The sequence below is a fragment of the Callorhinchus milii genome, unplaced genomic scaffold (genome assembly GCF_018977255.1).
Source record: "Callorhinchus milii isolate IMCB2004 unplaced genomic scaffold, IMCB_Cmil_1.0 Scaffold14, whole genome shotgun sequence".
Taxonomy (NCBI): Eukaryota; Metazoa; Chordata; class Chondrichthyes; order Chimaeriformes; family Callorhinchidae; genus Callorhinchus; species Callorhinchus milii.
Window position 1 is genome coordinate 6,925,149 of NW_024704755.1, and position 144,179 is coordinate 7,069,327.

At 38.8% G+C, this 144,179-nt stretch overlaps 5 protein-coding genes across 6 annotated transcripts; 2 read left to right on the forward strand and 3 right to left on the reverse strand.

Annotated features, from left to right (window-relative positions):
* Positions 1-5,499: 5,499 nt before the first annotated feature.
* si:ch211-186j3.6 (neural-cadherin) lies at positions 5,500-49,377 on the forward strand. The gene is made up of 34 exons (XM_042340396.1): positions 5,500-6,110; positions 6,306-6,643; positions 16,333-16,530; positions 16,889-17,114; positions 17,678-17,879; positions 18,706-18,817; positions 20,198-20,447; positions 21,021-21,163; positions 22,333-22,505; positions 22,921-23,089; positions 24,126-24,296; positions 24,652-24,824; positions 25,690-25,857; positions 27,265-27,514; positions 28,430-28,557; positions 28,643-28,829; positions 29,014-29,157; positions 29,881-30,164; positions 31,096-32,710; positions 34,141-34,234; positions 34,584-34,768; positions 36,156-36,382; positions 36,849-37,126; positions 37,482-37,696; positions 38,742-38,869; positions 39,113-39,240; positions 39,347-39,470; positions 39,811-39,991; positions 40,833-40,999; positions 41,760-42,024; positions 43,508-43,688; positions 44,718-44,968; positions 47,014-47,165; positions 47,542-49,377. The coding sequence occupies exons 1-34, from the start codon at positions 5,500-5,502 to the stop codon at positions 47,944-47,946; spliced, it is 8,523 nt and encodes a 2,840-aa protein (XP_042196330.1). The 3' UTR covers positions 47,947-49,377.
* Positions 49,378-55,555: 6,178 nt separating this feature from the next.
* Positions 55,556-81,019, reverse strand: dpy19l3 (dpy-19 like C-mannosyltransferase 3). The gene is made up of 19 exons (XM_042340397.1): positions 80,929-81,019; positions 79,799-79,954; positions 78,414-78,610; positions 71,944-72,034; positions 71,229-71,350; positions 70,952-71,097; positions 70,435-70,558; positions 68,602-68,736; positions 66,354-66,485; positions 65,992-66,093; positions 65,282-65,355; positions 64,700-64,858; positions 64,358-64,480; positions 63,662-63,773; positions 62,758-62,814; positions 62,129-62,211; positions 59,650-59,782; positions 57,919-58,077; positions 55,556-57,588 (listed from the first exon to the last, which is right to left on the reverse strand). Exons 2-19 carry the CDS (start codon positions 79,908-79,910, stop codon positions 57,415-57,417), a joined length of 2,235 nt encoding a protein of 744 aa, XP_042196331.1. The 5' UTR covers positions 79,911-79,954; positions 80,929-81,019; the 3' UTR covers positions 55,556-57,414.
* Positions 81,020-83,046: 2,027 nt separating this feature from the next.
* LOC103176170 lies at positions 83,047-90,392 on the forward strand. Its single transcript, XM_007889577.2, has 9 exons — positions 83,047-83,193; positions 85,573-85,995; positions 86,310-86,340; positions 87,770-87,923; positions 88,097-88,172; positions 89,270-89,352; positions 89,562-89,606; positions 89,979-90,065; positions 90,167-90,392. The coding sequence occupies exons 1-9, from the start codon at positions 83,047-83,049 to the stop codon at positions 90,390-90,392; spliced, it is 1,272 nt and encodes a 423-aa protein (XP_007887768.1).
* LOC103176036 (dipeptidase 1) lies at positions 90,056-97,565 on the reverse strand. The gene is made up of 10 exons (XM_007889377.2): positions 97,334-97,565; positions 95,772-95,898; positions 95,124-95,256; positions 93,831-93,981; positions 93,242-93,311; positions 92,392-92,568; positions 91,865-91,949; positions 91,706-91,781; positions 91,471-91,606; positions 90,056-90,848 (listed from the first exon to the last, which is right to left on the reverse strand). Exons 1-10 carry the CDS (start codon positions 97,507-97,509, stop codon positions 90,690-90,692), a joined length of 1,290 nt encoding a protein of 429 aa, XP_007887568.2. The 5' UTR covers positions 97,510-97,565; the 3' UTR covers positions 90,056-90,689.
* A 5,109-nt stretch (positions 97,566-102,674) lies between these two features.
* znf507 (zinc finger protein 507) lies at positions 102,675-119,280 on the reverse strand. Of its 2 annotated transcripts, none has more exons than XM_042340359.1 (7): positions 119,234-119,280; positions 111,205-113,597; positions 110,186-110,303; positions 108,673-108,787; positions 106,896-107,000; positions 105,694-105,828; positions 102,675-104,630 (listed from the first exon to the last, which is right to left on the reverse strand). In XM_042340359.1, the coding sequence occupies exons 2-7, from the start codon at positions 113,590-113,592 to the stop codon at positions 104,243-104,245; spliced, it is 3,249 nt and encodes a 1,082-aa protein (XP_042196293.1). In that variant the 5' UTR covers positions 113,593-113,597; positions 119,234-119,280; the 3' UTR covers positions 102,675-104,242. The 2 variants fall into 2 exon arrangements, with proteins under 2 accessions (XP_042196293.1, XP_042196294.1); XM_042340360.1 differs by lacking the exon at positions 102,675-104,630 and adding an exon at positions 105,152-105,190.
* Between the last annotated feature and the right edge of the window lie 24,899 nt (positions 119,281-144,179).

Here is a 144,179-nt window from a genome sequence, read left to right on the forward strand (position 1 = left end):
CTCTCCCTCCCCCCATTAGCTGAAGTAGTTCACTGGCAGACATGTCCCGTTGAGAAATGGATAGGATGTCAATACAGCAGCACCCTGAGGCACCAAGTCATCCAAAGTGGAATGCTGCTCACTGCGAGACATACTTTATGCTATCATCCCAGGATCCCAAGTGTGTCATGTACAAGTAAATGAATTCACAGCTTCTGCAATTTAAATATACTTTAATTAGGAATCATTTGCAGAACCTTTAATTTTTTTTTCAAAGAGTGATGCATTTGACCGCAATGCATTCCACTGGAAAGTTGCAAATTTTAGATGAAAGAAAATAAAGTTTAAGTGTTGGTGTTGATCCAGCAGGTGGCCATTCCTCATGTCTTTCTGTTCGTCCCTGGTGATATTCTGGTGGGCAGATGGACAATGGAAACAAAGGGCATAAAGGCTATGAACTCTGTCCCTGCCTTTCAGCCAAAGGCAAGTTTGTGACAAGGGAATACAAAAGTGCACTAAATTCAGTTTGGAACTGCATAGTACCTCGCTCCCATTTATTGCCATGATTACTTGTACCAAATAAAGTGTGAGGGATGGACACAAATAGGGGTGGGAAGGGAGTAATGAACATCACAGCAGCAATCTCACCTCAGACCTCTATAACCAGCGTGATCCGAATCAGTCAGTCATAGTGTGAGAACAAATTTAAAAGAGAACTAGAAATGTATTGTGTATCATGCGATATGCGAGTTTGACGAGCAGAGTAGCTTAGCAAATTAAAGTGAACTTTGCAAAGAACTATTAGTTTTAAAAATTTAATTCTGCCATGAGGGCAAAACTGTTGAAAGGAACTAGGTTTGCTGACACAAACCCACAAATAATACAAGTAAACTGTATATATATTTCATTTTCTAATATAAAAAACTTTGACTCCAAACTTTGCAGCAAACTCGCTACCATTGAATCATATTACAGCATTTCATTCCACTGAGAGTACCAATGTAAATCTTCTGTTTTTTTGTATTCTAACTTTAAGAAGCTGGAATTGACTATAGCACCAATTATGTGAAAATATACCTCAAGATATGGCATTTTAACTGTGTTTTTTTTATTTAAAATAAAGCCCCTCAGCTCAACTTGGTAGAGAATATATGTTATATACTTTCAAACTTTTCTGTAGACAAACAGCATGCCTAGGCCACTTGAATCAACTTCAACATAAAGTGATCTATATTGTAAAGGATAAAATGTGTTTGGCAGATACAGAGAAAGTAATTGGATTTCAGGGTTCTGAGATCTGCCGATAAAATTTATCATGTCATGACAACAATCTGATTCTATTATTGCCTCGTATCTCAGCTATTTATTATCCTAGATGTCCTTTTTGTTTCTTTTATCCCTTCTATCTTGCATTACTTTTTTTGTGCTCATCAAGATGAAGAATATTAGCGCTGGGAATTGAAAACTTTCACAATAAGTAAGTGCACAGCTTACCAGTTCAAAACACTAATAAGTTCCACAATTCTACAAGACACAGTGTGGTGGGGGCACCAGATACCATCCTATAGCTGACACATATATGTATATATTAGTGAACCTACAGTCATAGATACATACACAGCATATATACACTAATTGTTGAATAATGTGCGTATATACTTATTATTGATTGATATGGCTGGAACTGATATATCAATATATATATAACACAGTTCTAGACATATTAATCAATCATTACTACAAAATCGTTGCTAAGAGTATTCCATTTTCTTTCTTCTGATCTGTCCTGTTGCTTAGTACAGATGGCAGCATCAAAGATTATTGATTGATGTGCTGTGAAAAGCTGTATTTTCATTAGAAATATAAGGAAATGATATTCTTGATAGATTTTGTCTCAAACGATTCACTTTGTCTTATTTCACCAAGACACCATCCTTTGCGAAGGGCGCTATATAAAGGCAAGTTATTGTTTTATCCAGAGCCCAGGTTCACTATTGACTGGACTTACAATATGACACACCTGTGGCACATTGAGATAAGTAATCAATATTTTTTAGTTTACAGTGATTTGGGTATCTAATATTAAGTAGGTGATTTTGAAAAGGTTTCACAGTGATTGATTGTTTGATCAGTCGTAAACACTTTGTGATGTGAAATTGAAAAGGGAACAAGACGTTAATTTGGACAATTCATCTTTGACTTCTGTAAAAAGCAGCTCCTGATACACGTGCATCAACTTCAAACTGAGACTCAATATCTACCTATTGACAAGGATCTATCAAAATGTTTCCTGATACAACAAGTAGATCGTATTTATGAAAATATAACTTCTTCCTTAAAAAAAGAAACATTACCAGCTCAAATATTCATTTGCACGTAATTACACTTTTAAATTAATTCAAAGATTAGGCTGATTATAAAGTAATGCTTAACTCTCTGACATAATGAAAAGTTGAGAGTAGAGGGATTTATTTCATTCCCAGGGAGAGAATAATGAAAATACAGAGATTAGCTACTCACTCTCTCACCAAAGGCCTGTAAGAGGGAAATTAAATAAAAAAGAAAGAAACTTGGGCAGCAGATTCTTACTGATGCAAATTAGTTGGTCAAGCACATCACTAATTATTGCAAGTTCCTATTGATTCAACAGAGGACTTCATGAATTAAAGAAACACAATGCAAACTGTAAGACAGTGAAACTAAAAATGAAATGGAAAGCAGATGGAAGAGAAAAGAAAGAAAATCCAATATACTATTTGATAAAGCTTTTATTGTATCTTCTTCAAATATATCCAAGCAAGGGCAATTAGATATTGGATGATTTTGCTGATTAGGTTTGATAGGTGATGAATCTTTTAACTCATATAACCCGCTGTAATATAAGGAAAAAAAAATCTAGTGTAATTTTTTTGGACATAGGTTTATTAAGAAACAAGAGAAACAGGAGAGGACAGAGAGGACTAAGAGAGATTGAAAGTAGAAATACGGAAAGAGGCACATAAATGAAGATGGAAGTAAAGACGGCAAGAGACAGAAGAATAATCGGATAAAGAGAGAAATAAAAGGGAGGGGGAGAAAAAGACATTTTAAAAGATGGAGAATCAGAGATGAGAATGTGTCCGATCATTCCTTTGCACAGCACAATGGTGCTCTTGTACACGACATCACTGCTGCATTAACTTGGCACTTATTTAATGGATGCAGCATTTGAAATATTGGTAAAATCCCAAATATCAGTTTTGAGATGCATCAGCCTTGTGAACGTGGTAAAAAATAGATTGTACGACAGCACCCAACTATAATTGCCCTGCACAAATGAGTAAAACATGTGAAAGAGAACTCAGCAGGCACCAAAACATGAACAGCACTCCTACAATTACACGGCACTTTACAGTAAAATCCCTGTGATGCGCTTTGAGACATTTGGATAATGTGATGAAACCTTTTATCAAATATAATAATTCTTGATTTGATATAGTGCTGTATCACGCTGTTCAGACGTTTCAAAGCACTTCACAGGATATATTGTAAAGTGGATTGACTGTATATTTTGTGGGCAAAATGCAGCAGCCAATTTCACATCGCAGTGTCCCACAAACAGTCGTGGATTGAGTGACCAAATTAATACCAAATGCAAGGATTATTATACAGTATTATTCTTGGTAAAGTGTTTTCAGAGGCCACTATTCTGATTTTCTGATTTAATGGCTTTATATTTTTAATCGTAAGGACGATTTGCCTTAGTTTATTCTTTGAATTTAAAGGTAGGATATTTTGAATAACATATTGTGCAGTTTATGTGTTATATAAAAACATTAAATGCGAGAAAAACATTTAGTATGATACAGATTGATCAGGGAGAGGTCAAACTAACATTTGTATGGACCATACTTTGCATTTCGTTCGAGTTTGCTTCCTAACTATGAATCCATTCATTATATTGTGCTCCAGTAAATTATTAGAAGATGCAATATTTGCACAGTAAAGTGTCCAGAATTCAGTCAGAGCATTGTTAATTAATGAAACATACTTTTAGGTTAAAATTAAGGTATCACACAATGCACGCTTTGACCACAACACAATTCATGATGTGTTTTTGTATTACGCATTGCATTTGCTTTCCGGAGAGTAATAATTCCTCCAAAAACAATGTGGTTACTCAATCCGTGACTGTTTTGTGGGACACTGCCGTGCTCGATTGGCTGCTGCATTTGGCCCACGTAAATATACAGTCAATCCACTTTACAATATATTCCGTGGACCGCTTTGAGACGTCTCGACGACTCAGCGATAAGGCACTATATCAAATGCAAGGATTATTATTATTATTTTTCTTTTTGCAGAATTGTACTTTGCGATTATTGTGGAATCCCGTAGCTCAGCGGTTAGAGCACTCGCTTTGCAAGCGAGAGACCTGGGTTCAATTCCAGGCAGGGCGAAACCTTGGGCAAGTTTCCTTACTCAATAATAATTTGGTCACTTCAGTCCACGAGTGTTTGTGGGGACACCGCCGTGCGCAATTGGCTGCCGCGTTTCGCCCACAAATACACCGTCAATTCACTTTACAGTCTATGCCGTGAAGCGCTTTGAGACGTCGCGAAGACGTGATGAGGCGCTGTATCAAAATGCAAGGATTATTATTATCAGTAGTATTATTTATTATTATTAGCTCGTAACAGTGAAACCCGGGACCAGACACGCATTGGCATGTGGAGAGACTAATGCTATAATGATAGGTTTGGGGGTGGGGGGATAAGTAGCTGTTGAGGTTAGTGTCACATGGAGTTGTTTGGGTACCAGTCTGGGGGAGGGAAGAGGGGGGAGGGAGGAGGAAAGGAGGGGGAAAGGGAAGAGGGAAGAGGGGGGGGAGGGAAGAGGAGGGGGAGGGAAGAGGGGGGAGGGAAGAGGGGGAGTGGGGGGGAGGGAAGAGGGGGAGTGGGGGGGAGGGAAGAGGGGGAGTGGGGGGGAGGGAAGAGGGGGAGTGGGGGGAGGGAAGAGGGAGAGTGGGGGGGAGGGAAGAGGGGGAGTGGGGGGGAGGGAAGAGGGGGAGTGGGGGGAGGGAAGAGGGGAGTGGGGGGGAGGGAAGAGGGGGAGTGGGGGGAGGGAAGAGGGGGAGGGAAGGGGGGGGGGGGAGAGAAAAGTGGGGGGGGGGGGGGGGGAGAGTGGGGGGAGGGAAGAGGGGAGGGATTCCCGAGCTGAGAGAGCAGAGCAAACGTATGCGCTGAATGTGCCCAACGCTCAGCATCACTCACTCACTCACTCACTCACCATCACTCGCTCTGAGAGCGCAGCGACGAGCGCGCGTTACAGCAATCGCTCAGCTTCGCAAACAAACCCGTCCCACAGCCCCCGACCCCGACCAACGAGTTCCCCCCCCACCCCCCACCCCCCCCACCCCCACTTCCCCCCCACCCTCAAAAAAAACAACAACAACAGCAACAACAGCCCCCAACGAAGGCAGAGGGGAAGGAGACGCTCAGCGCTATGCACTTGCTGTGGCGGTGGGATCTCGCGTGTTGTATGGCTTTGCTGACCCCGGGGCTGGACAGCCTCGACCCCCTTTGCCCGGGGTCCAGCGGGTCCGCCCGCGCCCGCACCCGCACCCGCGCCCACGGCAGCGACCGGGACCGGGACCGGGGGGACCGGGACCGACCCGCGTGGTATTACGGGCACCTGAGCGAGAACCTGCCCCGGGGGTCCAGGGTGCGGGGAGCCACCATCCCCCTGAGTCGGCTCGGGCTGCCGGGGAGGTGCGCGGGGACACCGGGCGGCGGCGGCGGCGGCGGCGGCGGGTGGCAACTCGCGTTGATGGGCGAAGGGCATCCCGACTTCCAGCTGTATTCCCACCACCGGCGCGGACACGTCTCCCTGAGGAGCACCAGAGCCCTGGACAGGGAGGAGACCCCGGGGTACCGGCTGCAGCTCGGGGTGCGGTGCGTCCGGGACTGCCCGGTACCGGCGGCGGCGGCGGCGGTGTGGGCGGTGGCCGCCGAGGTCCGAGTGGCCGTGTTGGACTCCGACGACCGCCGTCCGGCATTCGCGGCCGCGGGGGTCCGGCCGCTGGCGCTCAGGTCGGTGCTTTACCGGGCGGCGGCCGCTGACCCCGACCCCGACCGGAACGGGCGCCCGGTGTACCGACCCGAGCCGCGCGCCTCGCCCTCCTCTGTGGTGCCCAAGACCGGGGACGCGGTGCTGCCCGAGTCGCTGCTGGACCCGAGGAGGAGGAGGAGGAGGAGGAGGAGGAGGAAGAAGAGGAGGGTGAGGGAGAGGGATAAGCTGAGGCTGGACGTGGTGGTCAGCGACCGCGGTTCCCCGGGGCTGACCAGCCGCCCGTTGAGGCTGGAGGTCCGGTTGCACTCCCCGGTGTTGCCCCCGACCCCGACCCCGACCCCCGACCCGGTGCTGAGGGCCCCTCGGGAGCCCCGGTCGCTGCTGCCCCGGGAGTCCCGGCGCATCACCGTGTCGGAGGACGCCGCCGTGGGCTCGGTCATCCTGACCCTGTCCCCCGGCCGGAGGTTCCCCGCCGCCCGGTACGAGCTGGTCTACCCCGAGCACTCGCCGCTCAGCCTGGACCGGGAGAGCGGGCGGCTGAGCATCAGCGGCGGCCTGGACCGGGAGAGCCGACCCGACATCCGCCTGACCGTCAAGATCCACGAGAAACAAGGTACCGGAGTGAGCCCTCCACCTCCACTCCACCTCCACTCCCTACTCCCTCTCCACTCACTCACTCACTCACTCACTCACTCACTCACTCACTCACTCACTCACTCACTCACTCACTCACTCACTCCTCTCCACACACTCACTCACTCACTCCTCTCCACACACTCACTCACTCACTCACTCACTCACTCACTCACTCACTCACTCACTCACTCACTCACTCACTCCTCTCCACACACTCACTCACTCACTCACTCACTCACTCCTCTCCACACACTCACTCACTCACTCCTCTCCACACACTCACTCACTCACTCACTCCTCTCCACACACTCACTCACTCACTCACTCACTCCTCTCCACTCACTCACTCACTCACTCACTCCTCTCCACTCACTCACTCACTCCTCTCCACTCCACTCCCCTCCCTCCCTCCCTCCCTCACTCACTCACTCACTCACTCACTCACTCACTCACTCACTCACTCACTCACTCACTCCCTCCCTCCCTCCCCTCCCTCCCTCCCTCCCTCCCTCCCTCACTCACTCACTCCTCTCCACACACTCACTCACTCACTCACTCACTCCTCTCCACACACTCACTCACTCACTCCACTCACTCACTCACTCACTCACCCACCCACTCACCCACTCACTCACTCACTCACTCACTCCTCCCCACTCACTCACTCACTCACTCACTCACTCACTCCTCTCCACACACTCACTCACTCACTCACTCACTCACTCACTCACTCACTCACTCACACAGACTGATACTGTATCAATAACACTGATACCCTATCAATAAAACCAATACTGTCTCAACAACACTGATACTGTATCAATGAAACGGATACTATACCATTAAAACTGACACTGTATAAAAACGGATACTTTATCAATAAAACCGACACCGCCGTATCAATAAAGCTGTTACTGCATCAAAACATTGATAACTGTATCCACTTGCGTGACACACAACATCCATCCTTCTCTCAACAGAGATGTTCCGACCCCAACCCGGATATTCCCTTCCTAATTAATAAAAAAAATCATTCATTGATCCAGACTTTCCGTTACAGTGGGTTTATCCGTGGTTTCCTTTCTAACCTTGGCTTTCATCTTAACAACTGTTTTGTGTTAGTTTTAAAAGCCAAGGAACAATGTCACTTGGATTATCGAGGCATTGCGTCTGTTCGATTGCCCTATTAATCTGAGTTACCCCCTCACACACACACACACACACACACACACATAAACCCCAAAGGTACCAAGTGTCTGAGCTCCCAGGTTGAGGGTGTTTGGTGAGTGTGAGGAGCCTGGGTGCAAGGCACTGAGGGCAATGCGATGCTCTCGCTATTCTGCTTTCAGCCGCACGTGTGTCAGCTTCTCTGAGTGTGCAAATTCTCCCAGTAAAATACCCCCTCAAGTGTTTAGAGAGACCGGCTTAACTGGTTGCCGTGATGGCATCTCCGGAAAATCATGGGAAAACTTACTCTGACTTTTTGGGGCGCGTAATTAACAACGGTAAACAGTCGGCCGAAGAGTGAGCGAAATCTTTGCGATGATTTTCCAAAGATTGCCTGTCTGTCTGAACTGTCATTTGTGATTGCCATACTGTAAGTAACGTTCAAATGGTTTGCCAATAGTATTGATAGGAGTTTTATAGAGAGCGAATCGATGTTTCATTCAGGCTCTGGGAGAAGTTATTGGTGCTCGAGAGGATGTTCTTGGATCTTAGCTCTTTTTAATCACCTTCTATTTCAAAACTGACCATCTTCCTTCCCCAGTCTCCCATCTTCAGTTCTTAAGCTTCTATCATTCACTTTCTCCGATTGTTTGTCTGTGTGTATGTGTGGGAGGTGGGTGGGGGGGTGGGGGTGGGGAGAGAGAGAGACAGGCTTATTTAATTTATACATAATTCCTACATGTATTAGACTACAATCCACTCAATCCACGACTGTTTGTAGGACAGTGCTGTGCGCAACTGCCAGTTCAACGAGTGCTTTATTCAACAATAACGATCCTTGCAGTTGATATAGTACCTTATCACGTTGTGGAGACGTCTCAAAGCGCTTCAGAGAATATATCGCATAGTGGCTGTGTATTTTGTGGGTGAAACGTGGCAGCCAGTTGCGCACAACAGTGTCCTACAAACAGACGTGGATTGAGTGACAATTTTTTTTGGAGGGGAGGTTTTACTATCCATTGGAAAATGATCCGCCAATTGACTAATAACCGGGTTCCTACTTACTATTGGGTAAACAGAGATGTGTGGAGTATGGAAACTTGCCTAAGGTTTCATCCTGCCTGAGAATCAAACCCAGTCCTCTCGCTTGCGAGGCGAATGCTCTAACCACTAAACCACAGTTAATTCTGCCCCAAGAGGTCAATCCACCCTCTTCTTGCTGTCACCTGCGACAACTAGTACTGCCAGACCAGTGGGGGTGGGGTGTGAGTGGGAGGGGGCAAACACTTTGGAGATGTGCTGCCCAGATCTCAGCCCACCTTCTGAAATAACTCGGGGGCACTTTGTAAAGCTAGACGGTGTTTGTCACTCTCACGTATGAGTCACTTACTAGTTAATCTCGAGTTAGTGAAGCTTGATAAAGCTTAGCAATTCTTCTGAACTAAGCATCTCACAACCCCTGTCCTATAGGACTTTGTAAAACGGATAAAATAAAAAGTAAATCGAATAATTCACAGGAGTCTGCTTCACTCCTTATAAGATGATATTCAACAGTGTTGTCAAATTTTGTGTTCTAGTTATTTTGTGTATTTGGTGAGGTTACCAAACTACAGTGTCTCCTGTTCTAAAATTTAAAAACAAATGGCAAAAATAAATAGCTACTATGCAATATAATGACTTCTCTGCCAGACAGAAAGGTGACGGTATGTGGCTCCCATTATTAAATATAATATTGAATTGTTCAGCTGCGAATATCAATCTCCGCAAAGTTGAATGATGCCTTAGAATTCCCTCAAGTTTTTGCCAATATCCATTGAGCAAAAGTGTATAATGTGAATCATCATTCGGTGCCAGAACAAATTAAAGCAGAGTCTTGTCAGACTCACTATAATTTTCAGATTAAAACTACAGTATAACAGGAGAGGGGAGGGGACGGGCACTGTCTCCAAGGATCTGCTTTCATTGATTCCTGAAGGGGCGTCCTATCACTAGAGCTGGTCAATTTTGCTTGTTTTAAAGGGCGATGCAGCAAGTAGACTTGGGCAATCAATAAAGATTCTGTTCATGTTTGCAGCTGCCATGCAGTAAATCTGCACCAACATAGCAGCTTGTGGCAGAAAATATTGCTCTTTCTATAGAGGTGCCACATCAGGTGCCAGTTTGTGTTTTATACAGAGAGAAGTCATCTCTCTCAGAAACACACAGCTTCTAGTCTTGAAAAGGTTATTGCATTTTAAAATCCAAAAAGATGGAGATTTATGATGTGATCTTTAATACCAGCGTTCTTTAGGAGAACAGATATAATTGGCATTTGAGTGGGCATAAAATCAGAAAATTGTTATTTCTGCAGGTATCATTGAGTAGCTTAAGTATAGGAGTAGAGGAATGTGCAGGAAGAACTACAGAGGCATTAGAGAGAGAGAAAAATAAGGGATTTAATTCAAATTACAAATAGTAAGTTTCATTGATTTCTTTCACACACTACTTGTCTGTTCGTTTCTGTTCCATATATTTGTGCTAATAGTAAACATTATTCCAACACCAGAGCAGTAAAATATACACTTGCATATTATTCACGTTGGCTTGGACTGTGATTTAATTATTTCAAATACTATACAACAGGCCATTGAATTGTCACATACTCAATTTCCGTTTCCAGCTCTGTGACATTTTGAGGCTGTTAAAAGTGCTGGCCTGTGGTTATAGATGTGTCAGTGCATACACATTATTACCGTCTGACGCTATTTATGTTGCGTGCAAATTAGCTGCCACGATGGCTGCCAAAAATACTGTGAAGGGCTTTGAGATGTTCTCTCGACGTGAATTAAAAGTAAGTATTATTATGTTGATAATGTCTCCATGTTCAACACGCTATCACATTCCGTTGCTGCACAAATCCTACATTTTGGAGCCTACATATCGTGCGAGGAAGACACACAAAATTCATTCATCCAAAGATTAATGTTGTGGCTTGGAGAGTGGCACCTGATTGTTATGTGCCTCCACATTTGTGCTGCCCTCTGGAGTTGCAAGCTCCATGCACCATGTGGTTAACTTTGCTTCTGGCACTCTTGTGTAATGCAAGGCTCAGCTCAAGAGTATCTCTAGGTGTATAATTCAGTCATAATTTAGGACCGCAATATGTTCGAGTAATGCCGCATTTGATGCGCTGTGATTGATTTACAGTATATATCACTTTACAGGTTATTCCGCAAAGTGCTTTGAAATGTCTCAATAACGTGATAAGGGCTACATCAAATGCAAAGATTATTATTATTATTACTACTGATTGACAGTGAACTCTCATTAGACCATCAGATCACCAATTACTGTGAACGTCAGCGCTAAAACAAATACAATTTGAATAAATTCCTTCCAGAGGTTATTATTTAAAACATGCCGCCCAATTTTTGTACGCAGGGAGGTACGGCAATCTTATACGCAGGCTCTCAACATCATTTAAAATGGGGAATATAATCCCCGTGGACCGTTTCGGAATACAGAGATTAAGAATGCAGTCATTCTTCAGAACTGGGATGAGCAACTACGATGAATGGGGTTATTCATCTCTGAATTCTAGTTGGAATCAAACTGAGCATATAGTAAGCCTGTTTAGTTTAGAATGTAGGAAATCTTGCTGGGGACTCATTTGCGTAATCAGTGCTAAAAACAGAATCAAGCGAATGACTTCATTTACATTCTTGTGTTTGTAATTTGCCTTTTGTATGAAGGGCTGCAGTAATTCTTTTCTAGTGTGACCGATTTGTCTGTTGTGTATTTTGTTTGCACAAGGGGGTAGAGAAGGATTCATCACATTCTCTTTGAAGTCTTCAAAACACTGAACTACACGCAGGAAGCAGCTCGAGTTTGTACTTTTTTTCACATTTGACTTTGAACGGTTTACAATTTGTGCGGACAAAATTAATAGTTTCCTCAGGGATTCAGCTCCTATTTCTTATTCAGTTAATCCATTAGAACTCCGATTAGAGGACATTTTGGTTTTTCATTATTATTTTATTTGAGAATGGATTACTGCTTTCTTCAATCGTTCCTCAACAAGTTCTTTTTGGACGGTTTGGGTGGGGGGGGGCAAGTTCTGGACATCAAAGGCACAAACCCCTCGAAATTTGCAAGAGAACATAAGTTTAGATGTCGATAGTGACACTCATGCAGAGTGCATGTAGGCATATTTTAAAAAAAACAAATGCATGATGAATTGTTCTGACGAGTCGGTCTACCCTCTAAGATGCAACAAACACAAAACTCACAGCAGTTGATTCTCTCGCTGTCTATGACATTTGCAGAATTCAAGTCCATTCTTTCTACTTTTAAACACCCCGTATTTAAATGCATTTTTGTCAGGTTGCTTTGCGGTTGTGTAGGATCTCTAGAGTCACTTCAGAAAGAGGCATAGAGTCTCAAAGGGCTTTGGGAAATGATTATTGGCCTCTGATGAATTTGCCTGAAGAAGATGCTGGTAAAGCAGTAAATACATGGGTCATGAATGATAGATACATCATGTTCCCACTCACAGGGTCACCCCTCCTGTTTGCAAAACATGATTGCATTCCGAGAGAGTGATCCACCACTGTAAGCAAAGCAGATGACACTTGACTTGCTCAATTAATACCATGTATAATGTTCAGCCCTGCAATTGGGAGGGGTGGGGTGAGGGATGAAAAATTGCAGCAACAAAGACTTGGGAGTTGTTCCTCATCGCTACAGGCAAGGCTGTGCTCAGTACCTCATCCCATTCTAAATCAACCCTTAATTCCTGACAGGAATCAAGAAGTGTTTGCTCTGACATCTGATATCCCTGGGTTCATTGATTATTTTGTAAGGTCAAGAACATATAATCAATTTGTGATGAAAAACGTATGTCAGAGTATAGCGATTGCCTGCAGTCTCTTCCTATTGCCCTTCCTCTGCATCTCTTCACAGCAATGCCTTGCTTTCTTTGCTGTTTAGTTCTGTAGCAGTCTGCTAGGTTTTGCACACTCAAAACAGTTCAAACAGCTCTTATCAGTAAAGGTTTTATGATAGCAAATTCTGTTACGATAGCACTGACACTGACTTCTGTTTTTTGCAAGTGCAATGAGCATATTGAAAGTTGTTGCTGTACATTGAGCTAGCCATATTTTTGAAACATTATTAAAGCAATTTCTATGGAAGATTTTATAACATTGCTCAACATTACGGGCGTGAGATGTCATGCCTCTGAACTGATGATCCCATTCAAATGACTTTGCTCATTACTGCTCCACAAGAGTTGACTTAATCCAATAAGCACTCTTCCTGCTTTCATTCAGTCAGTTAGTGTACCTGCAGAGCCTTAGTAGGACCCAACATTCTTTGAATATAGAGAGGTAGTGACCTATTTTCTAAGGGCATCCAATTTCCCTCCCCAACACTTCCCCAGGTTCAAAGGATTTTGAGGCTTTTAAGACATTGGAAATTTCTATGGAAACTTTATGTGTGGCTACCGTTGTGTTATACAATTTAGCTAATTAAATCTCTTTTTTTTAGTTAGCTTCTTTTCTATGATTTTTCCTTGAGTGCAGAGTTGAAGAAAAACGGAAGCTTTTCACCATAGTTACAGCAGGTACTTCACAGGAATTCAGAATGCATGTGTAGCATTTTTACTGTTGTGTGACCATGGATGTGAGAAAGAAAAGTGCCAGTAAGATGGCCCACAGGAAATCCAGCAATGTTTGTCTCTCTGGAATCAATCACCTTTATCACATCTTGCTTTGCGTTGTTTGCATTTGTGGTTTCAGGCAAATCAGTAAGATGAATGAATAGCAATCTTGAATGTATCACGACAACCCACTGGGATGCAATCCTGGCAATTGCTTATAACAGCACAAAATAGCGGAATGATTCCACCACATGACTTACTAATTATATTTTTTTCTGCACTTACGTAACTTGTAAGTAAACGTTTTATGACAGTGAAATTCTGTTATGATAGCACTGACACTGACTTCTGCTTTTTGACTAATTTCTTAAAATTAATTTCCTGTGCATGTTACAACCACAGCAACAAGAACCTGGATGTATATGGAATGCCTTTCACATATAATAATATCTTGAAGCTCCACACAGAGATAAGACAGAGACCTGAGCAAGGTGGGAAATGGGAAGAGGGTAGCTGAGAGTTGAGCAAAGGTTAAGTGAAGAGGTACTTATTTTAGAAGGTTAAGTTGAACAGGTATATTTTGAAAGCAGAGAGGAACAGCGCAAGGTAGAGGTATTTTGTGAGAGAATTCTGGACAGTGGAGTCTGGAATGGCTGAAAGGAGGGGAACAAATCACAGATGTCCAAAGCAATTCCACCCAAGTAGCACACTGACTAAATACATTTGTGTCATGCTTCAGCAGATGTGATGTTGAAAGTGTATAATTGCACAGTATAAAAAGTACACAAAGACAATTATGACAGTTTAATGTTGGGATTACCTCAGAGTACCACAGTAAAGGCATCAAGCTTCCTCTTCTGATGGGAGGATTTGTGCATCAATTCTTGTGTATACTTAGCAGATGCAATGCAGGAATTAACAGGAGGAGGATTTCAAAGGTTATGTTTCACAGATTGTCAGATTTACTTCACAAGCAATTTCATTAGTTCATCGTACAGTATTACACAGATACTGCTGGACACATTCACTGCCGCCCACGGTTAGAAACATTAAATCATGGCAATAATGGGCTTAGTTCATATTCCAACGCATAAACTCTTAAATATGGACTGTGGATTACTTTAATCCCTTCTAATTCTGAATGCCTACAGATTTCAGAGGTCAGGAAATGAATAGCAAAGACAGTGAATTGTGGCTCAGAGGTGTTTTGTAATTACTTGCTGAATTTATTGCAAATTTAACCAAGAAACGTAGATGAAGTTTTGTTCCCATTGATGGCTGTAGAAGGTGGCTGAAAAGATCTGGTAGAGCTAAGGCAGCCCACAGTAGATGTGAATCCACAACTCTCTGAGCATCTTAGTTAGCTGTGCTACCTTTGAGAGGTCTGTGATCTGTCACCTGTTAGATTGATGGGCTACTGCAAAAAGATGCCTGTGTTTCCTCGGATCTCCATCGTAGCACGCAAGAATTCTTCAGGATAGAATGGAATGTTAGCAATATGGAACAGATTAGTTAGTGGTTACGATGGTGATATACAGCAGTTTGGAAATTGTTCGCACTGTATTAATCACTTAAACACTTTAAACACGGCTCACATTGTTGTCGTCTTGTATTCCATTTATTCTGTGCGTTAATGGGTTCGAGGGAGTTTCAAACCCCTATTGTTTTCAAGCTCAGCAAAAGCACCTCAAGATTCATGTAAGATAGACTCAGACTTGTACCATTATTGTGGCTGATTAACAGATAGAGGAAGAAATGTCAACAGTAGGAAATATCGAAAAACCCAGTAGCAGTAACAGCTCGATTAGAGAGGGCTGTCATATCTAAAGCTTTCTGCTCATCCCTAATTGAAGTTAGTTTGGCTTTATCCATTGAAAAGAGAGTATTTTTCTCAAGTGGAGTTACATTTTACACATGGCTGATATACAAAGTAAGTGTCAACAGAGCTATCTTTAGCGTATTGAGTGCTTTGAGCATTTGTGTGTGCAGTGCGCTAGACAGCTGTCAAGTTCAGTTAAAATATCTGGCCATCTCCTCTAAGATTGCAAAGCTGACTTGGTAAAACTTACAAGTGTTAACCTGTTGATGCACTCATCTCACACACAGCAGCAACGCGATGCTGCATTGTGTGTTAGAGATGAAGCATTGAATATAGATGTTATAGATGCAATGGATGTTTTAGATATTATTGTGCTTTGCAAGTTTAACCTATTAGAAACAAAGCATAAAAAATGCGACACCACTGATAGTAAAAGGAAAAGGTCGCTATTGATGACAATGGTAAAGTGCTAGACTGTTTCCTCTCCTTCACCAATATAAAACCTTTTGCAATGGAGAGTAAATATTGGGAAAAAATAGAGTATAACTTTGCACGTCTCCAGCCTAAACTTAGTATGAAAAATATCAGTCAAGTCCAATATAATTGTTTAGTGCTCAAAATCCTGTGTGAGTTTCAGCTTAAACCGTGAATGTAAACTCTTGAATGTGTTTACATGAGTCAGCTCACCATGCAACAGTTTGCTTTGTCTTACAATATGTATTGGGGTCTAATTTGTGGCGTGTCTTAGAATTCCTGCCAACCTGCTCCCCCCAGAAAGAGAAGCTGTAGAAGCTGACATCCTGTGGATAGACACAAGGGAAGGAATTGTAATTTGTCCCACTCAGATTCTTAATTGAGGAACCTCATTAAAAATATCCTGTAAGCGCTACAACTGAACAATTTTCTAATAATTATTTTGAAGTAGTGATTGAATCTCAGTCAGAAAGTCATATTGATTCACAGGCCACTTCCTCTCTATGTTCTGATACCCTTATCTTTTTTTATTGCTCATTGTCATGTATGTATGTTTCTCTTATTTCAGGACATGACTGGTATCTATTACACATTGAAGTGGTGGTTACTGACATCAATGACAATGCTCCTGAATGGGTTATGCACCCTTTCCCCTTCCTGGCTGTGGTATCTCCTGACGCTCCCCGAGGGAGCTTTGTCTACAAGCTCCTCGCTCAGGACAAAGATGAGGGTATCAATGGGGAAGTGGAATATTTCTTTGTGGAAGGTATGAATGCAACTCACTGTCAGGGTACAACACTGCTAATGTAGAGTGTGACATTTCAGGGGGGAGGCTTGAAATTTATGTTATGGGTGATCAACTGGATATTTTACTATAATTTCTTGGGAACATTTGTGGGCTTGTCTTTTACAATTGCCAATTGCAAACTAACAACTGACTGTCACACCTAAGCTTAAGACAAGAGAGTTTCAGCATCGGGGAAAACAGCTTAAAAGAGCTCCTCTATCGAGGTTAAAACTAAGGTGGGGACAATGTGTTTCCCTCCACTGTTTTACGGTGGATACAGTGCTAAGGTGTGATTCTGTAATTTTGCAAAGCACCCTTTGTTGGTTTATTCAAACAGATGGAGATGGACGTTTTGAAGTAGACAGGAAGACCGGTTCCATTCGAACCACAAGCCTGCCCCTGATGAAGGATGATGAATACTTGTTGACGGTCGTGGCTTCAGACAAACTTGGCCTCAAAAGCGCTCCTGCTGTTGTGTCTGTCACTGCTGGGCCCCGAGCTCCGCAGTTTGCAAACCTATCGTACCATGTAGAAATTGCTGAGGACACTGGAGTGGCCGAACCGTAAGTAGAGATTCAATCTTAAGAGGCTGGTAAAGTTAAGCTTGGAGCGATGTGGAAGGAACTGCTGGTGCAATGATATTTGTAGGCTCAATGCCAGGAACTGCTGCAATGTGGTCTTGACTGATGATTCCCTCCCTCCACTCCCCCACACACCCCCAGGGAGCTAATAAACCATCAAAAGGTCAGATTTTTGCTCAAATACAATAGAATATTCAGAGAGAACTCCTCATAACTGCCTCCGTTGGTGCTTGTGGTGGCTTGTTGCATTCTGTTGCGGATGTGTTTCATATCATGTGGTTAGTGTGAAGAAGCACTAGGCTACTGACAGCATTGAACTACCTCCACTTGTGCTCTCCTGGTGCAATGTGAAGCCACACCAGACCATTCAGACTATAGTGCCTACTTTAAAAATAGTACAAAGAACAGTTATTGTCAAATCATTCTGAACATATGTTATGTTATCAGATGGGGGAGCATGCTTTGTCTTCTGGTAAAGATGCAGTTCAGTAAGGTGACTGCTGAGGCAATGCAGAACTCCATGTTATTGTTTTCACTGTTCCCAGGTTCCTGACAGTCTCAGCCAAATCCTTCCAGAAGATGCCTGTTCGCTACAGTCTGCTAATTAATCCCAGCAGTCTTTTCAGCATCAAGAAGGAGACGGGAGCGATAAGCCTGACCAGGTCTATTGACTATGAGAGTGATCAGCATCGGTACCTGCTCTTGGTAACAGCAACAGAGGAGGAGAATCTGAGCAGCGCTGCCGAGGTATAGAGCACATCTGTTTATTCTTTTCAGACCCTAGCCTCCCCTCAAGACCTGTTGCTTCTGTACGGTACACACTCCCCATCGGTGAGAACGTTTGTCCTTATCTGTCAGCAGGTTTTGCATTAGGCCTCAAAACCCCTGAAGTGCGGACAATTCAGGAATGATTTTATGGCTTTCCAGGAGTTGCCAGGCTGTCACTTTCTACACTTCATTTCACTTCTGTTCCTGCCTGCCGTTTCAGGTGGATGTTACGGATCCCATGGTACACAAGTATTCGAAGATAGGAGTTTCTACCTGTGTCCTGCCAACATACACAAATTAAATTACTCATAATGTCATGGCTGTTTGTGGGACAGTGCTGCACACAGTTTGAGCCTTATTGCATTTTGAAAACATCTCAAACTGCTTCACAGGATGTTCTGCAAATTGTCGTTACTGTGTACTTGTAGGCCAGTGACAGGAGTTTCCATGAGTTGACTTGATGCGCTTCCAATTTTCTTGCTAAAGAATTCCATTAGAAATTGCTGTGTGTTAAACCCAATGTATTTAAATGTATTTGCAACACACAAAGCGTACTGACAAATTACAGAAAAACACGGAACTGAAAAGCGCTTACAGCTTTGTCTTCCTTTACAAAACATAATAATGCAGATTTAAACAGATAATAATCTTTGCATTTGATAGAGGGTCTCATCATCTTGTTGAGAACGTCTCAAAGCACTTCACAGCATATTTAGTAAATGACTGTGTAATTGTGGGTGAAACGCGGCAGCAAATTGCGCACAGCAGATTGTACCAAAGTGATTGTTCTGTCTTATCCTCTCAGGTTTTGGTGTTGGTCACAGACGTAAATGACTGCACCCCAGAATTCTTTCAGTCTATATACAGTAAAGACAACGTGCTGGAAACAGTTACCACGGCAACCTCTCTGCTTCAAGGTAAGTATTTGGAAATTCCTCCTCCACCCCCCCCCACCCCCAACCTTTCCAAAGATATTCATCACACAAAAGAGCCATCATTTCATCATTTCTGGAACCAATTATGTAACCTGTGTGGAATTTAAATGCTCACCGTCATAACACGTTCACATGTACTTTAGGACAACACAGTAGCACTTTGAAATAGAAATATCATGAAGATGCTTCAGTTTGTCTGATCAGAGATCAGTGTTGCAGAATATGTGGTTTGAACCTCGGTCAAGTCCCATAAAAGCAGGCTGCATGGAGACATTATGACGGAGGCATTCAATTAGGTAAAGCTGCCTTTTTAGTTGATAAGTTTTATGCATTATAGTTACCATTTTGTACCATATGAAAAGGGAGATAGTTTTAGTTTCATTCAATGGGTAACAGTGTGGAAATTCTTTACAATGAAATAGCAATGGTAAATATGCCACGTTTCATAGAAAACAATGGCTAGTTATAGCTGAAGATCAAAAGTGTTATTTATTAGTTATCCAATCTCGATCGGATCTGGAACTTGTCTCAGCCACAGATGTCTACAGGTAAATATAATGTGCAAAGTTGAAAGGCATTATTTACATAGTAGTGTCATGAGCGACAAAGTTAAAAGCAAGCAAGACATAAATTGTATCCATGGCTCAAGCCTTCTGTTTATTTGACAAGCTGATTAAACAATTATTTATTTATAATCATAATAATTGAATCAACCCTTTTGGCAGTCCGGTAACTGAGCCAAGTGGGTCCACAGTACTCCAGGCACTACTGATGACAGACCAGCGAGACTGGGTCCCTGGCTCATCAGTGGGACCTGGAGGGCAGACCAGTCACTGGACACAGGAGGAATTCTTCTAACATGTCTCCTGTTAACTCTGCAAGCCAAACACCTAATGGGTAGGGTGGTTCTAGCTGGGGGTCATCGCATGGGGATGCTTGCCAGACAGTGCTCTCAATGGTTAAGCTATGCCGTTTTAGCTGGTTAAAATTACAAAAATTAAAATGATACAAGTTGGATGTTAGAGGTCAGAGCAATTGACTATATTGTGTATCTGACTCTATATTTTCTTGTTCAAATGTTTGACATGTAATTTTCGTGGGTCCCGATTATGTGTAGAGCAAAGAGAGAAAAGCCACAGGAGTATACTTGAAACCTTTTCAAAAGAACTTGTGAAAAAGTCACCTGCTGACCAGACACTCAAAACGAGAGCACGAATTGAAGCTGCGACCATTTTTCTTCTTGTGTTGTGCTGTTGGTTGCTTCACACTGTGAAACATTACGGCACACAGCAGGCTGTGCTAGTGAAGAGTTTCCTGTGTTGAGATAAGATGAATTTCCTTTCTGCTCTTTTCTGGATCTAGTTTCAGTCAGTGACTGTGACGCAGAGAAGAATGCTGAGATAATGTATTACACCCTGAGCCCAGATTTCACCATATCTGCACACGGCACCATATTCCCTGCCAGGCATTTGGACTTTGAACGACCAAATCACCTGTATGAATTTGTGATCATGGCTGTGGACAAAGGGGAACCACCTCGCACAGGGACAGCAACAGTCAGGATTCGGATGTCAAACGTCAACGATGAGGCACCTGAATTTTCCCAAATGGTGTAAGCATAGACATCTTCAATAATAATAAATAAAAATAATAATAATCCTTGCATTTGATATAGTGCCTTATCACATCTTCTAGACATCTCAAAGTGCTTCACAGAACATACTGTAAAGGGAATTGACCGTATATTATGTGGGGGAAATGCGGCAAATTATTGCACACAGCAGTGTCCCACAAGCAGACATGGATTAAGTGATTAAATTATTATTACTTTTTTGAAAAAAATATTATAATAATGACAGACCAAATGATATTTCGGTCACTTGGCAGGAATAAATATCTTACAAAAAATAGTGAGAGATATTTATTGTTTTCCTTGCCTTCCTCTCTCTTTATTATCCCGAGTTTCTGAATGAAGTCTTAAGTCGAGCTGCCAGGTTTCGAGTGCTGTGTGTGTTTTATATGAGTGACTGCTGATCCAGTCAGACATGCTTCGAATGGATGAAGTCAAGTTCGAAACAAGTGAAATGAAAATTACGGACAGATAATAAAAAATCGTGTTTAAGCAGCGAGAAGTAAACAAAAAGCTCTGACAATGTGTTTAAGTCTAGTCCACCTGCCATTACAGCTATAGAACCTTTGTATCGGAAGATGCAGGCCCCAACACCCTGGTTGCTACAGTTCATGCCAAGGATCCTGATGGAGATGCCGTTTACTATGAAATCTCAGCAGGAAACGAAGAAGGAAACTTTGTTGTTGACAGCTTGAAAGGTGAGCAGAGTAAAGAGGAGCAGAGAAGCAGCCTGTGGTGTATGTAGAAAATGTGACATTTCTAAAGAGTCAAACTGTGCGCTAATTACTTGAGGCAGTGAGGTGTGATTAGTTGGGCCAGATGATGCAGAACTCTCTGCGCATGAGAATATAATGAAGAAGTTTTCTGAAAGGTTCACTCTGATGCTTTGCAAGTTCAGACTTCTTTCCACATGCACCACTTGCTCATAATCATCTTCCTGACTTTGTTTATCAAACCAGATTTTTTTTGATTAAGACCTTGAGAAGAGCATACATATTCTCACCTCAGAGGGATAGTATTTTCTGAGGCTTGTGTAGACCGTTACTTTTCTACTGATATGTAGCAGAGCATTATGTGATAGATGTACAAGAAAGAATATTTAGGTTTAGAGGAAACGGGATTGCATTTATGACAGATTTTTTCTATCAAATGCTCTGGGGGTATTTAGGTGTGCTATGTGATGAATAATAATTCTCAGAAATGATCAGTAACTCACTTGGATGATGATGGTGTTAGATATGAGTCACAAAGTTTGGTAGACAAGTTGTAGGCACTCAGATTTGGCAGGGCTGGTTTGAAGGGACATTCCAGTTGAATCACAAGGAGGTATGGACTGTTGAACAGGGTTCAGTCAAGAGATAAACGAGAAGATGTTGATCTTTACCTTGGGTTGAAAAGGATTAAATTTACAACATGGAAATTTCATGCAGTATTAATTCATACAAGTCCCCTTGTTAAAAGATTAATTAATTGATTTACAATAGTATCCCAGAGGTTTCAAACAAGTATCCCAGATTAAATAGATGCCAAAGAATTTACATTACTAACAGAAGGCTGGGTGGGATACAAATACATAACCACAATATTTAACATTTTTGTCCTACTTTTGAAGTTTTGGTAGTTCTGTAGTTTGACCTGCCTAGTAGTAGTAGAAAGACTGTAGTGATTAAGCATGAGATACAGTGACCATGGACTGTGATTAAGTAGATTCGACAAACATTGATGGAGTGTAATAATTGTTAATGGAATTGATGTAACATCCGTGCAGCTGGTTAAGAGGGAAACATGGAGAGTTTTATGAACAGCTTCACAGTGACAGAGAGCAAGCAATGATTCAGACTGGCTGACCCTTGCTGAACATTTTCAGGGCTCATCCGTCTTCGCTCCAACCCACCACCCAGGCTGCAAGGTATAGAATACGTCCTCCACATCACAGCGACCGACGACAACTCCTCAGGTGGTCCCCGCTCCCTCAGCACTACAGCTTTAGTGATTGTGGGGGTGGACGATGTTAATAACAACAAACCGCTATTCAACCAGGTACAGGAGGCAAAGCACTCATTCCAGGGCCTTTTGCACAAAGATCAATGGCTCAATGGTCAGCCTTTATTTTCTGTATATTAACAAAGCTTCCTTTGTGTGGTGTTGTTAAAAAAAAGTATTTTAAACCTCATTTTAACTTTGTATTTATTCCATAAATTTATACTCTGTGATAATTCACAAGTATGAATCAGCTTGTGCTTTTAGTCTCGCTCCTTCTACTGTGCCTCTTCAACTCGTGCTCTGTTTGTTGCACATCTACTTTCAGCTCCTATTGGCCTAGCATTCTTACTGCTTACTTTGAAACTATAAAGAACGATATTTATATTATCGTTTGGGTGTTGTTTTTCTGGTTGTAGCTATCAGCTCGTAAAGTAGAAGTTAAATTGCCCTTTGATTTCTTTCTCATTTTTAGTGCCATTTGTACCGTGAAAACACGACTGTCTTTGAGAATCGGCCTCCAGGAACTCCCATACTGCAGGTTGAAGCTACTGATGCTGATGAGGGATCTAACGGAGAAGTCAAGTATGGGATCATGCACAGAGATGGTGCTTCCCCAGCCTTCCACATCCACCCTGACACCGGTAAGCCAACAGGACAACAACAACAGCCACAACTTCCATTTATATAGGCCCTTCACATGGGCTGGTGTGCTGGAGCTCTTGGACTTCAAAGCTCCTGTGTTGTGGATAAGGTTTAATATTTATATGTTCAAATCTCTCAATCATTCTCCAGAGAGGCCTGCTGGATTTGCATGTGTGGACATTGGGTGATTCCCTCACTTGCTCCTCATTCCCTCTTGGAATGCCTGCTCTTTGCTCAGCACTTTGCTTCAGCAATGCAGCTCAGATCAGTAGTTCTTCAGCAGGGAAACGAAAGGGCTGAAAGCCTGTGTCACAGAATAGACCTTTGTGGAGTCACACATGGTGCTGTTTAGCACTGGTGATCTCTCACCTGAGTTATTCATGTACGGATGAGAAATCAGTGAGCTCTGCTTTCATCTCCTCTGGCAATAATATAACAAGAAGGTGCACCACAGCAGCTGAGGATGATTTCTGAGCTCAGAAAAATCACTGTGGGGAGGATTAGTGGCATGAACCCACGGCTCACAGCACAGCAGCACAGAACAACACAGAGCACTGATATTTTACCAAGGTTTAACTTCAACCAAGGTTGCTTCTCAAGTATTATAGCTGGGAGCATTATATGGGTCAGTGTGCAATGAAGGGCTGCAGGTCCGCTTAAGCTTGAATTCCAGGGTTCAATCTGTGGTTTCCAAAACCACAGCATGAATTTGCGACTTTGAATAACTATTTCAGTTGATATTTAACGGTGATGATAGTTATAGAACATTTGAGATGTTTAGTGTGAAACACTAAGTGGACACAAGGTTAACAGTTAAGAAATGTCACAGATTCAAGTCTAATGTACCTCTCGCAGGCGCAGACAATGACATACTTGTGTGCCATAATGAAGATGAACGTTACATGCATTAAACCCTCTTAGGGAAGAAAGACGGATTGAATCTGTAAACTTGAAGGTCAACATCTGCTGGCAGTTCTTTTTACTGGATTACTGCAGTATCAGTCCAGTCTGACATAAGTGCCATTGATATTTCAGGGATTATCACAACGTCTCAGAGGTTTGACCGAGAACAGCAGAAAGAATACACCATTACCGTTACAGCGACAGACAAGGCCGCTGAGCCATTGATTGGCATCTGTCAGATAAACATTCTCATCCTCGATGAAAATGACAACAACCCAAGATTTGAAAATATGCGTTATGAATGTAAGCTTTGAGGAAATAGCCATGGAGGTTGAAATACAGACAAAAAATTCAATGCATGAGCAAAACCCTTTAAAACAATCTGTATTTAGAACATTATATAAGCAAAACACATTTCCCCCCTTGCAAAAATTCTGTTTATCTGCAGCAGAGTAAAAGCCAGCATGGGAAAGATTATGGAGCATAATTCTAGTTCAGTGCAGTGAATGCTGTACTTAATTATTTAAAATTCTGTAAAAGCTTCCTAGTTTTTTTTTACACACAGTGGTAAAAGATGGGATTTACTGGGATTTTATGTGAGATGCCTTTACGACCAATAAATCTTTTTAAGAATGTGTCTTCAAATTCTCTCGTTTAGATTTTCTTAGGGAGGACACTCTTATTGGCACAAGCTTTCTGCGAGTTGGTGCTCATGATGACGATCAGGGTACAAATGCTGCCATCACCTATTCAGTGTTTGCTGAGGAGCCAGAGTATTTCCGAGTTAATCCGTCAACGGGCTGGGTTTACGTGAACCAGCCAATATCGCAGGTATATTACATTGTGCATAACGTAACACAAGGGAAAGGAAGCATCTTACAATTTTTTTACATATTCTATAGGTTCTCTGGCCTTTCCCCTGGCACTAGCCTTACAGATGGGCTTTACATTGCGAGGGGCACAAAACAATTTGTAAATAGCGAATCTCTGATGTATTGGTGCCAACCCTTCGGAACTCTGATTAGAAACCTTTCTCAGTTGTGACTGACCAAATATAATAATCCACGGCTGTTTGCGGGACATCACTGTGTGCAATTGGCTGCTGCGTTTCACCCACAAAATATACCAAAATATACAGTCAATTCACTTTACACTATATTCTGTGAAGCGCTGTGAGACGTCTCGAAGACGTGATAAGGCGCTATATCAAATGCAAGGATTATTATTATTATTATTTGCTATTTACAATTCCTTTAACAAATCCTGCAATTTGCACCCCTAGTTTTTGGACTCTTATCTCCCATCTCCATTTTCCCGTGGCTTTTTCCTCTCTCTGTTTTGTTTCCATGCCTCTATCTTCAGAAATATATATGGGCATGAAAACTGAAGTCAGGCCTGTTAGATTAGTGAGGGGCCAGAAAGTTGAGAACAACTTTGATATCAGCTGTAATCCTCCTCAGGTCAAATAGTCTGTACGTTCATGGGCTAAAATTCTGGTTGGTGTGGTGAACAGCATCCTTGTTGATGTTTGATTGTTAATGCGGTAACGCACAGCACCAACTGCAATTTGTCGAACCTCACCCGTGAATAATGGCCACTTGGATGAGGTACTGAAGAAGCTGATATCACAGTGGTAGGAAATGGGAACTAAGCAAATTAATGGAATTCTTAAATGGTGCCATTGTTGTATTTACAGACATCCAATATCGTTCGCCAGATCATTGCCACAGATGGAGGAAACAGAAGCAGCAGTGTGGAACTTGCAGTGACTATCACCAATATGCAAAATCAGCCTCCGCAGTGGGAGAGAGAAGAATATCAAGTTGTTATTCCCGAAAATACCACACGAGACACATCTATTGTCGTATGTTATCTGCCTTATCTGAATAATGCATATATTTGTAAGCAGAATAGGAATGGAACCAATTTGATTGAAAGCCGGATTCATTTATGCATTTTGCAAAAAGTGAACTCAATGAAATCACTGGTGCAAAAATGATTTAGGAATTATTCATAGTAAAATGGCACGTTTATTATGATGCACCAAATAGCATAGTAAAAAGCAGACAATTTCTGCGGGTTGCTTGCGGGGAAATGTAAGTTCCTCCTCCTGATTAACATGGACAACAGGAATGAACTATTCAACTTTCTCTCATGCTGCTTGTTTCATCACAAGCACCACGTTAATATGACAGAAACTTGCACATTATATCTGCAATAAAATAATCCCACTCAGTAGATAGTGCACAGTTCTGTTGGGAGTGTGCAGATCTCTGTTGTCTGTGTCACTTTCAATTTGCAGCTAAAACAAGGACAACAGAGAGGAAGTGGCAACAACACGGCTTCAATTCAGTAGAAGAAGAGTTCAGAATGAATTATTTTGAAGAGAATTCCTTGTCAAACACCGAAACCAAATTTTGCAAAAGCCTTTTCATTACGTTGGAACTATTTGGATTACTCGGTATTGGCTGTTTCAAATAAATAATCTACTAGCAGGAGAAATGCGTTTTGCTGTCTGAATTGTCAGGGAAACTGGACGAAGCTCCAATCTAGTCCAATCAGACTTTTGATACATTTACTCGTCCTGTTTCCAAGTCACATAGCATTTCCTTATAACCTTTGCAGATAGATCTAGTTTGTAGCCACTTATATATAGCACCTACACGAAATCAGCTAGTGACCAGGAGGTGTGTGACAAGCACATTTCAGTTTTCATTCCTCTGGCTCAACTGAAATTTTCAGCTCTCTGCAGAGAAGAGCTTATGTCTTACAACTCAAGTGCAAGCACAGAGCATAGAGTGGAACATGCTAATCTCTCGCACCTATTGGTGGCCTGGCCAACAATCTCCAAAATAAAATTGGTCATTCACTTCATAGCTGTTTGTAAGGACACTGCCGTGTGCAAACTGCCTGCCACATTTGCCCACAACACAGTCACTGCACTTTACAGTATATCCTGTGAAGCGCTTTGAGACGTCCTCCTGACGTGAAAGGTGCTATATTAAATATAAGGATTATTATTATTTAAGTATAAGGCTAAAGTTTTATTGCATTTATATAGCACCCTTCACTCAGGGTAGTGCTCTGGGACACTACCCTGTATAAGGGGCTTTATATAAATGCAAGTTGTTGTTGTAAAGTCTGTATTGAACGTTAACTGAACAGATCAGGGAGACATTTGCAATAACATTAGTGCACTTCCAACTGGAGAGCCATCCCATTATCCATTGGGTTAGAAACATGTTTCTTTAATGCTTCCATTGTTCTTCAGACTATAAAAGCAATATCTCCTCTCGGGGACCCCCGTTTGACCTACAACCTGGAAGATGGCCTTGTTCCAGAAACCAACATGCCAGTGCGCTTCTACTTGACGCCAAACAGGGAGAATGGAACAGCCTCCATCTTGGTTGCTGAGCCACTTGATTATGAAACCAGCAAGCACTTTATGCTGAAGGTGCGTGCCCAGAATGTGGCTGCCGTGCCTCTGGGAGCATTCACCACTGTCTGCATCAATTTGACAGGTAAATTATTCTCTTCCAAGCAAGTGAGAATGACAGAACTATTGTAATGCATTCAAACTGGAACATTCCTGCTTTAAACAGCCTGTCAGTCATTTGAACAGATTGACCTTTACAGGAGAGTTTTATGGAAATGTGATAAACATATAAAATATAAAACCATATACCTTTAACTACTAGGATAAGCTGGAGGGCTAATAATTTAGCATAGTTATTGAATTTCTTATTTCCCCCACAAATTTAAAGAACCAATTTTGTAAGTAAAGACATAAACGAAAACATGTCTTACACACCCCCATTGTCAGGTCCTATGAGATACGAGGTCTGAAAAGATCGAGTTATATGAAAAAAGCAAATGTATGATTCTGTAGAATGTAACATAGAAAGGATGAGGGCAAACATAATTTTACAATCGAAGGAATTTTTTAAAGACTTTTCTTCATTATAGTAACTGCAGTTGCCATGAAACTGTAACAAGGTAGACCTGGCTCCTTGTGCCAAAAAAATGAGGACCTCTAATAATAATAATAATAATAATAATCCTTGCATTTGATATAGCGCTTTTCACGTCGGGAGGACGTCCCAAAGCGCTTCACAGAATATACTGTAAAGTGAGTTGACTGTATATTTGTGGGCGAACGCGGCAGCCAATTGCTCACAGCAATGTCCCACAAACAGTCATAGATTGAAAATGACCAATTTAATTATTGTTTTTTTTGTTTTTTGGAGGGATTATTATTAGACCTCTAAGGAGCCAGATTACCACTGATATCACTTTGTGTGCCACACATGCACTATCTGTAAGAAGCTCTGCTAATATCACTTCCTGGTGCTTCTGGGCTTCTAAAGTGAAAGGCACTATATTAATGTTAGGATTATTATTATGATTAATACATATTCTTCATGCTCTTTCCTCAGATGTGAACGACAATGTTCCATTCTTTACCTCATCAATATATGAGGCTTCTGTCACAGAGGGAGCCGAAAGAGGGACCTCCGTCCTTCAAGTTGCTGCAACAGATCAAGACCTGGGAGTTAATGGCAAGGTTTGTGTAAAAAGTCAGATCAAATGATAGTCCTTCACTTTACACATCAGTATTAAAACTACAAAAGGATGCTTTTATTTTTCAGATCACGTACTCTCTCTTGAAGGATCATAATAGGGACTATCGTTTTTTCCGAATAGACCCTGTGACAGGCTTGATCTATACCCAGGCAGTTTTTGACAGAGAGTTAAAGGGATCCTACCTTTTGGAAGTGCAGTCAACGGACGGTTCTGAATCTGCCCGGCCAGGGAAACGTGGGCAACCAAACACTGGTACGAAAGAAGAAAGAAAGAGCACCAACGAGAGCTTTGCTTTACCAGATTAAAAATTATTACGATTTTCTTTCAAAGCCCTTCAGTGTATGAGTTAGTTGGTGCGAATGATCTGCCACAGTGAGTGGCTGAGAAACAGCAGATGAAGAACATGAGAATTTATTTTCTATTTTCCAACCCACAGACACTGCTTACGTGAGAATCTTCATCAGCGATGTGAACGATAATAAGCCCATCTTCACTCAGAAGGTCTACAAAGTTAAAGTGGACGAGGACCAGGATTTGGGATTTCCTGTCATTACTGTCAGTGCCAATGATGAAGATGAAGGTAGGCTGAGCTCAGTGGTACATCTTAATGATGGTACGTCTTAATGACCCTTTTTGTTTCGGCAAAGAAACACTTCATGGTTTTGACAGCATTGGCTCCAGTGCCTGCAGTTTCCTATTACTGTGTACTAATGACAGGCTGTCAGCTTGCAGACAGATCTCACAATATTTTCCTTCCCATTCATTTTAACAGAAAGCTAACCGGTTTCCAGGTTTTCATCTTTCCAGGTTGCTGATGCTTTTCTCCAACAGCAGTGCTTCTACCTTCAGGGAGGGCTGATGTGTCTGGCTGTGGCAATCACTGATAGTGGGAGCTATCGGTGCTGCTTCTGTGACTGGCTTCCCTGAGGTGGATACTTCCATCGCAGGTGTCATATTTTTCCTATATTATTATACGGAGCTAAACGCTCTGAGACGCTGCCCGCATGAAGGGCGCAGTATGAATGCAAGTTGTTGTTATTGTTAAGTGCTGCTTCCTTTTCACTGTAACCTGCTTCAGAAACTTGGGAAATTCTCAACTGCTGTTGCCCCATGTTTACTGATTTAACTTGAAGGATTGTATTATATCATGCCTCTGATTTGCTTCCATACGAATAGTTTTAGATCCTTAACTTTTCTAAATGATCTTTCTGGATAATGAAATTTTCAAAGAATAATCCTAGCTACCTTGCTATTATTTCTATATAATCCCATATCGACTGTGTAAAATTATTTTGATCAACAGGTGCTAATGCTAAGCTGAGGTATCAGATCACATCAGGAAACGTTGAGGGTGTGTTTCACGTGGAGCCAGAAGTTGGCACCATCTTTGTCGCTCAGCCTCTGGATTATGAGCGTGTGAAAAAGTATGAACTGCACTTGGTGGCTTCAGATGGTAAATGGGAGAACTACTGCACTGTCATCATAAAAGTGTTGAACAAAAATGATGAGGCTCCCGTCTTCTCTCAAAGCGAATACTACGGGAGTGTGACAGAGGAGTGGGAGGGATCCCCTATCTTTGTGTTACAGGTAATTATATGTTCCCAATCACGAACTATGTTATTTAGGTTGTAAAATAACCATCAAAACTAAATAGATATTAATATAACAACTATAAAACACTATCCTTCCTCATTGAATGTAACTGTACTTGTCTGATAGAGAAAACCTTGCGTTTATTGTATCTCTAGTTAGTAACTTACAAAATACAGTTGCTATATTTTTCAGGTGTCCAAGCATATAGCACATTTGTGGTGCATGTTGTTAAACACAGTGGTTAATAAGACTTGGTTTGACACCTGAACGTGACAGAAACATTATCTACAAGACAATGCACTCTATGCTTTCTCAGCCGTCAAACCTATGAAGAGCTTAGCAGATATTACATTAATATTTATTAACTGTGAGGGTATTTTTTGCTTCTGGGCCCACCAAAAATTGTAGTTGTTAATGCTTCATAAAACAATGGTGGCTTTTTTGTGTTATACCTAAAGACCAATCTACACACGATTGCTCGCTTTTAATGGGACGCATCCATAACATGTGTGATCAAAGTGAATCGTTCTGAGACTGCGTAAAATCTAACCTGGCTACTAATGGTGCAGGTATAATTATTCTTGAATGGTGTAATTGAGCAACGTAGAGTTAAATTGCTCATTCTCACTGGTCTATAATCAGAAACTTGCTGTTTATTGGCAGTGAAATATTTTAAGTTAGAAAAGATCATTGTAGTACATTCTCTCTAAATGGACGAACACAGTTTCCAAACAGCCTGTTAGATTTCAATACCTTACTGGTGACATGAAAGATTCATTGCCTCTACAGTGTGCTGGAGAGACAATTGCTGATCAGATTAAGACTTCTATGGCAGTTTGAAAGTACTGTAATATACGCCCCAACGATCTGGTACTGTTTTCATGTCTAGCAAAATAAATAAAGCAATTTTCTGTGCTGCACAAAGGTTACAGCTACCGATCCTGACAATGAAGCAGCCCACGGAGCTCTGAGATATTCACTACATGGCCAAGGAGCGGAGAGTGAATTCAGGATTAATGAGATCAGTGGGAAAATTTACTCCCAGAAGCCCCTTGATCGTGAAGAACGAGCAGTGTGGCGTTTTGTTCTGCTAGCCACTGACGAGAATGGAGAAGGCTTAACAGGCTTTGCTGATATGATAGTTACTGTACAAGACATAAATGATAACAGACCCACATTTACTTGTATGGCTGATAACAGCTGTAGCGGCTATGTTCTGGAAAATTCACCCGCAGACACGTCTGTTATGGAAATGACAGCCACGGATCTCGATGACCCCACTGTGGGGCAAAATGCTCTTTTGACATACAGAATTGTGGAGAATGGAAAGAATCAAATCAATTTAGATTTGTTTAACATCAACCCCTCCACGGGGACCATCTACACAGTACTGGGGACCCTGGACAGGGAGAAAACCGATAAATATCTCTTGGTTGTGGAAGCGAGAGATGGAGGAGGACTGACCGGCACAGGTACAGCAACTATCTATGTGTCGGACATCAACGACCATCCACCTAGATTTGCACGACAGTCCTGGGGAGCAAAGATTTCGGAGAACAGTGAGGTGAACTCGGCTGTACTGGAGGTATCGGCAGTTGACGCGGATGTGGGTGAGAACGCCCAACTGACATTCAGTATCATTGCGGGAGACCCGGAGCATAAGTTTTACATTGAAAATAAGAAACATCGACACGGCATGATTCGATTAAAGAAGAAAGTGGATTACGAGAATCCACAGGAACGGAAGTTTAATCTGACTCTGAAAGTGGAGGATTTGGATTTCTCCAGCACTGCTCAGTGTTTGATTGAGGTGGAAGATTACAATGACCACGCCCCCTTCTTTATTCCGCAGTTTTACCAAGCTAATCCATTGCCTGAAAATGTCCTTGTGGGCACCATTGTTGCCAATGTGGTGGCCTCCGATGACGATTCTGGTTCCAATGGGAAAATTGTGTACAGTATCCAAAGTGACTCAGATCCATTAGGACAGTTTCTGATCAGTCAATCGGGTCACTTGACTTTGGGAAGCTCTGTGGATCATGAAAGCATCCAACAATATAACCTCATTATACTAGCAACTGATCAAGGCACATCTGCCCAAACAGGGACGGCAACAGTGCAAGTGACTGTACTTGATATCAATGACAATGGACCTGAATTTGAAGCAGCCTATATGCCTGTGGTGTGGGAGAATTCACCGGGACCCCAAATAGTCTACATGAACCAATCTTCATGGCTGCTTTATGCAGTAGATCGGGACACAGCTATTAATGGATTGCCTTTTACGTTTGCATTGCCTCCAGAATACCAAAACTCACAAGACTTTGCTTTGAAAGACAATGGAAATAACACGGCCACTATCACAGCTCTCAGGACATTTGACAGAGAGGAGCAGAAAGAGTTCTATTTGCCTATAATCATAACAGACAGTGGCAGCCCTTCCATGAGCTCAACAAACACATTGACCATTACAGTTGGGGATAAGAATGATCACCCTCATCAAGCTGGGCACAAGAAAATCTATGTTTACAATCGCAGAGGTAATATTACACCCACATCTCTTCTGTTTCAGAATTTTACAAAGTAAATTAAATATTCTGTTAGATGCACCGTCAATCCTTTAATTGATGAGACTTTCACCAACCTTGCGACTTTTGCATCGTGACTTTCGAGACATCTCGAAGACGTCTCAAAAGCGCTATATCAAATGCAAGGATTATTATAATATCCTATTGTCTTAAATTTTAAATCCTGGTAACTCAGATCCAGTATCAGAGCTTCAATATCTCAGTGTCTGAGATTCAATGTCCAATCTCACAGATTCAAGCCCTACATCACATCTATCATTCCTTTCTGAGGCTGTATTGGCAGAACTCTGGGAACAGGTACCTTAAACTGACCACTAGATATTTAGCCCTGGGGGAATATACAAAGTTAAATGAAAAAAAATGTCTTATATAAGATTGAATTTCCCCCCGAACAAAAATAAATAGATATTCGTTTCGGTACTGTGTATTCAGCAATGGATTATACAAAACATTACTCTCATCTTGATGTAACAAATGGGCGATTTGTGCTTCAAGGCTTAAGAGCAATAATAGCTGAGGAAAGAAGGGCCTCTTCAGGAGTGCAATTTATTTTTTTCTAAAGAACTTATCTTTTCTCGAGCTACCTATACATTAAAAACATTCCTTAGGCAATACTATCGACATGAACGGTACCTTTCTAAAAAAAAAATCTGATAACCTGAAATCAAATAACAAGTCAAACAATCAGACAGTAATCAGACAGTAATAACATTTTAGATTTGGAACCGTGTAGGTGTAACTTTCTGAAATTTCTTTAGCACTAGCCACTGCAATAAGAGAAATGACATTCTGTAAAGCCCTGAAAATCCATGTGAATGAGATCAACTGGAAGCAGTGCGAAGGTGGCTTCAGATCCTCTATCACCTCCCAAAGTGATTACATCCTAATTGAACACTTGCACTCATTCAAGCAGATGGGTGAAAAACCCTGACGTGAATGTGTGAGAGTGCAGCAATTAGATTGCTCAAACAATAAGATAAGTAGCCGGCTGTTGGAGCTCCCGGTGAATGGTTTCTGAGTGTCCACTCTACTTTTGTCATTTTGCTTTGCGATTTGGATTCATGTAGAATTTCGAGAAATTATATAACAAACTTATTTTGAGGAAGTTCTTTGAGTCATCAAAAAGGGTCTGTTCATCAGGTGAAAGTGATACTACTCCAGTTGAAGAAATAGGAAATTATGAGGTGTTCCCCTAAAAAATGCACAGTCACCACACTTTACAGTACATCCTGTGACATGATTGGAGATGTCCTCTTGACGTGAAAGGCGTGGTATCAAATGCAAAGATTATTGATATTATTATTATGTTAAGCCATTGTGTGGAAAGAAAATGAAAGGAAATTAAAGTTCTTTGTTAATATTACATGTACATCTTCTAACAGGTGTGATGTTAACTACAGTCCTGGGAAGAGTGCACGCTCCAGACCTGGACGATTGGGACAATAAGACCTACAGCTTTGAAGGCCGTAAGCCAAAGTAAGCAAACTCTTTATACATGCAAAATACAACATTCCATGTAAATGCAATGCAATACAAATTTACACAGTGCCTTTCACGTCAGGAGGAGATCCCAAGGTGCTGAACTAGGGAGCAAGTTAGTTAGTAGATTATTAAGTTGTATATTAATTCGAGTGATTCTCTTTGTGTATAATTCCTGAAAAATAGTGAATCTCCTGGTAAAATACTCATCTGGTGGTACTGCAGGTCCCACAACACAGAATCAGAATTCATTCCATTCATATTTACAAATACTGTAAGTCATTAGGAGATTAAATATACTTGATGTCTGATTCCCCTAAGTGTCTGGTGAACTCACTTCCAATAGGTGCTTCATATTAAACCAAAGGACTGGCTTTCTGATTATGAAGGGAAACACTCCTCAGGGGACTTACGACTTTCAGGTCAAGGTCTCTGATGGGATCTGGCCTGACGTTTATTCGACAATCAAGGTTCATGTTAAAGAACTGCAGGATGAAGCAATTCACAACTCCGGCTCTGTACGTCTGTCAGGTGAGCAGAATCCTGCTGGAGCATTCCAACAAGGGAACTGTTTTTTGATTGTGTTCTCAGTCGCTCCACTCTATTGTGACTTGGAGAATTGGAACATAAAAAGACATTATAAAGCTGAGTGATCTGGAGCTCAGAGCATCTTTGCAAAAGCTGGCGTTTTTTTTAAAAAAAAAGTGATTTAAAAAGTGAAACAAACTCTAGGCAGTTGGAGACTCAACCCAAGAATGGTAGTTCAAGCAGAAAATGAAATTTAAAGGAAAGAGTAAATGTGGCCACAGGCTTTCTGAGGAGGCGAGCTACTATTGATGAGGAGCACTGGGCCCGATCTAAGACAATTAAAAGCTGTCAGACGACACAAGATTGATGATCATTAATCTTGGGGTGGTGAGGAGGGGGCTTTCATCCATGACATGAAACATATTTTAGGATTTTTAGATTATTCATGTGAAATTTCTAGAATTAATTTTTAAATTCCTTGCATTTGGTATTAGAACATTTCACATGGAGTGAACACCTCAAGGTGCTTCACAGGTTTCACCGCAATAGTGTTGTATCTTTGTAGGTGAACGCACCAGCCAATTTGCAGACACCAATGCCCCACAAACAGTCATGAAGTTAATGACTGTTTTCATCTGAGGGATTGGTTTATGTCGTGTGACGCTATCATTGCAGCTGGTGCACCACATTTGGGGGTGAATAGGTATGGGGTCAAGTAATACACAATGTTTTCAGAAATAGGTGAACTATCTTATTTACCATGATAGCATGGTGCAATGGGTTATCACACTGTCTGCAGTTTAAGTGTTTCCATATATTGGCGTTGGTTGAAACTAAATCCCATAATGAAGTCAGAAAGGGAATGTTTGGCAATGAGAGTTATTAACAAGGAATCTGTTATTAACTGGCTGCACATTATGACTGATTAAATGAAACAGTGTGACTTACTTGTGTCGATTCGGAGAAGAAATCCCACAAGCCAACCATGACATCCTACCAGTTACTGTCAGGATTCCCTGTGAGTAAGTTTTTCTCGCTATTACTAATTTCTGTTGAAAACACTACTTTTGACCCCAATTATACAGATAGTTGATCGGAACATTGAAAATAAATTGAGACTGGTGTAAGTATGTGTGTGCGTGTGTGTTGGGGGGGTGGGGGAATTGGGATTAATAGCCATTGCTCCACATAGTCATTAAATCCTACAAATGGATAAATTATTCTCTAAAGCACACCACTCCTCTATCAAGTATTCGTTATGTGTTTTTGTTGTCAGTTAAGCAATTATATACACTGCTGACAGCATTAGTTATATTTCAGACTGTCAGAACTAATGGATCTTTTTGAGGTTTGGAAATTGTGTCTGAAAGCTTATTGGTCCTGTTTGCAGATATCACAGCCGAAGAATTTGTTCAGAAAGCAGAAAAGCAAAAAAGTAAATATGACATATTTAAAGAGCTGTTAGCTGAAGTCCTGCCAGCTCATGCAGACAAAATTGACATCTTCAGTGTCCTAAATGTAAATGGCAGACAGACTGATGTGCGATTTGCTGTGCATGGCCCCCTCTATTACCAGACAGAAAGGCTAAATGGAAATGTGGCAGCTTACAGAAAACAGGTAGGTATTGCTGTGAGTGGTTTAAAGCCTGAATACAAAGGACTTTGAAATGAATAATTCTGTAACATGGATCTTGCTGCTATGAGATTTGCTTGTTTTTGTTTTGGTTTGTTATTAATTACCAGTAAATATTTGATATTGATCATGGTGGCAGTTTTCTCATGGAGCATTGGATAAAATCTGTTTTTACAGAGGTGATACTCTGTCCTTGCCGTGATAAAAAATAAATCATAATTAAGCATGATATTCAGAAGCAGTCATTGGGCTTATTTTTAACTGTGAAACCAGCACTAGATTCGTCTAATATAAGGTTATCACTTTGATGGATTACAGTAAATTTGTATTGGTAAATGGCTCCAAATAAGTCAACTTTTGACAAAGATCTAATCAGTAATGAATTAATTTTCTGCAGTGGGACATGGGTGACAAACTTGTAATTGCTTCCTGATTATTTTTCTCTTTTTAGTTTCAGTCGGCTCTGAAGGTGAACATCACTCAGGTGCACGTGGATGAATGTGTCCTAGCAAACTGCAGTGGTGGCAACGGCTGTGCGAGCCGTCTCGTTGTCAGTGACACGCCGACTGTCGTGGATGCTGGGAACATTTCCTTTGTGTGTGTCACAGTAAGCATGTTCGCTGAGTGCACTTGCCTAGCACGGGAACGAGGGCATCAATCCTGCGCCTCATATGCGAGAAATCCCTGCCACAATGGAGGAACGTGCATTGATAGCCACAGTGGTTACAGGTGTGGTGTGGAGTCCTGGACTTAATTCACTCTTACTCACATGACATCAAATTATCTGTGAAACGTCTTGTACAGTTTTAACATCACAGGCACTGTATCAAATGCAAGGAATATTATTGCCAAAGTTATTTAATTTGGGGAAGATTTTACAAATGAAACTGCTTCCATTTTGGCAAGAGAAATGTATTAATAGAAACTGTAATTGACTTGTATTCATATCTACATAAGATGCGGCTGTTCAATTGTTAATCAATTGGTTTGCAGTATTCAAAATTGGGCTGTTGTATAGTTTTTGTGCCATTTCATGTCTACTTTTCCCTATTTCATGTTTATTTAATTTTCCTTTTGTTTGAAGGTGTCAGTGTCCTGTGCAGTTTGATGGACTTGACTGCCAACAAACAATGCACAGTTTTCATGGGAATGGCTTTGCCTGGTTTACACCAATTAGAACCTGCTTTGAGAGCCACCTTTCCCTGGAGTTCATTACTGAAGTTCTCAATGGGCTGTTGTTATACAGTGGACCGGTTACTGATCAGGAGCCTCAGGAACGGGAGGATTTCATTGCTATTGGTAAATTGGATCTACTTTTGGAAACTGAAACTGTACCTGATGTTTGCAATGACTCTGAAAGTAATAAGAAAAATAAATGAAAGCTTGAGTGCGAATGGCGTAATAATAGAAACAGTTACATTATTCTTACTCTATTTCATTTTTTCAAAAATAGTGAAGTTAAATATTTTATGGTGTAAATTATCTGTTGCTGTTTGAAGAAGAAATTCTGCTTGTCATTGCATTTCTTACCTTCCTGCAATGGGCTTGTTGGATGAACATCATATGGTATCATTTGTGTCTGATAACTAGGTCAATCAACTAATAAGTGGTGGCTCCTTTGTGATCAATAATAAAACCTGTGAATTTAGAGTGGCCGAGGTTGAGTGAGCTTGGAGCTATGAGTGATAAGTTACTATTTCCTCTGTAGTCCAGAGGGTCATACTCATTAATGCATGGAAGTAATTTCACCCTAGAATGCCCAAAGAATTCTGCTTTAAAGGCAAAATGAATCTTCAGAACCTTTCAGATTGAACACGAATACGGATAGTTTCCATAGAGAGTTTGATCTGTTATTTTATGTTCAATATGTTTTGATGTTGGTTGAGCATCAAGTGTAAAACTGTATGTGATTAGTAAAGCCAAGATCAATAGAGATAGACCAGAGGAGAGGAAAGTACTTTAAAAAGTTTTACTTTGAAATGTAGCAAAGGCTTTTGGCATACGGCAAACCTCTATATTTCACTGGTTACTCCAACAACTTGTGGATCACAGACAATACAATACAAAATTACATTTGTAAAGCGCCTTTCACGTCAGCAGGGTGCAGGGGGGGAGGTGGAGGGGTAGTTGTGATCAGGGGATTGGAGGGCAGAGAGGGTAGGAGGTACAACAAGACATCTTTGGACTAATTCTTGTTATTTTTTTAAACCATAACGATTTTGAGATTGAAATAAAATAAAAATGCAGTTTGTGGTTGAAGAAAAGAAAAAGAAGTCATACCACAATTGATTTATTCATCAAATTTTGTTAATGTAATGAAAATGAAACTTTTGTTTTGCACCAGAAATAAACAATGGTGTCCCAACTCTGAGGTTAAACCATGGCTCTGGGATGCTTGTGCTGGAGCTGCGGAGTAGTGTCAACGTAGCAGACAGACGCTGGCATAGGCTGGATATCAGGAGCAATGGGAAGGTAAGCATTAGCAAAGAGAACATTACTGCATTGATTGATGGTTTGCACAGGGATTTTTTTTATATAGTCGTTAATTTCCAGTAAAATAGAGAGAAAAATGAAGGGCTGGCAAAGCAGGGGGAGGGGTTGGGAAGAAATAGAGGAAAAAAGCAATAGAAGAAAAGTTGTGTATTTCTGTTCCGGGCTATGGTTTGCATTTTAACGGCAGCCACTGTTTAAATTGATGCAATACTTTGCCTCCAGGATGTACGCTTCACTCTGGATCGATGTGCAAGTTCCATTGTGTCTGAGAAAGGAGGAGTTGGCAAGTGGATTTCGACAGAGGATCGCTCAGTCTGTGAGGTCACGGGATCAACTCCAAATGATGAAAGGTTCAACAACATATAAACATAAGCCTGATAACAAATGCACCTTTTGACTACCTGCCTGCGTCGCACTTAAAGTAACAAAGCTCTGATTTTCCCTCTTTTGTCGCAGATTTTTACACGTTAACCAGGTTCTACAGTTGGGCGGTGTAAAAGAGACTCTGCCTTATGAGTACTCTCAGATAAAGCAAAGGCACTTCACCGGCTGCATCCAAAATCTGATCGTGGATAGTCAGGTAAAAGGGACAAACAAAAGAAATGTATTGTCCATGGTACTGAAACCATTTCAATTGGCTTCTTCTCATCAAAATATAGCTTGTCATTCAGAATGCATTCGTCATTTAGAAATTAAACAGCATTTTTTATACCACCACTGAAATATATGGCATCTGACAAACTCTGAACTTAATTTCAACTCGTCCATCACACAGTCCTTAAGTTACGACTTTTTAAAAAAAGCAAAATTGTTTCTCTTGAGACATGAGAGATTCAGAGATCTGGACTGTAATTATTCAAAGCACATCTTTTATTCTGGAAGAATTAATTGTGTGTATCTTAACCACATCCCGCTTGCAGGTATATGACCTGTTGTCACCTGCGGAGTCGCTCAACAGTGCACCTGGCTGTGCAGTGACTGAGGGGAATTGCCTGCTCGCAGAATCTCCTACCTGTGGCGCCCATGGGAGATGTCATGGAGAGTGGAGCTCCTTTACCTGTGAATGTGCCCCCGGTTATTCAGGCTACAGTTGCGAGAAAGGTAATGAGTTACAATAGTACAGAAATCCTCTGGCTCTTGCTACTCAAATGCTAAAATACACATCTGCCCAAAGCCATGTAACAACAATATTGCAAGCGTCAGTCAGGGTCTTTCTTTGATTATGGTTATTTGTAGCCAAATCAGTAAAGAACCCTTCCTCCAATCTCCTTCAAACAGAACAGAGGATTAACCACACTCTATCTGTCTCACGTGTCTTTTTCAAATCAATGTACCAGCCAGCTGCCATGTCATTGAACCAGAGCCTTTGAATCTCGGTTTGTGGCAAATTACTGAAATTGCTAGCAAATTGTTTGGCAATTGATTGCAGAATCCTACCCTGCAAAGTGAACTCTATCTTCACAGCACCACAAAAAATGCAAGAATTAAAATCTAATGCTCTGATGAGGGGCAGCCAGCGCCAGGAATATTAACCTCTCTGCTATTCAGAGGCTGATAAGGCCGCTGTTCATTCGAACATTTTCTATTTTCTTATTCTTGATTTGGCCTGTTGTAAAAATAAAATCTGTACCAAATATGAGGGTAGGTCGTCAACATAACAATCAATCCACGAAGGCTCATCTCCTTCTCCGAGAAACGAAAAAGCATGTTGTGCCAAATCACAATTATTACTGCAAACATATGGTTTTGACTCAAATGCAAAAATGATTTTCAATCGAGAGAACTGGAAGCCACAATGGGCATTGGAGTTACACAGCATTCAGACTTCTGAAAATATTAAAACCCACAAAGATTGAAATATGAAGCTGCTGTCCTCCTGCTATCTATTAGGCTGTAAGAGACACTTTATTCAAAACTAATTCTGTGCTTTTTCTTGATGCAGTTGCTGAGGAGTGGTCCTTTAGAAAGGGCAGCTATGTTCAGTATCGGCTCAGAGCTCCAGTGCCTGTCCGCAGGACACTCATCCAGGCCATGGTCCGCACACGAGCTCCCAACAGCTTCCTCATGAGCTTATCTTCCAAAGACAGAAGCGAATATATCAGACTGCAGGTAGGCAGCAACAACCAGAGAACAGAAAAACGTGAAACTCCTTTCTTATATAGCAACTAGGAAGGTACGAAAGCGACTTTTTGTGGGAAAGACTGTTGTATTCCATCCAGCCGGTCCCAGAGGTTCTTCAATCCAGATTTAATTGTGCTGATTTGATTCATAGTTTTGCATTTCCGTAAGTTTCTATTAAGAACTCCAAAACAAAGACTGAATTCAACAATTTGTCAAATTCTGGATGCTCTAACATGCTATATCCCAACTATCTCCTGGGTGAAAGTTTTAGACTCTCTAAATCTCAAGGATAATTAAACAAAAAAAAAGAAACAGTGTATTCATCTATCTCCACATTTTGTGTATTCAAATCCTGCCTCCTCATTAAAAACAACATACTCCCCCCACCCTCCACCCCCGCACTCAGCTTCCACAATCCACTTTCAAGTCTCAATTGAACGATTTAAAAAAAATTAAAATCCTACCCCAAACCTATATGCCTGTACTTGTCAGTCAACCAGGAAATGACCCACGTCGCTTTTGACTACTTCTGTTTAGCTAATATTTACTGTAGCAGATAGCAATCTATTCCAAACTCAACCTCACAAATAATTTCCAAAGTATGATTGGAAATAATAATACTCATCGGCCATGCTTGATCAATGAGTCCCTAAGGTTTAAGTAGCTTAATTTAGAATAAAAGTTCGATAAACCTGTGTAAAGTTCAGCGCTCATTTGAGGTGAGTGTGATTCTGCATTGTCTTTACAGGTATGGCAAGGATTGCTGGCAGTGTACTGTAACCTCGGGGATGGGCAGCAGGTTTTGAACCTGACAACCCAGCGTATCGACAATGGCGAGTGGAACATGGTGAATCTGGATCGCATTGACAACGAATTCACGCTGCTTATCAACGGAGGCAGCGCAAAACGAGAAGTTACTGCATTGCTTGGAAAGTACAGAGAAATAATTATTGACCCGCACACTGTGGTGCTCGGAAACATTTACCCTGCCGGCCACGATCATAGTTTCCAAGGTAACAGAACTTTAATTTCACTTTTGGGGCTAATTTTACTTTGAATGCTGAATGAACTAATTTTTAGCAGAGGCTGACTTGTTTATTTTTTAATTTAGATTTGATAAGAAGCTTTAATTTGATTATTCACACACTGGAACGCTGTGAAAAGACTGAGAATACAAATATAATGAAGATCATTCATGTCAGACCTTTGTGATGTTTAATTTGTAATAACATTAATAGATGTTATCACTGACAGCTCACTCTCTGTGTAGGAAACTACAGTATGCACAAAAGCCAAAGTTTAGCAGTAATAAAGCCTTGTACTTATAATATTATAGATTTCTCTAGCCCTGTTTGCTTTTTACTATTCACTCATCCACATTGCTCATCTGCTTATTTAGCTTATAGAATATTTCCTAAACAGGCAGTAAAATCTCCAGAGAAATAAGACTCAATATACCATAAATTTGTGTTTGGATAATCACATAGAAATGATTAGTAACATTAATTTTAACTTGTTAACATTGAAAGAGAGATAAAAGCGCAGTTCGATAGTTCTGTCAGTAGCACACAAAGATATTAGGTTCTGAGAGTGGCTTTCATCATTCTTTATAACTGCATTACAGTAGCAAAATTCCCACATTTCTCTTAACACATGTCCAATCTAGGATACCAGCTCGCAAATGACTAAGCATATCACTGGCCCCCACAGAGCAATTGCACCTAAATTGACAGTGAATCCTGTGGCATAATAATAATAAATAATAATAATCCTGCATTTGATATAGCGCTTTCCACGTCTTCTAGACGTCCCAAAGCGCTTCACAGAATATACTGCAAAGTGAATTGACTGTATATTTGTGGGCGAACGCGGCGGCCAATTGCGCACAGCAATGTCCCACAAACAGACAAACAAACAAACACAATGGTTGTCCATTGTCAGCTGCCCATTGGATTGATTCATTAAAGGCTATATCCACAGATGACTCATTAGTGGGCAAGGTATACGCAGTCACTACACTTTTCAGTACTCTGTGAAGTACTTTGAGACTATATCGACTCGATAAGATGCTATATCTATACAAGGATTATTATTTTAGTGAAAATTGTTTAAACAGTGGATGATAATTGTCAGTCAGACATTTATCATTTCAGTGCCTGCAGAAAATGTACTAGAACAGGTTACAATTTCTTGTGGAAAAATACTCACACGTATCCCATTAAGTCTTGATGCTGCAGATTTCCTATGACATTAGGTTTCTCATTCCTTCCTTGTCTAAATTAAATGTTTTAATAGTTTGATATTTCTATGTATTCCAGTATTGAATTACAGATATTAAAAATGTAAGAACCGTACTTTTTTTGATTTTTTGATGTGTTCTGTAAAATGTTTTATGCAAGAATTTTACATGTGAGGAGAACTGTGATCTTTATCCCTGGGTTCGATGCACGTTAAACTCCTGATATGAACTGTTATTTTATTTTGCCTTGTCCTCAGGATGTATGAAGGATGTCAGACTGAACAACATCCACTTGCCTTTCAATAATGAAAGAGTGGAGTTGGCTTCTGTTGCCAATATGCAGGGACTAAGCAAGGGTTGCTTATCAGAAGCCTGTACAAAAAATCCCTGCAACCCACCCTTTCTGTGTGAGGACCTGTGGAGAGCTTTTGAGTGCAGGTAAAGTCAGCCAGCGGCAATAAGTTGTAGAGAATGCAATTGCAACAAAACAAGTGGCGAAAAGCTCTGCTCTTTATTATTTGTTATAAAATGAGGTCGATAGCTCAAGTAACTGAATGCTCAATTCTTAATCAAAAGGTCACATGTTTCAGTCCCAGTGCTTCCTGTCGCTCAAATTCATTTTTCTCAGCTGAGTGACTTTTCTCATTTGTCACAGTCGGTGGTAAAAGCCACCACATGGAGCTCCAGACCAAATAGAGGTCCTCTACCCTGGGAGAAGAGACAATGAGATTGTCTGAATTGCTTTGTTCTTAACGGTAGCTCCTGCTGTGTGGTCCGCCAGCAGCACAGACCAAGCAATGTCCATAGATCAGACTCTTCCACATTCCTACCTAGAGCAGATGTGCGTTGAAAGAAAGGAAAAATAATACAAATCATAAAGGTTAAGTGAGAAAGCAGCGGTTCTGCTCGCTCCTTACACCAACAACAACAAAATTACATTTGTATACCGCCTTTCACGTCAGGAGGACATCCCAAGGCGCTGCATATCAGAGCCTGTGTTATATCAGTTAATGTAACATGCATCAACCATGTGGAGTCCTGTAGAGTATTGGTTAGAGCACTCACCTCGCAAATGAGAGGACCAGGATTCAATTCCCAGGCAGAGCGAAACCTAGGGCAAGATTCCTTACTACACACGCCTCTGTTTACCTAGCAGTAAGTAGGAACCTGGTTGCTAGTCGATTGGTGGACACTGCTGTGCGCAATTAGCTGCCACTTTTCGCCCACAGAATACACAACCAATTCAATTGTGTTAGTGTTGTGAAGGAAGTTTTTCCCAATGTACTGGCTCACAATTCCCCAAATAAAATTGGTCATTCACTTCAATAGCTGTTTGTGGGACATTGCTGCACGCAAAATTGGCTGCTGGGTTCACCTTTACAGACTTTACAATAACATGTTGACCGGGTAATATGATTGGAGAACATTGGCAACTTATTCTCATTTCTGTTTTTATTGCCGACACAGATGTCCACCTGGTCAGAAGAGCATGGAGAATACCACAGGCAACAGGAATTGCATTTACAGTTTATGTGCTGATAAACCTTGCCACCATGGAAGCACCTGTATTGTCCAGTCCCCTTCCAGATTCAGCTGTCACTGCCCTGAAGGCTACACTGGCCGGCACTGTGAAATCAGCCTGGCAATCTATCATGATGACATAGGCCTCAGCTTCAGCTCCATGTTTGCGATATGCATTTGTTTTCTGGCACTCTTAGGTAGCTATGGCAACTACATTTTGTACTACCTGTGGTGACGTTGAGATATTTACTCTCACCTGTCTTGAAGGCTAATGATGTGAGGAATCTGCGACTGTCAACCGGACACTACCTTTACTCCAGCCTCCTTCCCTTTCTCTGTCATGTAAAAATCTTCAGTACTGTTTTATCCTTTCTCCATGTCTTACTGTGTGTCTGAAATGTTAAAGGTCAGCACTGCCCTGCTTGCAATTGTGGATAAAACTGAAAAGGTCAGCTGCCGTGCAGTCATTAGTGTTTTCCCATCTGACTCAGGTTGTGCTGTGCTTTGATTTCGAGAAGTTTATAAAACTATCTTTTTGTATGGTACAATTGTGCTCAGAAAGTAATATCACAACTATTGTTTTTGTAAAAAAATTAATACACTCTATCGATCCAATCAAACACCATCACAATAAAAATATTGATTGTGTTTGGGTAACTTGCCCCGTTTTTAGAAAATATGACATGATACAAAAATAACTTCCTGCCTTTAACCCTAATAGAATAAAACAAGAATAGTACAGCATTAACTGCTGTGTCAATAACACAGATAAAGTGCCACCGATTCCTGATCTTTGGCAGCTGTGTTCAATTGGGCAGAGACATATTCACTCTAATGGTGAAGAACCTTTCAGGTTATCCACATTACAAGAAAAAGTCTTTAAAACCAGCTTGTTGGAAGCTGCATTATCCTTCTGATTCATTTGTTGCCCTTGGAAACTGTCAAAGTATCCCTGATATCTTTTTAAATCGTTCCATACTTTCCAGTTTCCGAAAATCAATTTGCTCTCAAAAAAAAGTTTTCTCTGTATACTTAAAAAGTGCAGGATCTATTTCTAAATCTGCTTGCCTGTCAATTTCACAGCTGACTGGTGAACTGAACAACTTCCAGATGGTCTGATTTTGCAAGAAGTCAGTCAGATAGGAACCAATGTGAGAAAAATTACTTGAAATAAAATGATAACCCCAAATAATAACTTTAGATTCATTAAAATAAGAGACAAAGCACCTTATTATTAATTTGTTGCAATATTTGATCTTTCAAAATTACCAATACAAGAAATTCTGCAGCTTCTAAAAGGCTTTTTTTCCCTTGTCTCATCCGTGTAAGTGAAGTATATCTCTCTGTTTGATTCGGTTTTCGTAAAGAATTTGTCTTTTAAAAAGAAGTGTTTTCAGTCATTGTGCACACTGTATTCTGTTCTTTTCCGAAGCACAATAAGACTTCTCCCTGTCTCTCCGTCTCCAGTTTTCCTTATCTTCTGGTTACACTGTTAAATTGGAGCATTGTCTGTATAGCTTGGAGTGGGGTGACTCAGATGAAAAGCCAAATTCATTTTTTTTCACTTTACATAACCTGAAAGTATTAATAAGTATCAGCATCGACTATTTTATATCTGATAGCCTTCTTACTGCTTCTGTGGTGAAATCTTTTTCAGTAATTTAATCCATTTTTAAAAACCAAAGCCTAAATTTCACTCTGAAGTGGCTTAAGATGCACTTTCTGAACAAGAGAAGTGGTTTTTGTACAGTCTGGAGCATTGAATGTTTTAAATGCAGATGTTATATTTTTGTTACAAGTATCGGGAAATACTTGATAAAGATGATAAAGTTGTCTTGCAGTTATTCTGAGGCCTTGGGGAGGATTGACAGCAATGTTAAAACCATTGGATTCAATTGGTCTGTTGCCTTACAGGTAAAACAAAAGACGGTAATGTGGTCAGATCAAAAGTGCCTAATGTATTTTGGCCAATAAAGTGTGACTACAATTCTGCACTTGTCTATCACTTTTTCTTACCTTTCCTGTTTTCCAATGTCTTTACATTGTTGTCTGTTTATCATGCATTTGTTTTCTGCGTTTCCTGTCTGTTTGATGCATTCAAATAGTTTTCATACTGATACTCATATAGCTTGGTTAAGGTAATATACATTAATGTATTCACTTTGCATTCGCTTAACTTTTTTTTAATCTTTTTTCAGTATTTTTAAACATTTTCTCCCCATCTTCACTTGCATACATTCAGTTCTGCTCATTGGGGTGTCCCTTTGGAGTTGTCAGAAGTCAGCTAAAAACCTGGAAGGAAGCACGTACAATGTTTCAGAACAGCATGAAGCCTGGGACATCCAGGAAAATGTACTGAACTACGATGAAGAAGGGGGCGGTGAAACAGATCAGGTAAAGTTTTGTTAACGTGTACAGTAAACCTCACATAAGCTATATCAGTTGGGACCTTACATTTAATATGACATTTGCAAAGTATGAGTAATGTCAAACTTGCATAGAATATAAACTCTTGAATAAGGGGACTTGCGTATGATTTAGGAGATTTATGTGATTAATGCAATTAGACGTGTGCAAGTTTTACTCTATTTGTAAAGATGAAATGTGTAATGAAAGTTATTTACAACAAACATGTATAACAATGATTTACAACATGCAATGAATCTGAAAATCCCGGGAAATGCACTGCTATGAGATTGTTTGCCGCCATATCAATAAAATGTGTGCAGTTTGGACAAAACAATTTCAGCTGGAATCTTACCCTCAACAGGACTGCTATGACATGGCAGAACTTCAGAAACCATTCTACATGAGTCCGGTCCTTTCTGCCTCTCGAAAGGATCATTCAAATCGAGAAGATGACCGAGTGAGAAAAGATGTTCTACCATCTCAATGTGAATCTAAGAAATTGGCGAGTGCCACAGTTGCCGAGCAGGATTTTGACCAGTACATCTCCAATATCATTCAAGATGCGGATCAGCACCCACAGATGCTAGCATATGATTCTTTAAAAGTGTACTGTACAGAAGGGGAAGGCTCTGTAGCTGGTAGCCTAAGCTCCCTGGACTCCTTGCCACAGGACGAAGAACTGGAATATGACTACATGAAGGAATGGGGGCCTAGATTTGAAAGACTGAGAACTCTATATGAGCCCATAGAGGAGAACGTAGTGTGACAGGGTCTTAGTTGGGGTCTTTATTTTTGGAATGTTGCTTCATGAGTGACAGGTGGTAACTGACCACCATATGATGAATGTGCTAGTTTCTTTTGAAATGGCAGGAAGTTTTTGTGTTTTTACAAAACCATCCAACAGCTAAGATGATGTCTGTGCTGGCCTTTGCTACTAGGGAGAAATAGAATTCCAGGCTTAAAGCATTGGATTCCCACCAGTGGTGAATAAACGTTCAGTGGGAATTGTTTGGGGGTGAAACCTTGTTCTTGTGGCAACCTGACAGGAGACAGATTCCTGAATATTTATTTGAGAACCAAACAGCAGGTTATCAGCATTATTTTAAACTTGTGCAAAACCACAATACCCCACCCATTGCACACAACGCAATTACAAAATGTCACTCTGTAGATAAAACCTCCTCAGAGTGCGTCGTGTCATAAATATTTTTTCCGAAATTTTAACATCTTTAAGATCCTGATTGCAACTGGGCAGTTTTATAGACTTTTAAGAAATGTATTTTCATATATAAAAAAATGAGTCAGCGGAAATTCCTCTGTTTTCATTAATATAAGGATACAAAGAAAAAGTAGATATGTAATTCTGTTTTTTTTATAACCTAATTGGAGAATAATCAAAATTAAGCTATTTTTTAAAACCATTTTCAGTGCTTACATATACAGTACGTATGTACGAATCAGTTTGAATTCATTTTCAATGTGAGATTTCAGGAATCTGGAACGGACATTTTAAAATCTGGAAATGAAACAATTCAATAAATGGATCTTTTTACTGTGACTCACCAAATAACGCTATACAGCGGCAGGAGAGTGACACTGTTTTTTCACACAGCTATTGATTCAGGCTTCTCATTGCTGTACAATGTAATCTAGATCAGCCAATTTGAGCAGTATAAAAAGTGATACAATCTCATCTCAAATTAATTTCAGAATAAAAATAAAACAGAAATACTGTGCTCAAAGTCGTAAAACTACCGCGTAGAAGTGGTTTGCATTTGTGGAGCATTTCAACACTTGTTTCCATTTCACTGTTTGAATGAGATCACTGAATTGTAAACATCTATGATGGGAATGGTATTAAAATGCTAGTTGTGATCTATCACTGCATGACCACCTCAGCGGTAAATTGCTCTGTTCATCACGCCACATGCACAATGGAGGATGAAGCTATCTGAGAAAGGCAGGGGGAAGGTACTTATCCCCCTCAAAAAAAACCTTGTACAACAAAATAGAAAGTACACAGTTCTGAAACCTTTTGCAGTGTGCAAGCACTTATTTATTCTTTTGTATAAATTTCCAAATCAAAATATTTTTTCTGTTAAAACGTGCAGTAAACTGTCACATGCTGTTGATTTGGGTTGTGTTTGTTGAAAAGTTGAGGAAACTCGTGTTTCCGGTATGTAATATACAATAAACACTTGAGAAATATAACAGTAATTTCTGTGCAGTTGTCGCTATTCAAAGACATTACGTCCCCTGGGTTGATTTGACCTTAAGCTCAAATCAAATTGCATTTGTGATGCGGCAACAAAAAGGCCAGAAGCTGGTTCACTATTTGACTCCTTCACTTTTACATCAAATCATATTATATTAGTACACACAAAAGAATGTGGCTGACTGTAGCTATTTGTACACTCAATATAATTGGAGTCATTTTCTTTCTGAACTAAGATAGTTTAATGTAATAACTGATAATATGTGCAACATTGTGAATGTAAAATATCCTTCATGAATAGAATTGTCGTGGCCATCTGTCTGTCTGTCTGTCTGTCTGTCTGTCTGTCTGTCTGTCTGTCTGTCTGTCTGTCTGTCTGTCTGTCTGTCTGTCTGTCTGTCTGTCTGTCTGTCTGTCTGTCTGTCTGTCTGTCTGTCTGTTTACTTGTTTGTTTGTTTATCCATCCATCCATCCATCCCATCACATAGCCACTTTAATAATTCTTGCATTTGGTTATTTCAAAACATCTCAAAGCACTTTACAGGTCATTTTTGTTAAGTGCAATGCTATATATCTGCAAGCAGCTTATGCTATCTTGTCTTGTGCACAGCATTGTCCCACAAACAGTGTCCCAAGACTAGTTTACATAGTTTTTGGCCAGGAGACAAAGGAAAAACTAATCATTCACCTGAATAAGACCCTACGTATAATATCTCTTTTGAAGGACAACACCCCTGACAATGTAATCACTCTCCAAACACTACACTGCAGTATCAGTCTATACCGTGAACCATAAAGTCCCAATTTTACATTTGACATAATTATCAACAAAATATAATGCATTACTAAATGATTAAAATACTAATGAAAACAATTATTGGGGGAGAAGAATTTCAATAAAGAACCAGTTACCTTCTGAATGAAATATGTGTGTCCTTCCTTAGTGAGATGAACAGTCAATGGCTGATCACATTTGTACTGGATTTAATTAGACCCATTAATCATAATCGAGCTATGCTTAAATTCCATTACCAGATGCTGATAACTTCGCCCACAAATATACGGTCAATTCACTTTATAGTCTATTCTGTGAAGCGCTTTGAGACGTCAAGAAGACGTGAAAAAGCGCTATATCAAATGCAAGGATTATTATTGTATTATTAATATTATACCTTCAGCTAGATTATTGAGAAGCAGCATTTGTTTGGTAGAAATATCTGAATTAGAAATATTGATAGAAATCAAAAACTGTAGCATTGCTATTGCCTAGATATGCTGTTACATTAGGTTAGGGAACCCTTTAAAATGCTTCTGTTCCAGTATAAGCAATAGGTTTTAAAGTCTACCAATGTTTAGGATTCTGTCTGTTCTGGTGTGTGTGTGTGAATGTGTTGCAAGTCAGGTGTGACCTCATATAGCAGGTATAACTACTGTTGATTATGTAACCTTTGATTCCTGTTCATTTGCTATTTGGAACGTATTTTGATATTTGGTATCTGAAGTGAATGAAGCCACGAAAAATGGATTCTTTATAATAGATATGTTAGACATACTCTACAGCATCAACTGTGTGGGGACTGGTTCTAGCCTCCAATTTAAACAGAAACACCTTGGCCATGTGTCTCCAGTCAATCAAACAGACTGTGGTAGTGTCAGATGCAAAAAGTGGAATGGGATATTTAAAATGAATGGAATATAGCACACTGCTGTTTATAACAAATCTGCTACATTAAATTTTGTTCAGTGTGTGCTTTGCAAGTTGTGGCAAATAAGGGAGGATTCTATTTTACTGGTTTACTAAATCTACTTAATCCTCTTAAATACACAAGATTATTTAATACAATCTCCAAATAGAAATAAAAATAATGTGGACGGTAGATAATGTGTGACTGCAGTATTGGAAATAATGTAAACCTGTACCTCGACATTTGCGTTAAATGATGTGAATTTGTAAAGACGCTTATTATCGTTACATTAACTAAATCTGCATTGTGCAACACTGGAGATCCATCATAATCTTAATAGGAATCTAAAAACAGACGATAGAATTTGACATTTAGTTTGCCTTGTGATGTATAGGCATTTTAGTGCACTACAATACACTTATAGGTGTCAGTTTGACTCAATTGGTAGCATTCTTATTACAGAACGGAAAGTTGGTCACGGGAAACTTTGCTGAACTATTTTTTTAAATTCATGAACGAATCATGAATTTATTCACTCTGGAATGGATCAAAAGATTTAAAAGGATAAAAGTGCAGCTCATATGCTTTTATACAGCTTTTCTCCCACTCTTTCTAGAAGGACACTAAAGTCAAGTGCGGTGGGATGTTACCCTGTGTGAGGGGCGCTATTTAAATGCAAACTGTTGTTGTTAAAGCCAATTGTAGAGCTGTACCTGACATCAACTGACTCAGCAAAGCCCAAGGATCAAACCTGGAAGCTTCTTCCTGATCTCCGCAGCTCAATGTGGAACCATGCAATGCAGTTACCCACTCAATTCTTTGGGGAGACATCCATAAGCTCTTATGCTGCTGAATAAATTGAAAGTTCAAGTGATCAGCGCAATCATCCTCCTATGACAAGTACTTTCAGTATAATAGCCTGTTCAGTTAAAATGTGCTTTTGAAAGGTAGCCAGTTTGTTCCATTACAAAGCGGCAAATCATTTTGTAGCTGGTTCTTTTCCCTCTTAGATTGATTGACTTAGGTTTGGTACTAAGAAAACCCTTAATCTAAAATCCATTATCCTTCCTTTCATCTTTAAAATACCTTGAGAGACACCTAAGGTAACAAAAATGTCAGCTTCTGAATCCTACGCTCATAACAGATAATAGCATCAACATAGCTCGTTTAGACATGAAGGTAACAGCTTTAAGTAGAACTGAGTTTAGTTCAAGGTGAAGTTGTTCAGAGCTGCTAAAACACCTTCTGGGAGTTGATTGGATATGTGGCATGTCACGTTAAACCTGATAAGTTGTCATGTTATGCTATTATCAGAAATAAATTTCACACCAACCCTGCATTCATGAAGTTGTCATCAAATATTACGGGGAAAGACTGAAGTTAGTGAGTAAGAGTTGGAATATTATTATGGATTTCTTGTTTCAGTTATGCGATTAAATTTCAGGAATACATACCTATATCCCATTATAGATCTCAGTTAGCCAAGTGTCATAGTTGTTGGCAATGTTGGTCATTTTTCTTTGAAAGAAATAAAAGTATTTTTCTTTGTGTTACTAATTTGTGACCCTATCACCCCCATCCTCGCCTGGCTCCATGGAATCAGGCAGATATCTCTAAAAGCGCGAGAGCAACCTCCATTCAAAATATTCTACCAGCTACTATTCCTACTTTGGGTCTCTGCTCATTGTTTGGTCAGCCAGATGTCTGACACACATGGAATTCCATGTTTAATTTAAAAAGCAGCGTGAGGTGGTGATGGGGGAATGGTAAGGTGGGTTTTCTGGAAGTATGAGATCAGATGGGCTGAATGGTCATCTTCATCCAAACCAATCTTGTGTCATCTTGTGACCAGAATTCCATGTATGCATGAGTGGATGGAGCTGTACATTGTTCCTTCATCTCTGAGACCTGTCTTTGTTGCTTTGCTGAATACTCTTCTTTTCTGAAGGTTTCAGTTCTATTACTAGACCTATCTATGTATTTAAAAAGAGATACAAGATGGAAACAGCCTCAGCTCATCAAGTCAGTAAAAACTGATCACATTGTTGAACAATGTTATCAGGCCATAAATACACTCATGCACGACTGTTAGTGGGACCTTGTTCTGTGAGAATTACCTGCCACATGTGTCTACAAATAGTTAAAGAGGCAAAAATCAAATACAAAGAGAGTATATGTTCACCATCATGATGTCCTTTCTGAATGTCTAGCACTCAGTTCCACCCAGAACGTGGGTGCTAAGACATAATTCATTCCCATTAATTCGTCACAGTTAAACTAGACAATTTTCCAACATTTTTAAGATAATTGCTGATAAGAGTGACAATTTTCTCGATGTGGTTGAATCCAGAGTTTTAAGTTACCACAGCGACTGGGTTTCATAAAACGGTACATCAAGGACATTCAATGATATCAAAAAAATCAGATTAAAATCTTCGGATCAACTTCAATGAATAAATTCAATATGTGTAAATTAAATATTTTCAAAGAAACAAAGACAGGCTCAAAGATGTAAGAAGATACTTAGTGGTAACTAAAAAATCCTTTAAATTACAGAAACATAATTTAATTTAGTTAATCAACACTATCATTATTTTAATTGTTCTGAAAATATGGTTTCACAAGATTATGGGAAACAGATCTTAATAGGGTTTTTTACAATAAGTGGTAGATTAAAAGTAAGTATATTTAAGTTATTCCAGGCTTAACAACTGCAGCTGTAATGTGGTGGGTGGATGGGCATTGAAAAGTGCATTTTAGTTTTGTACAAAATATCAAACCATTTTTGATATTCATTGCGATACTTTAAAATTCTTGCAGCCATTCAGCCAGTTTCTATATATTGTTTCGTTCACAATGTTCTTTCTGAAATCACTCTGGAACCTACACTTTTGCTTCTCATTGTACAGTATGTCTGAAATGGAACCAAACTACAATAGCCAGAGCTACCTATGTGCATTCGTTAATTTGTGGGATAACGCTCTCACCAAGAGATAGGCTATCAATCCTAATCAAAATGAGTACTGTAGCAATTTGCGCCCCTTCATAGAACTGGTGGAATGGAATAACTAAGAATTTTCTCAGGATGATTTATCATCACCTATATGTTTTATGTTTTTGATGTTGCAATAGGAAGAGTTAAGATTCTGAAAAATTAATCTAAGGGCCTTCTTTATCCAAACTGACTCTTATGTTTTTTAAACAAAACTACAAGCCTGTATTTCACATTAATATAGAATTATACTTCCTAACCACAACATGTTAAACATTGAATTAAACTATTTTACCCTTTGCGTTTCAATTACAGCAGCAGTGAATAGCATAGAAACGAGAAAAATTCTGCTGTTATCAGAATATTCATTTTTAGACTCTGTCATGGATAATAGAAATAAATCCCTGTAGTGCATTTGCCGGTTGACTAAAATTAAACCCCAAATTGTCAGTCTCTTTATCTAATGTGCCCCACAAAATGATTAAAATGCACGTAACTAGGCAAACTAAATGACAAATTCTATTGTCTGTTCATCTCATCGTTTTTAGACTCCTATTAGGATTATGATGGATCTCCAGTGTTGTACAATGCAGATTCAGTTAATGTAACAATGATAAGCGTCTTTACAAATTAACATTATTTAACCAAACGTCGAAGTAAAAGTTTACATTACTTCCAATGTGCAGTCAGTCACACATTATCTACCGTTCAAATTATTTTTACTTCTATTTGGAGATTGTATTACATAATCTTGTGTATTTAAGAGGATTAAAGGATTTAGTAAACCAGTACTAAAATAAAATCCTCCCTTGTTTACCACAACTTGCTAGGCACACACTGAGCGTAATTTAATGTAGCAGATTTATTAAAATTGTCCTACACAAAAAGGACAATTCGGCATCACCATTTATGGCACTTTAGTAGTTTCCACAATCAATGTTAAAATGTTTTCAATGTAATTCCTCACCTCTGAATATGGTACTTAAATTTCTTTGAATGAAGGTATACGTAATATCATAACAACCCTTGCATTTGATATAGTGTTTTATCACGTCATTGAGATGTCTCAAAGCGCTTCACAGGATATACTGTAACGTAGATGTAGTGAGGAATGTGAGGAGAAAAATCTCAGTATGAAATATAAAAGTATGGTATTTAAGAGTTATATTTTGCTCTTTCCAGTGCATTTTTTTTTGCTAACGGTGTATATTGAAAAAATACAGGTACACACTGTCAACAGCCACAGGCAAATATGAACCTCTAATTTCAAACTTATTAATCATACTTTGTGAAAATTTGGCTTTTAAGAGGTATCTTCTTTTAAAATGCAATATTCAAAAATGTTGTCCTATTATCTTGCCCTGAAACAATCAGTTTGTGCCCTTTATAACTTCCATCTTAGAAAATGTCTCAAATCCCAGGCAGATGAATGTTGTAATCAAAACTACAGTCTTGGAACAAATTCAAAATTTACATGTAAATGTTAATTGAGTGATTGTTTATTTCCTAAATAACACACAGGATTCATGTCAAATATGGTGAAATAAAACAGCAAAAAACACAACTGTCAATAGTTCCATTTAAAAAATCTATATTTACCCTAAAGTGATTAGAGAAAAAAACATTTCAAAAGAAATCTCAGAACCAGCAGTGATGTTCCTCCAATTGGCACAGAAGCTGTTTTATCTAAAAACCATGGGTGCAATGAATAAAGTCACTTACACCAACTGAAAAGGTTACAAGCATTTCTATTTAAAGAAATGGGTACCAGAAGAAATCATATAGCAGTAAATAAAAGCAAAAGTCATCAGCTATTGCAAATGTGGAGCTGGAACACTAAAATGTCAACCCCAAGTTTAGGAGATTAGGGACTGAATCCCAGCCTGAGCTGACATTTGCACAAGATGACAAGCATCTGTGATCTCAGTTAAGTCTGCTGTGTGATATAACTTCCTGCATCTGCATTCAAGAAGGAAGCAGTAGGATAAACAAAGTGATTCATCCTGCTCTTGCAGATAAAAGAGGACAATATAGGTGAAAGGATTAAATTAATGGCTTAGGAAGGGGGAGGGAAGGTAATCAAAGCTAGTTAAGAAAATCAGCTTCGACTTAACTCTCAGCAGCATTTACATTTCGGAATTTTTAAAAACTTGGCCAATGGCACTACGGCTGACCTATGTGCAATAATGCATCAACAATTATCTGTAAATCCCAGTTACAGAAAATGTTTTTCAATTTTACGTTCAGTTAACAACAATTTACATTTATATAGCACCTTTCATGTCAGGAAGTCATTTCATAGCTTTTCACACAGCTGACTGAGAACCAAATTAATAATGCAATAAATGTTTTGCTGAAAATAGACCATAATAACCTAACCCCCAGACATTATATGCGTCAATTCAGACAATGGACGAAACCTATTTCAACATTCTTCAATCGTGTCATTCTAAAAGAACGTGCTGCAACAGTTAAGGCACGCCTTGGCAGTCCGATTGGAAATTTTCTGCACAGGAGCCTGAAATGGTCCAATGGTTCTGTATTAAAGATGCTTGTGGAATAACACAAAATAAATCTCCTAGATTGTAATACTGGCCAAAAATGGTTCATCTAATTTGGCACAATTTAGATACTAATGTCAGTGTGATAAGGTTAGGATAATTTACCAATAAACAATATCCAAAATCTACTAATCAGTCAATAATGGAAAACATGGTGTTATGTTTTACACAAATGACAAATACACTTGAAGGTAAACACATCTACCAGGTAAAGCACACTATCATACACGTACCGCAATTATACAAGTAAACACTTATTTATAAAAATTAAGATTAATATGGAAAGGAATGTGTTCTCTCATGCCAACCTGTGTTACTAATTCAAATCAGTACTGCCACTAAGGCAAGACAAGATGAGAAAAATACCTTGATTAAATGATCTTACATTTAAATTATTGTGCAATAAGAAAACATTCAAATGTTAATGTTATACTGTACTTAGTGAGAGAAAAAATAGTTTGCATGTTAAGATATTTAGCTGGTGATTAAATTAACTGGCAGTGCAAATTTTGTTTCAACAAATTAAAACTTGTAGAACTGGAACAAAAAATACAACCTCTTGCTTTCAATGGTAAATGAGCATGAAATAAAACTAGGCCTGAAGGACGAGTTGGAACACCTGGTGAATAATTCTCTTAAAAGTGAAATGATACCATTCAGCAGGAGCTAAGCTAATTCTTCTCACATACTCTTTCCGTAAACAGTCATTGTTTTCAATTGTGTCAAACCAGACATTGACATGTTACAATGCAGTAATGGAACAACTGCAGAAGCCTAGCTTCTAATAGGGTGCATCTTTCTTTTTCTTGAGTCTGTAGACATGGAAGGTTTTGTTCCGAAACACACGGGCAAAGTAAGTGGTGTACGGAGGTTGGTTAGACTTGATTTCATCGCAAAAACGTTGATAAGGAGAGGGTTTCAAATCAGGGTCATTTTCTCCTGGGCCATCCATCACCTAAAAACATCAGATTTCTGAGGTTAATACTTATGCAACCCTCAAAAAGGATCATAGTATCATAGATTCTATAGAATCATAGAAATTTACAACACAAAAAGAAGCCATTCGACCCATTGAGTATGCACTGGCTCTTGGGAGCTTCCACTCCCCATTACTAAATGTAGTAATTTAGATTTACCCTGAAGGTGAAGTTGTTCCTTTAACAGCTTCATGGATCTCAATTAAGGCACACACACACAAATTTACTCAATGAGACCCATGAATCACATGTATTAATAAAATTTGAAAAGTTAAAAGTCGCTTTTTCTGACAAGCTTGAGTACTTACATGCCCATTTGCTACATCAAGCAGATCTCTCAAGCGACAGCCTCTGCTGTGTCTTCTTTCGTAACAAACACTGTCCTCGAGGAGGATGTAGTCTGCACCGTATAATCTCAAGATATTGTAAACATCTTCAGGGGAACGGCGTGAATAAATCTGATAGATCTTCAGAAAGGGACAAGAAATAAAAACTCAGTATTAACAACAGAAAATGAAAGCAGAGAACAACATGCAGTGGAGTCCATTTAGCCATTGCTTCTAACTGATTCTGTACAATGCTCGCTCTCTATGCAGTTCTCTCTCTTCCCAATTTTATTTCCTGAGGGAGGTAAATAACCAAACATTTTAAAAACACATTTAAGATCAAAGTATCAAGTTTCTTTCTCACCACTAAACAAGATCAAGTGAAATAAATCCAGGATATCAATGTAATGTTAATAACTGATGTTGCATTTATACAGTTCCGAGCGGAACATCAATGTGTAACTTTACATTGTTAAGGTATCTTATCTCTGGGTGAGAATTACACACTCCTTTCAGGTGCATTCTGAAAGGAGCGATCCTTCTCTTCTCATTTTATGTCGAAGATACTTGCCCGGTCAAAGCAGTCTAACAAAATACACCTCACACTTGGCTTTCAATAAAATATGTTTTATTTATTCAAACCCATATACTTCAATATATATATGTATATATATATATTCCTGCTTTCGGAGCATTCGACACAAAAGTAACAAACACAATTCTTATATAACGCTTTGAGAATAGTATATTAATATAAGTTTAACAAGACATAATATTGCATACCTTGTAAGATATCTAACCACTGAGCCTGAACACTTGAACCACCAGGGGTAACCAAATAGAGTAACCTTACCCCAAATTGACATCTCTTTTAAGTTCCTGAGATTCAGAGTTTTTATCATTAGTGATATTAAAGTCAAATGTTAGATAAAACCCCAAAACTCAACAACTCTCCTATATAACGCCACTCCCTCTCTTTTATACCTCAAATGTGCTTATGTGATATTTTTTACCCAATCAGTTCTCTGTACTTTGACAAACTCAACTCCTCATTGACTAAGAATTACCTCCTTCAATCAATCCTTCCTACTTTGACAGTTCGAAAACAAACTTGCTAACTCAACTATCTTTCAGACTAAAAGACTCCGACAGGGCAATAAAACCCATTAACGCACAAAATCTAACAAAAAAGCCATAAACCGAAAGCACTTATCCACCATTTTTATCCCTTAAGAGAGATAAACAGATTGATATTGCAATTTAACAAATTCAACAGACTATCTGGCTCTGAACACTTGTGAGCCCTCTTCATGATTCCAAATAGTCACCCTATTAACCCTTTACTACCTCACAGCATGATAGCTGATTTATATGGTCTTGAATTGGGGCTCCAACTGATTTGGGCAATCCAGGAATCAAGTATTAGTATTTTAGGATTATTAAAGGCAGCTTATGTAATCAGCTTTCTGATAACATTATGTTCAGAATTCATAGGCTGTTATGGTTTTGAGCAGAGCATGGGACAAGGAGACCAGTGTGATTATATAGGAGTATACAACACATAGTCCACTAGGGAAAATATTCCTTTTAATCTTGTAATACAAGAAGCACTTTTTTTAACATTCGTTATGAACAGTGAGAACAGCAGAGTACTCAGGACACACGGGAAATTCAGGGTATAAAGGTAGAATGGGCTTCTCTGCGGATTTGTACCTGCTTTGTTCTTTCTCTCAGCTTCTTATCTTCATAGTGAGGGTGGTTAGTAATGGTTCTCCCGGTACACAGTTTGACTCCTGCTAACAGCTGCATACTTCCAGCAAACACCCCATCTTTTGGAGTTTTTGTTCTGAGGGGAATAAAATGTCATTACCAATTTAATTGATGCAGATGAAAAGACCTCCATTTAAACAAAGAAACAATGAAGTTTCACTATCATTTTGCCATAGTGCAGAGGCCGAATTTCAGTAGGTAGGGATCATGCAAGAAAATGAATTGCAATAGATAATTCGGGAATAAATCTCTGTAGCAAAACAGTGTTAAGTTAGGATGTTACCAGGGATGAGTAGATACAGCTGTCAGAATGATTGGCAAGGCTAGAACTTTTCTTTCTGGAGCAGAGATGACACATGTGGGAGAAGGGAATAGAGGGGTATGGGAGAGAGGGAATTAGGTGTGGAGAGCTCATGTGGAGTATAAACACCGGTAGGGACTAGTTTAGTCAAATGGTCTGCTTCTATGCTGTAACGTTTTAGGTAATTAATTATACTGAATACTCAGTGGTGATGAAGATACCACAGCAGGAGGGAGGAAAAGAAACTAATAATGGGAGGGGTTCAACCTGCTATTCCGTGTTAGGATGGTGCATGTGGTCGGGAGGAGGAGGGGGAAGAAGATAAGTTCAACTCTCCACCAAAGCGGTTATCTCCTGCACATCTAACCATTTTGATCAATGGTGCTATTGTTTGTTTCGCTGACATAACTGAGGTAAATGGAATGATTAAAAATAATAAAAACCACTTTGTCACATGTGCATCCATCTCTATGGTAATAATTTACACTCAGGTTGAAAAGGTGCCTGCATTAGAGTACTGGAAGGCAATGTGTTTCTGTTTGTAATAGCCTTTTAAGGGAGAAGGTAATGAAAAAAGGAAGTAATTTCATTGAGAGTACTTGCTCTCTAATGTGTCCACATTCTTAACTGTCAAACATCGCCTTTGTTTTGAAGAATAGCCTTTAGATCTTAGGATTCCTTCTGTGCCAGATGACAGCCATTTATTCAAGGGAAAGCAAATTGGACACATTTTTCTGTCAAGAGGTTCATTTCTTGTAGAATGCATCTGACAGGCAGCATCGATTTCCATGCAGATGGCTTTTTAAATCCCAGCTGAGATAAGCACAAACACTGCAAAACTTGTCGAGGGATTAGCACTCTGAGCAGTAAGTTGCAGAATTGTCCTCACTGTGGGAAACGTGAATTCACACAGTGTTTGCATGCTTTCTACCTGCTGGTTCAATAGCAATATTGACAGATGTGGGAGCAGGGCATCTGCAGCCCACAAAGTTGGGAAATAATTTGGAAAAAGAACTGCAAAGCTGATTTTTAAAAGAATTTCTGGAGGACAAACATTGAGTCAGCACGTGTAACTTCAACATGATGTGTTATGGAGATGTAGGTGAAAGATATATAGCTATTTTGGCTACTAAAATGGCCTTTGCCATCAGTGCTTTGGGACGTCCTCCCGACTTGAAAGGCGCTATACAAATGTTATTTTGTATTTCCCTCACATAGTAAACATTATCTATCATAGCTGTGTTACGATGAGAAATTGTAGACATTCCCCAAAGGGTAGATATGAAAAACAGAATGAGAAGGTTACCTAAGCTGTTCTCACACATCTTAAATGCAGAGAGGCATGGTAGAGAATACAGTTAACAGTATGTGGCATCTAGAGAAAGGGTAGTGGTAACAAAAACAAGTTTCTGGAAAGTACAGTCACACATTGATTCAAACTCCTCCTTGAACAATGTCTAACTAAATGAACAATGACGATTTAATGGCTCATTTCAGGATCTCAACGGCAGGTCATCCCTACAAAAGCAATTTCTAACACAACACACCCCAATAACGGCAAGGAGTCATAGTTCAAACTGATTTACGTTACAGAATGCAAAGGCCATTTTAATTAGGTCTGACAGGGATGGCGCTTTCATGAAATTATAGGTCGAATTTATTTCAGGAATACCATCACCTTGAACAGAATAATTACATCTGAACGGAAGCCAAATGAGGAATTTGCACGTTGCTGACCTTGTGCTGCAATATTAATATTTATAAATAACATACATCTATAAAGAACAGATCATGTGGCTGAGTTAATGACCCTAAGCAGCAGCTTCCTTGTCAGATTTCTGGACTGCAGTTACATCTCCCTTCGATAAAGTAATGACAACAAATATCATTTGTATCGTGCCTTTCACATCAGGATGACGTTCCAAGGCACTGAAATATCTAATAATACATAAGGCTTATCCTGTAGAGTGTAAATGTTGGCAATGTAAACGTTAGTAAATTGGAGTGACTTTTTTTTGTAGGCAAAATCCTTTTTTGTGGCACCACCTTCAGAGTAGCAATGCTCTTAGTTTGTCAAGAATAGGAAAGTTTGCACAACTTTAAAATAAAAGATAAACTTACTTGATCCAGTTCATTAATTCAACTGTGTCTGGGTCATAGAATTCCCTCAGGTCTGATAGTTCAGCCATCACTTTCGGCCAGAACTAGAAACACAAGAGATCAAATGTTGAGCTAGTAAAATGCTTATGTCCACATTATGTCTGTTTTGTAGCCTCAGGCTTTGCATCCTAGGCTCTGGCTAGCGACTGGTAAATGACATCTCCACAGCCACTGGTGATGAAACTTTATAACCCAAGATGATCTCAACCTCTGCTGTTTTACTCATCCATCAATCAGACACTTGGCTCAGCAACTTTTTATCTGCAAAGTCAAGTGTGCCATAGCTAAAGTAAGTCAAGATTCCTGTTCAAATGCGTGGTATGTACACTCATTGTTAACATTCGCAGAGTCCACCTATGTGCTTAACCTATTTTTAAGCATCGAAAGGAAATTGATAGCATGGGCATAAGAGAATTCTGTTAACAAAACAGATTTTCAAGCTAACAAATGTATAAGCTTAACTTAAGTAGCACGTTATTTCATGGTATGTAATGATATATGTTGATATATGGAATAGGGCTAAATGGTCCTAATTTCTAACAAGAGGATACAACATTCATTTGGAAACTCCATTGAATGTGAAGCCTTACCTCATGGCAAAGGTAAAGAAACATCAGTACGGGAACTGCAAATCTCATCACACGTACCTACAAAACAGAGTAAGCTAAAGGTTAAAAACGTTGGATTTTTCTGTTCTGCAGTATCCCAAATATTTCAATGATGTACTTCACATGGCAAGAAACTTTGCTTCCCAGACCTACAAATTTCTAGTAATTTTTCACCTTAAAATTCACATTAGTCCCAAAGCTGAAATTGTAGCTGCCTGCCTTTCTTCATACACATTTCCTTGAAACAAGCTAAATGTCAACAATGCACAGAGTTCACTTGCAGGATAATCAGCATAGTCCTGTGAAACCTTCTCATCCATAAATTAAAGACAGACAGTCTAGATTACAAATTTCGTGCAAAATACACAATCAATAGCTGAATTATTCTTGATGATATTGGAAATATCATTTGAAGATGAATTTCATTCCTCAGAGCTGTTGTATTATGAGACATTCTAAAGCTAGAAAGAATATTTTGAATATTATACAGTAACTAATGGTACACCTTCCTTTGAAAAATGGCATCTGACTCAGCATTGTTACCTTCTAGGAGGTTATGATTCTTAACCAACGTTATTAAACTTCAATGGCTTTTAATCCAAAATAATCTAAAATACTAATGATAAAAATATTTCACTATAAACCTCACCAGAGAAAATATTCAAATAATGAAAACCTCTCATGTACATCACCTCACACAGAGCAGCAAAACTAAATGGTTTTAAAACAAAATTTAACAAAAGGCAGACGTGAACACGTTTTGATAAATCTCTTGTAAAGCAACAGAAAAATAACACAGGACAGTACAGAATTAGTGTTCTGCACATTGTGTAGAGTTAATTCCAAAGCGTTGAGGGACTGTGTGCATGCAGATAAGAGCACTAACCCGTTGAGGAGAATATAGATGAATTGCTTTGAGACTCAGACTCCACAAATGATTGCTGCAAATTCCAGCAGATGCAAGGACACACAGGTGGGATGTCCATAAGTATTTCATTCTGTAAGAAATTGAATTCTGTGAAATACAGAGATAAAGCAATAAGGGAATTTCCCCAAATTCAGACTCCTTGGGGCTTAAATTCTGGTTGATATTATTTGTGATGCTTTTGGCTTTATCAGCCGTAAATGGGTTACCCCATTATAAATTGCCAAAGGGTTATTTCAATTTCAGTCCAATTAGAGTTAGAACTGTGTTTCAATGATCTATATCAGAAATCAATAGGACTGGAAAGCACTCTGTGTAGGAACAGAAGCCAGAAGGCTGAGTTCAAGTAAGTTTTAACAAAGGAGCATTGGCACTAATTTACAAACAAATTTGCTGAGGTTCCGTAACCCATTCCTCGTGCTAATTAACACATGGAGGCATAAGTTCGTTGCACATTGAATACTATCTATGAAAACTATCCCATGATACACATTAACACTTATTTGGAATATAATATCTCTAAATAAAAATATTAAAATTGACCATTAATACTACAAAATTCAGAACTTGTACATCAGTTCTATTTTCTGTCTACTATATTAACCTTTAGAAAGACAAAAATAAGACCATATCATCTCTGGGCTTGTATGAAAGTACCTCATTGTGCTTAATGCCAGCAGACCAAACAAGAGATTATGCACTAGATTGTAGGCCATGTCTGATTTCAGCATCGTCACTTGCTCGTCTTTAACAGCTGTGATCTGGATGCGAGATGAATAGCTGATGCAACCAGGGAGAAAATTAAAATCATAAATAGAAATCAAACAGTTTAAGAGTTGAATAAATACTTTACTTAATGCAGACTGAGTTCAAAATAGTCACTTGATGGTTAGCTGTGACCAAAAGTAAATTCATTAACAAATAAATGTCAATATTGTTTAGATCTATTACTGGAGTATAGCAGTCAGGCTGACCAAATAACACCAAAACCTCACGTACCTGAGATTCCGAATAGCAACAAGTACAGCAATAATCATGGTGAAGAATAAAACCAAAATATATGAAGGGAAAACTAATGTTTTTGAAAGCCTTTGAAAAGTATCATAGGGCAGCAGGCCAAATGCTTCTTCACACAGGTATAATTGAGCATCAAAATCCCTAAATTAAAAGAAATTTTTGTTTAAATTTTTTTCTCTTGTTGGAACATTAGCAATCCAAACACAACAAACACTATATTTGCACAGTTATTGGCAATTTTGCCAGTCTGCTTCCATGGATCATATCCAGAAATATTTAAGTGACAGCCCAAGCACAATTAAATAACTTAGCGCTCTTCAGTGTTGAGAGGAGACATCTCAGAGGGGACATTATAGAGACGTATAACATGTTAAATGGGATTGAAAAAATAAACCCAGAATAATACTTCAAGATGCACCAAGACAGTAGAACGGAAGGTTTTAAGTTGCAAAGGGCAATCTCAGGACAGACTCCAGGAAGTTTTTCTTTACCCAGAGATTAATTAATGACAGTGTGGAGATCTTGAATTCTTAAAATTTAAATCATCTGAAGCTATTATCTCACCGTGTTTCTCCAAATCCAAACTTTGCTCTGAGGAACTTAAAAATGTGTTCATCAGATTCTAGGCCTAGAAGGTTCTGCAACAAAAGGGAACACTTCAATGTAGTTACACTAGATTTATTAGTACCCATTTTACTGTATTATTTTCCCAGCAGTCATCTATTACCGAGTCATCATTCAGGATGAAATACGACATTAAACAAATGAGACCTTTCAGAATTACCGGAGACTTCCCTCATAACATGAATTCCAGTGTTACTGAAAATATACTGTAAGCAGCATTTTTCTGAATCCAATATTTTTGTATATTCACTCAGAAATGTTAAAATTAAATGTGCCATGAAAAATAAAATCGTACCTTCACTAAAATTGAATAAAAAAGGGCAATTTTAAGCATGGAAATATAGGATTGTGAACTAAGAATTGGGACTACTACAGAAAAAAATCAAGCGCCAAAAATAAACAGATATACTTTTGGTATTCACAGGTTTTTTTTCCAACCCTTTCAAAATCTTTCTCCAGGAATAGGTTGGCAGATGTTCTAATTTATGATTCTTTTGTGTCGTACAAAATTAAACTGCAAGGAAAGGCCACATTATCACATTTTAATACCAATTCCTGATCTGTGATTACCAGTTAAGTAGTCATCTCATTCCCCTGAAAAATCCTTAAAAGTTTCGGAAAGTAGATTTTAAACAGCACTAGTTACTTGCCTTAATTGTGTTATTTGTTAGAGCTGTTAAACAGAATACCAGGCCAAGATGAAGCACTAGTTTTGCAACTCTTATAATCAAACCACCAGTTTTTAAGTTTTCCTAGTTTAAAAAAAAGAAACATGTGTCATTGGAATCTTCAGTTTCAAGATCCATAAACATGAACTAAAATCAATTAGAAAAACGGACGAGACAAATGTAATAATATATTTGGAAAGACAACGTTTTCAATGCCAGTCCTCAATTAAAAATCTGTTAAAGATTCCGTCTCCTATTTAACACAGTGCTTGACAAAGGTTTAAGATTCATGCAGGCAATAATATTCCTTTAAAATATGGATTATGAACTATTTGGACATATACCTGCAAGCATTTCACTGTGAGGGCAGCAAAAATAAAACTTAGGAACAAAGAGCCCAACAGCATAGAGTTGTTAAACTGCAGTATACAGACGAGAAGCAACGAGGCCACTTGAACCAGGTAGAGAGATGTAATCTAGAACAGAAGACAATGTACCAATTAATCCTTTCACAAATGCAAAACCCAAAATAAAACCACCACCAATCCAGGATCAATTGTACACATTAAATCATTTCCTCACCCATTGGTCAGAAATGAAAAAAAATTCTTCAAAAAAATGATGAGTACAATTTATAGACAAGATAATAATGCTCTGGGTAAGTTCTTCGTGGCCATTTTGGCTGAACTATTAAATGTTTTATTTTTAAAAAACATTGTGGGTTGAGGAAGACATTTGAAAATAAGACTTTCCCTGTAATCCTGAAATATTAATGTTGTAGCAAATACTTGCAGTTTCTAATCTGCAGCTGGACTCTCAAAGTCAATATAGGGATGCGAATCAGATCCTGCAAATGCACTGATTGTCAAAAAAAGAGCTTGGATTATATTTGGACCAGAATTTGCCAATCTTAATGAATTTTGGGGGTTTAGTTTTTTTAAAATCCTGCCAGCAAAACACACTAAATGACATAGCATTGTATGAATATCATATGATCATATGATCAATGAGGTAATGACACTTTATTTTTATAATTATTTTAGTTGAAGGGTTTTCAGTTAAAAACCTTGCACCCAAACCTAAAAGCACCATGATACACTGCTGGTCTGTTCATTCCATCTTGGTAAACTTTCTCCAAATCTGCTCTCTCTAAATGTTACTGTATTGGAAACAAGAACCAGGGTCAGGTCTGGAGCTGAGCTTGTGATGTAAATGCAATCACACGTGTACAAAATCCACATCCAGGCATAGCTTTCATGCCTGAAGCTAACAGCATTAGCACAGTTAAAAGCTCAGTCTATTTACATTCAAATTCACATTTGATCTGCATTGCTCATCTCTAACTAACTGAAGATGCCAGCATGAAGCCATAGGGCACAATTTACTGCATGTTTTGGGTAAAGAGTAGCAGATATACTTCTGAACTCATCGGTGATAAAATTCACTGCTTACAGAATTCATTTTCTTTGAAAGTGTAAACATTTCAGTGACTATTATGGGAAGCTATCTTTGCAGAACAAAAATGATGTAAAAATTGGTTGAAGCTGCCAAGATGTAGCTCTTGTTAAAACACAGCAGTGGCATAGATACAGAAAATGTTTTGATCCGACAAAGGCCACAGATATGGCACTTTTCGGAAAATTGCACAGGATGCCAAACAAGTGCAGTAATTTTCTTTAGTTTGCAAATCAGCTGGATTGCTCACCTGTCCAAGCCAGGGGGATTTGTGGAGAAGGGTAAAGAATCCCACTGTAAGAATCTTGTTATAATGTTGGCTTGCTCATAAACCTTGTGGACCTGGCTTTGACGAACGGACTGGATGGCGTCCTGACCAAAACATATAGTGCATGCACTGAATGCACTGCTGACATCACTTGGAGGAAGTAACAGATGTCTGCTGTGCTTCATGTTCAAACTGATGGGGGTGGAAACCTGACAGTCTTCAAATCAGCCATACTTAGTGCATTGCAGAAGCTATCAGTGGCAACTCACTACCCAGAAGTCAGACATTGTTCTATTCTTTGTTATAAGGCAGGACCTGACAGACTGGACTCAGAGGACCATTTTACTCAGGGTTGGCTGTATTAAGGAGGATTTGAACTTGTTTGCTACATCAAAGATTTGTTTTAAACTCAAGACTAATTTCTTTCTCTTACAATAATTTTATCTCACAACCACACTAACCAGCTTGCAAACACTTGCATGAACACTATTTTGACTGGTCTTCATTGGCCCATCCAAAGGTGGTCACATGTGAATTCCTCTCCCTTTAAAGAAGTTCTCTTATCTTTAGGCCTTTATGTGCAGCACAACCCTCACTGTGGAGATTGCAGACAGTGGGCCCACTCCATCTTAACTCCCAAAGACACACTAAAATCAACCGCTTGTTCCTTCTGTGAATAAAGGCTTTAGTTGCTGTTAGCAGACTGGCCTCAGTAGATAAGTTCCTGGGTGAGCCCATCCACTCCATGGTACTGCTCATGGCTGCAGGAAACAACCACCATTCATCTTCACATGTGCACACAAACAAAAACTAATTTAATTTGATTTCAATTAACAAGAGTTTACAGCATGATATTAATCTCACATTACCTGTCGTCCGGGTACCATATCTAAACAGTCCAAGGAAAACAGAGCCAATGCTTGTATCAGCAAAATAAACTGGTTAAACTGCCAGGTCACGCAGAAAAGGAATGTTGAGGTCAAGATCAATGTAAGTGATAGCCGCTTAAAATAGAAGAAATAAAGAATACATTAAGTAAGTCATACACATGCAAATACTTAAATACTTTTAAATTCCTTAGCTTGAGTACACAGTTTTTAAAAGACTCTCTTGAATAGTTGAATTGACATAAAAATGGGTAAATTCCAAAGGTGAGGACATTTGGTACTGTGTCTTTCTGGTACTGTGAGACATCAATTTTCGCCTTCCTGACACTGCAACACATTGTACTTGGAGAGTTGAGAAATATTACAGAATTATATGAATAACTACACTTCCCTTCCTTCTCTTGGAAGCTCCTTTAGGCATCAGAATGAAATACAATTTCACCTTCCTGGGCTTTTAGTTGTCTCTCTGTCATGGAAAACTCATCAGGAACTCTTCACAAATTGCTAGTAATTTTAAATTAAGATCTCTAAACAGATTAAATCATCAAAAGCATTCAAACACCCGGGAATTCCTAAGTGCTCTCCTCTCATTATTTACGAGCAATACAGCCCTTAACTGAATACCACTATTTACTTCTTATTCTATCTGCACTCAGTTTACTTCCTGTTATATATTTATTAATATGGATTAATTTGCATTCTTATAGTCAGAAATACATTTACAAACTTCTTTTACTGTAGCAGACTGTTCCATTTGTTATTTCTTACAGAACAATAAAGCTATTCTCCGCTGATTCATGTGGTCTTCAATAAAACAACTTATTCCAACAAAGCGATTTGTTATACTAGAGAGAACACATTCCTATGCTATGCTTTATAAGCCTGGATCTGTGATTTATTATAATATATACATTTTTAAATGAAATAGGATTAAATTGAAACATTTCATCCTGAGAACTGTACTTGTGCTGCTGCTAGAATATTGCAGAGTAGTATGTATTCCTTTCAAATTACAGACAATATAGCAAAATATGGCCTTCCACGTACACTACCACTACAAGATAAAAATGAATACTGTTTTTTCAACATGTAATAAGAATAGGTATCATCACATTCAACATCCCTATGACCAAGCCAGCTTTGCTACACCTCCAGCTTCAGGGACTTTTACACATTTTAAAATATTTAAATAGAGGAAGTTGAATTTTGGAATGTCAATGAGAACTCTAGTCAATAACTTATCCAAAGTGCGTGCAATAACAACAGCAACTTGCACTTATATAGCGCCCTCCACGCAGGATAGCAGCTCAGATCACTTTACTCTCCATACTTCATGCTCCCCAATGATGTTAAGAGAGAAAAAATCCTGGAGCGCACCTGCCAATCAATGTTCACTTCTGTATAGTAGCCTGTATGCAGAACGTGAGCTATCGTTTCTTTTGAAATATGTTCCCAAATAATTCTGATATTGATCATTACAGAAGAATCGTCAGACATAGGTTTAAAAATAAAATGACAATTGCCCATGGGAGACTGCTAAAAGGTTAATAACTATATAGATCTTTATCCTGATTTAGAGGGATGTTTTATTGGAATCCCTTGACTGATATTGTCACAGTCCATCTACATCAAAACTGTGAGAGGCTGTCAATGTTATTATTTTATTATTTTAAAAAAAGTGTTGTTTTAATCCTAACACCCTGGGACCCAAATGAGATGCATATTTTACATAAGGATTATTTTCGTGCTGGTAGATTATTCTTAAATTTGCTTCACAACATTAAACTTGAGACCTTGTAAAATCTCTATACTGACCTGTTGAAGAGGTTTCAGATGTGGTCTGAGGTAGTATGTAATTGCCATTATTTGTAACGCAAAAAATGGAAGTGACCAGTTCTCTCGAAGAGGAATAGTAAACTCCACTCTTGTAGTATCTATTCTATAAAAGATGACAAAAAATCTTGACTTTTACAAAGGAACATAAGAGGTTTTGCTACTTTCAACTGCACTTAAAAAAATGAAATTAAATACGCTGACAAATCTAGAGAAATATACAATCTGATCATCGTGTGCACTCAAAACAAAGGATTGACAGGTTTTAATTTTGCAATTTCAAAATTGTCATGCTGGGGTTTGGTACCAAGGAAATAATCTTAGAGCAATTTGGCAGAAACAAAAGCAGATTACATACAAAATTAATAAGAACATCAAAAGCGCACAATACATTTTGAAAGAAAGACATGGTTCTCTGCTCATGGTCAACTACTGGTTTATGCTCAGTCCACTTGGCCTACAGATGGCATGCATCTTACCTACAATTTGTAAGGCATACCTATTTAGGAGATACCATATGGCTGCAAGGGCTCCTGACAGCCAGGTTCCACTTAGTAGCCAGCTGGTAACGTACATGGAAATGACATAAATGGTCTGGAGTCCAAATATTGCATACAAGTAGAAATAAACTGGTTCCAGGTAATTCTGTTCAAACAAGATTAGACAGATTACTTTTCACAAATATAAACCAGCATTGTTTTAACACTAGTTTATAAAAGCTTGGAATACATTGGCATAAACAATATAAATGCCATCATTAAAGCGGAAGTTCTTACCTGAATGGGCAGAATTCTGTACAAAATGCTCAGTGCAACCTCTTGGTAAATGTTCATTCGCTTCAGGAGGTTTATCGTTCTCCTCGATTCAGTTTTATTGTCATACATGAGCTCATTCAATCCTTTGCAAAAAAAAAAAATCTTAAAAAGGTACATTTATCTGCAGCAAAGTTAGTCACGTGTCACTCCTTGACAAAGTTACCTGCGGCAGAATATCCTGCTTCAGTTTTTCTATATTTTATCTGTTCAATGAATTAGCCACCCCATTTTTTCATATGACTCCCTCGACAGAAAACAAACTTGTAGCTTTGCTCAACTGAGCAACTAGTGAGCCCTCGATTTCTCAGCAAATGTTTGGACTGGATTGCCTTTTAAGAAGCAAGATGAAGGGCCAATAACCTGTGGAAATGTGGCACATTTTCTCTTCATAATCTACAAATTCTAAACATTTGCATTCTAAACTGGGCTGGCATGTGGCAGGACAGTAAGTTACTGTACAGCAAGCAATAGTACATTTACCAAAATGACATTTCATTACTGTGCAATACTGGTTACTAGGGATAAACATCTACAATACAAAGAATACTCATTCTTGAATGACATTTTAATACATTGGAAAAGAAATTTCAAGATTGCTGGAACAATTGATTAAAGTCATGTTTTAAGAACTCGTTTAACACAATGTCAGAAATGAGCCTTATTGCAATTTATTCACCTTGGCTTATGGTTGGGGCTTGCAGCATCTGTTTGTAGTAAGAGTAGTACAGACCACATTCTGTCCTAAATGAAATTTCCCGCTCCACCTCCTGCAAGTAAGATATGACATTCAGCAAATATAATGTTATACTGCCACTCCTCTCCCCCCATGCATCCTCACAAATGCAAATTCTCCTAAAGGCTTAGACTCATGCCAGACTGGATAATATTTCATGGACACTAACTCCAGTATGTCAAACAATTGACCATTCTCTATATACCAGACTGAACAGTGAGTGTTATCTGGTAATACCATTATTGATTTCATCCACAACTGACATCCACAAAGGCACTTCTCAGAAGGGGTGACTGGTCAGCTATCAATTGTGGGAGTTCCAAGGGCAACAAGAACAAATATCATGCCCCCTTTTCTGCTCTGGCTGAGATGAGCTAACTCAGCAGAACAGAAGCTGAACCTTGGACATTGCTGATCTTTACACTTGCTTTTACCTCCAGTCAAATGCAATAATTACTCATTTGTTTCAGTCACTATCGTACAACATCAGCTGCCAACTGTCATGGGTTCTTAATTAACAAGGACCACTGGAAGCAAATTAAATGTCAGATAATTTCTAACTCAACATTGTTTTACATCTCATTTCTTAGTTCAAAAGATCCATTTATTGAAATGGATAAAATGCCATGCCACATTATTGACCCAATTTCCAATGATCTCTGCTGTAACAATTTAATTAAAACAGCATTACCCTTTGGGCATAAAGTCTCATTCGGTGCAAAGCTGATTAAAGGCCCCTGAGAAAATTAATTTGAGGAAATCAGCCGTATATGCTACGTACCTCACTCAGTGCCATAGTTGGTTGCACACTGACCCACTGAGCGATCAAGAATGTGGACAGATGCTACTTGAACATACTTATTGATTGATGCACTGAAAAGTAACAGGGATGAGAACTAACACCAGCTACAGTGCGTAAGTAAATACAAAATCTTACACTTTAGCTTATGATAAAGCTGATGTGGTAAATATAAGTTATGTTTTCCAAATGTTTGTGAACTTCTCAGTTCGTGAAAACTGTGATATTTGGATTCAGAAAGGGTTAAAAACAGTTTGGTAAGAGAAGCGAAAAACAACCTGTGAAGCCCAAGCAAAAATGCTTTGCATTGGTCATCACTGAGCAGGTGTCAGCCAAATACTAGATGAGAACAACCTACTCATAATTAAATGTTGCTACAAGGCAGCTGAGCTTCAAATACTTATAAAATGATAAATGTAGCCGCCTTTTTAATCTACAATTTCCATAGGAGATAAATCCAATACACGAATATGTCAAAACCAATTAAATTATAACTATTCTAGTCAGACAGCTTGAAACACACATATGCACACAAAGCACACTTGGTAATGAATCCCTCACTCAAAAACCTACTGTTCCTAAGCCTGGCTTCATTGTAAATGTGATCTTATATATTGCAGCAAAAGGCTTTTCATTTATTCCACCACTTGCACACAGGTACCATTAATATATTTAATTGAAAACTCTGGCAGAATCACAGTTTGATATCGAATGCAACTTAAAATCAATCGGTGAGGTAGAAACTAGCAACCGATTTCATCACTTCATAATGAAGAGTGGTAGAAATAAATTTATCACGGTCAGCAAAGTGACATTATAAATGATGCCACAGGTGAGTTTGACCAGATAACTCATTCACCAGTCTTGTAAATCACATTGCTGTACAATGTTCAACTCTACTTCAGTTCTTTAAATTATGCACACTTCAATACATGTTTTAATTAGGAACTTACAAGTGCACAAAATAACGCAATAGTCTAAGGGAGTTGCTGGTATTTTCATTGCTTAGACGTGTGATAAACAAACGAATTGCAAGTGACAACAAAAATCTAACTGAACTTGATTAGCATTTATCAGAGAAAGCACCCATTGCGACAAAGCAATTCAGTGGCATAAAACACCCCTGGTGTTTCAAAATGAATGTCAGCACCTTGAATTGAATTATATTTGGAAATGCCAAGTGCTTCTCCAATCCAGGAAAACAGGAAGAATGCAAGTTACTTGAGTCATTTTCACACGTCCAACAGTGGCCAAATAAACAGCATTACTGTCAGAACGCACTCACCCCCAACTTTCATTTATATAGTGCTCTTCATATAGAATAATTTCTCTGAGCACTTTACAGAGATGGTATCAGACGTTGGGGAGAGAGGTGACTGTAGCCACAGTCGAAAAGATAGGTTTGTAGAGAAGGGGCAAGATAGTTAATAATAATCCTTGCACTTGAGACGTCTCAAAGCGCTTCACAAGATATACAGAGTTCCAACGGCTGGAGGCATAGTAGCTGAAGGCTTGACCACAAAGCATTGCTAATCAGACTTTCTGCATCATTGGTAATGACAACTAATGTAAATCGAATGCAACAAAAGGGGACCTGAACCCATTCTATTTAATTTTATTTAATTGTGTGTAAAAGAAAATCAGGATGTTATTTTCATCACATTTAGCTATTTGGCAGCCTGGTAGTGCAAAACCTTGTTTGACAGTGTCATCTAGTGGTTCCTGCACTACACAGCATGATTGACTGGGCAAAATCAAATATCTGCAATTATTCAGAGAAAATGCAATATTAAAGGAAACGTAATCTGATTTTGCCCACAAATATAGTCAATTCACTTTACAGCCTATTCTGTGAAGCGCTTTGAGACTCTAGAAGACGTGAAAAGCGCTATATCAAATGCAGAGATTATTATTATTATACCACATTACTGCGGGATGGCCAGATATTTCACAAACTTTTCATATTCAATATCAATGAATGCTTGAAGATTTGTCATTTTTTTGGGGGGGGGAGGGGAGAAACAGGGAACATGGGGGTATTGTCCAGAGATATATGGTTCAATTTGCAAGCACTGAATGACGGAGACCAATAATATCACAAAAGGATAACAAAGTGCATAAACTTTGAGACAATTCATTACAAAATTGGCACAATATTCTTCCGCACTACTGTGTACTTAGGTTTAAACATGCAGAAGTTTTTTAAAAAATTTGCAGTTTTTATTAACCAAGTAACCCACAAGATGAAACAATAGCATTTATATTTTGGGAGAAAGTGTGTTGCAGTTGGATGTGCAAATCCCTTGTTTTCTAAAAGGCAATTAGCAGAAACCTCACCTGTATATTCGAAAACCAGAGGAGATTCTCGTGTAGAGAATAAATAGACCAGGAGTGAAAGGATCCTAGCATCAGTCCCACTGTGAGAGCTAGCAATCGGGCGAGTGCTGTTCTGTTTGGAGACAGCCACAACCTATCTGCTGGCACCTCAAAAGGGAAGGTGTTGCTATTTCCGCTGGTATCAGAACAAGTGGCATTCTGCTCACATTTTTTCACCGAACACTGCTGCGAAGCGCTATCGACAATTTTAGATAGCTTTTTCCTTTTTCTTATTGGCATGTTGAGACACTAACACTGAACGCAACACCTCTTTTGCTTTTATGTTCCAGTTCTACAGATGGTTTCCACTGGCTTGGCTGGATTCAGTACCTGCCTTATTATTCAATTAAGACGCAAGCAGGAAGCTATGAGTCATCCCTGGGGTTGCCATAGAGTCTTGGGTGTAAACATGAACTCCAGAGCTTTAGTTGGCTTCCTCCAGTCACTCTACATTGGCAATATTCCATAAGACCATAAGATGTAGGAGCAGGAGTAGGCCATTCGGCCCCTCGAGCCTGCCCCACCATTTAATAAGATCATGGCTGATCTTCTAACTTAATTCCATTTACCTGCCTTATCCCCATATCCCTTAATCCCTCTATCCTTTCGAAATCTATCAACCTCAGTCTTGAATATGTTCAAGGACTGAGCATCCACAGCTTTCTGGGGTAGAGAATTCCAGAAATTCACTACCCTCTGAGTACAGAAATGTTTCCACAACTCAGTTCGAAAAGGCAATTTTGACCCTTAATCTTGAGACTACGACCCCTAGTTTTAGATTCTCCAACCATAGGTTTCTATAAGATCACCTCTAATTCTTCTATATTCTATAGAGAATATAGGCCTAGTTTACTCAACCTATCCTCATAGGTCAACTCCCTCATCCCAGGAACCAACCTAGTGAATTAGCCTGCACCACCTCGAAGGTGAATATGTTCTTTCTTAAATAAGGAGACCAAAACTGCACACAATATTCTAGGTGCGGCCTCACCAAGGCCTTATACAACTGCAGCAAGACTTCCCTACTCTAATCCTCTTACAACGAACGCCAACATGGCATTAGCCTTCCTAGTTGCTCGCTGTACCTGTATCCTAACTTTTTGTGACTGGTGTACAAGGACACCCAAATCCCTCTGAACACTAACATTACCTAGCCTCTCCCCCTCTAGAAAATAATCCGCTTTTCTATTTTTACTACCTAGGTGAATAACTTCACACTTCCCCACGTTATACTCCATCTGTCACCTTCTTGCCCATTCATCCAGCCTGTCTATTTCCCTTTGCATTCTTCTTGTGTCATCCTCACAGCTTACTCTCCCATCTATCTTCGTATCGTCCGCGAATTTAGATATATTAAGTTCTATTTCCTCATCTAAATCATTGATATAGACTAAATAATTGAGGCCCAAGCACTGATCCTTGTGGCACTCCACGAGTCACATCCTACCAATCTGAGAAGGACCCGTTTATCCCTATTCTCTGTTTTCTGTAGATTAATTAATTCTTTAAAATTGGAGCTGTATATTGTCCAAAGCAGCCAGTTCTAGTGATGCGTAACAGTGACATTAAATAACACATTTGTAATGATCTTGGAGTCCAGGTTGTTTTGTTTGGCTAGTCCATACTAAGCCATTAAATATAACCAGGATTTAAAAAAAATTAAACCAAACCAAATGCAAATAGAATTAAGCAGAATTAACAATATAAACAGAAGAATTAACCGTTTATCAAATTACACAGTAGACATCTATGATCTGAGAAATAGAAGCCAAAAAATCATATTTCTAAGTGTTAATTTACTCCAGATCTTGGACTGAAATGGTCCTTGAAGTCCAGACAGAGTGGAATTTACCACACCATTCTGCAAGGAAGGAAAGAGGAAAATTACATTCAACCCTTTTTTATGACTGCCATCCTGTTTGCCCATGACTGCATCGAGTTTTATGTTTAAAGATCTAAACACGATATACCCAGGGTGGTCATGCTAGAAGCTATAGTGATGTATGTATCTGTGCGAGGGCATGGGTTGAGCTTCAACCAGATATATATTTAAATTAAGCAACAATTGAGGCCACAAACTGCAGCATAGGCAATATTTACCAGATGGATACGCACATCTGCTAAAACAAGGCTTTGCAACAGCTGCTTTCATTCTAGCTTTTTCATGGTTTCTTAAATATTTGAATATTTAATAGATGTAACTTTCCATTAATCCATCTCCACAACACATGGCCTTAAATCAGTGCCAATAAGTTCCTTCTGAGATCAGAGTCTCAATGATGCAATTTTGCTCCTGATGGGAGTTCCAAAATAAACAGATTTTTAAAGAAAACTAACCCTAACCTTGAAGTGTACACCAAACTATGAAAGTGCAGCAATATAATAGTAATTTTTCTTTCACAGATACCTATTCATAAAAACTGCATATCTCTGAATCTCGCAAGGCTGATCAGAATTTAGATGGCACTGGGTAATGTTCGATGTTCTCTGGCAAATCCTACACAATATGTTGAATTATGTTGCAAAGAAGGATAGTGTATAAGTGCAAGTTTATATCTTATTTATGGTATTTGTGTGTGTGAAATTAAATATATTCCTTCTCATTCAGGGAAAGTTTCATTTAGAATCTTTACAAAAAGTTGCATTTATATTGCGTACTTCATATAGGTTAGCGTATCGGAGTAATAACTTACACAAATAGGGCAAAACACAAATCCATTGGCATCTATATCAGTTTTCACATTTAAAGTTAAATTAATTTTGAGGTGGCGTAGGGTGACTGGAGAGATATGGGATTCTTCTCTAAATTGTACTGTATGAGCTCCTTTTAATTTGAGTATTTGTGACCGATATTTATCGACAGAGACATGCTTCCCTGCAGCGAGACAGGATAAACTGGCAACCAATTCACCTCAGGCGTGCTTTGGCACAGGCCTGCCTACCTGTGTGGTAGAGAAACACTGTACGGCATTGGCAGAATGAAAATAAAAGCAAAATAAAGTTTGCTGGCAGAGAACGTGAATCCGTTACATAACCTTTGCTGCCATCTTGTGGCAAATGTAACCATATTCAACATTCAAACAAAGAATTGTTCCAGGCAACAGATCCACCCTGAACAAGTTTAATTATTGTTACTGTATAAAATCAAGGTGCAACTGCTGATAATGTCACCATTCAAAAAGGTAACCAACATCTCGCCAATCTATTTATGTATTCTTTACAGACTCAGCCTTCTTACCTGGATAGAAGAAAACCACAGATCATTTTCATGCAAAGTCGCCACATAAACAGAGGTCAAGAGTCCTAAGAAAACTGCTGCTAATCCACCAACCAGGAATGTTATACCTTTCAGTCCCACTCTACCTGTTGAATAACGTACCACATTAAAAACAGATCGCAATAGAATACAGAATAGTGAAACAGAACAAGCTGCTTCTCAGGATAGTTATTTTAGTATTTCCTATCCTCTATATTTAAAATATAGAATGACTAATCCTGGATGTGCTGCATTATCATATGTCGCAATAAATCTGTGAAATGTCGACAAATGTTTCAAATCATAATATCCAATAAAAGAGAATGAATGAATTATGATAATTTAAATAAAAAGTAAGTGTGAAACCATCTTTATCTAACTATTTTAAATGACAATGTTGATGTGTAAGGTAGGAACATGAATAGCCCATTCAACCTGCGGAGGGATGGAGGGCAGACGGTGGGGTCAGAGTGGCAGAAGGCCCAGCTGCCAATGGTGTAGTGGGCGAGGCGGGGGACGTGAAGATACAACGTTCTGTTCCGAGCCTATTTCAACAGCAGTATTTTGCGCCAGATTCATTGAAATGCCCCTGCACTGCTTGGCTCCCATTGGTTTGTACTAAACCTTCCTGGCATTTGGCCAAAAGTTGCTGTTTGTGATGTGTGTACATACACAGTTTCTGCCCAAGAAAGACTGCTACCTTTGCAAGTTCTAAGCAAACTGCACTTGATACAACATTACAAATGTTAGCTTTGTCAATACTGGATTATTCAAAGATACACTTGTAACCCTTGAATTTAATATGATACTTATCACGTCAAAATGTTTCAAATTATTTCACTGTAATATGTAGTGACTATGATTTCTAAGCAATTCTTTAAAGCAGTCCTTTTTGTTATTTGCTGCAATAACTTATTATGTACAACTTTCTAAAACAATACATATTCCAGCCAATTGGAGTTGAGGTATAGATCAGCCATGAATGGCGGAACAGACTCAAGAGGTTGAATGGCCTACTCCTGTTCCTATGCAATGTAATGTAATGTCATGTTCTCACTGCAACACACTCTGTTACTGCTCACGCAACTTTCCACCTCAGAGGGTGGTAAACAGGTCTAGGAAGAGTCCATATAGAAAGCCAAAGATGAGATGGTTGAAGTTGTACTGGAAGATGTAAACACAAATAATGACAACAAGCTCCAGGGAAAAACATGACTCTGAGCTTTTGAGCTGTCAAGAACTAACCAAATGACAGCTAAAGCAATACATATTAGTCTATTTAATTAAGGACAATAAAAAATGCATTCATTAAATCAGGTTCAAAGTGTAACATTGAAAGATGAATCTTTAAGTGTGATTGTCTCCACCTATGATTGAAATATTACTGGTTGAAGCCTTCATTTTGGGCTTTTCAACCTCCTGGTGTTTTAGATTCTCTTCGGAGCCTTTAGCTGCCTTTCTTCGTTTCAAAAAGGTCATGACTTCAACTTCGTCAGCTCCAGTTCATCAAATATTGCTGATCCCTGAAACAGAAATATATAAATATGCAGCACCTTACAAAAATATTGCACTTCAATTTCACAATGATTACGCTTGTAGTCCGCTAGGCATAACCCATGGTTAGTTTTACAGGCGACTGCAAAACAAAACTTAGTATGTGTCTGTTTACAAAGAGAATGGGGTGGGGGGGGGGGGGGAGGAGGAGAGAAGAGAATGGGAATTAATCCCCTCCCTCCCAGTGTCAGGAGTCCGGAATCCAGACAAAAGGTCAGGTTGTCTCCCTATATAGGATTGTCCGTAAATGAGTTGAACCTTCATGGTGAGTTACTGCAAATACATAATGGTAAGCAACAAAAAGAAATGCTGACACTGCTGCCCAGCCTGCCCACCGACGCCGCTGCCCACCGACGCCGCTGCCCACCGACGCCGCTGCCCACCGACGCCGCTGCCCACCGACGCCGCTGCCCACCGACGCCGCTGCCCACCGACGCCGCTGCCCACCGACGCCGCTGCCCACCGACGCCGCTGCCCACCGACGCCGCTGCCCACCGACGCCGCTGCCCACCGACACCACCGCTGCCCAGCCTGCCCACTGACATCACTGCCCGACAACACTGCCCAGCCTGCCCATTGACACCACTGCCCAGCCTGCCCACCGGCACCACTGCCCAGCCTGCCCACTGCCCAGCCTGCCCACTGCCCACCGACACCACTGCCCAGCCTGCCCACTGCCCACTGCCACCACTGCCCAGCCTGCCCACTGCCCTGCCTGCCCACTGCCCACTGCCCACTGACACCACTGCCCAGCCTGCCCACTGCCCTGCCTGCCCACTGCCCAGCCTGCCCACTGCCCTGACTGCCCAGCTGCCCACTGCCCACTGCCCAGCCTGCCCACCGACACCACTGCCCTGCCTGCCCACTGCCCAGGTAACCCTTCACCCACACACCCCGGCGGACCCTCCAGTGAGATCCACTTGAGCCCCTGACAGTTGGTTACCTGCCGAGCGGCGCTGCCTCGCCTCTGCTGCTCCCGCGGCGCGCGGATAACGGGTCGCCGGAGCCTGAACCTGAGCCGAGGAGGAGGAAGCGACCGTCGGGTGATGATGATGGTGATGGGGGGGGGGGGGGGGCGGAGGGCACCGGAAGCACTGCCCGCGCCGCAGAACTCGGTTGCTTGTATTTCCGGGTGGAGAAGCCGCTCAGCCATCTCCATGGTAACCAGGTGCCATGGCAACGCCGAGGAGAGGATGGGGATAGAGGAGGCCTTTTTGTGGGTGGTGGGGGGGGGGTCCATTGAGTCTCATCCTTCCTTCCAGAATGCGTCGCGGACCCTTCGTCTCCCCGTCTCTTTTTAACGCCCATCGTCCCGGGACGTCTCTCCCGCGCGAAGAGCGAGCTGTACAAGTGCAATCTGTTGTTGTTGTTGTCGGCGTCTTCAGCTCCGTCGGGCAACCAGCTGCCACACAACCATGTCCCAGCAGCGGCCGTCGAGCGAACGGCCGGTATTTGACGCGGGGGAATCTGTTGGCCAAGACACCGGGAGAAACTCCCTTCGCCTCTTGAACAGCCAGTGCCTTCCTTACTGGGATCTTTGACGTCCGGCCGAACGACCAGACGTATAGACTACAGACCTCCGTTTAACGTTTCACTTTCCGACACTGCGTTGGAGGGAGGGCCGGTCTAGGCTGTGATTTCCAAAATGGCGCTCGAGTCCACAACCTTCTGACCCAAAGGCGAGAGTGCTACCAACTGAGCCGGACTGACATTGACGAAGTTAGAGTGACACCTAACTTCCATGAGTTCAGAACTAAATCTTGAAGACTTGGGACTTGCTTAACAAATCTAGTCTATTAAAAGCAAACTTTTAGGGAGCTGGGTAAACCATATGAATAAGTATACAACCCTTACTTATGGGAACCGGTCTTGGATGCAGTATGAAACTCAGAAAATCGAGATCCATCTGATCACACTCAGAGGATCCAGCATTGGGCGGCAGATGTACCTGTTTTGGGGACTTCCCCCTCACCGAGGGATACCTAGCGGAGCTGCAAAATATTGATTTATGTGAGATAACAAAAAAAAGAACAAATCGACAAACTATACTGCATCATCAGTAATGTTGGGGCAAAGTCACCCCTAGTTTCCTTTTTGGAGTAAAATCTGTGAGAAAGCAGCTGCCACTCTTAAATACAAGAATACAATACAAAGTTACATTGGTAAAGCGCCTTTCATGTTGGGAGGATGTCCCAAGGCGCTGAACAGTCGGATTAGGACTGGAGCGGGGCGGGGTGGTGGTTGGGGGGTTGAGATTAGGGAGGGTAGGAGGGTGACCGAAGGCACGGTCGAAGAGTATGGTCTTGAGGCCTGCCTTGATGGTGAAGGGAATGTGTGATGGAGTTCTAGATGGTGGGGGCAGAGTCTGAAGGCCCCAATACCGATGGTGGGGCGGGGGACATGGAGCAGACCGGAGCCTGCTGAGCAGGGGAGCATTGATGTTTAGTGATTGTGTAACTGGAATTAATATTTCTCTTAGACTTTCAACTTATATTTGAAATCAATAATGGCTAATGCAGTTGCAGGCATTTTTGTTATAAAAAAATTAAAATAACTTCCCTATTGGCAAAGAATTGATAATCGTTTCTATTAGTTTGTTTTAATTAAATACCAAGTATACTGTACTTTGGGCAATATTTTTGTAAAAAGTATGAGTGCAACTGACCCTGCTGGGAAATAGCTAGTAATAACTAGGCACTACATCATTAATTTATCCTGAATAACAATTGTGACAACGTCATGCAGTAGTTAAAAAGGCAAAGGCAAGTTTAAGATGTATAGTACGAACGCTCAGGTGAAGATCAAAGGTGATAAAATTCAAGTTCTATAATACATCACAACAGTTACGCAGAACTTAGATTATTGCAACTAATTATTCTTCCCTGGTCATAAAGATGTAGACTGGGCTGAGAAGAATGTAGAAAGGGAAGTAACAATAATTGTGGGACAAAAATGAAGCATGTCGGGTAGGTTTGAAAATGTCTCATTATCTGACAGTAAAACAAAGTTTGAGTGAATGTAACATTTTCTATCCAAGCAGGAATCGATTTCAACGGAAAGGATGGAAGGGGCTGAAAATCAAAATGGTACCAAAGCTGCTGTACCTAATGAAGGACTGGATATGTCAAGCAAAACAGAGATTTTAAGTAGAAAAGGGTCCCGTAGAAGCAAAACAGAGATCAGTGGAAGCAAAACTTCAACTCTGCAGGTTAGTAGATTGGGGGCACTTAAAAGTTAAAGAGAAAATATTGTGTGTTAAAAGTATTTTTTCTTCCAGAATAAAGCAAGTATGGTAATGAGATCATAGAATGATAGAATTTACAGTACAGTAGGTTCATTGTGTCCACATTGGATCTGAAAGGACGACTCCTTCAGTCCTATTTGTATGCCCTTTGTCCATAATGATAACTTTCATCTTTCCTTTCTTGAAGATATGGAAGGAAAGAAGAAAATTCTTTCTCCAGAATATAGAACACTGGCTGTAAGAATTGCCACAATGGAATTAATAGGATCCAGTAGACTCAACCAGCAAGGTTTATGATACGTGGAGTGTAACATGAAATGGTTATTTAGACACATTAAAGAATGTAGTCAAAATTAAATGAAGAGTAAAATAAAACAACGGTGAGATTTTTTTTTCCACCAAAGGTATTGCTGGACTAGTTGCCTGTACTTTGCACAGGATATAATAATAATAATTGTTGCATTTGATATAGCGCTTTTCACGTCTTCTTGACATCTTAAAGCGCTTCACAGAATATGCTGTAAAGTGAATTGACCATATATTTGTGGGCGAAACGCGGCAGCTAATTGCGCACAGCAGTGTCCCACAAACAGTCGTGGATTGAAATGACCAATTTATTATTGTTTTGTTTTGGAGGGATTATTATTAGGCGTGTGGAGTAAGGAAACTTGCCCAAGGTTCTGCCTTGCCTGGAATTGAACCCAGGTGTCTTGCTTGCAAGACGAGTACTCTAACCACTGAGCTACAGGACTCCACTTATCCGCTTTTGTCCTATTTCCTCCAGCAACCTGTTTCCTTACTTCTGAGAATGCTATAATCTACAGGCTCCAAACGAAATATTTCCCCCGATTGGTACCGCAATTCCTTAATGTTTCCACTCTGGCCTGTTTTCTGCGGCATGCTTTCAGTATTATCCATACAGACTATGGCAGAGAAATTATTACCACAACACATTCAGATGATGAGATAAAAATGATCCCTGAGAAATATACCTCTGGTAATGCAGAATCATGTGATGTCCTTTGTGTACCTAAAGCAACCCAAATATCTCTGAAAACCATTGCATGAACGGTATGAATCATGTTTGTGTTACAATATATTCCATGAATATTTATGTTAAAAATCATTTAAAACATTTATCTACAGATTTTGTTCAAAGTCCTAATATTTCCAGTCAGGGTTTGTACAACCATATAAGCTGTAACAGACTGATTCTCATTCACTTCATGGCTGTTTGTGAAATATTACTCTGTGCAAATTCGCTGCATGTGTTCGCCTACAAAATACACAATCACTGCACTTTACGGTAACTCAGATGAAATGCTTCGAGATGGACTCAGACATGAAAGACACCATCAAATGTAAGGATTTTTCTTATAAGCATTTATTTTACTTCCACACCTGTTATTCTCTGTGGAGTCCTGTAGCTTAGGGGTTAGAGCACTTGTCTTGCAAGCAAGAGGATCTGGTTTCGCAGGGCTAAACCTTGGCAAGTTTCCTTAATCCACACGCCTCTGTGTACCTAGTAGTAATTAGGAACCCAGTTGTTTGTTGATTGGCGGATCGCTTTTCCGGGGCAATAATACCTTAAAATAAATAATAATTAGTTCACTCAATCCATGACTAGTCAGCCGTGTTTCGCCGACAAAATATACAGTCAATTCATTGAAGCGCTTTGAGACACCTCGAAGACATGATAAGCCACTCTATCAAATGCAAGGATTATTATTATTATCAATACCATACAGAATGGTAAAAGATTCACACAATTTACTGTTCCAAGTGCGAAAGCTATATTTTCTGGTACTTTAGAAACTGAAAAAGAGTGAGCTAAGAATGACGGTGCATCTCACAGTTTTTTAAAAAAATTACTGTTATTGTTTTTACTTAGCATAGGACTGTCACGGATTAAACATCCACAACGTTGTATTGTGTTCTGTTACAAACGGAGGTCAGAAAATGTATTTCAATATATACATTTGTACGATAAAGATAAATGATGACAAATTAAAGGATCTCTGACAAATCAGTGCACTTTTTTAACAATCATTATTGGGAAAAATAATGTTTTCTTTGAGTGAAACATTGAATTTGTTTTAATCAAAAGTTCCTGTAAACGTATCTACAATTCTTATAACAGCCAAGTCTGTTGTTGATTCAAGCTACTTTGAACCATCACAATTACTAGTTTTTGTAATTTTCAACAAAGTGAGAAAGAAGAAAAGGAAACAGGAATTTGCCAATATTGAAGCACAAATGCAGCACAAAGGTTGTTTTTAAAAGCCTCTCATTATCAGGCAGAGAAAAGGGTTTGAGTGAATGTACCATGTTCTATCTCAGCAGAAAACTGTAACTCACTCAGAAAATAGAATGGAAGGGGGTGATGATCAGAATAGCAACAATGCTGGACTGAATAACTTGAGCAAAACAGAGATTGAAAACAGAAGAGCTTCTCGTGCAAACAAAGCAGAAACTGACAGAAAAGGTTCCCGTGTAAATGAAACAGAGACTGAAAGCAGAAGAGCTTCTCGTGCAAGCAAGGCAGAGACTGAAAGCAGAAGAGCTTCTCGTGCAAGCAAGGCAGAGACTGAAAGTAGAAGAGTTTCTCGTGCAAATGATACTCAAAACAGAATAGTCTCTGGTGCAAGCAAGACAGAAACTGAAAATGGAAGAGTTTCTGCTGCAAATGAAGCAGAGACTGAAAGCAGAAGAGGTTCCCAAGCAGACAAAAATGGGATTAGAAGAAGCAAAACTTTAGTCCTGCAGGTGAGTACATTATGTAAAGTCTTTGCCGATTTAGAATTGGTAACAGATCAAAAAGAACTGCTTTTAATGTGATATGTATTGCTGTGTATTCTTCTCATTCAACGGAGCACAAATAGACACAAAATAATGTGTAGGTGAACTTGTTTGTTATCTCCATTGTAATCTAGGAAGTTATCAGTTTAGACATAATAACTCAGGCTCAATTCTGAATCACATAATAAATTTCAGAAATAATGGCATTTAAACTTTTGTTTAATAATTCACTGCTGAATGATAAATAAATGATATTCAAATATTTAATTCCTTTATTTCAGAAACAAACCTCAAAAGAGGATACAAAGAAAGGTAAATGGAAAGCGTTATATCACCACATAAACTTTGCATCTTGTTACAAGGCTGTAATATCTGCAGCATTTAGGTTTGACATTAATCTTGATACTTGCTTGTTTATTATGCTCTAACACTTAGGATGTCAGATTATTGTTGCTGTGTGAAACTGATTTTTTTCTGTTTGAATTCATTGTGTTTTAAGAAAGAGTTTCTGGTGAGTACCGATTCTTAAGTAATTATTTTATCGATAAAATACTTGACTTTAACTTTCTGGCTGTAATTTGAATCATACAGAATTAATCAGGTTGAGGTTTTATGCTTGATGGCTTGAAACACTCGTTTTCAAGCCCATGCTCTGCCCATGCCCCTCAGAGCTAAACTCCAGTTAAATTCTTTGAAATAATTATTATTCACTACCTTAAAGAGAACATATATTCTGTGCTCATAAAGATGAAGGATGTGAAAAGCGCACTTCTATATTTGCCTGGATCAAACACTCCCAGATCAATAATGGGGTGTCTTAACACCAACTGACCCCAAATTACAGGAATGTAAATATTTCCACTTTCCACACTAGCCATTATTTTAGCCTCTTCAGTGAAATTGCTGATTTATGCCAAATTGTAAGAAATGTTGCGCTGTAGGGTCCACCCACTAGAAACTGGATTGGAATTGCTCCCAACAACAACAACTTGGATTTATATAGTGCCCTCCACACCGGGTGGAGTCTCAAAGCGCTTCACAGTAACGGATCCTGGGGCCGAGCCGGGGGGAGGGGAGGAAGGTGACCAAAGGCGCGGTCAAAAAGAAAGGTCTTCAGCAGAGACCTGAAAATAGGAAGGGAGTGAGCGAAACGAAGGAAGTGAGGAAGGGAGTTCCAGAGCCTTGGGGCACAGTGGCTGAAGGCACGGTCGCCGAGGGTGGAGCAGAGGACTCGGGGGACGAGGAGGAGGCCAGACACAGGAACAAAGGCAATGGGTACTGTTTTGAGGAGAGAGGTCAGAGAGGTAGGGGGGAGCAGAGGAGTGCAGGGAGTTGAATACAAGGGTGAGGATCTTGAAGTCGATCCTCTCTGGGACAGGCAGCCAGTGCAGTCTGGCAAGGACTGGGGTGATCGGGGAGCGGAGTTTGGTGCGGGTGAGAATGCGGGCAGCAGAGTTTTGAATGATTTGGATTTTATGGATGGCAGTGGATGGGAGACCAGCGAGGAGGGCGTTAGAATAGTCCAGCCGAGAGGTGACAAAGGCATCGACCAGGATTTCAGCGGCTTTTGGGGAGAGGTATTGTCGGAGGCGGGCGATGCAACGGAGGTGTCTCATTAGGGCAATTTAAAACGTTCATTCCAGCCTTTCAAAATCTGAATCCGGGTCCCACAGGTGAAAGAGCAGTATGTTAACCAATTTGCTATCAACAACAACAACAAATGTTGTCATACATATTGCAGGAACAGACAGTTCAAGGCGTTCAGAAACAAACCTTTCAACATCAATGCCAGCCTCCTCAGAGATCATCAAAACCGATAAACTAGAACCGATTACTACAAGAGACTTTGGGACAAACGTTACCATGTGTGCTATCCGTAAAAAGTCATCTAAATCGTGAGTTAGATTAATATTTTTCATTGATTTTATTTAACAATTTAAATTAAACAATTGTTGAGCCCCTTATTATTTTCTGCTCACTGCATGTCTTTAACTGTATTCATAAAGAATTTGTATACAAGAACAGTATTTAGGGGTCAATTAATCTATTGAAATTTCCATTACAAAAGAGCAAAGAAGAAACACAACTGGGGCAACTTAGCACCATATTTCGATACCAGTGCATTAAACTCTTGTAAAGCTGAGGTATGTTTCCTTATTTGTTTCAGTGTGAAATTTGTTCATTGACAGAAAAGTAAGAGCTAATAATTAAATCTCCAACTTTTCTATTAATTGATTTGGGATAGGTAGAGAGTAATTGATATCCAAAGTGAGTTATGAGGCTAAAATCTAATGGAATATTTCAGATGACATCATAAACCGCAAGCATGAAATTTCAATGGCGCATAATTCAGCTAGATGCTATCTCATTAAATAATAACCTAGATTAGATTGGAACTATGGTCTGGAAATTTGGTCTGGGCATTTTAAATTACTTTTAATTGTATTTCTAGTTTAATTTGTTTCAGAGGAAGCAATTTATTGAATATTTTTAGGGTCTCAACAGCTGTTGATAATTTAAAAGATCCTCAATATGTAATGTCGTTCACATAAGGTGAATAATACTTTTGACACCATTATTGCAGGCTTATCATTAAATAGTCAACAGCTGATTACACAGAAGTATAATGATGCTTTATTTTTAATGAGCAGCTTTTAATATTCGATCGGTCAGAGGACCATTTCTCAAAAAACTTGCAATTCAATTGCAAATTAGTACCTTATTTCAGAAATAAAGTACGGATCATAAAGTCCAGAGCAGCCAAGCCTTACTTACCAGTGCATTTCAGAAATTTGTGCACACTTTTTTTTCCACAAAAAGTTAAAAGTTCAAGTTTAGAATTAATATCCCCAAATTAAATGTGTTGTCAAGTTAAAGCATATTGTAGCCAAATGCCATTATATGGAAATCTGTTGAGTTTATAACACGGTTCAGATATTTAATTAATTCAAATACACATGAATTAAGAAATATCATTATTATTCCGTATCTGTAAATTATTCAAATTCAATGTGTATTTCTTTTATACAGGTATTAACAAGCAAAAATGTATATATTTTTGCAAGCCTAAACTGTTAATATATAATAAAGCTGATATTTATTATGAGCCAGTCAAATGGGAACTATGAGTGCGCTCTAGGATGTTATCTTTAAACAGCTGGGAATTTAATAATGTATTTATACTTCGTAAAACCTACTGCTGGTACTCTGTTAGTAACAATAGTTTCATTCTGTTTAACAGCCAACAATGATCAGTTACCAATACAGGAGTAGATCGACCACTTATAAAATTCTTGATCCTGAAGTTTCATTGAAGATGGATCAGTAAGTATATAATCATATTTGATTTATACTATGCACCAGAGATTTTCTAAACCAATCAATGTGTTAACCAATGCTAAATTTATTGAATGTGTCGATTAGATTCAACACACGTTTCACCCCAGTATACTGCACAAATGAATCTTGTACATGAGAAAATCCACTATTACTAACTAAGAGTTAACACTCACTGTTTTCCTATTATGTAACAGATTGATATCACCAGAACTTCCCTATCGATCTGTGCCACAGATTTGGTAAGAAGACGTGAAAAAGCGCTATATCAAATGCAAGGATTATTATTACTATAAGTGTTGACTGAATATATTGACATATGTAAAAGGAATAGTGTGTTGGTGAGAAAGCATCATCAGTGCAAGGCTCTCTGAGAAACTTGCATCACTTGGAGGAAAGCAAGCAAAGAGCAACTAATAACTTCCTTCGATGCTGTACAGTTCATAGTTTTTTTCCTGTAACCCAGAAGTTGTTCTGTAAAATCTGTAAAAGGCTTGGTCACAAAATACCAAGTTATTATAAATGTGAATTACATTCATATCTATGAATGAGAACAAGAAAAAAAATTATTGCAATATTTGATATTTTAATTTGATGAATGATATCTGTAATAGTTTATCCTCGAGGAATCGCAAATCACGAGCTAAAACACAAAGTAAAAAACGTTGCAGCCCGAAGGAAAAGAAAGATCAAAAGCTAAGGTAATGTCATTGGATTTTTCAATAAAATTACTTAAGTAGTTGATTTCTAAAACAGAGTTTAAAATCAATAATTCTATGAAGTTTTGAACTTTACAATTTAGGTGTGCTTGTCTAAGACCAAGGGAAGACACGCATGGCTTAGATGAAATTGCCAAACAGCACTATTGGGAAACGCGGCACGCCTTTTTCCGAATGGGTTTGGATCAACTGATAAATCATCGCCCAGGTCTCCAGGCTTTATTTAAAAGTCTCATTCTGATTTACATGGGAACCACAAAAGGCTCATTGAAAGCCGTCAAACAACTGACCAACTGCTACTGTAATTAAAGAGACCAGTAGCTACAAGTTGCGTTATTTTTATTATTTAAATACATCTGCATCATTGTTACACATTTGGGTTTGCGCTGCATGTTACTTTTTGACTTGCAAATCAGTATCTTTCCAATGAGTTTTAATAACATTTGAAAGATAAACTAAGGTATTAAAGAAAGGATTCTTCTCAAATACAAGTGAAACATGTACATACAACATGTTGCCCCCCACCCCCCCCCTGTGTATTTTTAGACTTTTCCTAATATATATTGAATATATTGAATATATACATTGATTTGTTACCAAACCAATTCAGATCATTATTAAGGATATCATGATCCAAGCCACACTGATCATATGAGCAGTACAGGCAGAAGCTGGAGCTGCAGATTTTCTGCACTGGAGCTGCTCCTCATCTCTAGCGATGACATCTTGCAGTGGCCCAATGGAATCCTGAAGACGTTTGCCTACCTAGAGCATGGGAATAAACCTGGTTACTCTTGGCAATTGAATTCTTTTGATACAATGAAGTTTAATATGCAGTAATGCAAAAGCTGCTAAATAATGAGAATTAGTTGACACATTGACACACATTATATGAAGGACAGATTGCAGGCAAGAAGGAGGCTCACTCGTAGTGTCCTATCATGAGGCTGATCATATCAATGAGGTAATCTGTCTCATGAGTGCAAATCACTTTTTCGAAACACATGTTGTATGGAGGGCATTTGGAGTGCCCTGTATCTACAATATTCATAAGCAAATAGTATGTTTATTTCTAGCTCAATTAAGCAAAAAAAAAAGAAAATTGCTTTGTGATCTTACTAACCCTTGATGTGGGTCAGACAACTTACAATTTGTAAACAAATTATTTGCAAATAGTTATTACTCTGATATTGACAATAGACAATAGTATTTGCTTAGTTTGCCAGTCAGTATTTTGGAAGACTTCTTCCTCGCTGCTTTCAAAGGAACTTACTCATAATAAGAGCTAATATGTACTTTTACTATATCTAATAAAATTACAGAATTTATTGGACAAATATTAATTATAGAATTTAATATTAAGAAAATAGTTTTAAAAATGGCTTACATCTTCCACTTTTTTGAAGACTCGGATCAAGTTTAAACCTAGCATATTGTTGATATCGTTGTCAGTCCAGTTCCGCTGGAGAAGTTCAGAGATCAAGTTGGGATATTTGGAAACGTCTTCCAAAGCAGTTGGTACTCTTATGTGACAGAAACCAAAATTATTTTTCTTGACTTTATTTTTCAAAATGATTGTCAATACGCTACAATACAAGCAGATGCTGACCCATGTACTATACCTCTCAATTCCATCAAAATCACTACCAATGCCCACATAATCTGCACCAATACGTTTTCGAATGTAGTCAAAGTGATCTGAAATGAACAACAGTAAAGAAGTAAGTAAATGGTCAGTTGTTGCAATTATTCAGAGACAGTTGGCTGTTGCTTTTACTGACCTGCCACATCTGATAATGAAGCTCTGTCTTTGCAAGAAACAAAGTATGGATAAAAATTTACCATCACAATGCCTTTATTGTCTACCTGTAGAATGATACAAGTGGATGTTTACTACAGGATTACTGTACCTGAACATACAAATCACTGGATACAAGAAAACTATTTGAAAAATCGTGATGATGCAGTGATTCAATGAATTGATGCAGCGATGCTTTATGTCAGAGTGCAGCCTGTGATTCCTTAGACCAGAAGTTTCCAATCTCTCGTATTATATCAGGGTGAGAAGTTAAGTGAAAGTTACTTTTGATTTATTTCAAAATATTCATTTAAGTTTTCCTTTTGATGGTTTACTGCCCAACAACATGGTGGAAAATGAAACTCACTTACTAGATCTTAACATCAATTTTACTAGGAATAACTGTAGTAAACAATAGCCTTCAAATAAAAGGACGATGACGAGAAGAGATTGTCTTTTTAGTTGCTTGAAATGTATTGTATACTAAAACACAGAAGTGAAGATTCTTACCAGTTTATCCAAAACTTCATCTTGCACGTTTCTGGAGCTATTGCATAAATGAAATGCGGAGGAGTGGCTGAAAATGACAGGGGCTTCAGATTCCTTAAGCACATCCAACATTGTAGCTTTGGAAACATGCGACAAATCTACCAACATTCCCAGACGGTTCATTTCCTTCACAACTTTCTGCAAGGGATCATCACAGCAATCATAAGATGGCCTTTTTTTTATTACACAGTTAAAATTGGCAACAATTAGTGCATAAGCATTCCCGTCCCTGTGAGCTGACCGGTTCTGTGTAATTTTAGATCATGCACCCAATCAGTAGATGGCTGGAATCACTTATCTAAATGTTAAAAGTCCTTAAACAGATGCCAGGTAGCGGTGGAAAAGGTCCAGAACCTATAATCTCTCCCCGTTACAAAATGGAAAACAAACTACAGTATTCCAACTATAGGCCAGCATAAACCTCAATAGGGGGTGCAAAATGCTTGGTGAGAGAGACTGAACATTCTAATTTCTCTATCTAGATAAGGTAGGTTTTGTACTCTGCAAACTATACTTGTAATACAGTACAAGTGTTAGCCAAACATTTAGCCTAGTCACATGATTTGTATGTTCCTGCAACGATGTGTTTTAATATAAAGTGTGGGACTGATTAACCTGAATTTTGTGTATTTTGGGATCAGGAAGGGTGGAGGGCAGAGTGAGTAGGAGGGTGGCTGAAGGCACGAACATATTGTCAATTGTCTCCTAACAATTTAACCACAGCTTTGTATGGCTCACAAAAACCAGGATGTAATATTATTTTAAATGTAAACTAAGTGCAATTTTTCATGTTTAGACACAGTTTACTAACTTTTCCAAATTCAGAGAGTCCATGGTTGTAAGATTCAACAGTTTCACTGTCCAATTTGTGCATTTCTGCCCTGCAAAATACAAGATAAATGTCAAAATTGCACCAATGTCTCTGTGAGTATATTACTTATCTGACCATAGGAATTTAAGAATATAGGAACAGGAGTAGGCCATTCAGCCCCTCGAGAATAAGCCTGATTTTCTAAAAAAAAATCTTGATTTGTTTTTTAGTTTGTGCTGAAATTAAAATAATTTTTTGGTTGCCTCATCTCCAGCTGTAGGAAATGATACTTTGCGATCTGGACACTCATTCCAGTAACCCACATTGATGTTCATCAGCGTGCCCAACCTGTATCATATGACGGCATGGAGTGAGGGAGAAAAGGGCGTTTTGGGAAATCCATCTAATCATTAAATGCTGCCAATGCAAACTCTCTGTATTCACCTAAAATGGATAGAGATTACTTTAGCTGTTGTACCTGTACAAACACTGGCAGTGGTGCAGTAGACATGAAATCTAACCAACCAGTATTTAAAGGAAACCAGCCACGATCATAAGAGGTAGTTTGCACAATTAAGAATTTTCTTACCATGGTGTATGGCAGTTATGGGTTAGTGTCAGATAACGAACCCCGAGTTCATAGAACATTCTCAAAGTTGCCAGGCTACTGTCGATTCCATGCCCGCTCTCCACACCGATAAGACTGGCTATCTTACCCTTTTTAAATGCTTCTGTAATTCCTTTAATAAAATTTATGAATATAGTTATATTTGCAAAAATGTCAGACTTAATACTGCAATGCCTACAATTAATTTAGCATTTATATTACAGAAATGTCTCAAGTAGTTCACTTGTGATAGTTGTGTTCTTGTTGGTAAAAGTGACAACCGTTTTGCACATAGCAAGTTTCACATATACAAACTTCCATCTCTTTCTGAATAGTATTATGGGAGTTATAACATCCACCTGAACAGACAGACAGGACATTGGTTTAATATCTCATCCGAAGTACAATACCACAAACAATATAGTGGTTCCTCAGCACTGTACTGGAGTGCAAGCCTAGATTGAGCTCAATTCCCGTTGTTGGGTTTGAATCCATAACCTTCTGAACAAAAAAAGCAAAAGTGCTAGCAAATGAAGCAAATCCTACAAAGTCTGTTTTCAGATTCCATTAATAATATCTTGTCTTCAGAAGCCTTTAACTTAGATGACCTGGTGAAAGTTTCTCCCAAGAGGCCATCATTCCAAGCATCGTGAATTGTTTGAGGCTACAACTAAAACCTAGCTGTCTGTCCTAATTCCTGACTGTTTTCCTGAATGCATCCTTCTACCAACCAGGAAGGGGTCAGCTACTAACACCTACAAAACCAATGTTAAATCAAATTTGTCTAGTTACTTCAGGTTGGGATTTAAGGTCTTTGAGGTGTTGGGATTGATTAATGATAACATTTCAGATTTTAATGGATAGTTCTTTTTCCCCAGTTTTTCAAAATTATACATGTTAAAAAAAAAGCTTTAAAAGAAATATGGACTAGATGATGACATAGCTCCACATAGTGGATTCCTGTAGCTCAGTGGTTAGAGCACTTGCTTCGCAAGTGAGAGACCTGGGTTTGATTCCTGGTAGGTCGAAACCTTGTGCAAGTCTCCTTGCTCCACACCTGATAATAATCCCTCAAGAAAAAACAAAACAAAAATAAATTGGTCACTTCAATCCATGACTGTTTTGGGATACTGCTTTGAGCAATTGGCTGCCACATTTCGCCCACAAATATACAGTGAATTCACTTTACAGTGTATTGTGTGAAGCGCTTTGAGACGTCTAGAAGACATGAAAAGCGCTATATCAAATGCAAGGATTATTATTATTATTACATACCAGCTGATGTAGTAGTTAGCTGAAAATCGTTTGGGTACATCTCTACCAATCTCCTTATCACATCGATTTGTTCTAAAGTCTGCCGAACTGCTTGTTTGTTTTGTGTACTACAGGGTACATAAGCAACCCAAAACTGGGGAACAAACAGAAAGAAGTAAAACTGAACTGGCAGAAAACCAAGAAGTCATTTAAAAAAAACCAAATTGCCAATGTAGGCATTCAACTCTTTTCACTTTATTTCAATTGGATTTCTTAAAATTCTCCTTTTTATGAACATTCAATGAACAGTTTCTGTAATGTGCTAGACATAATAAAGTGCTCACTAACTGATAGGGTATAGAGTATTTTATTTTGAATTAATTCTTGTGTGTATATGTGGCATTGTTGTTGTATTGCAGCAGTGTGATACCAGTTGCAGCATTAAAATAGAGCGCCTGTACAGTTGATATGTCAGAATACTGGCACTTATTGTTCACTGGAAGACCTAACCTTGTCCCAATTCTATTGATTCTTCCATATGCAGAAAGGCCTGATCTGATTTTTGCCAAGCACAGGTTCTAGATCACAGATAATTTACCTTCCCCCCCACCACACCCACCCACGCGCACATGCTATATGAGGTTAAATAGAGCAAGAATCATCTTTTACCTGAGCTCCAACCAAACCAAGCTTGAGCTTCTCAATGTTGGTCTGAGTATCATTCCAGCTTCTCAGGTCTATTGCAGTGAGATTATTGTTCACTCTCACCTTTAACTGCCATGGTAGATCATTGTGCCTAAAATAACGATGAGACCATATTTTCTTTATAAGGAAATAAGATTTAAAACAGTCACCTTTCACACATTAGTAAATATATGCAATAGTGTGGATCGATAGGAAACAGATTGTTTTTCATCCAAACTAATTGCTGAAACAGTGAACATTGACACTTAAATTTTGGGTCAATTCTCTGCTTGAGAGCATTGGATGATCCATGTTACCCAGTGATACAATACTTGTCTGAAACACAATTTTGTGAATCTCTACAATCCTAAAATTGCTAGTTTAAATAAAGCCTAGACAATATTCTCAAACTTTGATACAAAGTATTAGGAAATAATGTTTCAACATTATTCTGAGTCACAATGATAATTGTTTTTTTTTGATCATTTGGGTGTTTTGACACACTTGTAAACCCATCACCTTAAGAGCATCCAAACCAGAGTTCTGCATATGCCACATACACATAAAACTTTCCATATCTGGAATAGAATGTGCACTCTCTCCCTGGAAGGACACAATCTGCTGTCATAATTCCAGAGTATTTGGTGATTGGAGACCCCAGAGTGTGCCTTGAGATAACTGCAAATTTAAAACTATATAGCTTGCCATTCAGAACACAGCCTGGAAAGCTTCTTGCTGCTTGTCCCGTGAGGACCACCCTACTTGGGCTTTAATAATATAATAATAATATTTAGCTTGCAGGGTTAACAGGAGTCCCGTGCGAAGAACTACTCTCAGTGGCTAATCTGCCCCTCCCAAGTCCTGCTGATAAACGAGGCTGTCTCAGGAACTGGACTATCTAGACCACCACAAACAATAATGATTTGGTTACGGTTTTAAATAACTTAAATAATAGTCTCCAACAATCCTATTTCTTAGTACTGTACTAAATGTCACCACGGCTAAACACCTACAATTGGAAGGATACCCGATTGCCTCCCTTGATTAATATGCATTGCAACTATAGAATTCTTACTTTTACCGGGAATCCAGTACTGTGGGAATTGATGGCATAATTTTGCTGTTAGATGACAGCAAAATTATGCCTGTCTTGCTATTAGCCAGTTACAGGTATAAACCTCACCATCTGTTTCAGTTTTGACACTCTCTGCAGCTTAAAAATAAGGTTCCACGAACCTGGACACGGCCACATCCAAAACAACTATTGCTTAGATTGACTTGGTTTCAAATAGATTTCAATCAACATTGGAAATAAATGAAAAACTTACCCAATAAATAAGATGATCTCACAATACTTTGGTAGACAAAAGCAGGCTTTTTTAAAAATAAACAATCTGTTTAAATATTCAATGCAGCCTCCCATATTGAGTTACGTATTATTCCTTAACTTACATGCTTGAGTTTGCATGATAAAAGCTTTTGAATTATAGTTTAACTTTGAAATGCAAGCATAATTTTTTTGAATAAAACTATCATTATTTACTTACCCATCAATCAACGGAGTTTTCTTCATTAACTCTACAGCCTTATGATAAAAATCTGTATCTGAAGAATTTGTCGAGCAACTCACTAAAATCAGTGTCAGCAAAATAACCAGAGGTTTTAACATTGTGACAGGAGCTTCAGCCCAAGTCGCTTCCAGCCAAATATGTGCTCTCTTCATGGGTTGACAAGGATGTCAACAGCACATTGCTTGTCTTTGACCTTTCATCATCTGCAGGATGCTAACGTTTCCCAATTTCTGACAAATGAGAATGGTATTTTTAAACAAACCACATCCTGTTTGTGCTTGCGTTATGATTTAATATACAAAACCTTATGGTCCAACACAAGTTCCAAAGTCAAAACTTAAAGGCACAACATTGGTTTGTTGCCTCTTGTCTCACTTTTAAAAGCTTCATCACATTTTACATTGCAAAAACAGTTACTCGTCAACTCATCCAGCAGTAATTTACTACTAGAAAGCCATGCTTGTTATTTTCTTTTACACACTTCTCTAATCTTAAAAGTTCAAAATTGTGATGCAGGTGCTATAAATAAAGTGAGACAAACCAATGTTGTGCCTTTAAGTCTTGACTTTGAATCTTGTGTTGGACCATAAGGTTTTGAAACTACTGTATCTCAGACTAGTTGGTTTAAAACTAAGTGGACCTGGGAATAGGTTGTCTACTCTTGTAAACTAGTTTATGATTTTGAAGGAGAGAGAAAATAACATAAGAACATAAGAATTAGGAGCAGGAGTAGGCCATTCGGCCCCTCAAGCCTGCCCCGCCTTTCGATAAGATCATAGCTGACCTTCAGACCTAACTCTAATTACCTGCCCTATCCTCCCCTAATCCCTGTATTTTTAAAAAATCTATCAGTCTCAGCCTTGAAGATGTTCAAGGACTGAGCATCTACAGCCTTTCTGGGGTAGTGAATTCCATAAATTCCCTGAGTGAAGAAATGTTTCCTCAACTCTGTTCTAAAAGGCTGACCCCTGGTTAGAGATTCTCCTACCAGGGGAAACAGACCCTCAGTGTCTACTTTATCCAGCACTTTAAGGATCTTATATGTTTCAATAAGATCTCCCCTAATTCTTCTGTACTCTAGAGAATACAGCCCTAGTTTATTCAGCCTATCCTCATAGGTCAGTCCCCTCATCCCAAGAACTAACCGAGTGAATCTACGCTGCACCCCCTCTAGGGCAAGTATGTCCTTTTTTAAATAAGGAGACCAAAACTGCACACAATACTCTAGGTGCGGTCTCACCAAGGCAGTTGCAGCAAGACTTCCCTACTCTTGTACTTTAAACCTTTTGCAATGAATGCTACCATGCCTTTACATTGCAACTTCTATAAATGCTGGGGTATTGCTTTCAGTTACAATGTAGTGATGCATTTGTAATACTGAACAGTATAAATTCAGTACTTACAAAACTAGTCATTATCTATTACAATGATATTCTAACATTATCGTTTCTCTCTCCACCAGCTAACCATTTCCTATTTACTTTTGTAACATTTGAATCTGTAGAACAGTTTAAGGGTAACAAGCCCATGTGAGTCATGGAACAGAAATTCCTGAGGAAAAACAATTGAATGTAAAGTCAGATTGAAAGTATGTTTTTCTAAGGAAGTTTTCAGAAAGCAGTGCAGTCTGCAAAGTGTGTTCTGTTCCATGTTTTTAAAAGTAGGACTTTTTGTAAGACGCTAAATTCTTTCATACAGTTAAAATGTTTCATCACACATCTATATAGTCAGCCAACCCCAGACGGTTTAGATTGATGTGTGGGGAACATGAGTTTGAAAAAGCTAAAAATTCAGAACACTTAGTCTCTCACCATCATTGTTGAAAATAAACTTTTGAGAAATGTAAAAGATTCACAAACAGGAAAAGAAAATCTTTGAAACACACCATCATTAAGGATGCATACTTTTTTTTAAAGACAAAAGTTTATTACCAAAATTACAAATGGTACGCTGCAAAACAAAACAGAATAGGTGACAAACATTACAAGTAAAATAAATTAATCTAATGTTACACAGCATATCAGAAAGTACAATAATTACAGAGGTACTTCAGGTCTGTTTAATCAATACAGAAAAGCTTGATCTGATCTACAGCAGACTGATCCATACAGCTTCTGGCATTAAGGCATGCAGCTTAATGTGCATACTGAACTTGGTCACATACATACTCCTACACCCGTGCGTGCACATGCTCACACATACACAGTTCCATTATTAACAAAAGATATTTCAGTTTTCAAGAAGTGCTAAACTTTGGCTAACTTTAGTGTTGTTGGTGATATGTGGAAAAAGTACACGTATTCAAAATAGTTTTTCAATATCAAATGGTTTGTATCATTACATAACTTATAAACCTCCAATATCCACCTCAGCAATCAAAATTTATAATGTTCCTAGTTATACAATCTTGGATTTAACATTATATATTATTAATTTTAACTAAGTGCTTTCAAAATATGAACAAATATGGGACCGATAACCATCTTCTGAGACCCTTGTGATTTTTCTGGATTTTTTTCTAAAAAAAGCTTTGGTTAATTCCCCAGTTTAAAAAAATAAACAGGCTGAAATGCAGCACGTTTGTTGGAACAGGGCATACAAAAAACATGAAGGAACTAAACAAACCGTGTGGTTCAGTGGAGATGCAAGAGCTCCCTGTGAACATATTCAATAGTTAAGCCTAAAAATGTTTGGCAAACACAGATTCTCTTTATTATACACTTCTGTGGGGCATGATAACACTTAATACATCACATTTCCTGTAAAGTGACAAAGGTTGTAAATTTCCCCTTGAATAATGACACACAGCACTGTACAAATCCTCTCTGCCAACTTTGTAATGATTTATTAACAAGTTCCCATTATACACTTGTGGCTAATCAAGCTGCATCTTGGTTAAAAAAGGAAATGTGTTTTCTTACAACCACATTATTTTCTCAGTCACAAGAGTTACAGATCTATAATGTATTATTCAGCTCCATTATTCATAACTAATCCTTGAAATGAGACATCACTTTGGAACATTTTCTTGATTTTAGGAAATTATTGTTCTCATCCCACTTGTCATCAATGTCAGTCAACTTTACTCACCATAACATTAAACTGGGTAATCAATGCTGTCTTTCAATGGGCCCACATTAATGTTGTCAGTAACTCAATTTGTGCAATTTGAGACTGTACCAGTGTAAGGAATAACACTACTGTACATCAAGCTCTTCTGTTTATATTTAGTTGAACCCATAATTATTTACATTAGGATGTTGCCATCCCCCCTCCCCCCCATGCTGTCTCCCGTAGCCTGCGGGCTGGGGCTGCCACGCTAATCACTCGCTCCCGGTCTCTGCGTGTGCGATTTGGCGTTTTGCAACTTCAGTGAAATACAGCACATGTTGGATTTAGTTTCTTACGCACTTTGTGTCCCATTTGTACCTGCATTTGGAAATTAAATCTACTTAAAAAAACATCTGTTTTGAAAGTGACCCAATGAGCACTCTGCTCATCGGTGCTCACAAACTGTACCAGACGTCTGATTATTGATACCTGCAATTTGTCTTTTATTTGGAAAGACACCTTCCCAAGTCGACCAATACCACTGGACTATACAAATAGTACATTAATACCAACTTCTCAAATATATAGAATTAGTCTGGTAGCACCCCTAAAATCCCCTTATCTCTATTGTTATTGTTTCCTACCCATTGTTTCATTATAGGATTGATTTCCTGCTAACTCTACACAAAAGGTTTTCAAACCACTACCTAACCTAAGTTTCAGGATGTCGTTACTAATGTACGACTTTTACATGCAAGGGTTGTAAAAAAAAAGTAACCAGAAGCTTCAAAATTTAAACAAGGAAAAATATTTCTTGAAATCACTGTGCTAAGAACCTTTGCTTCACAACACAAAATATATTTCTTCTAAAGCAGACTGAAAATAAACTTCCTCAAATTACTGTCAGTGAAATAAACAATTTAGTAAAACTTTTAACAATAAACTTTCTCCCCCTCTATAATTTCTAGCATTCATATAAAAGGAGAAAGGTAATTTTTATTGGCAATTTAGTTTTCCACAAGGTTTCTCATTAACCTTTTTTTAAAAGACTTCAATATTGCCAATCCTACTCATTCACAAAAATTTCACATGCAAACGGATTGCTAAAATATATATATAATATATATATGTTCAAATCAAGTCTTTAGGTTTGAAACCAGCACATTGATACATTGTTTAGGCTTGCATTTTACATTCTAGGTCCTCTACATCCACATTTTTGGTACAAATGATCACAAAAGTTCCAGACTGTCAGAGGCAAGGCAAATCTAAGACAAGGCAGATCTAAAGGAGCGAAGTTTGATCAGATCAAATGTTTGGTTCTCCTGTGTTTTGTCCTAAATTATTGAATTTAGCCCACCATTATTTTTCCCATTTTAGAATAAATAGGCAGAGCAGACATCTCGACTAAACGTTTCAATCACTTACAGAGCAATTAATTATCAAATCCAATCCTTTGAAAATCTAAGCCAATCAAAGTTTTTAATATAGGAACAAATATCTCATGTAAGTAGAGGAGAAAGTGACGAAAGCTCAATACATTTGAAAGCGCTTTGTCGATTAAACTTTCTACCTTCGACCTCCACTATAGAGGGCCAACTACATGAAAGATTGCTTTGCAAATCTTCGTCCGTTTACAAGTTTATGACTTCTCTCATTGAAATTCATCACTTTCATGTAACACAACCAAAATACCATACTGGCCTTCGGCTCTCTTGAGTGAATATTTGGATGTTATACATATTTCAGATTAAGTTTAAATTAATATTTATAAAGTCATTTTGCAGTCGATCAAATTAAAATGGATTGAATTTCATTCGCAGCTAGGATGTTTGAAAATGAACAGTGAATTTAATGGGATATCATAAGCTTCTTACTACTGTTTAACTCAGGTTCCTGCATTAAGAACAAATCATTTATTATTTATTTTATATTAAAAAGCTGCATTTACTCCATATCTTAGTTTGCTGACATATGTGACACTAACCGATTTCTGTGTCTTGTTAAAACTAAATCCATCACTTCAAATAGTTCTTAATAATAAGTCAATTACATGATTCATTAATTTCCTGATTTCAACAAACTGCTACAACTATGTCTGCCATTAGCCACATTGCTCATTGGCCCCAAATTCCAGCATTTAGTATGACCATTTAGTTTTAAAAACTAAGATTGTGCAGAATTTTGAAAATTCTTTTAGAAACTGATTTTCGATAGTTCTTAAAAAAAACAAATGGCACCTTTCATGTTGGGAGGACATCCTAAGGCACCGGATAGTCAGGGATTTGGACCCGAGCCGAGGGCTGGGATCAGGAGGTGCGGAGCGCAGGTTGGGTAGAGAGTAATAAGAAACAGTTTGTACATAATCTTAAAATCTTAAAACAAAATAGCCTTTTAAATTAAGACTAGATATTTTGGGGGAGCTCTCCTTTCTAACTCATCAGGTCATTCAGTGCAGCAGTCCATATAAAAATAAGGGGAAAGCATTTAACCAACAAATCAACATTTTATATTCAAGATTTTGAGCTTTTCAGTCAAGTTTTAATAAAGGACGTGTTTTAAATAACTCCTTTAAATTCATAAGGCTGGATTTATTTAATTTCCATTAAATCAACTTGCTAACAATATTCTCTTGATGCGAGATACCATACTATCACCAAGCCCAGGATAAATCTATGAAGGACCAGATGCTTCTATAGTTATTAATCTTTTAGTGAATTATTAACTGGTGATTGAATGCACAAATGAAACAATAATAATAAATATTATGATTATTACATTTGTGTGTTCAATCACTAGCTAATAAATATTATTATTACACAACTGTAAATGTATATACTCCCTTTACATGTTGGCACCTAGAGATCTTCAACGAGAAGCATCAAAGCTCTTCTGTGGTTGTTCCCAGATCTTCAAAATAGATATTAAATAAAAGTTACAGTAAATGTGCAATCTCCTTAAATAAAATTCTAAATGTCAGTCTACAATACAGCTGGAACAAGGACAGATTTTCAATTTCCTTTTGCACCGATTTGAAATGTGTGAAGTTTGTACATCTATAATTTCTAACAATAATGTTTAGGAAATAAAGGTATTCACAAAACAGTACGAGAATCAAGTTCCAGAGAACAAGTACAAGCTCATCTTTTATGTACAATATAAAAAGTGTGCTTTCAGTAAGTAAGGGATGTGTTACACTCCCCTTTCTTTGTGATAAAGCATATTATCATCAGTTGATAATGAGTCTGCTACCCAAGGTATAAGTGAAAAAATAATCATTGTCGATTTAGAATAGAATCCCTTGGATATTTGCAGTACCACCCAAAGCTCTGAAGATTGCCTTTGTTCAAATTCTAAATTTATGCTGCCATTTAACAAGGACAGACCTTCAAGTCAACATTCGCCTCTTTTCCTTGTGTTTGAATGAGTATGCTCAGTGACAAGTTTATAAAATAGCACCCTGAGCTGTACTGTATTCTTTACTGTCGTGTAACAGCTTGTTCCTGGTAACAGCAGAAAACTACATGCATAAATAGAAAAATAAACACACACATCATCCCTACCCAAAACTAATATTTAGAGCCACAGGAAGGAAATAAAAACTAAAATAATTAATGAGACTTAATTTCTTCTGGTCATGTATTGGTAAATTGTTACTTGTGGTAAATCCTCACTAGTGTAATGTTGGCAACAATAATAAAAGAACAGCTAAATAAATTAAATTTGTTCTGTCAATTTTTTTGAACCGTTGATATTCACTTTTTCAAGCTGTGGTTTATTACTATCCACAAAAACAAGACACTGTACTCTGAAATTATACTTTGCAGGCTGGATCTAATCAGTACTGCATTGCTCAGTCTGGGAGCAATGCTCCTTGTTCAAAATGATGTTAATGATCTCACCCTCATGTTCTTTCATGTGATCCATCAATAGCTCCTTACTGGTGGATTCAAATCCACATATACAGCAACAGAATAGTAAGACACAGTACTCTATGCCAGCTCGAGCCTGGCTTCCACTTTTTCCTGATGAATTGGAAACATTTCTATCTGGGTTTAAGATTTGAAATTTTTCAAGGCTTTTAGCTTCATCAGTAATGTGGCCTACTGTTTCTGGAGTTGACACAAGTTTCTCAGAACTTTGAGAAAGAGGAAGAACAGGTGGCGGAGAAGCCGTTTCTTCAACATCCTCAACTACAGATTTCCTTTGAGGCTCCTGATACCTAAAACAAATGTCAAGATTATGTTAAAATGTACATTAAATTAAAGCCACTAAGCAAGGTAAACGTTATTCAATGTGATCTTATTATTACGATGAAAGCAGAGGTTATTGTCTAAAAGTCTTTATTTGAGCACGTTGGACCCTCTCAAAGCAGGGTATGCTAAAATTCACAGGCTGAATGGTACCTGCAGCTCTATAGGACATAGAAAATCAACATGTTTTTGTATTTGTACATCACATGCAAATATTATCCCAAATCCATACACTGCATACAGTAAATACACAGCAATAAAACAATTCAATATACAATCTAAAACAATGCTTGTATTTTATTAGCTATAATGTTGTGAAAATCTGGGATTTGTGATGAATCTTAATTACATGAGTAGAATTGTATTCTATTTTGTTTGGAACAATTATTTTCATATAAAGTAGATTCAACATGATCCAGCATCTCTGGTTGAGATGTTGCTAAGATCATGGATGGAATTCACAAATGTTCACTGATGTATATATATGTCTGGGCTGTAACATTGGATTCATGTTTTGATAAACGTTTTCCTGGAAAATGAATGGTCTTGGTGTCAATATTAATAATATTAATAATCCTTGCATATGTAGTGCTTTTTACGTCTTCTAGACATCTCAAAGCGCTTCACAGAATATACTGTAAAGTGAATTGACTGTATATTTGTGGGCGAAACGCAGCAACCAATTGAACACAGCATTAGTTAAATAGTACATGGTGTGTAGTCAAAATGGGTTGGATAGATCAAATTGCCTTTTCTTGTTATATTTTAATTTTATCTGCAAATGTAATAGGATTAGCAGCACAAAGAGTGAACAAATATTCTATAAGTACATATTACACATTTCATGCTTGGGATTGGTGTAGAGTTCAAATTGAAGCATGTAACCACTGCAGCCTGGCACTGCCACAGCTGATTAAAGTGCTCTATGGTATCAATAGATGCAATGTTTAGTTGTTCCCTTACATCAAGTGTCCACAACAAAGAACATTATATTATCAAGGAAGCTTTAATTATACTTTACTCTATCCTCACCTGCTGCTTTGGGAAATGGCTTCATTTATGGCCTTATTCACCTGTTCATAATTATAATTTTGGTCACTTGCATGTTTCCACATATGGGACTTCAAAGATGGAGGATGGCTACACACATAACCACATAGAGAGCACCTACCAAGAAGTAAAGCAAAATAGCTTAATGTAAATTTTTGTTTCCAGCCAAATATATATAGGATTTATAAATAAAAAAAACAAACCTGGAAGCTTTGCAATAGATTAACTGGAACTCACACATCTAAATTGCACTTTTAACATTCAAATTGGTCTATGCTTGCTGGTCAAGTTTCACAAATTGGTTGCCAAGTACAGACGCACATCAATAGCAGCTGAATCAAAGCATGTGGTTCAGACCTGCTAGCTGTCTGTACTCGCTGAAAGGAAGTACATTAATGCTAGATAGCAATTATACTTTTGTTTTTCAGATATGAGTAAATGAGAATGCATTTACATAAGACATGTGCAATATGCGAGGGGAAGGGTGAACTGTTATATCCCTTTGAAATTAAGTGATTTTGGTTTAATATTAATACGCAACATAATATTTGTTGATGAATAGAATCTGATTGATGAATACATTTAGCCCAAGTTCAAGCTTCAAAATATAATCAGGAATGTCTTGATTTTACCGAGGTAATATATTAAATGTATCAGCCAATTAAATTTGGCCATATTCTCTATGGAATACTGCAGTAGAAACCTTCAACACCACATGCACAAGCTCACCATCAACAACTTATTTCCAGAAGATTATCTAAACAGTACTTTTCTGATTCACTAAAGAATATGGCTTCACATAATACAAATGTCTACAGGCAATGGCTGTAAAACATTTTAAACGGAGTTTAAAAACTGTAAAAATCTTTGCAATAACACAATCATTTCAGCAGGAGAAGAAAATGCACAAAGACTGTAACATAATTTTATTTGGTAACTGCAACTCTTCCCATCCCCTAAGCAACCAGGTTATACCTTGAATAAACTCGCATATGCCTGAATTAAAACTAATCCCATTATCTTTTTATGGATGGCTTCCTTTCTATTGAGTTTTCTTTAAGAAAAACAAGGACTCCAACCGGAAGTAATAAATCAAGGCTGTAAATGATATAAATATCTGAATTAAAAGATCTGAATTTTTCCAGCACTGTTGCTGAATTACTGTTGTTTTACAGATTACTTACCTGTATTGATCCAGAAGCTGAACTGCTTGCTGTTCCTGTGGGTGACGCCTCATGTGACACTTTAAGCTGTTCATATTTGTCGTGGCAAAGTCACAGTTACTGCATCTGTAAAGGGATCAGGAAAAGAATGTAAACAAGATTTTGCTTTTGGGAAGGGAAAAGGATTACATTTTTATGCTCATTAAAGTGAGGAATGTTTAGCGTTTGGCAAAATGTCTGAAAGCTCTTATTATTCAAATCAATTATCTTTGCAGAAGGCCTAATGAAATGTTTGTGGAACATGTGAGTAAGCTCCCCTTTCAAAAAGGATTCATCACAAATAAAATAAGAATGTGTTCTCGTTTGCATAAAAATTGCCTGAAATTGTACTGGACATCACACTGACTTCATGGCTGCCAGGCCCCATCTGGAACCTCATCGAAGTGACATTTCTTCCAGTAAATGTTGCTAGATGATTATTCTACAAGTGCATCATAAATAAGTCTGATCCTATTCTTACACACTTTCTATCAATGGTTTTGGAGTATGATCAAGAAACACTGATTGATGTAATCATTAAAGAGTACTGATACAAATTGTAAAGAAGTTAAAACTAACCTTGAACTTGTTCAAATTTAAAAAAAATATATTTTTTATTTGGAAACACTGAATTATAAATAGTTCCAATGTTTTGAAGACTTCACAATTTATTTTCTAATAAACATTACTACTGGGATTTTCTTCTTGCTAGTGCCTTGAGGCTCAAATATAATCCATTTGTGGTGCAAATGAGTAATAATACAATTTCCAATACTATTAATATCACAAGATTAGTTTTAAAAAAATGCACAATAGATTTGGGTTCAGTTGTTGTGCGGGAAGAGAAATGACTTATTTATCCTGGTTATGTTGGAGAACACAGTTATTCATTTGGAAGATAATTAGATAGTAAATAACTTTCTTCATCTAGTGCCTTGCAACTGCCTGAGCATTAAAGCAGAACAACTGAAAACTGTCCAACCAGTCTGAACAGTGTTATTAGTGTGTTACTTTCTGTCACAGTAAATATGATTGAGTCAAACTTTTGCCTCTCTCTCCCTCCCCAATACATCCTTGTTTCAAACAATATTTTATTCAGTTTTCTTTTAACACTCTGAAAACAGCACCAAAGTGCAGAAAGTGTGAATGGAATGAACTCAAAGGAAAAAATGTGTGATCTCATCCCATCAGGAGATACATAAAACATTCTGAATGATGATAAATATCGAACAGGCTGCACAACTTCCTGTGAATTTACCTACTTGCAGCTAATTGACAACTCTGTGTGAGGCTCCTCTCAAACCACTGCCATGAGGCATTGGGAAATAATTGTGCCAAATAAATCTCAAATGAGCAACAGTAAACAATCTCAAACACACAGCTTTTCTCCAGCCCTAAGATGAAAGAGATTCTACCAATTTTATGCTTGCCCCGCCCAATTTACAGATTTCTCTTATTATTTCTAACCAAAACATAAAATGCAATTCCTCACATTTCCTCATGATTGAAGATTAGAAACTTGTTTCTGGCCACACAAGTGTCTGAAACTATTTCAGACCTCAAACATTATTGGTTCAGTCAGCAAATCAAGATGCCTGAGGATATCTTAGAAGTGATACCCCATTTCCAGTTGATATCCGGTGCCTTGGGACGTCCTCCAGACATGAAAGGCACTATACAAATGGAATTTGTTGTTGTCGTAATGTGCTGATACGCACATTACGAATAATGGGAAAGTATCATTAAGCACATCACTTACCTGTAAGGTTTATCAGAACTGTGGATTCTCCGGTGGTTTCTTACACCAACATATGTCGAACTAGTGTAGTCACAGACATCACATTTGTACAATTTCTGACCTGTTAATAGTATTCCTAGGCAAAATAAGTAGGATTAATATGTGCTCGGCTGGAATACCATCATCTTTTTCAGTACAATGATCATGTAGTCGAGAACTGATTATTTGCACTAATTGAAACTGGCATCAATGTGGATAAGCAAACCGTGCAGATAACGGGCATTACACAAAATTGGCTACATTTCTAACTAAAATAGTTTGCATGTCTCTCTAACACTACACAGTAAAAAAGACTGTTTAACACTTTTGCGACAATGATTTTCACACTATTGTGCTCATGTACATAGTTGCTACGAAGTTGTCCACATGCTTGTTAGAATCACAATTTTAGATCATAGTATCCTTAGAAACTTCATGCACATTTTTAACTGGTATGTAGTAGGCCCGTGCCCAAATTCTGATTCCGAGGCCAAACCTTGGTCAGATGTTCAGTTAATTGGCATGCTGATAAACACTACTTTGCTTTATCCATGAAGTAGTTAAAGATGAGAAAATAGCAACAAATTAGCTGCTTCTTGATGTGTGAATTGTAATTCTCAATATAATTCTGAAGTATTTTAGTCCTTCCCAAGCTCAAACTACACTCAATAGTAAACGTCTTCAAATGTCTCATCTTGTCATTTTGACAAATCCACAGATAAGGAGACACAGTAGGCTGTCAACAAAGAAAACCCCTGAACGGTTTTGGAGACTATGAAATCTCAGTGGAACTATTAAAAAGGCTGCTGGCAACAAAGCTTTCAATCAATTGCTCATCTATTTAGAATAGGAAAAAAAATACTCTTTGGAGAGAGATAAAAAGAGTGCAATCCTGCTTTTTTATAAATGGAGGAAGGATACACAATCACACTGTTAAAATAATGAAGACATTACCCCCATCAGTTGACAATGGTACTCAACTGTACAACAGCCTTTTTAGCACCACAAACTTGCTGAAGTGACTGCCCCACTCCCCAACATGATCACATCAAATGTTTATTCTGAACAGGAAAAATGCCTACCCTCTATTTATACATACTAAGAGATATTCATAATCAGTATCTTGGGATATCCTCCCAACATGAAATGTGCTACATATAAATGCAAATTTGTTGTAGATATAAGGCATTTCACTCTAAATGGAGAGCTTAAAAGTGCACAGTAGTGTACTAGTGTTATATTCTGGCTCCAGATACAATATACAACATAGAAGAACCTATCTGATTACAAGAATAGTGATAGGGACTTCATGTTGTATGGCTACAGAATTCAACTAAGCATAAGACTGTTTTATCCTGGTGGAAACTGTGTGACAATTGTAGACATGGTCTGTGAGTAGCAGTGTTTGCCATCTGATTGAATAATGTAAATATTTAATTAGCAGTCTTATCATGGGGTGTGCAATCTTATCATTCACATGAACAATTTGCATTACCCTCTTGTGTGCTCCTGGATTCACTTCCTCTCGTTCCATCAGCATTTTCATCATTTGTTTCCGCTGTTGAGATGTCGGAGAAACTGTGCTGTTCACGCTCATGGTTCCGTAGTTGACTCTGTCAGAAAAAAACACCCAGTAATGTCAACAAAGCAACGAGCCATACATTTACATAGAAAGAATCTAAGAGATAGAATACCAATCTACAAGCATTTTGAGGGGAACTGCTAACCTCATTGGACAATTTGCACATACATTGTAAATGGTCAAACATAACCAATTAACCCTTTGAGCACTATACATCTCTTGCAGTAGCTTTCAAAACCCAATAATGAATGGAAATCTACAACACAGCGGCCATTTCCCGATGCCAAATAAAAACACAAAGCCATATGCTTAATTTACAGGTTGTAAGCTACTGGAAGTCTTCAATGACACTACATATATTTAAGGGGCAATGGCAAAATAAAGTTTCATAAATTAAAAGCTGGGCCAGAACTTATTTTGCAGAGGTTCCAGCAAACATCTAAATAATCTTTAAATAATCATTAGAAAGGGAAATCATTCAAAAACATACAGCTAATGGCTTAATTGGAGGCTTTTTCTGATCTAAAATTCTAATCAGATTATTATGATTTCTCTCTCACATCAAACTGCCATATTGCTCGAAAAGGCATTGAACATACTTTACAATATTAAATTCACCATTCAGAAATATTAAGCAGTGGTCAAAAAGTCCTATTTAAGAAAGTAGGATATCTATAAAATTTGCAATTACAGTAAAATTGTATCCTGTTTTTACATGGTGCCAGGGACACACAAATCATGACAACTCAAATTACACCTCCATCAACCTCACATCCATAGCGCAGATCTATTGAGCCATTAAGCGTGAATGTACTGTTGGTGTGTAATGCCATTTGAATTAAGCATTGCATCATTATTTTAGTTTCTACAAATGCTCAGTGCGATGCACATTTCGAAGCAGCGAAACGATTTTATTTGAATACCCACTTTACCTTGTAATAAAAGGTTTCGTTACATTGCTTGCAATGGTACATCCTGGTCTTGCAGTGGTTAATCATATGGCTCTCGAGCCCATTGCTGTCTGCGGCAATGTGGTCACAGATAGGGCACTGGTAAGGCTGCCTCTGCCGGTGCACTCTTAAGTGCTGCTTGATGTATCCTTTGTTGCTACTGCTATAATGACACAAGCGACAACAATAAGGCCGTTCTGTGTTGGGGATGTACTCCACCAGATTATTTGCTGGTGAACTCAGATCACTTGAAGGTTGACATTGAGCATTATCCTGTAATTCCTTTAGGATATCTTCATCGGAGGCATTTTGATCAGTTCGTTCCCGCAATTTTTCAATTACAGTGAGTAGGGACATGCTGATGCCCATTTTGACTGGTACTTCCGAGAAGCCAGATTTAGCCTTTTCAAGTTCCAAGCCAACATTTGCTGCATTCCCGGAATAGCCCTGACTTGGTGGAATAGAAGTGCCAGCTTCCAAATTCCTCTGCCCTGCATCTGGCTCAGGAATTCTTGTGCTGGGTCTAGTTAATTCGGGCGCTCTTGTTGGTAGTGCAACCAGAACTTCAGCAGCCAATGAATGAAGCCGCAAAGATTCAGAATTGGTTCTCCTTCGCACCGGTGGAACGTTTTCATCGACTGCGGCAAGGTTAGCAGATTTTAAGCCATCGTTATTATTTTCCTCATCATTCCATTGCAGGACAGCTGCTTCTACTTTGGCTGCCCTGACATCTTCTTGATACGTTTTGACAGAATCCTCGTAAAAGACCATGCAAGACTTTTCAGAGATAAGTCTCTTCTCAACTTCAATATCTGGCTTGATCAGAAAGTGTTTTTCTGGGACAGTATCTCCAGCTCCCGGGACACGCTCCACTATAACGTTGACGTGCCCTGCCTTGTTGGAACTGCAGTTAATGATTTTCTGTGCAGAGGAAAGAAGGCTATCGGAAATTGTACTTTCCTGTTCACAATCCAATAACAGAGGCTCTCCCACTAGAATTTCTTCAACTGTAAGGGTGGGTGCTTTTGAGTTGTCAATGCCAGAATCTTTTACAGCACCATCAGAAGGGAAAGATTTGCAATCAAGCGAGTCTGCTATCATAACTGGAGCCACAGTACAGAACTGAAATTGATTAAGCCCGGCGCAATGTACATTCTCTGGTTTGTCTGTTGGCGAAAGAACAATTATTGGCTCATCCTCATGGGATGTGTGGCCTGTAGTTGAGAGTCCTGAGACAGCAGACTCACATTCCTCTTCAAAGATTGGATATGAACAATCAACTTCACCAGCATGTTTCCATGCATGCGTTTTTAACATTCGCTGGCGATCACAGGCATAACTGCAAATCAAACACCTATACATCCCATGCTGGTCAAATGTATACCACTTTCTTGGGCCTGGTTCAATGCTCAATCCAACATGTCTGGATTTTGGGTCATTGCTATCTATGCTGCCAATGGCATTTGATCGTAATTGCTGCTGTATCTGTGGCAGCAGCTGTTTTCTCTGCATCTCTGCTTCCTCAAGATGTACCCAAATATGAGCTTCAAGTTCCTCTTGCCTTTTGGAAATGAAACAACACTCAGAACACATCAACACCACTTCATCTGAATTGCCGTGCTGTTCAAAGTGCTCCTTTAATTGTAGAAAAGTCAGGGAACTAAACTTACACAAATTGCACTGGTACCGGGTGAGTTTCTTGTGCAAATCTTTGTGAGTTACAAGGTCTTTAGATATTGTGGTAGCAAAGTTACAGCTTTCGCATGTATAGATTTCTGTGCTGCCATGACCACGTAAATGTTCATAATACACAGCTTTCTCTGGACTAACAAACTCACAGAGGAGACAGCAGAAGTTTTTTGAAATTTGTGTTGTTGCTGCAGAGTTAGGAGGTCTCACATCCAGTCTTTTGCAACTCTCAGGCAGACTTTCTGTTATAAAGTACACTTGGTTAACAGACGGCTCGTTGTTCAGTGCATCCATGCTTGTGTCCACCGATTTCTTGGCTGTTGTATCACAGTTGTCACTATGTTCAATCCCATCAACACTTTTCCCATCAACAGAAGCATTTACGTATGGTCTCTTTTGACCAGCTATAGAACACTGTTTTGATCTTCCTTTCTCCACTATCTTACTCAACTTTTCAATCACCTGAATTAACGAATTTGATCGCTCCATTTTTGAAACGGACACTTCGCTATCTACAAACGAAGGAACTGCTAGCTGTTTCAGAAGACGTCCATCACATTTGTATTTTGTTTCATAGTCATGGTTTTGTAGATGAGACTCTCCAACAGCCTTTGAGAGAAGAACACTGTCCTGGCAGTTGTTGTGTTGCACTAACACGGCAATACTGCTAGATGCTTGCATTATACCTTTTTAAAAAAAAGTAAGTTAAGATATAAATTTTTAAAAGTAGAATTATTATATTTCTTAAAGGATACATGTAAACAGAACCATCTCAAGATTTTGCAAACTCTTCCTGGATTATTCTATGTACTGCATCATATTTGAATCTTACACTCATTGCTAAGAATACTAAATAAGATCTTGGTTCCATTTAATTAATAGCCTACAGTGCCTGCAATTTTTGTGTGTGTGTGTGTGTGTGTGTGGTGGGGGGGGGGCACAGTGGACTGCCAGAGGTGCTGTCCTTCAAATGGACATTAAACCAAACTTCTGTCTGCATTTTCAGGTGTTAAAGATCCCAAAGCCTTACTTGTAAAAAGGAGCATTTCTTGGTGTCCTAGCCAACTGCTCCCCAGATGAAATTGTGCATTTCACTTCATGCCCTTGTGGGACATTGCTGTGCACAAATTGGCTGCCATGTTTGCCTACCAAGATACAGTCATTGCGCTTCACAATAAAATCCTGTAAAACGCTCCATGTCTCAATGATGTGATAAAACTAAATTCAAGGATTATTTTAAAGTAGCTTCCAACGAATAAGGATTAGCACAGCACACATGCTAAAGCTGCATCTTAACCTCCTCGAAATAAAAACTGATATATTTTGTACCATGTCTGAAAAAATACTCCTTCCAGTCCTCACTTTTCGCATTTCCATACTTCTGCCAAAAAATAATTTCCTGTGTAAATGTCTTTCGTTTCTATTTGTTAAATGTGCATGACATATGAAATGTTTTGTAAACTTGGCTCTGCAACTTGTCTCTGCAAGATAGCCAGGAACAAAGGCTGCCTGTTGGAATCTTTGACAGCTTTATAGGCACTAACAGAACTAAATGCAGCAAACACAAATCAAATTTCCAGTCACTGACTTCTTCTTTATACCTCAATAATCTCTTTTAAAGAGCTTTTATTGATGTTATTACGAGTGGAAATGCAAATCACAACAGATTCCCATCAGTTCAAAAGAAAAAGTTCTGAACTAGCAAGTTGTGCTTTTGCATCCCAAAGTCACTTAAAACGTATTTACTGTGGCCATGAGAGTTGTCAGTTTCTAGTTGTGCTCCAAATGGGAGTGCTAATGTATCAGTAATAATAATACTTGCATTTAGTACAGTGGCTTATCGTGTTAGAAGGATGTTTCACATGATTTACTGTGAAATGGAGTGACTTGTGTATTTGTAGACAAACATAGGAACACAATTGCATCCAGCAATATCCCACAAACAAGTGAGTGATCAATTTTATTTGGGGGAATTGTTTGCCAGGACACCAGGAGAAACTCCCTTCTCTTTTCGCCATGGGATCTTTAATGTCCATCTGAATAGGCTGAGGAGACCTCAGTTTAACTTCTCATCTGAAAGGCACCTCCAACAATGCAACAACTCCGCATTGGAGTGTCAGTTTAGACTATGCACTATTCAAATACCACAATCTTCTGACTCAAAGGCGAGTGAAGCCAGAGCCAAGATGATACACCAGGCCAGTACCAGGCAGTAGAAAATATTTCCACTTTTGAGACTGAGTATCAGCACCAAAACACAACTGTCAGATATGGCACAACCAGGTAGGTAATAGATTCATTCTGCTGTATCCCCAAACTTACTTTAATGACAACCTTAAATGAGCAGTCATGCCCCTGTTCCATCAATAGATTTTTTTTTCCATTTTTTCCATTGTGGTGCCGAGGGAAACCCTACACTGGACAATTAGTGCTAAATTATGGCCAAGTTTGTGTTTCAGATTTTCACCCAAAAGGCTGAGCAGCCGAACCTAAATTGACATGCAACATTTACAGTCTAAGACTTTCATCTGATCAGTCTGGGCGGGTCTGAAACACAAATCCCAGATTTAAAAGGACCAATCTTTAATTTACAACAACAAGATTACATTTATATAGTGCCTTTCACGTCGGGAGGGCGTTCCAAGGCGCTGGACAGAGTACAGCATTTCAGACCCGAGCTGGGGTCGGGGGGGGGGGGGGGGGGGGGGGAGGGGAGGGCATGGTCAAAGAGGAGGGCTTGAGGTGGGGCTGGAGGAGGTTAAGGAGGGGGCGAGGCGGAGTGACTGGGGAATGGAATTCCAGAGGTTGAGGGCGGAGTGGCTGAAGGCTCTCCCGCCAATGGTGGGGCGGGTGGGTCGGGGGAACGTGGAGCAGGCCGGAGCCGGCTGAGCGGAGGGAACGGGCTCTGTATACAGTTCTTTCTTTGAAAGCTCAGATTCTAACTCCTGCTAATCAGTCACTATAAAAACGTTTCAACATTTGCGCTTAGCATGAAAATTAACAACCTCTTTTAACTCGATCTTCAATATCCTCCATGCAGCTTTAAACAAATAAGTACTTCTACAAAAGACGTTACTGCTGCATTCATTAAATACCTCCCATTTTTAAAAAAAAATTGTGAAGATGGAAACATTTTAACCGTGCAGAGACTGAACTAATCTGGCCAATCAGTGCCAGATTAGTTGCAGTGCTCAACTCGTTGTTCCACTGAAAAATACAGTAATGAGCTACATGTATGGGGTGGGGATCAGAGATGAAGGAAAGATGCTGAAAACTTAAATCATGTGACAAAACTCCATGTTTCAATCCTTAGGTTTGGGAATAACAGGTGTATTAATTACAAGGCCAACTCGTTATCTGCTAAATGTTTATGTGAAAAATATACTCAAAAGCAAGGGTCTTGTCCTGAAACACTTATTTATTAAACATTCTTTTAATGGAATCTGAAGTGCACAAATGAACTTGTGTGCTCTAAAGGTTTCAGAGGCTCATTCTCTAGTTAAATAATTCTGACAAGTTCAAATTTGACTTTAAGGCAAACATAGTTCAGGATCAGCTATGTGCTAATAGTTTAATATTTGTTCTGGCATTAAATACTCTAATATCCAAATCTTTCTATTAAGCCACTATGTTAAACATATTGATTTTTCAATCTCAATATCTCAAAGTTGCAGTTGCAAGATTTAACTCAACAGCCGAACACTTGAATCAAGATTTCGAGCAAGCCTGAAATTCAGCATTGCAAATTGTTGAACTTGCCCCATTAAAACATTATTCACAGAAGGCATAAGATTCTTATTATTAATTAACAGCCAATGGTTCAGATACATACTCTGAATTCACTCCGAGTGTCAACGGTGTCAAATGACTAACAGTAAGAGCTAAATACATGTGCACAGAGTTCGGATTCCAATGATCGTAGCCTCTATTACTCCCTTCTTGAATGTAGAAACTTATTCTGACATTCAAAGTTCTTTTTCAACAATTACTTTGGAATTACTGTTGGTAGAATTGCTACTTCTATTCCAACAATCTGCAAAATTAAAACAAAGGTGCATAATTTTGCTGCTACTATGACAGGCTAATCTTCTTGTTTACAACAAGAAGAACAAGCAGCTGCAAGTTTTCACTCAATCACCTGCAGTAGTAAGGAACATGGAACAAGCCATGCCCGGAGTTTCAGGCTAAAATTCAAACTTACTTAAAGAACCCAGCAGTTATTACACAATATTTTCTAAAAAAAGCAAGATTGCCATTGTTTTCCTTCAAAAATTACATTTCTACCTTCACTCAAGGAGCTGTGTACAATATCCTGGGTACAATCTACCCTGCAGGTTCTCAGCTTAATGACCATTCTCCACAAATTGGCTTTCACAGGGCATTTGGAGTCCTGTAGCTCAGTGGTTAGAGCACTCGTCTTGCAAGCGAGACACCTGGGTTCAATTCCAGGCAGGGCGAAACCTTGGGCAAGTTTCCTTACTCCACACGTCTAATAATAATCCCTCTAAAACCAAAAACAATAATAAATTGGTCATTTACAATCTACGACTGTGGGACATTGCGGTGCGCAATTGGCTGCCGCGTTCCCCCACAAATATACAGTCAATTCACTTTACAGTGTGTTCTGTGAAGCCCTTTGGGACATCCTCCCAACGTGAAAAGCGCTATATCAAATGCAAGTATTATTATTATTATTGCAGTCCATATGACCACTGGAGAAATCAATTGTACCACACCTGTTGTTATCTTCTGAACTATTCATCTTCAAGCTCCATATAGATAATTTCAATTGATCTTTACTAAACCACGCTATCAGGGAAGCCTGAATATTGCCTTTCTGAAAAGATTTGGAGTCAGTTTTAGGTTTTTGCAAGATAAAATGTAACTTTGTGGTAGGCAAATATTCACTGTAGTTTTTAACCAGTTGTTCTCGCTCAAGCAAGTAAAAAGGCTAGAATTCGACCAAGACATTGTGAAATAAATTAAAACCCAAATATAATAATGAAAATTCAAATCTCACTGGCTTTCAAGAAAAAAACTTATTGGTTCTGTAATTAGAAAGCTAGTGAACTCAATTCTGCTACTGTTTTCTCTCTTCAAAACAATATAGCATATGTACCTGCACAATACTCTGACCGGAACGATTTGCGCTGCTATTTATCAAATCAAGTCAGTTCTATATTGGGGTCTTATTCTATGTTGTGAACACTTCCTGTCACTTTTGATACACATTTTCTTCCAGAAGGCTATCAAGTATTACTAGAATGTTGAATTGCAGTGTGGAAAGTTACATTTCTCAACGGCAGCTTGTATGTAAAAAGCAACGCTGCAGGCAATAATGTGGTAAAAGGGGGTACTAAATCAAGCTGGGCAATTGAATTGCCAGCATGGCAGGATGTGCTAGCACGAAACTCGGTAGTTCAAATGACGTTTGTTAAAAATAAACTACTTGCTGGTGGTGGTAGTGGTGGAGGGAGGAGGAGGAGGAGGAGGAGGAGGTGACGGTGGGGGGGGGGGGGGCGGGATGAGAGAGGAGGACCCCAACAATTCTGAACCGCTTCTCTACGCCGACCACATCCACAGACGAGAATCAGCGGCTTTTGATCTGATCTCTCCCCGAGCTCAGACTAACATGCAGAGGGTATAACCCCCGCCCCACCACACACACAGACACATACACACTGACACACACACACAGAGACGCACAGACACACACAGAGACACACACACACACACATACACACACACACACAGACACACACACACATAGACACACACCCACATAGACACACACACACACAGAGACACAGACACACACACAGAGACACACACACACACAGAGACACACACAGAGACACAGACACACAGAGACACACACAGACACAGAGAGAGACGCACAGACACAGAGAGACACACACAGAGACAGACACACAGATACAGAGACAGACACACAGACACAGAAACACAGACAGAGAGACACACACACACACACAGACACAGAGACACACACAGACACACACAGACACAGAGACACACACACACAGACAGACAGACACACACACACACAGACACAGAGACAGACACACACACAGACACACACACAGACCGCCCGCTGTCACACACAGCACGTCAGTGTCAGTCAAGTCATTTCCAGGCAGAGGCCGTGGTCCCCGCAGGAGCGGAGAGGAGGGACGGGGAGGGGAGCGCAGGCCCCCGAGCCTCGCCGCGGGAGTGAGGGGCAGCGGCTCCCGCCGCGCGCTGTGACAGCCTGAGGGGGCGCCGCGGCCGCCGGGGTTTTGATCTCAAACACTCAACGTTTTACCTGAGGATCGCGCTCCTCCGCTCGGCCCGAGTATGGCCACGAGCCACGGCTGCGCGCATGCGCCAGCTACCAGCTCTCGCGACGTCCAGGGAACGGGGGGGGGGGGGCGTTCACTGCGAGACTTCGGGCAGATGGGCGGGGCCTCGATGGGGATGGGCGGGGCATCGAAAGGGGGGGAGAAGCCCCGCCCCTCACCGATAACTCCGCCCCCTCAAGACAACAACAACAAAGGGCTGGACAGTCAGGGTATCCCCATCGTCCCTTAATCCCTTTATCCACCAGACGTCCATCGATCTCGGTCGCGAACACGTTCAAGGACTGAGCATCTGCAGCCCCTTTGGGGTAGAGAATTCCGTACATTCGCTGCCCTCTGAGTGGAGAGGTTTTTCCTCAACTCCGGCGCGAAAGGGCTTACCCCGAATTTTAAGACCGTGACCCCTGGTTATAGTTTCTCCAACCAGGGGAAGAAGTCTCCCGCTATCTGTCCCCTTCATAATCTTATAGGTTTCTGTAAGATCACCTCTCGTTCTTCTATATTCTGGAGAATACAGGACTAAATTGCACAACCTATCCTCATAACTCATCCCCGTCATCCCAGGTACCAACCCAGTGAATCTATGTTGTACCCCCTCCAAGGCGAGTACATCCGTTCTTTAATAAGGAGACCAAAACTGCACACTATACTCTAGGTGCGGTCTCACCAGGGCCCTATACAGTTGCAGCAAGACTTCTGTAAAGAATTCAGACTAGACAAAAGCTAAAGTCTAATTCTATTTAATACAAAAAGCTCATAAGTCAGTTTCCCTGACCCGTAATGAAACAATACTACCAGATGACTGGAGGACTTCCCTTCTATGGTCAGCACGTTCACAGCTATTAACCCACGAACAAAGACAAGTTCAAAGTTCCAGTCTCACCATTATTTATAATTAAGTGTCCCATAAGGTTCTTCTTCGTGCAGGATGCAACTGCTTCCTGTTTTCCACTCATCCTTCTGCTTTGCACTCCACACCGCGACCTTGGTTCTGTTGTTCAGACTTGGTTGCCCGCATCCATCATTCAGCTATCCCACTCTTGTGTAGCCAAGGTCTCAGAATACCACATTCCTTCTCCATAATCAGCATCCTGTACCCTCCTCATTATTCTTCAATCAACAAACTTACTCATAAGAGTGATAACGCTTTTACAATTTACATCTTACATCTGCTTTGATTGCATTTACTCATGGGACTGCTTTAACTACTATGAGATTATACAGCATATATTTAAACATAACACTGCCCTACTCTTATATTCTAACCCTTTTGTAACAAATGCCAACATACCTTTAGCCTTCCTAATTGCTTGCTGTACCTGCAAACTAACTTTTTGTGAATGGTGTACAAGGACACCCAAGTCCCTCTGAATTCTAACACTAGTCTCTCCCATTCTAAAAAATAATCTGCTCTACTGTTTTTGCCACCCAGGTGGATAACTTCACACTTCCCTACATTATACTTCATCTGCCACCTATTTGCCCACTTACCTAGCCTATCTATATCTCGTTGCATTTTTTAAATGTCATCCTCGGTGTTTACTCTCCCTCCTAGTTTAGTGTCATCCGCGAATTTGGATATATTAAATTCGATTTCCTCATCTAGAACGTTGATGTAGATTGCAAATAGTTGAGGCCCAAGCACTGATCCTTGTGGCATTCCACTAGTCACATCCCACCAATCTGAGAAGGACCTGTTTATCCCTACTCTTTGTTTTCTTCCCGTTAGCCATTCTTCAATCCATGCTAATATATTCCCCTTAATTCCATGGGCCCTAATCTTGTGGATCAACCTTTTATGCAGCACCTTATCGAATGCCTTTTGGAAATCTAAATACACTACATCCACTGATTCCCCCCTATCTAATCGACTTGATATGTCCTCAAAAAAATCTAAAAGATTTGTTAAGCATGACTTCCCTTTTGCAAAGCCATGTTGACTCTGTCTAATCATATTGTGATCCCACTAGTACCCCATCCTTAATTAAGGATTCTAGAATTTTCCCTACCACCGATGTCAGACTAACTGGTCTATAGTTCCCCATCTTTTCTCTCCCACCCTTCTTAAATAGTGGTGTGACGTTTGCGATCTTCCAATCAATGGGAACCGTTCCAGAATCCAAAGAATTTTGGAAGATCAGACACAAAGCCTCCACTATCTCATGAGCTACCTCTTTTAAAACCCTGGGATGCAAACCATCAGGTCCAGGGGACTTGTCACTTTTTAATGCCAACAATTTCCCTAGCAACAATTCTTTGCTAATGTAAATTTCCCTAAGTTGTTCCCTATCATTAGCCCCTTGGTTCATCTCTTATCCTTATATCCTTATTCCCCATTATAATTCCTCCTGTCTCTGCTGTAGTGGACCCACATTTACTTTTGCTAGCCTATTCCTCTGAATGTATTTATAAAAACTCTTACAATTTGTCTTAATGTTCCTAGCTAGCTTGCCCTCATGATCCATTTTCTCACTCTTAATGAGCCTTTTGGTTTCCTTTGTTGGTCCCTAAAACACTCCCAGTCCTCAGGTTTGTTACTCTTTTTGGCAGTTTATAGGCCTTTTCTTTTAGTTTTATACTTTCTCTAACTGCTCTATTTAGCCACAGATGAACTGCTTTCATTGTGGTACTCTTATGTGGAGTCCTGTAGCTCAGTGGTTAGAGCACTCGCTTTGCAAGTGAGAGACCTGAGTTCAATTCCAGGCAGAGGGCGAAACCTTGGGCAAGTTTCCTTACTCCACATGCCTAATAATAATCCCTCCAAAAACCCCAAAAAAACAATAATAAATTGGTCATTTTCAATCTACGATTGTTTGTGGGATTGCTGTGCGCAATTGGCTGCCGCGTTCGCCCACAAATATACAGTCAATTCACTTTACAGTGTGTTCTGTGAAGCGCTTTGGGACGTCCTCCCGACGTGAAAAGCGCTATATCAAATGCAAGGATTATTATTATTATTATTATTCCTCAAGGGAATATGTGACCGCTGAGAATTATGCACTACATCTTTAAATGTTTGCCATTGTTGGTCTATTGTCATATCCATTAATTTAATTCCTCAGTCTATTTTAGCTAATTCTTCCCTCATCGCTCTCTAACTTAATACTAAATTCTATCATGTTATGATCACTCTGCCCTAGGGGAGCCTTAATATCTATATTACCGACTAGCCCTGTTTCGTTACACAAAATAAGGTCTAGGATGGCCTGTCCCCTAATTGGTTCCTCAGCATACTGCTCCAGAAAGCTATCTCTCATACATTCTATAATGTATAATTCTGGCATTTGATTTATCACGTTGTTGAGACGTCTCAAAGCACTTCACAGAATATATTGTAAAATGGAGTGACTGTGTATTTTGTGAGTGAAAATACATGAAGGTCTGTTCCACCAATCTTATTATCCTGGACAGAACAGCTAAAACATTAATATATAGTGAATGGATCTTTAAATGAGGAATAAGTGCAGCATAACTATAACTGCTCAATGAACATGGCAGCTTTATGTCCAGAATGGTGTCCAGACACAGTTCAACAGCTGACTGATGTGATGTGTGCATACTGTTCACATCTCTGAATATTTGGATGAACTTAATATAGTGCGTATGTACGATTCTGTATCTATGTTCAAATCTCAAGTTCCCTTACTACAGGTTTTTCAAATTATCTTTGACTATTCAGCATTATTTCAATGAAAAGTTTTTCTACTGTAAAAATATTATCTTCCAGGGACATTGGGTGTATTTCAGGACATACTTTTTTTTCAAAGCATTTTCATTTTTAGATATATAGATTGTAATTTTGAATGATGGGAACCAAATTCTACAAATACAGCAAAGTTGGCATGTGGACCAGAACTTTATTTAATAAAGTAACGGCTGTGACTGTAATTCTAAATCATTTTTTCAGATAGCACAGGCTTTATTCAAGATCCAGCTGCAGGGGTTATTATGTCAGTGCAGTTGGTCACTGTAAATTTCATTTTTGGTAACTCATACGATATTTGTCTCCCATATTTCAGGAGTTTTGGGATCATGGAACAACTTGCTCAGGGTTTTTATAGGTCATGGGAGATTCAAACTACAACCCGTGAGACTCCAGTATATTCTGAGATGTCTCCACTGTTTGCAATTGATCTAATGAAAATATATTTCTTTGATTATTTTGAATTTCATATTTTATAATATAATATGCCATACCTCCGCCTATGGAGAATCAATTGCAATGAGAAAATATTCCAATAAGGAAAATACTGCACTGCTTCAAAGTACTGTTTATTTTCCCCAATAGGACATCTAAAGATCTCTAACACAAAGGTTTCTAGAGGAATTTCTTTTCAAAGCTGACTACACTGGCCGTTTTTGAAGTTTTCTTTAAGCAACCTGGTTTGTTTAATATTTGTGCAATGGATAATTAAAAACTTCCTTCAAAAGCATTGGCTTAATACAAATGTTTGATTTAATTATCGTGATCACAAATTTGTTGTGGAAAACTTGTCACCAATGTATTCTAAGGATTGCAAGGCACTTTAATTTAGCATTTATAAGATCAAAAGAGTAAATACAATATATATTTGGAATATATATTAAATACGCTTCCTATATTTAATATAATAGAGTTAATGTAAAAGGTAATGTTGGCAGATTCTATTTACGCATTTTAGTATCCATTAAAGATCCGTTTGCTTCTGTGTCATAATCTATGGAAGTTAGTCAACCTTATTGAGATTATTATTATTATTATTATCCATACATTTTATAAATATTACCCACCTTAAAAAAAACACAACACTGTTCCACATTTAGACCTTCTGAATGAATACAGTGCGCTGAGGTATTTTTGAATACTCTTAAATATAGATGATGAATAAATAACAGCTGAAGACAATTTAACCTTCAGCTAAACCCCCAATTCGCTCTCTGGAACAAAACAACATTGATATTTTGTTGGTTAAGCAGGACACATTGTACATTTTATTAATTGTCCTATGAAGTCCAAATACGATACATTTACTTTAAATAACTTAGCGGTAGAAAGAATTCTGTGTTGTGACAGCTTCATATAAATCTTCAGCTACTTCGCATAAAATATTTTGATGGTGATAAGTACAGCACTGTACATTGCATCTTTGTTTAGTGCATTCAAGAGGAGGCTGTGAAAGCAAGGAAATGTTTCCAGTGTTATCTCTAGGCCTCTCACATCCTCTCGTATTATGTCATCTGTTTATGAGCTGAAGTGGAATAACTGTAAGAATGTGCTGCAATAGAGAAAACTAAAAATGACATGGGCTTGCTCTGAAGTATGTCAAAATCGACAGAATAGCTACAGCTAATGAAACTGGAATGTAACTAAAGAAGGGAATGAAGCAGCTGTCAAGAGTTATAGGAACTTGTTGGCAGTTGCACTCTCTCTCTTACCACCTGGCTTTCAGAGTTAACGGCTGGTTACAACAGTGAGGAGACTTGAGAAAGCGACACTAACAGCCGAGCCATTAACCTTAACCAGTAAAATCTGAGAACAATTCCCTCCAGTCTGAAAGTTTGTGTCACTGGGAGGGACAGATATCTGCACACAAATAAGGAAGGGCAACAGTTTAACTATCCCTGAGTTTCTAGGATCTCTTTGAATTTCTCTGTTATCTTTCATCTGAACCATGAAGAATCTTTGATCTTCGGCAAATTAGCTGACATTGATCAGTAGTGGATTTAATAGCAAATTGCTCAAAATGATGGGATTAACGTGTTGTGCTTCTAAAAGATTTTTACACTTCATTTAGATATTTACCACAAAATATCTTTAGAGACTTTGTGGGTTAGATTTTTTGGGGGGAAACAGAAATTTTCCTCCTTCCACTCATCTTTTTCTTACCACTGGGGGCAACTGGGGGGAGGAGATAAAATCTCTCATCCATATTTTCTATTCGTTCAGATTATAAGTGAAGTTTTGATTTTTTAAGTAGTTATGAATAATTAAGAGCAATTGTACATGCCCAAGATTGTACTCTTAAGTATAGTATTTACAGAAAGATGATCTCTGTTTACAAAACTGTGATAAAGGAAGCAAAAAAAATTGTGTACTTAACCATTTCTTTGGAAATATATGGTGTTGGTATTTTTTTCAAAAGTCTTATATTTTCCTCAGTGTAACACTTGAAAGTTGTAATATAAATAATTTAATAATAATAATAATCCTTGCATTTGATATAGCACTTTTCACATCTTCTAGATGTCTCAAAGCGCTTCACAGAATATACTGTAAAGTGAATTGACTGTATATTTGTGGGTGAAACGCGGCAGCCAATTGCGCACAGCAGTGTCCCACAAACATTCGTGGATTGAAAATGACCAATTTCTTATTGTTTTGTTTTGGAGGGATTATTATCAGGCGTGTGGAGTAAGGAAACTTGCCAAAGGTTTTGCCCTGCCTGGAATTGAACCCAAGTGTCTCGCTTGCAAGACGATTCAGCAGAATTGTTGGCTCAATTACACTTTAATCAACAAATTTATGTGGAAAAAGCTTTCCAATAGGTTGATTTTTCAATTTATCAATTCCATCTCATTCCTTAGGACGGTTACTTCCAAGATACTTCCAAGTTGCCATTAAGGGATTAGTACAACTTCCTTTGCTCTTATTTGATTTGTAGCAAATCCTCTCTTCTGACACTTCGTCTGAAATGAGATAGACAAAATTCACACCTTCCTGGTATGACCTGCTATTTAAAGATCTAGAATATCCTGAAGTAGACAACCACTCACTTCCTACTGAGAATGCTATCCTTTGCCCTAGGCACCTCACTTGTCACTCTAACTTCTGTAGTGGAAAACTGTACAGTTCCTGATAGTAATGCTGTCTGTCCTAAGCCCCCAGGCTTCTCAATCATCACTCCAGCTTTCTATTGTAGTGGACAACTACTCTTTTCCTGGTGGGAGTTCTTTCCTCTATCCCCAGGCTTATCAGCCATCACTCCAAAGTGCTTTTGCATCAGAAAACCAATCACTTCCTGGCATGATCATTAACTCTCAGTCCAGATATGTCAATCATTGATCTAGGTTCCTGTTAGCCCTCAGCTAGTTTTGCCTGCAAAAAAAATCAACTTGTAAAGCAGTTGTCATTGTAAATCAAATAGAGTAATTGTTATGAAAACAGTTCATCTCAAAGTGAATTATAGAATGGGATTATTAGTTAAATACATTCTTTTAAATGGAACAGAACATCAATCTAATCTTATCACAGTCATATGATCAGGTTCAAAACATTTCCTCTTCCCTTTCTCCCTTACCTCTGAGGAGGTGCCTGCTCTGCTCAATGTCTCCATCTTTCCTCCTCTTTGCCCTCTGAGTTGATCAACTTGAGATCAAGAGCTGCCGTCTGGGAGAGTAAAACTTACTGGACAACTGCAGTGCAATTCAAAACATTATTCAATGTCAATAATTCTATAATGGCCTTGGTGGTGCAGTGAGTTAGCAGACTATCAATGCTAACCCTTGATGATAGACTGGACACCTTATCACTGACATTCCTATCCTTCATGAGCACAAAAATGCACCAAATAAGTAACATGTGATAAAACAACCACATACATAATCATTGTAATACAGACACAACACAAAAAAGCAGGGTCCAAGCAAAGGCTATTTGGCCTATCAAGACAAATACTTCCACAGATTTATATCTAAACGTAAAATTTGTTTTTATGACATACCCCATAATAGACTACACTTCACCTACTAAATCTCACATGAGAAAGTACCATAGATTAATACTTCATGCCCATTAGCAAAGCTCTGACTTGCCTACTGCATATCAATTGCTGTCCTCCCTATTGAGAGGGACATCTGAAATCTGGCATGCAAATAAAATATACTTAAAATAAAATATGCAAAAAACAGATGAACCAGTTTGGGTCTCTGAATAATGTGAAACATTTCATCATGTATTTGGAAAGTACTTTTTTGAAAGTATGTCATACTCTGGTCAACACAAATGCTATTTCTGGCAATAAAGGGCTGTAAAGAACTCTACCAGGATGCCTTTGGGGCTGGGAATTTTAATTGCTAATATCACTTCTCTGTTCTCGATCTTCCTTTGAGACCTTCACTAGCTTAAATGTATCTGGATAGTTAGAGATATCCTCCAGGGCAGTTGTCAACTTAGAAGAATATAGTTATTGGTAAAACCTGTTAAAACAATCATTTATTTGATTAAGGTCAACTGTGACAGAATTAGCTGGCAAATTAGTTTGACAAATAGCAAGGGACTTTCACCATTATAGACATGTGTGTGTTTGCATTTTTGCCATCTTATCTCCCTGGTGTGAAAAAGGGCTTTTGTGTCCAAGGCTCCCTCACACTTTCTTGAAACTCATTACAGCTGTTAATGACTCTTTGTATAAAGCAATACTTCCTGGTATCTGTCCTAAAACTGCCCTTCACAATTTAGAACCTAAGCCCCGAGCTACGTACCTGAAGTTGAATACCTCTAATAACAGACCCTGACACTAATTCTCAGATACAAAATGGAAACTAGTCTTGGACTGTCTTGTAAATGGTTTGAACAGGGTGCAGTCTCTATGCTTAGCATTGGTTGGGCAGTCTCTGCACAGATTTCTGCTAATGGTACTACGAGAATAAGCAGACTGTGACACATGTAATTGGAATGTCTTCAAGACCAAAGGTTACAGCAGGAAATATTAGACTGTTTGAAAGACATTTTAAAAATATTTTGTTGGCTTCAAACCATATGTTATTGGCATATCACCATGAATTTGATCAAAAATTTAATTTCTATTTATGGCAAGGAGAACTATTTTTAACAAATGTAAGGTATTTTAGATATCTATTACATTTACATTATGAGATTTACAATCCGTTAAATTATTTTGCATACCTAGGTATGTAGGTATTTTACATATTCATTTTCATATGTTAATCCACGTCTTAATATTGCAGATTCATTAATAATAAATTCAGTGAAATTATTAAAATAGCTCTGTAAGTGTTCCTGGCAAGGCTTTGAGTGAGTGCCTAAAAGTATTAAGCAAAGCTCGGCACTGTACTTATATTTGCACAACGTGGAGCCAGCAGTATTACTCTGTATTGCCAGCTTGTACTGCTTTACTGCAATTTTGAAATTGTGTCTGTGGTGCTATTGAACCATATGGTGCATGCAGATGTGTCCTGGGTGAAAGCAGGTCTTCTTTATGAATACAGTTTTCCCCCATCTGAGGATCAAACATTGATAGTGTGCAAACAGAGGACTCAACTCATCTCTTTCTGCTTGTTGATAAAATGCCACAAAATGTTGGTCAGCTGAGTATTTGCCACATCACTATGATTAAGAGTATCCAAATCCAACAGAGTTCCAGGGATGTCACCTACATATTTGGAAAATGGATGCAATTTGTCTCTGAATTTCACTTGCCATCATTTGTTTATTTGTCTGCAATAATATAAATGACTGATTTTAGAAAGCACATGTGTCTCGCATTGCATCCCATGCCTACAGATACCTTGCAATGTTTGCTTAGCACAGTACCTTCTGCGTCTCTCAGAGATATTTCAATAGTTAAAGATGACAGGGTTAAAGTTTGCAGCATTTCATAACACATTGAATGTTTTATGAAACATAACTATTTTTACCCCCATATTTATTGAATGCAATTCAATGTTATTACTACGGTATACGTATACACTTTGAAATCTTGGCAAATCAAGGAACAGATTAGCCTACAGTCTCCATCTTGTGGCCAGAGAAGTACATTAAATAAAAAATGGTCTACAGTACTCGAGATGTTTTTGGTATTTGATATATGAGTGTCATATTAAAGGAATTGAAGCTATAATATATTTTAAAAGAGGTTACTGAAGCTAAGATAATTTTATTAGTGATTTATCTAGCAGTAAATATAGGGTAATAGATGTCTGGCAGTGGAGAAACAAGACACTAATTGTATTAAGAGTGTTCTGATGACATGATAAAGCACAAGACCAAAGCTGCAGTTTTATATGTCATTAGAACTTGAAGATCCAATTATTACCTTGCAGCTCCCACTCACATTTTTGCTTGTTTAAAGCAAATTTGCTTGACTTTTCTCACAAAGGTTTTTCCTCAGTGAAGTTTGCGAATGATAGATTCTAAAAACGATTGTGTAGATTGCATTGCTTGTGACTCTCACCCTTCACATGGCTGTACAGGTGTATCAATCACATTTTACTTGAAATTGTTTTCTTATTTATGCAGAGATCATACCAAACAGACTAGCCTACAGTCAGCAGAAATAAAACACAATTTCAAGTAAAATGCAATTGATACACCTATGTGAAGGTGTGAGAATCACAAACAATGCAACCTATACAACTGATTTTGTTAAAATATTTTTCCACAAACAATATTGCATACTGAATATAAAATTAAATTATACTCATACAATTGCATTGGTTATTTTACGGTGCACAGGTGTAAGTTTGCCTAACTTGCTAAGTGGAGCACAAAGGTAACAAGGTCACATCAACAATTTCACTACCTAGAACACACACAGCAGAATAACCCCCTGTCGTGACCATAGTTATAATCATATAGATTAACTGCCTTGCTAGTCATTGATTCTTAATGCAAAGAAGTGTGTGTGTTTATGCATTAACTATTCGACAATCTTTACAAAAGGATTTGTTAATATAATTTAAATACTGCAGTTGGAGACATGCCTGGACTTCCTTGGGCGCTTTTCTATGAAAACAAATCAGATTTGGATCTGACAGTAATCTCCAGAACACTCCATTTATCACCTTTAAATGCACAGGCACTACACTTCACAGAGATTCCAGTGAAGTGCTTTGAGAAGTCTTGACAATGTGATAAGGTGCTCCATCAAATGCAAATGCATTAATGATGTCCAAGATTTTGAAGCCTTGTGTTTTCGAGCATTGTCTGTGGGTTTGTATCTGTGTTGTCCTCTATACACTGATTTACTGACTTGAGTGGAGACAGGCAGTTTGTCACAGGGAGTTTACCCAAACTCCACTAATACACCATTGGGATTAATGGAGGCCTTGGGGTGGACAAGCTTCCTGCCCCCTCAATCTGAATGGCATAGGGAAATCCAGGAAAGGAGAGAACTGTATCTATGTCAAGTCATCCTTTAAAAATTATCCACGTTGAATAACTCAAATATTGCTTGTAATGTGTTGCTACAATTAATGGACTCTGGGAAACACGTTGTACACAAAGTTTCGTATTTGCCTGTCAAAGAATTATCAGGGGAAAAAAAACAGTGAAATCTGCTATATTTACGTGAAGGATCAGTTCAGAATGAAGTCACAAAACAATTCCCCAAAGCACATTTCATAGCAAAGAGGAACAACCTAAATCCCTCTGCATTTATGTGAAGCAAGGAACTGTAATGAACCACGAGATATACCCTCTTCCGAGATCTCTGCTGTTATAGCTCCACTAGCTCCACACCCTCAAGATCTGCCACCTGGTTCCCTGTCATCTTCCATCTGCTGTCTGGTTCCCTTTCATTTTCCATCTGCTGTTTCCCTTATCACTGTCCCCAGACCACCCCCATTTTGAATGGATATGGACTGTACCAACTTGTACCTCTGAGAACAGTAGGTTGTGGGCTTTTACACAGTAATACAGCTGAGATTCTAAATCACAGTTTAATATTAATTGTACTTCCTTAAATCATATTTTATAAAATATAAAATAAGCTTCTCTCCCCTCCCTCCACATATCAACAGGGAGAACTTGAATCTATACTCATTTCGCAAGGAAATAAAAGAAGGAAGCCAAACATATGTGCTGAAGTCATGCTGCCTAGGGCAGAAATCCGTTTTACTGCCCTTCTGCACTTCCATGTTTGAAAACATGGACAAAAATATATTAGGGTGACAGCTTTGTTCAAGAGCATTTGTCACTCATGAGTCAATCAGTACAGAAGTGGTGTGAAGAGGAATGAGGCATAGCAATAATTTGTTAAGTCAGTAGGAGATATGCTCATTTATGCAAATGCCCTTAACATATAAGAACCTTGTAGTGCCCACAAGAGGAATTCGCTCACTTTTGAGTGTGCAATCTGTCAACTTTCTCAGCTGCTGTGGTACTGCTCAACTAATGCCTCACAGTTCCATTGTGCATATGGGAGCTACAATAGGTAGCTCCAGTCATGCAATGAACTCTTACCAGTGCTGAGAACTTGTATATTATTAAGCCCAGTATGGTCCCAGTTAACATTTGGCTATCTGAAATCATTTTGCTTTTATTATTGAGGAGATATTGTTCTCTACTTTATATGTACTCATATGGAACCATTACATATTCAACTGAATTGCCTCATAGTACAAAAAAACTATGAAAGAGTCAGGTTTCCATAATTAGTGGTATACCTCGATTCTCCCATCTTAGCGTCATCTCTATCATAGTCTGTATTTATGACTCACGGAAATAGAGCTTCAAGATCCCGAACAAAGTGTAATCAGCACAAACTATTTGCTCTTAGATTGCATCTTACCACTAGTTGCACACCATAAAATATGTCCTTTGTTTATCCTTTCAATACAGTTCTGTTTAAAACAATGACTGATCATTACATTATTGGGGTAAATGTAATTGGGAGAATATGAAGAAACTGAATAACATCTGGCTATTTATGTCATTTCAGCTGTATATATTAACACTCTTTGTCTTGGTAATTTGTCAGTTTTTCTTGTGGACTTTTTCCACTTGGGACTGTGCTGAGGAGACCTGAATTCATTGAACCCTTACAACCAGCAGAAAATGAAGACATTCAACCCATCAGTCAGTAATTCTAACTTGGATTGCACAGGTGAAAGCCCTGCAAACATAAAATTGTGTTCCATGAATTTGTAACAGATCTACAGCACGCTGAGAACAGAAATAAACAATTGGACGAAACACTGAATAAACTATGGATAGATTTCTATTATTCTCACAGCAGAGCAGATACAGAATATTAAAGTCATGATGAAGCCATATGGGTCTGAAATCAGATGTGCGCTAGACTAGTTTAGCATTTAAAGAGCAGAATTTCTAAGATGTATATCGAGTACAGAAATATCATAAAAATACATTCATACTACTGTTGATTTAGACAGTACTTACTTGACTTAGTCATGGAACACCAGCGAATCAAAAGTTATGTTTTAAGAGCATTGGATAAATGGTAGTTTTGAAAGTTCTATTTTTTGAACTGTGCCTTGTAATAAACATATTGTTATTTATATGGTTTTATACTCACTGGATTTACCAGCTTGTAAGTAGTGAGCATGCTACAGTAGCACATAATGCCTGTGTTAATGATTCTTTAGTTATTAGATCAAATATCAAAAGAAAAGTGAATTAATGAGAATCAGGATATCTGAAAAGTTTCCCGGCTACTACAACTATAAACACACTCTTGAGCAGGAGGGTTGGGACTGGAAGATTGTGGTTTTGAATACAGGTGCTGAAGTCCCATTTAATGCTTCATCTTTTCAAGGAAAATAAAATGAATATCTTGTTTGAAAGATTCTTCTTGGAGGGGGTTTTAAGGAGGCTGCTCTGGGGGTTGACTATCTCTGAGGAGATACGTGTGGCAAAGCTAGGCAGGTTACAGAGGAGGACCTTGCTGCATGGTAACCAATCTTCCCACCAAAACCTAGGGACTCCCAAGATTGCTGCAAACATCCTTAGCTTCCTTGCTGCAGCTCTAACTCCCCATTTTATTGTAAACCAAGTAGGGAGGAAAACAAAAGTTGCTATCAAACGGCAGCAACTGTCAAAGTTGCTATCAAATGGCAGCGACTGTCTCAATTTGGCAATGACCATCTAGATACGCATAAGGAGCAGGAGGAGGCCATTCGGCCCCTCGAGCCTGCCCCACCATTTAGTAAGATCATGGCTGATCTTCTAACCTAATTCCATTTACCCGCCCTAACTCCATATCCCTTAATCCCTCTATTTTATACCTTAATCCCTTACCCCGCACTCCACAGAATGGCAGAGAACAACATCAACAGCTTGCATTTATATAGCGCCCTTCACGTGGGGTAGCGTCCCCTAGCGCTTGAATGTCACTCAGTATCTCTGAGTGATATCACAAGCGTGTGGTTCCAATGATGTGACCCCCCTCCCCCCCGGATAGCCTGCCACACCCTGGTTGCTCATGGAAACACAGCTTGCCTCAATGAATTTGCCACTGGGATGCACTGCACAGCTTATAACACACAGCAATTGGCAACAATTTCCTATTTCCAGGTGCCTGCTGCTGCTGCTCTGTGGACTGGATGTGAAGCCCTGACTGCCTTGAAGTTGGGATGCTGAGGAGAGTAGAACAAAAATAGAAAAAGCGACCGAAAGAAGGGAGAACGAGGCAAGGAAGGAAGAAAACTGGTTGAAAAAGAGCCGTACAAGTGGAGATGTAGGATTAGTTAGGAAGATCTGAGCACAGTGAAAGTCAAATAAATAGTAAGTAATAATAGAAATGTTGATTTGTTTCTTAATTCTTCTCCCAGTTTTTTTTAATAATATGAAATTCTCTCTTATTAACGACAAGAATACTGATGGTGCAATTCCAACTTGTTGTGCTAAGGCTGTAGGAGTAGATTAACAGCTGCACTGTCTCTGAGTGAGTCCCTGGAGCAGGAAAAAGACAGAGAATGTCCTTTACATCCACTTGTACCAGGACTAATTTACAATGTGGCAAAGCATGACTATTAATCTATCCTTACATCTACAGGGAAAATATTGGAGCAACGTCATCTGTTTAATCTTTCTATGTTTATATTAGAGGATACAAATCAGTCGGTCGCACAAGCATATATGGTACTCTGTACTTCCCAGTCACTTTTCCTCCAGATTTTACTTCTGAAACACTTGAGCGATATAACCTTAGTCATTAAAAGATGATATAGCTATAAACTACCAAGGGAACATATTTCAGTATTTTAAGCCCCAAGTTCAGCATCACCAACCCACTGCTTCTTGTCTGATCATTTTATCTCCTATTGTTTTTGACCATGGTACCATTTGACCCTTACCCGAGTTTCTCAACCTAAATAAACAGGGTCCTTTTTACAGAGAAGGGAGTTTCTCTCGCTGTCCTGGCCAACAATCCTCCAGATAGAATTGGCCATTCATGTCATGGCTGTTTATGGGACATTGCTGTGTGAAAATTGGCTGCTGGTTCGCTTCTACGATTTACAGTAAATCCTACGAAGTGCTGTTTCAATCACATTGTAAGGAGCAATAATTATTATGGCTTGTATTGTACCTTCATTAATATTTACAATGGCTTAAGCTTTAGATGTCATCCACCCATTGTTGCCCAAAACTTTTCAAGGATTATGAAAACCCAATTTGCTCAAAACATTACACAATAAAATATATTTTAAACAGTGCCACAAGAAAAGCCTATCAAGAGCAAGGTATTCAAAAGATGGTAGTGTATAAGAGCAAGGAGGTAACTAAGCGGTCCATAAGAGAATATCAGTATGAACTGCTTGTTCACACAGCCTGGCAAGTTGCAGCTTCTGAAGCTAGTTTATATCATTCAATCCAATTGTACTGATGGATTCTTGAAACTGTGAGATACAGTTGACATTGTACATTACAGCATTCGGGTAGCAACTAGCCTCTGGAAACCTGTCAATTCATACATTATTGCTACACTGGTTGATAGATGATAGTAATTTTATTAGGGATGAAGAGCTTGTTAAGTGTGTTGACTTCTCTGGAAGCTTCTGAAAGTTTAAAGGTCAAAACAATATAGAACCTGAAAGAACTGCGTCTCTTCTGCCAATGATTTGAGTTTGTCATAATAGCAACCATAAAAAGATAAGTAAATTCGATACAAATATCAGCTCTCTTCAAGTTTTCTATATCTGTGCCTTTGTTTTATTTGAAGAACAACGCAATTTTCAAAGCTTTCTGTTTGATTCTCTTGCAAGGCTATTGTACTCTTTTGAGACATTTTGATGACATGGTAACGTACTATGTCAAATTTAAATAGTATTATTAAGGCACTTTTCATGCACATCAACTCATTCTTCTCCAAGATGTCTGCCAGGTAACTGATGAGGAAACTCATCAGCCGATGAGGCTTGGTGCGATAGCCTGCTGAAAGGCGTTACCTGGAGTCTGAGTTCGTGAACACAGGTTTGTACATCCAGCGCCTGGAATCCACCTTGATTGGCTTGCGGAGAGCTAAGAGGCTGCTGCTCAAACTCTGCACCTCCAACTGGTGGGACCATCGTTCAATGGGAAGGGAGTTCTACCTGAGCTGTGGACAGAAAGATGGTGCAACGTCCTAACAGGTAGGATGGTTCTAGCTGGACAAGCCGTGGAAAAGCTTGCCAGAAATCTGGAAAAAGAGGACCGTCTGATCCAACACCACTATTGCAGATAGTTCTACCTGATACACCCACTCCTTCTACATCCCATGCATAATCCACTATCTTGCAAACGTTAACCGATCCATTTAATCTTCTGAGGATAGATTCAGCAGTTTTCCCCCAAAAGTAAATCAAGCAACACTATAGAATATTGATCTAACCCAACATTATGCATTATCTTCAGTTGCTTTTCTTGGAATGACATTTCCATGGTTGGAAAACTTTATTTTCCTCAGGCACAATGATCTAAATCATGATCTGAATGATTTTCAAAACATGGTTGGCTCATTCTTGTGTGATGAAGATGAGGCATACAGCTCTTCTCTCCTTCTCTCTCTGAGCTGCTAAAAGATAGATGTTGTTGAAGTGCTAATTATCTTCTAAGGATTGCACTTGTGTGTAGGAGGCATACAAACAAGATCAATAATTTTCAGCAGAAGGGATATTGAAATGTTTTAGTTCAGGAATATTAAGTGAACTGTACACAAATTATTCAAATTCACTATTTTAGTATAATATGGAGTAGCTGATAATTTTTGAAAGAATAATATAGAGATCATTAGCGTAAAAATCTTTTTTGTTCATCTTCCAGTAAATATAAGAAATTGCAGTTTGATTGTTTTTAATTTTGTATGGTAAAAAGAAAGCATCTCTATGTTTAATGATGGGATTAATTAGAATTTTGTTTGCATCTTTAAAAAGTAATTATCTGCAAATGTGTTCAATTTTCCTCAGTACATTTATTTATGGTGCATTTCAAAGTAATAACAGTAATTAATCAATATAAATAAATCCTTTTAAAACAATATAGTTATTGAAATACAACCCAATGAAAATAACAAATAAACCTTCATTTAAAGAGTTTTACAGTTTGACCTGAAGACCTGAAAAAATACTTGATAAAACTTACCAAAAGGACAATTTGTTCTAGGACTTATCCAACAGCTTATTTTCTGCTTTTGTGGAATAGTGGGATAGTAGACAGATATTAATGAGCAGATTAGTGGAGCCTTATTGAATCAGAAAAGACTTGTGGCAATCTTCTGCAGCCACAGGGCTGCTGAAAATGGTGGTGTTTTTACCATTTACTTAATAAAAACTGCAGTGTGTCGGGGTATAGGTCAGGTTAAAGTGCTCCTGTTCCATTCATCACTGAGAAATGTCAGTAATTTAGTCTACACTGAATTACTCTTGGGAATAGGTGAGGACCTAAGATGTCAAAGCAGATGGGAAAAAGTAGTTAAGGATTAGATATTGGTAAATTTGTTTTATTTGTAATGCTACAAACATTGCTACAGTGTAGCATTAATGTTGAAGGTTTCTTACGTTGAGATTTCATGACAGGTTGGAAAGTTATCTATGTTATTATTTTCAGCATGAACTTTTAAAACTAATCTCTTATCATAAAAATGGCATGTATGGTACAAATCAGTTTAGGCGATATTGCATTGCAGTATTTTGTAGTTCATATGAGGCACATTCCCTGTGTGCATGTGTGTACAAATTACTTGAAGACTATATGACGTGCCTAATTTAGTGGGGACGCTGCTTCATCAGTAGAATGGAAAGCTTGTGGAATACTGTAGGTTGCACTGTGATTCTCAATTGTCCTTCATTTACATGCGTATAGATTTTCACTACCATGGTCTTGGGTTAGGATTAGTGGTCAAAATATTCATGTAGTAATTGGCACGGTAAAACTTGAAGAATTGCCATTCATTTCATGTCTCAAGACCCTCCTCTTCGATCGCGCCTTCCCTGCCCTCCACCCCTCCTGATTTCAATCCCCTCCTCGGGTCCAAATCCCATACTGTCCAGCGCATTGGGACGTCCTCCCCAGATGAAAGGCGGTATACAAATGCAATTTGTTGTTGTTGATTGTGACCTGTCTGCTCTAACCAGTCACGTAAAATAATTTGTTTGTAGTCAATTATATTTGGAAAGTGTAAGTTCAAACAACAGATTTATATCAGGTTAAAATCATTTTAAAAGAAAGAAGCATTTCTGTTGGAAATGTGATAAAATGTGATGCTGGGCATTTAAGACGTGAAAATGTCTGTACCTTACTGGTAGTTAGTTGGTAATACATAGGTTAATTACAGTTTTTTTCTAACTGAATAGAATTTCCTACAAGAAGCACAAAATGGAAGTCAGAAGCATTAGTGAATGTTACATTGCAATAATATAATATTTGTCCTGCAGTACTCAACATAGTGAATTCTCAAGTTGCAGGGGCTTTGAACTCAAAGAAAAAATCACCTTGGAATCCTACCAGTCAGTTACAGAAATGTGGGAGACATCTGAGAGAGGGCCAGCTGTTGCCCAATGCTGCGTGGCTTGTAGAGAAGCGAAGGTACTGAAATAATTGGAATATTTAAGAATTTAGTGATAAGTTACAGACATTTTCACATGTCTTAAATATGGCAGGTAATAAAGTTGAAGAGCTTTGCGCATGTAAATAAAAATGTTATTGCAAATAATTCTGCCTTCCAGGTTTATAACGCATTGTCTTATCAACATTTGGCTTTTCAATTCTTGTTCATTTGTTTGGTTTTTAAGAATGAAACAAAGTGTTTGAACTCCTGTGTGTATTGGCTATGTAGTCGTCATTATTGGGTCATTGTCCGCATATCATCAATAGTCACCCTGTGGTGAGTTATTAATTAATTTTAAACGATGTGCTATAAATTATTTTCCACTGAATGAAACAAATTACTTGAAGACTATATGACGTGCCTAATTTAGTTGGCAAATAACAGAGGCGTCAATTTTGATCTATATTGTTTCCAGAAACAGGTTATAAAACATAATTTGAATTAATCATAACCAGAAAGAGTAGTGACATATTCTTGTCATTTCACCTTAAGTGCTTTTTGGTGTGTTTTAAAGCCTAGCCAGAACGGCAGAAGCTCATCTGTTGCTGAGTGCATGATGCTTTTTAATGGTAACATAGCAACTTGGGTCCTGGATAGTGCGTGACAGAGGTCAAACCAGAGACTGCACAAATATTGTGCTCTGGATTTATTGTTTTAATTAAGAGTGTGGCAGTTCGTCATAAAGAGTTTATGGTGTTTTGCACAGTGCGGCATTTTGAAATCAGTAGTTTTTTTTAATGAAAGTATGATACCAGCTGCAAACATTCTCAACATTCAGTAAAAATTAAAATTGACTAAGTGATTTTTGACATTTGAAATGTCTCGAATGATTGTTTTTAAGTCCATCAACACGGTTGGTCATGTGGATATCAGTCAGGCAACAAAAGACGCTAAGGTGTGTGTACAATGTGGGCTGTAATATTTTATTGAGCAAATGAGCATACTCAATCTTTGAAAGTATTGAAAAGGACATTAGAAAGCTGACGAGTTAATGCTGTCTCATTAACAGTAAACTAATTAAAAGCAATTGAAAAATACGAAAATACTAGTACTTTTCATACAAGGCCGCAGTACTCTTATTAAAAAGATCAATAACTGAACAAGATAGATAAGTTGTATACTTAAGTTTTATTTTTTGTTCATTCATGCAGACGGACAAAAAAGCACAAATGGTCAAGCTTCCTCCACTATAGAATTATGACTGCATTCCCCAAGGGTGCAGTTTGCACTGTAAGCTTCTAAAATATGATTAAAATATAAAATATGGGTGATAATGTCAATAGAGACTCAGACATGTTATTTTATTGATCTGTACAACTATTTTATGCTGTGTTCAGTCAAGCTGTGTATATGTCTTATTCTACATTATTTTATTAACCTAATATTTGTACCTTACATTACCAGACATACCTTTCATTCACTGAAGCACAGAGGCACAGGTCTCTAATCAGAAGTGACAACCTATATACTTTCTTTCAGCCATTATCCAATCGCCTACAGCTAAGAGCTCTGTTCCCTGAGAACATTTTGAATTGGGTTATTTTTATTGAGGTATTAAAGTAATTTTTCAGTTATTCGAAGGTTATCCTTTATAGAACACTTTTTTGACAAAAATCTACTGGCAATTTTCAAGGCTGCAGTTGTATATTTTAGTATGAGAATTCTTTGCATTTTACCATTACTGGGACTAACTGGATTTTTGAGACTCTATGATTTTGGTTAAAAATGGAGTCTCTGGACTTAATTTTGGGCTACCTAATAGAGACTATTGTGTTCTGACAGATCTTTCAACAAAAGCTAGTTTGGGACCATTGAAAAATGTCCTTGGATTAATAGACTGTACTGAACTATGCTGGAGTGTCAAGTTTATTTTTTTATTTGTTGACTGATACCGAAAGAGAACTTTCCTGCAATTGTTAGGTGTTGATTGTTATTTTATTTTGTATTTTTGCTGTTAAATAATGCATTTTTATCCCTACAGTTTCAGTAACTAAGATCGTTTTACAAAAGCCTAAAAGAACTCAATATCATTGCCCTTACTGCCTTCTGTTTATTTTGCTTTTTGCAACCAGCATAATTCAACAAAGATGATGTTATAGTAAGTGAAACTTTAAAATATTTCCAATATTCTTGAAGGAATTATAATCTTTCAAGTGATGGTCTTGCGGGAAATCCGCCACACTTAGATCCCTGCTGGATAATAACCTAATCATCAAATGTGTAAAAAAACACTGTCAGGATGGAAAATGATATAACCAGGCAGCACAGAACTGGGCAGTTAGTATTGTAAGACAGAAATCTGGGACAAGGATAAACTGTTTTGGCTCCTTTAAAACACTCACAAGGTGTTGGACAAATAATAAAATAATAAACTCTCTACGTATGCTATTTTAGAGCTGGCCTGAGCCATCTTTTCATTTTTGAGTGGGGAGCAATTGTGACCTCTGCTTTCCTGTGACAGCACAGATGAGATCACTATCCCATTGTGTGGGGAACCTTGGATGCAAGCTCGTTTCCCAATTATTTTCTTTACAGCGAGCCAGTACTACAGTGCTGTGTGCCATTCTGCACCCCATTCTTGTTTCCAAGAGAAATCAGTCATCTATGTTGTCGTTTTATTTCAAAATCAGTTCCTGTTTCAGACCATCACAATGTTGTGAATTTTACACATTTTCTGTAAAGTTGTACACACTTTCGACTCGGTAAAGTCATAACCATCTGGCATCACAAACCTTATGCAATATTAACACTTGCAGAACTTGCAACATATCCCCCCCCACCCGTGTCGAAAATTAAAAACTTTTGAAAGTCATTCTTTTGGCGACAAGGCAACGTTGAGGTGACATTAAAACATATTTGTTTATATTTAAGATTGCATCCAAGATAGTAGTTAATTGAATTATTTTATGTTGAAACGCAGTCTTATTGCGAGTCATTATTTTTTAAAAAATAATATCTTCCGGTATCTTCTGGAAAGAAATCAATAAGGTTGCAGATATTTTCTGTAAAAAAAATGGTGCATATTTAGGAATAAAACCAAATGAAATTGAAGTAATAATATCAGTTTAATCATAGCGTCATTTGATTTCCTTTCAAATAACATTTTAATTTTGAACATGCCTGTGACTTGTTGCTAATTGCTTTTAATAGCAATGGAGTGGGTTGACCCAGTGGTTTAAGTGGAAGCTTCAGCACCATATGAAGTAGAAATATGATAGTTTTCAGTAAATGTTTCAAGTACAAAATGTAAAAGTGAACCCAATCAAATTAAATGTAATTTTGCCGTTTATTGTGCTGGAAAGCAGTTTCCACAATACAGGCCAATTATAGCTTATAAGTGAATAACGCATCTGTTCCTTACATTTTCCCCAGAATATAGCTTTGCCTCTAAAATGTAGATGCATTTACAGCATGATTCATGTGTTGACATGGCATATCCGATTTTGTTATGGATCTCTTAGGAATAAGAACAATACAGTAAAGCCATCATCCAGGGATGGTCTTCAAGCAAATATTTCACGGACATAGTTCTTTTTATATTTATATAATAATTTAGTGTTATGACAATGTTTTCCCAATGCTGTTTGCTTTTTTATCCCGATGTTATTATATTTCCGAGCCAGACCTAATAACAGAATGTGAGTTGAGCTGCAAAAGCCTTATTTTCTAAAATCCCATAGGATCCGAGTGCATGCAGAGAGATTTAGGAATCAGAATGTTGGTGTAGAACTTCACTGAAGAATACTGTGCAGTGGCCTGGAAAGTTTTGGTTGCCAAAATTATCCATTTTAGTTTGTTTCCCCTCTTTTGTTGAATTTACAGGTTCAGTTGTGCACCCAACTCGCTTTATACTTTCCCTTTGACCTGTCTATTCTGGTCACGTTATTGGCCAGCAACTGATTTCCTTCCAGTTCTGTGATTTGTTTGTGCTGCAAACATGTTCAAGTGATGGCATCATGAATCTAGGTTGAATTAATAACAAGAGGCCCAGACAACAGACACTGCAGCAGACGTAAGATCATCTTATATCAAGAGCCTTTTAGGTTGACTAAATAATGATAATAATCGTTACATTTTATATAAATTGGGAGTCGGGAGAACATTTCAAAGAGCTTCACAGAATTTACTGCAAAGTGTAGTGACTGTGTATTTCCACTGTAATGCTACATATTACATATATAATGCTGTGTGCAATTAGCTGCCACGTTTCGCTCACAAAATAAACTTTACAGTATATTCTGTGAAGCGTTTTGAGACGTCTTGAAGATGTGATAAGGCGCTATATCAAATGCAAGGATTATTATTATTATATGTTCTCGTGATTCAACACTGCACTGCCCTGTATTATTCAAGTTGTTCAACTGCTGTTTTCACTTACATTTAAAGCATTTACGTAAATTTTTTTTTAATGGGTTCAGAGATATGAACCATGGCATGAATAACCATTTCGTAGCCAAGCTCTACTTAACTTGAATACGATTTTTAGGTTGAACACCAATTCTGGTCAGAATCCCAAACAGATCTGATTGTAGTTGGTTTGACTCTTTGGTTTTGATTGTTAAGGAAAGATAAATCTGTGTTTTACAGTTTTCTGACAAAATAGCAAACATCGCAAGGTATTTCTGGTTTTAAAGAATTACAAACGTGCCACTTTGCTGTCTTAATTGAGCCGGAAGGAGAGTAGAGCACTGGACAACACAAACCTTTAATTAGGAAAGGCTGAAGCATTTAGGAGGGGAAATTTATAACATCAGTTGGAGGAAACCCTCACATCTGCTGAGGATACCTTGGTGTATCCAGCAGGGAATGCCTGAACAGCAGTTGGAAATTCCTGAACTCTTATGGGAGAACCCATCATAGTCAGTAGGGAATTCTCAAGCATTTTGTAGGTGCAGTTGTGGGGTTTCTCGAGAAGGAAGTTTGGATGATCACAATATCAGTCTGTATGAAGAACGCTCTTCAGCCAATCTGATCTCATTCCTCCATAACATCCACCCTACTGTCCCCTTGTCCCTGTCCACCCATCATCTCTGCATTAAGCTGCTTTTTAAGTGAGTCATTCATTAAGTCATTCTTCTAACACTGGGTATCATCATCGTTGCACTCCTCTGCACCACCTCTAGAGGCCTGGACAGCCTCCTAATGTTCGATGAGAATACGCTTTCACGATGTCATGGAATCCTTCAATAGCAGTTGGAAGAAGCCTTGAGGTTCATCTTCAGGTAGCTTGGTTCCAGGCTCGGGGACACGACTGTGGGTGGATACTGTCTAAATGCAAGTTATCGTTGTTGTTCTTGAAGAACAACACGTTTTCTTTGCTATTTGAAGAAACCTGGAACATTTATTTTGGTAAAGGCTCAAATCTTCCTGATGACTAAGAAAGCTGGAGAGGATATATGTTCAGGTGATTTGTACTGTCAATGAGATATGTCAGAATAGTTTAATTTGGTCAAATTGAGCAATACAATGTTATCTGATTATACCCAGAAATTTCACCTGGGTCTAAATACAAGAGGATTATTTCTCAAAATTAAGATTAAATTTAAAAATCTGTCAAATTCTGCACGCCCTGAAATGGTAAGAAAATAGTACAAGTTTCCACCCGGGGGAAACAAATTATTTCTCTGCATCTTCTTAACCCATTCTCATTCTTTAGTTTTTGCCTGCAATCTTGTCCAGTGACGGTTATCTCAATGGCTTGATTTATTTGATCAAAATGTTCCACTGAGATCGACAAGACTTGTATTAATTATAGGCTGTTTCACAAGAGAGTATCTCTGGCAAATGCATTTTTGAAATTTTTGAAATGCATTTAAGTGAAAATCATCTTAAATTGGATACTTTGGGAATCTTCCAATGTTAGATATTTCTGGAATGATAATATTGGACTCCATTTTCCTTTCACAGGACTATGGGTTCCACATGCACTGGTCACCAATTGTAACATGCCAACTGCTTCCTTCGCTGAGATCAGCTAACTGAGCTCAGGCCACATGACCTTTTGGTCTGTGTGGGTTAATGATGCATTTAACATTTGGCCATTGATGGATTTTGGGTTAATGATTGCATCTATCCACCCAAGTCAGTTCAACGGACTTACACAGACAGATCTGTTACTCTTTCTACCCAATGCGCTTGAAAATGTCTC

What these genes read in the sequence shown, in the direction of transcription:
- znf507 (XM_042340359.1), bottom strand. Translation starts at nt 113,592, where the DNA reads ATGCAAGCATCTAGCAGTATTGCCGTGTTAGTGCAACACAACAACTGC. An exon ending in ATCCAGGAGCACACAAGAGG is followed by an intron (nt 108,788 to 110,185) that starts GTAATGCAAATT and finishes TATTTTGCCTAG; the next exon opens with GAATACTATTAACAGGTCAG. An exon ending in CAGCTTCTGGATCAATACAG is followed by an intron (nt 105,829 to 106,895) that starts GTAAGTAATCTG and finishes ACTTCTTGGTAG; the next exon opens with GTGCTCTCTATGTGGTTATG.
- si:ch211-186j3.6 (XM_042340396.1), top strand. Translation starts at nt 5,500, where the DNA reads ATGGCTTTGCTGACCCCGGGGCTGGACAGCCTCGACCCCCTTTGCCCG. An exon ending in CCTGAATTTTCCCAAATGGT is followed by an intron (nt 20,448 to 21,020) that starts GTAAGCATAGAC and finishes CTGCCATTACAG; the next exon opens with CTATAGAACCTTTGTATCGG. An exon ending in CCACGATCATAGTTTCCAAG is followed by an intron (nt 42,025 to 43,507) that starts GTAACAGAACTT and finishes CCTTGTCCTCAG; the next exon opens with GATGTATGAAGGATGTCAGA.
- LOC103176170 (XM_007889577.2), top strand. Translation starts at nt 83,047, where the DNA reads ATGGAAGGGGCTGAAAATCAAAATGGTACCAAAGCTGCTGTACCTAAT. An exon ending in TAAACTCTTGTAAAGCTGAG is followed by an intron (nt 88,173 to 89,269) that starts GTATGTTTCCTT and finishes TCTGTTTAACAG; the next exon opens with CCAACAATGATCAGTTACCA. An exon ending in GTTTCATTGAAGATGGATCA is followed by an intron (nt 89,353 to 89,561) that starts GTAAGTATATAA and finishes ATTATGTAACAG; the next exon opens with ATTGATATCACCAGAACTTC.
- dpy19l3 (XM_042340397.1), bottom strand. Translation starts at nt 79,910, where the DNA reads ATGACCTTTTTGAAACGAAGAAAGGCAGCTAAAGGCTCCGAAGAGAAT. An exon ending in TTCTTTACCTTTGCCATGAG is followed by an intron (nt 62,212 to 62,757) that starts GTAAGGCTTCAC and finishes TTGTGTTTCTAG; the next exon opens with TTCTGGCCGAAAGTGATGGC. An exon ending in GAATTAATGAACTGGATCAA is followed by an intron (nt 59,783 to 62,128) that starts GTAAGTTTATCT and finishes TATTCCCCTCAG; the next exon opens with AACAAAAACTCCAAAAGATG.
- LOC103176036 (XM_007889377.2), bottom strand. Translation starts at nt 97,509, where the DNA reads ATGAAGAGAGCACATATTTGGCTGGAAGCGACTTGGGCTGAAGCTCCT. An exon ending in GCTAACTACTACATCAGCTG is followed by an intron (nt 93,982 to 95,123) that starts GTATGTAATAAT and finishes ATTTTATTAAAG; the next exon opens with GAATTACAGAAGCATTTAAA. An exon ending in TTCATTATCAGATGTGGCAG is followed by an intron (nt 91,782 to 91,864) that starts GTCAGTAAAAGC and finishes TGTTCATTTCAG; the next exon opens with ATCACTTTGACTACATTCGA.